At 41.8% G+C, this 138,810-nt stretch overlaps 13 protein-coding genes across 20 annotated transcripts; 6 read left to right on the plus strand and 7 right to left on the minus strand.

Moving 5' to 3' along the window:
* Positions 1-12,137: 12,137 nt before the first annotated feature.
* Positions 12,138-15,787, plus strand: LOC102796041 (neuromedin-U receptor 1-like). The gene is made up of 3 exons (XM_006787017.2): positions 12,138-12,834; positions 14,890-15,123; positions 15,348-15,787. Exons 1-3 carry the CDS (start codon positions 12,138-12,140, stop codon positions 15,671-15,673), a joined length of 1,257 nt encoding a protein of 418 aa, XP_006787080.2. The 3' UTR covers positions 15,674-15,787.
* Positions 15,788-19,993: 4,206 nt separating this feature from the next.
* On the minus strand, positions 19,994-25,080 carry cpdp (CPD photolyase). Its single transcript, XM_087831713.1, has 10 exons — positions 24,803-25,080; positions 24,270-24,646; positions 24,008-24,156; positions 23,512-23,694; positions 23,121-23,279; positions 22,345-22,543; positions 21,055-21,207; positions 20,787-20,908; positions 20,543-20,702; positions 19,994-20,461 (listed from the first exon to the last, which is right to left on the minus strand). Exons 1-10 carry the CDS (start codon positions 24,823-24,825, stop codon positions 20,313-20,315), a joined length of 1,674 nt encoding a protein of 557 aa, XP_087687839.1. The 5' UTR covers positions 24,826-25,080; the 3' UTR covers positions 19,994-20,312.
* LOC102800050 (UAP56-interacting factor-like) lies at positions 25,035-30,488 on the plus strand. The gene is made up of 9 exons (XM_006786855.3): positions 25,035-25,258; positions 25,425-25,565; positions 25,673-25,836; positions 28,489-28,637; positions 28,786-28,858; positions 28,973-29,028; positions 29,193-29,267; positions 29,840-29,966; positions 30,062-30,488. The coding sequence occupies exons 1-9, from the start codon at positions 25,186-25,188 to the stop codon at positions 30,161-30,163; spliced, it is 960 nt and encodes a 319-aa protein (XP_006786918.2). The 5' UTR covers positions 25,035-25,185; the 3' UTR covers positions 30,164-30,488.
* A 3,488-nt stretch (positions 30,489-33,976) lies between these two features.
* Positions 33,977-57,889, minus strand: LOC102775605 (TSC22 domain family protein 2-like). Of its 2 annotated transcripts, XM_006786856.3 has the most exons (4): positions 55,342-57,889; positions 43,224-43,298; positions 36,021-36,072; positions 33,977-35,858 (listed from the first exon to the last, which is right to left on the minus strand). In XM_006786856.3, exons 1-4 carry the CDS (start codon positions 57,201-57,203, stop codon positions 35,499-35,501), a joined length of 2,349 nt encoding a protein of 782 aa, XP_006786919.2. In that variant the 5' UTR covers positions 57,204-57,889; the 3' UTR covers positions 33,977-35,498. The 2 variants fall into 2 exon arrangements, with proteins under 2 accessions (XP_006786919.2, XP_006786920.2); XM_006786857.3 differs by lacking the exon at positions 43,224-43,298 and having other exon boundaries at positions 33,980-35,858.
* Positions 57,890-61,103: 3,214 nt separating this feature from the next.
* On the plus strand, positions 61,104-67,091 carry LOC102776085 (profilin-2-like). 2 transcript variants are annotated; one of them, XM_006786859.3, is made up of 3 exons: positions 61,104-61,472; positions 62,704-62,896; positions 64,965-67,091. In XM_006786859.3, exons 1-3 carry the CDS (start codon positions 61,344-61,346, stop codon positions 65,060-65,062), a joined length of 420 nt encoding a protein of 139 aa, XP_006786922.1. In that variant the 5' UTR covers positions 61,104-61,343; the 3' UTR covers positions 65,063-67,091. The 2 variants fall into 2 exon arrangements, with proteins under 2 accessions (XP_006786922.1, XP_006786921.1); XM_006786858.3 differs by having other exon boundaries at positions 61,107-61,472; positions 65,290-67,091.
* A 1,310-nt stretch (positions 67,092-68,401) lies between these two features.
* LOC118453921 (uncharacterized) lies at positions 68,402-72,452 on the plus strand. The gene is made up of 6 exons (XM_087831935.1): positions 68,402-68,675; positions 68,825-68,992; positions 69,072-69,193; positions 69,270-69,435; positions 69,780-69,895; positions 69,973-72,452. The coding sequence occupies exons 1-6, from the start codon at positions 68,402-68,404 to the stop codon at positions 72,286-72,288; spliced, it is 3,162 nt and encodes a 1,053-aa protein (XP_087688061.1). The 3' UTR covers positions 72,289-72,452.
* A 649-nt stretch (positions 72,453-73,101) lies between these two features.
* On the minus strand, positions 73,102-75,225 carry LOC102776561 (alpha-2-HS-glycoprotein-like). The gene is made up of 7 exons (XM_087832320.1): positions 74,992-75,225; positions 74,703-74,810; positions 74,536-74,617; positions 74,265-74,419; positions 74,076-74,171; positions 73,873-73,944; positions 73,102-73,749 (listed from the first exon to the last, which is right to left on the minus strand). The coding sequence occupies exons 1-7, from the start codon at positions 75,187-75,189 to the stop codon at positions 73,291-73,293; spliced, it is 1,170 nt and encodes a 389-aa protein (XP_087688446.1). The 5' UTR covers positions 75,190-75,225; the 3' UTR covers positions 73,102-73,290.
* Positions 75,226-76,999: 1,774 nt separating this feature from the next.
* LOC148097763 (alpha-2-HS-glycoprotein-like) lies at positions 77,000-79,330 on the minus strand. The gene is made up of 7 exons (XM_087832319.1): positions 79,042-79,330; positions 78,574-78,681; positions 78,407-78,488; positions 78,136-78,290; positions 77,947-78,042; positions 77,744-77,815; positions 77,000-77,620 (listed from the first exon to the last, which is right to left on the minus strand). Exons 1-7 carry the CDS (start codon positions 79,237-79,239, stop codon positions 77,195-77,197), a joined length of 1,137 nt encoding a protein of 378 aa, XP_087688445.1. The 5' UTR covers positions 79,240-79,330; the 3' UTR covers positions 77,000-77,194.
* Positions 79,331-80,824: 1,494 nt separating this feature from the next.
* LOC102777052 (sentrin-specific protease 5-like) lies at positions 80,825-86,459 on the plus strand. Of its 5 annotated transcripts, none has more exons than XM_087832265.1 (11): positions 80,825-81,200; positions 81,570-82,199; positions 82,302-82,514; positions 82,590-82,695; positions 82,771-82,918; positions 83,031-83,078; positions 84,006-84,083; positions 84,272-84,409; positions 85,512-85,595; positions 85,683-85,733; positions 85,817-86,459. In XM_087832265.1, the coding sequence occupies exons 2-11, from the start codon at positions 81,827-81,829 to the stop codon at positions 85,931-85,933; spliced, it is 1,356 nt and encodes a 451-aa protein (XP_087688391.1). In that variant the 5' UTR covers positions 80,825-81,200; positions 81,570-81,826; the 3' UTR covers positions 85,934-86,459. The 5 variants fall into 5 exon arrangements, with proteins under 5 accessions (XP_087688391.1, XP_087688389.1, XP_087688387.1 ...); XM_087832263.1 differs by having other exon boundaries at positions 80,825-81,035; positions 81,112-81,200; positions 81,570-82,514; XM_087832261.1 differs by having other exon boundaries at positions 81,570-82,514.
* Positions 86,460-87,613: 1,154 nt separating this feature from the next.
* LOC102777344 (protein crumbs homolog 1-like) lies at positions 87,614-94,516 on the minus strand. Its single transcript, XM_006786862.2, has 8 exons — positions 94,468-94,516; positions 93,246-94,217; positions 91,183-91,733; positions 90,887-91,052; positions 88,359-89,268; positions 88,233-88,274; positions 88,000-88,122; positions 87,614-87,866 (listed from the first exon to the last, which is right to left on the minus strand). The coding sequence occupies exons 1-8, from the start codon at positions 94,514-94,516 to the stop codon at positions 87,614-87,616; spliced, it is 3,066 nt and encodes a 1,021-aa protein (XP_006786925.2).
* A 1,259-nt stretch (positions 94,517-95,775) lies between these two features.
* zbtb41 (zinc finger and BTB domain containing 41) lies at positions 95,776-104,688 on the plus strand. The gene is made up of 11 exons (XM_087831454.1): positions 95,776-96,033; positions 96,523-97,764; positions 98,679-98,886; positions 99,471-99,540; positions 101,107-101,254; positions 101,588-101,717; positions 101,850-101,945; positions 102,069-102,175; positions 102,311-102,416; positions 102,565-102,653; positions 103,278-104,688. Exons 2-11 carry the CDS (start codon positions 96,555-96,557, stop codon positions 103,907-103,909), a joined length of 2,796 nt encoding a protein of 931 aa, XP_087687580.1. The 5' UTR covers positions 95,776-96,033; positions 96,523-96,554; the 3' UTR covers positions 103,910-104,688.
* A 1,024-nt stretch (positions 104,689-105,712) lies between these two features.
* LOC102777917 (complement factor H-related protein 1-like) lies at positions 105,713-113,691 on the minus strand. Of its 2 annotated transcripts, XR_015716760.1 has the most exons (10): positions 113,548-113,691; positions 113,273-113,452; positions 112,660-112,839; positions 112,400-112,579; positions 110,122-110,166; positions 109,839-110,000; positions 109,581-109,751; positions 107,588-107,613; positions 107,357-107,458; positions 105,713-105,855 (listed from the first exon to the last, which is right to left on the minus strand). XR_015716760.1 is itself a non-coding variant. In XM_087831455.1 (9 exons), exons 1-9 carry the CDS (start codon positions 113,600-113,602, stop codon positions 107,438-107,440), a joined length of 1,020 nt encoding a protein of 339 aa, XP_087687581.1. In that variant the 5' UTR covers positions 113,603-113,691; the 3' UTR covers positions 107,283-107,437. The 2 variants fall into 2 exon arrangements, 1 of the variants encoding a protein (XP_087687581.1); XM_087831455.1 differs by lacking the exon at positions 105,713-105,855 and having other exon boundaries at positions 107,283-107,458.
* A 7,955-nt stretch (positions 113,692-121,646) lies between these two features.
* LOC148097764 (complement factor H-related protein 1-like) lies at positions 121,647-124,995 on the minus strand. Its single transcript, XM_087831457.1, has 9 exons — positions 124,920-124,995; positions 124,666-124,798; positions 124,396-124,572; positions 123,291-123,470; positions 123,034-123,210; positions 122,493-122,597; positions 122,290-122,331; positions 122,007-122,168; positions 121,647-121,918 (listed from the first exon to the last, which is right to left on the minus strand). The coding sequence occupies exons 2-9, from the start codon at positions 124,718-124,720 to the stop codon at positions 121,668-121,670; spliced, it is 1,149 nt and encodes a 382-aa protein (XP_087687583.1). The 5' UTR covers positions 124,721-124,798; positions 124,920-124,995; the 3' UTR covers positions 121,647-121,667.
* Positions 124,996-138,810: the final 13,815 nt, after the last annotated feature.

The following is a 138,810-nucleotide window of genomic DNA, read 5'->3' on the forward strand; positions in this document are numbered from 1 at the left end:
CTTTGGGCTGTTTAGCTACGCTACATTAGCGCTCTGCTTCAGTTTCAGTTCACTTTCAGTTTTATTTGTCATATGCAAGTTAGCACAGGGTCAACATTGCAATGAAATTTGTTTGACGAGCAGCAGTCACTCAGCAGCATGGTACAGTAGAAGAAAATATAATAAAATATAATAAAATAAAATAATAAAAAAATAGAAAAATAGTAAGGAGCAAAATATTAGAGAGACATGGTAAAAGAGAAAAGATTACTAAATATATATGTATCTATAAATATAAATATATGTACACTAGTGATTAAATAAGAAAATCTTGAAAAGACTGATAGCTGCGTCTGTCACTGCCTACACTCTGCCTAAATAGTCCTTATAATGTTTTACTTCTGTGTCTATTCCATGCTTGTGTTTTTCTCTTGTAAGAAAGACAACAATTCACCTTTTGCACCTTACTGCAGCTGTCTGTGGGCGGTGGTGCTGAAGCACGAGCTAATTGAGCCGCACGGTTTTCTCAGTGCTGAAACATATGAACTCGACTTGCTCCCTGTCTAATTTTAAGTTCTTCTGAACATTCGTACCTGACAAAATGCTTGGATAAATAAGTTTCTGTTTATGCATATATAGGATATGAAAGGTAAGCAAACTGTTTCACTTCTGCACCCTAGCAAAGGATTGGAGTGTTTACCGTTTTGTGTTTACACCTCTACTCCACTTCATTTCAAAGGGAAGTCTTGTTGGCAACTTTTTAATCCTTTATTTATATGACTGTACTAGTTTGTCAACAAGATGTATTCAGAGTTTATAGAGCTTAAGATTGCAGGTGAAAGAGAATAAAAGCTGGGGTGCTTCACTGATTGATTACACATGAATTCAAAATGATCTCTCTCTCTTTTTTGTGTTTAAGACTTTTATCCTTAGTTCCAGTTTTTGGATGTGCAATTTGGGGATTTGGGTTGCTTGTTAGACAAAGTATCCCTGCAATGGTCTCGCTTTGTTATCTAAAACCATTTTCTGAAGTTTTACAATCCAAGCAATCAGTTAATTGAGAATAGATTAGTCTGTAATGAAAATTATCATTAGCTGCAGTGTGATCTGCAACAGATGGCCTCTATTATCATCAGTAACAAAAACAAAATGCTGGCTTTATTTTAAAGTGCGAGTTAAAAAATGATATGAGTACTTTTAATTTTTATATTCAGACTTTTAATGCATTTTTAATGTTTTTTCAGTGTATCTTTTGTACTTTTGCCCATGTAAATATCTGAAAATGTTACCTTACAGTTATACATTTTCAAATGGCTTCAAAAAACAGTATGTCAACGTATAGACGTGCAGTAGAGATCATTTCAGAAGTGTATCCATGCAAACCAATCTGATTATCGATCGATATAACCAAACTGTCCCTATCAGAAGGAACTTTTGATCCAAAGGAGCGTGATCGGGTCCGAATGTCTTGTTTGGCATGTTTACATGAAGCATTTTTAGTCCTGTCTGACTTTTAATCTGGTTACTTGCCCTAAAATGACACTTAGACTGACCAACATTTTCAAAATGGACAAAGTGGAGTCATATAGAATAAATGATGTCTGAGGCAATAAACTCATTAGAAAGGGGTTGACTGAAGGCCATCGTCCCATAAGTAAGTCCTATTGGAATGAAAGTGTTTGCATCCCCGGGCCTTTAAAAAAACGTAAATTTAAGGCACTTCTTAGCTTTACTTTTCAGACCCAAAAGTTACATCTGCCTTTTAAACTGTCTATAGTCCCCACAGGGAAGTACCCACATGTAGATCAAAATAAAAGCACTATTTAGCTATTCACAGAGCAATGGAGGCTAGTAATACTGAACCTTGAATATCAAAAACAAAGAAAAACCACTCCTCCCTGGACTGTCCAGAAAAACAGGGACAAGCTGAAAGACCAAATCTGTATGCACTGACAGGGACTATATAACAGAAAAATGGGATTTTCAGTGTCTGTGAAACCATCCTTCACCACATCAGCTTTCATTATGACTTTCCCTCTTGTGGTCACAGTTTAGTCCACTCTCATTTAAAACATTTTGCTGCTGGCCCCCTGTCACAGAATCCAAATTAACACTTGGCTAAAAGGGGGCACCAACAGGGACATATCGGTTCCCTGCTATGAAAGTGTTGGACTCCAGCATCAGGATTAAAAGCAATGATTGAATTAGTCACCATCGCAGAGGGAGGCAGGGTTATGAGGCGGAGTGGAGGGGGGGGGGGGGCAAGCCACAGTCATACGATCGTGTGCAACAGGCAAAAATTTCTGCTCTCTGACAGAAGCATCGCTGATGATTTATCTGTCTCCGTCCTTGCTAGTCTGTAAATGTATTGTGTAGGATGGGATGTTTCTCAGTGAGCTGCTGCATGAGCTAGACAATCCTCACGTACGGAATAGTTTCTCTTCTCTGCACAAATGCAAAAATAGTCTTAAATCCTGGATTTCTGGCTAATGACTCTTTTGGTTTGCAGTAATAAAAGCACTCGTCTCAGCCTTTAGAACTGGAGTACTTCACTTCCCGATACAGCACAAGAACACACTTGATGACTCACATATCCTCAGCCTAATGCAGGAAGACAAAACACAAAAAACCCCCACAAGCCACTTAAAATCAAGGACCCACGTTAAAATACATCAACCCTGTTTTTCATACTGTAGCAGTGAGTGATGAAATAAGGTGTAACGAGACTGAGCTGATTAAGCGGTGCTTGGATTAAGCTCGAGGTCTGGTGTTAAAAACATGCCGTACCACATGTTAATAGTACATTATAGACCACTGTACTTATTACTGGTCTAGCAGAAAGAGATGCAGGGTTGGTTATTTTATCCCTCGTTACGACTCGCTAATTGCTCAGTTCAGAGAGGACACGTTCACGCTGAAAGCGGCACGGCAAGAAAAAATTCACAGCTCTCATTTCCTGGAACAGAGCCAGTGGGGGGGGGGGGACCACAAAAGTGGGTGGTTGAGGCTGCTGCAATACAATGCAATATCATCCAACAAGTACTTTGTACTACTACTGTTTATCTTGCGATTAACTGTACTTGACGAAAGAAGCGGAGTGGTTTGCCTTTAAAGGTTTTTCTCCTGTAATTGATTATGTGACTGGTTGCTTACAAGATCGCTGTGTTGCTATATAACAACAGTGTTTTTGTCTGAATCCCTAAGGAGAAAACGTCTCACTGGCAATTTGCTTAAAGTTCCTCATTGTGGTTTCATTCCTGTCTTAATTAGGAGGTCATATATATATCAGAGCTTTGTTTTTGTATCTACATTTTTAAGGCAAAGCTAACAGCAGAGATAGTAGAAGAGAACTTCAAGGAAAAATCTCATAACAGTAAAACCTCACTTGTCAGCCATGATTTTCTTACCTGCTGACAATCAAGCTTTTACTTCTTGGTTAAGATCATCGTGCACTCAGCTCGTGCATCACTCTTGGTTGGGCTGTTATGTTGCCTTTGCTTAGAAACATTCAAAGCTGCATTGGTACAAATGGTGATAGTCGAGTTGAACAGAGTTTGCACTTTACCATCGCATTCTTGCCTTTTTGTACAACGATCCAGGAGAAAGTAAGGTGTTATACTACTCGTTACATTACTTTTGCATTTCTCTGTAAACTGACCTGAAACACATTGTTTCATAATTACCAAGACAACGTGATTCGTATTACAGTCCAACACAAATCCCTATCCTAATGAGGACACATATGATATTTGTCTTAGTATTTAGGTATGAACACAAAGCCGACAACACAAAGCAAAGATGAAAACCAGCACAAAGAGACTATAACGTTGCTGTCACGGTGATTCTACTTTAGAAATATGAACAGGTAGAAACAGAGGATGCAGTCTGACTGCTCATCTGTTTGTTACCTGTTGAAATTCAGGTTCCGGCTGTTTGGTTGGGGTCAATCAGCTTTATCATCACTCTGGGTTCTTTGCCTGCTTAGCATTAGCATGCTGTCTGTGCAGATGCTTGCAAAGAGCAAGACGTTGTTGTAGTTGTAGGCGTTTCTGTCATTTCTTTCCTATCTCCTGCTTACTTATGCAAGCAAATTTCTTCAGTCAGCTGTTGCCTTTTTTTTTTTATTAGTAGCTGTGATTTGAAAGCAGTAATGTTTCACAGGACTGGACAGGAGACTGATTGGAGGGTAGCAAGTTTTAATCTGGTCCTACGTGTCTTGCTAAAGAGTGGGATAGGTTGACTTCTTCACTTTCTATAAAAATCATTGTGTGTCACTGCATGGTAAATAGTTACACCCAATATTGTTAATTCAATTTTCAATTCAATTCAATTCAATTTTATTTATATAGCGCCAAATCACAACAAATGTCGCCTCAAGGCGCTTCATAGATACAGAGAAAAGCCCAACAATCATATGACCCCCTATGAGCAAGCACTTTGGCGACAGTGGGAAGGAAAAACTCCCTTTTAACAGGAAGAAACCTCCGGCAGAACCAGGCTCAGGGAGGGGCGGCCATCTGCTGCGACCGGTTGGGGTGAGAGAAGGAAGACAGGATAAAAGACATGCTGTGGAAGAGAGACAGAGATTAATAACAGATATGATTCAATACAGAGAGGTCTATTAATACATAGTGAGTGAGAAAGGTGACTGGAAAGGAAAAACTCAATGCATCATGGGAATCCCCCGGCAGCCTACATCTATTGCAGCATAACTAAGGGAGGATTCAGGGTCACCTGGTCCAGCCCTAACTATATGCTTTAGCAAAAAGGAAAGTTTTAAGCCTAATCTTAAAAGTAGAGATAGTGTCTGTCTCCCGAATCCAAACTGGAAGCTGGTTCCACAGAAGAGGGGCCTGAAAACTGAAGGCTCTCCCTCCCATTCTACTTTTAAATACTCTAGGAACAACAAGTAGGCCTGCAGAGTGGGAGCGAAGTGCTCTAATAGGGTGATATGGTACTACAAGGTCATTAAGATAAGATGGGGCCTGATTATTTAAGACCTTGTATGTGAGGAGCAGGATTTTGAATTCAATTCTGGATTTAACAGGAAGCCAATGAAGGGAAGCCAAAACAGGAGAAATATGCTCTCTCTTTCTAGTCCCTGTCAGTACTCTTGCTGCAGCATTTTGGATTAACTGAAGGCTTTTCAATGAGTTTTTTGGACATCCTGATAATAATGAATTGCAGTAGTCCAGCCTGGAAGTAATAAATGCATGAACTAGTTTTTCAGCATCACTCTGAGACAGGATATTTCTAATTTTAGAGATGTTGCGCAAATGGAAGAACGCAGTCTTACATATTTGTTTAATATGTGCGTTGAAGGACATATCCTGGTCAAAAATGACTCCAAGGTTCCTCACAGTGTTACTGGAGGCCAAGGTAATGCCATCCAGAGTAAGAATCTGGTTAGATACCATATTTCTAAGCTTTTCAGCGCCGAGTACAATGACCTCAGTTTTATCTGAGTTAAGAAGCAGAAAGTTAGTGGCCATCCAAGTCTTTATGTCTTTAAGACATTCCTGCAGTTTAACTAATTGGTGTGTGTTATCTGGCTTCATGGACAGATAGAGCTGGGTGTCATCTGCATAGCAGTGAAAATGTATGCTATGTCTTCTAATGATGCTGCCTAGGGGAAGCATGTATAATGTAAACAGAATTGGTCCTAGCACTGAACCCTGTGGAACTCCATAATTAACCTCAGTGTGTGAAGAGGACTCTCCATTTACATGCACAAATTGGAGTCTATTAGATAGATATGATACAAACCACTGCAGTGCAATACCTGTAATACCTACAGCATGTTCTAATCGCTCTAACAGGATATTATGGTCAACAGTATCGAATGCTGCACTAAGGTCAAGAAGGACAAGCACAGAGATGAGTCCACTGTCAGAGGCCATAAGAAGATCATTTGTAACCTTCACTAAAGCTGTTTCTGTGCTGTGATGAACTCTGAAACCTGACTGAAACTCTTCAAATAAACCATTCCTCTGCAGATGATCTGTTAGCTGTTTGACAACTACTCTTTCAAGGATTTTTGATATGAAAGGAAGGTTGGAGATTGGCCTATAATTAGCTAAGACTGCTGGGTCTAGAGATGGCTTTTTGAGTAAAGGTTTAACTGCAGCCACCTTGAAGGCCTGTGGTACATAGCCGATTATTAGAGATAGGTTGATCATATATAAGATCGAAGAATTAATCAATGGCAGGACTTCTTTGAGCAGTTTTGTAGGAATGGGGTCTAAAAGACACGTTGATGGTTTGGAGGAAGTAATTATTGAAGTTAACTCAGAAAGATCGATTGGAGAAAAAGAGTCTAACTTAACATCAATGGAACTAAGAGTAGCTGTAGATAATATTACATCTGTGGGATGATTATTGGTAATTTTTTCTCTAATGATAAAAATTTTATTTGTGAAGAAGTTCATGAAGTCATCACTAGTTAACGTTAAAGGGATGGTTGGCTCAAAAGAGCTCTGACTTTTTGTCAGCCTGGCTACAGTGCTGAAGAGAAACCTGGGGTTGTTCTTATTTTCTTCAATCAGTGATGAGTAGTAAGCTGTTCTGGCTTTGCGGAGGGCTTTCTTATAAAGCAACAAACTATTTCTCCAGGCTAAATGATGATCCTCTAAATTTGTGACACGCCATTTCCTCTCCAGATTACGAGTCATCTGCTTTAGGGTACGTGTTTGAGAATTATACCACGGGGTCAGGTACTTCTGATTAGAGACCTTAGTTTTCACCGGAGCTACAGTATCCAGAGTCGTACGTAGTGAGGAGGTGAAATTATTAACAAGATAATCGACCTCTGTTGGGGTAGCGTTCAGATAGCTGCTCTGCTCTGTGTTGGTACAGGGCATTGATGATGATAACAGTGGCTGGATTATATTCTTAAACTTAGTTACAGCGCTTTCAGAAATACATCTACTTTGATAAAGTCCACTCTCCACTGCTGCGTAATCAATTATTGTAAATGTAAATGTTATCAAGAAATGATCAGACAGGAGAGGGTTTTCAGGAAACACTGTTAAATGTTCAGTTTCTATGCCATATGTTAAAACAAGATCTAGAGTGTGATTAAAGTGGTGGGTGGGTTCTTTTACATTTTGAGAGAAACCAATTGAGTCTAACAACAGATTAAATGCCATGTTGAGGCTGTCATTTTTAGCATCAACATGGATGTTAAAATCACCCACAATAATTATTTTATCTGAGCTCAGAACTAAATTAGATATAAAGTCTGAGAAATCAGACAGAAACTCTGTGTAAGGCCCAGGTGGACGATAGATGATAACAAGTAAGACTGGTTTCTGAGTTTCACAGCTGGAGTGGACAATGTTAAGCATCAGGCTTTCAAATGAATTAAAAGTCTGTCTTGGTCTTTCATTAATTAATAGACTGGTGTGAAAAATTGCTGTCAAACCGCCCCCTCGACCTGTGCTTCGAGATTTCTGGTAGTTAGAATGACTCGGGGGTGTTGATTCATTTAAACTAACATAATCATCCTGCTGCAACCAGGTTTCTGTAAGGCAGAGTAAATCAATTTGTTGATCAATTATTAAGTCATGTACTAACAGAGACTTGGAGGAGAGAGACCTAATATTTAATAATCCACATTTCACTGTTTTACTCTTTGGTTCAGATGTGGATACTGTATTGTTCTTTCTTTGTAATTGTTTATGTTGTTTGTTGCTGGTTTTTAGTTTGTTTTTTGTCTTTTTGGAAGCAGACACAGTCTCTATGGAGATGGGTTTTTGGGGGGGTAGCAGGAGGAGAGAAGCTGCAGAGAGGCGTGTAAGACTGCAACTCTGCTTCCTGGTCCCAACTCTGGATAGTCATGTTTTGAGGGGTTTAATAAATTTGTCGATATTTCTAGAAATGAGAGCTGCTCCATCCAAAGTGGGATGGATGCCATCTCTCCTAACAAGACCAGGTTTCCTCCAGAAGGTTTGCCAATTATCTATGAAGCCCACATCATTTCTGGGACACCACTCAGACAGCCAGCAATTTAAGGAGAACATGCGGCTAAACATGTCACTCCTGGTCTGATTGGGGAGGGGACCAGAGAAAACTACAGAGTCCGACATTGTTTTGGCAAAGTTACACACCGATTCAATATTGATTTTAGTGACCTCCGATTGGCGTAACCGGGTGTCATTACTGCCGACGTGAATTATGATTTTACTGAATTTACGTTTACCCTTAGCCAGCAGTTTTAAATTTCCTTCAATGTCGCCTGCTCTGGCCCCTGGAAGACAATTGACTATGGTTGCCGGTGTCTCTAGCTTCACATGTCTGAGAACAGAATCACCAATTACCAGAGTTTGACCCCCAGCGGGTGTGTCACCGAGTGGGGAAAAACGGTTAGACACATGAACGGGTTGGTGGTGTACCTGGGGCTTCTGTTTAGGACTATGCTTCCTCCTCACCGTTACCCAGCCGCCTTCTTTCCGCAGCTGCTTGGGATTTGCCGGGGAACAGCTAGCGGGGCCTACGCTATCTTCGGCTGCACCAGCTACAGGGGCCTGGCTAGCTAAGGGTGAGAGAAGGGTGCAAAGCCGAGTCTCCAGATCAGTAATCCTGGCCTCCAGAGCTGCAAATATGCTACATTTGTTACAGATATCATTACTGCTAAAGGAGGCCGAGGAGTAACTAAACATCTGACACAATGAGCAAGAAAGTGCAGAAGGGACAGGTGAAGTAGCCATGGTGCTAACGGGTCGGCTACGAGCTAAGCTAGCGAAACAGTACAGAGACAGTGAGTGAATACTTTGGCTATAAATTAGGTAGTGAGTACACAGAAAGTGTGCTTCGGATGAAGCACGTGAAGATTATACTGTGAAAAAAAGAATGTATTTAAAAGTTGTTAATTAAACTGCTAAGCAAATAAGCTACTCAGAAACACCACTGTGTTTGAGCAGGAACAGGAAGCGATACTATACCACAGAGCGAGCGAACACCAAGTGACAGTGCCACCCTTCTTGCATGCGATTCACTTGACTCAGATGGCCTCCGCAGTCACTAGCTGAGCAAGTTTAGTGACACTAGTAGGTTATTTCAAGCTAAATGCTAACAGCTGCATTGCGCTAAAGTGCTAATATTAAGCAAGTATGTCTTTGATTCACCCTGGCATGTGGTTAATATGTTGGATCAACACCACCACAAACAAGAGTAACCCACAAATGGGTTGTTTGTGACACTGACCCCTGGTGACAGCAAACAGTTACAACATGTCTGTTTTAGAAGCACAGCAGAAGCATTTCGGAGTCCTAATGGGCTGAACATTGGCAGTGCGTTGGTAGACCGTGGGGTGCTGCAGACTGCTCATCTTCCTGCAGAGAGCGCCTGTTGCCAGGTGGAGGCAGTGCCAAAGGTATGTGGTACAACTGGACGGTGGGCCACTCTTGCTTGTGTTTTAGGTGGTCCACCACCCAGAGTGAAATGACAAACTACAAAAAGCTGAAACAATAAAACGTGTCCAGTGCAGCCCCCGTTTCTCGTGTTCCTGGTGAACTCCACTGTTGCTCCATTCCTTGTTCCAGCCCACTCATCAACCAATCATCATTTGACCAATGCACAGTCAAACTATGTGGGTTTTTGGACGACTGCATGCGAACACATTTGCATAGACAAATAACTACCGTATGCAAATGGACACAACTGAGGGAACATGAAACAAGTGTAAGGGAACAGCTAAAAGGAGCATCTTATAGTTAAAATATACCAAAAACTAACATTCTGGACCAGTTTAAATCTTAATACACTGATGGGAAAAAAGATTAGAGATTAGCAAAGTAGTTATGATTCATCGTGTGAGGGACATGAACATCAACGGCAAAGCGGTCATGCCAACACGCACGTCACAATTATCGATCACCGAGGTACATCCAAGACATTCACATTTGTCTTCTGCAGACTGTAGGTTCTTTAACATTTGTTTTTGTTTTGTTTTTTTCAAAATTGCAAAAAGTATTTAAGAAAAAGCTGTTGCACAAATCAAAACAAAAGCTTTTTCGCCTTTTCTGATGGGAAAAACTCTTATTTCATATTTTTACAGCTTTTTTTTCTTGTTTCCAGATGTGCACCTCGCCAGTTGCTGCCGATTCTACTAATGAAAAAGAGTGTTAGTTTTATCTTTGATTTGAAATGAGTGGAAACGGGAGCACATCCACACACACACACACACATATATCACACATACCTGTACTCAGCTCGCAGGCTTTAGGGTCAAAGCAATCTCACCTTTAATTTTCTCACCGGTGCAATATCTGTGAAAGCAATATAATGCAGGATCACAAGGCAGGTAGTGTCTGTGCAGGCTAGGTTCATGAAAGTGTGTATCACGGTGTCGGGAGTAAGATGAGAAGAAAAGATGAAAACAAGTTGAATTGGAGGAGAAAGATAAAGCATGTAGTGATGGATGGACGCGAGAAGATATTCCAGGGATAAAGAGAGATGGAGACAGAGAGAGAGAGAGAGACAGAGAGAGAGAGAGACAGAGAGAGCAAGAGGCGGGCTGAACACCAGCCATCAAATACGGGAAGCCGAGCCAGTTGTGACGCACTAAGGCACCAAGGCGCTCAAGATAAAGTGTCAGAAAAAAGTCCAGGATGCAGAGAAACATGACAATCACCCATCTTCCCTCATTTCTTCAGCTCTTGCGAATCCTGTAGATAAGAAGAGTATAAAGACCACAAACTGCAGGTGAGTGTTTGTCCTTTTTGTTTGTACCTCATTTGAAGTTATCTTAACAACTCCGCTGCCTGTTACAATGATATAGAAATCCCCGTGGGGGAATCCAAACACAGCCTAAACACATCTAAACAGCCTCCCTGGCGTCTGTATTCTGCTGAACATAAATTTCTAACAGGGCAATATTGTGACAGCGCTGTTAATCGTAAAATCAATTTTTGTCGAGAGGACCAGAGAGGATATTAAACATATTAAAGATAATTAGAAAGCATGTGCTGAACATTCTTATCATATCAGGGATTCAGTGAACTGATTGGGCTGTTGCTGCTATAGATGAAAGCCAACAACTGTCTTTTCTTTATGTAGAGATACAAAACACATAGGATGCAAACATCCTATGTCACTGAACTTACTTCTTTCTATTGTACTTGAACCTAAGTTTCTTCTTCTTTTTTAAATCAGAGGCTTGAAATTTTATTATATCAAGGTTGGACATTACAGTAGCCAAGGGCAAGGTATGCCTACATTTATTCTCCAGCAACAGCTGCCTGGGCTGAAGCCAACCTGTAATGCCACGAGACTACTTTGTTTTTAAATTAGATGTCTTAATTATACTGAGGTCTAAAATTACATGTGATTATGCGTGAGTGAGCGACAGGCAGCTATCATCTAGCTGTCTGCTTGGTGTCACCTCAGTTAATTGAAGTCGCTGACAGATAATAGGGTTCACAGTGCAGTTGTGCTGTCGATGAGATAGTTAAAGAAAGTCTGCACTCCAACTTCAGTGAGGGAATTTCTGCTATTATTCTATTTACATCTGTTACTAATGTGCCACACTATGAATGCAGCTAATATTAGCTGATGACATGTAGTTCTTGGCCAAAACTGCAGCGCACTGACTGATACATGATATCATGTGGGCTACGTCTTATATATAAAGCTAATTGCCAAGCTTCAAACAGCAGGATCCTATAGTTCTCAAGATACAAAGGAGCAGCATGTTTAGTATCATCACCCCTGCCTCTTAGATGAACTTCAACAACCGTTAATTATGAACTGTTTACATTTTTAATTCAGATTTTTTTTAAATCACAACACTAGTTGATCCCATCAGATGTTAAATATCAAACTTCCTACTTTCTACTTTTACAGATTCCTGACTGGCTCCATAGTGTAGTGGATAATGCGCTCACCTAACATATAAAAGATCCTTTTAGAACAGAAGGAGCTACAAATCTCTGGGAGGGTTGTGTCAGGAAGGGCATCTGGTGTAACAATATGTCAAATCAAATATCCAGATCCATCTGTTTTGTCGAACCACGTTGTGAATAAGGCTGCAGCTTAAAGAGCCTTTACCCTTTTCTGACGCACGAGTGTTTAAGGAATCCTTTAAAATTCACACTGTCTCCTTTTTCTTTTTCCATCAGGTTTATATTAGTTGAGGTCCCTGCTGTCCAGTCACCACGATGCCGATACCTAACTGCACCTTCAACTCTCTTGCAGCCATTTTAACTGGTGACAGAGAACTCAGTGACTTAGGATGCCCCGATTCTGCTGTGGTGTGTGGAATGAATATGTCCTGGGTGTTGACGAACGCCACTCAAGAAGATCTGGAAGAAATGCTTTGCTTGACTGAGGACAAGTACCTATCCAAAATTCTGGGGGAATCAAAATCCCCCATGTTTCTCCCTGTCTGTGTCACTTACCTGACCATCTTCATCGTGGGTGTCCTGGGCAATTCCCTGACCTGTGCGGTCATTTTACGCTACAAGGTGATGCAAACGCCAACCAATTACTACTTGCTGAGCCTGGCTGCGTCCGACCTGCTGGTGCTGCTTCTGGGGATGCCGTTAGAGATCTACGAGATGTGGCAGAACTACCCCTTCCTGCTCGGAGAAGGGGGATGCTATTTTAAAACCTTCCTATTTGAAACTGTCTGCTTTGCTTCCATCCTCAATGTCACTGCGCTCAGCGTGGAGCGCTACGTGGCGGTGGTGCACCCCCTCAAAGTCAAGCATTTGACCACACGTGCTCACGTTAAGAGGGTCATCCTCATGTTGTGGGGGCTGTCCATGCTGTGCGCTTTGCCAAACACCAGTCTGCATGGGATCGAAGTGCTGCCGCCAACGTTTGGTCGACAGTTTCCCCGATCTGCCATCTGCCGTATGTACAGAATTTATATTTTAGTTTTACTTTATATGGTCTGCAGATATGCTAGAAGCTCTCAGGTATAAGGGTTACTCTTTACCACTCAGTACAGTAAGATGTCAAAAACCAATGGTTTTCATTCATAAACCGAAGTGTTGGGCTTGGTGATGGTGCTAGATAGAAAAAGCAAACCTTCCTGAGCTGCACATAGATAACTGGATGCCATCTGTAACAGTGATTATTTCATTTAATCACTGTTGAAACACTTTACTCAAGTCCTGAACAATATCAGTAAATCTTGGTGGGATCACTACTGTAAAGTTCGTCCCAGTACACTGAATACAGTATGTGATACTACACTTTGGTAGCAGCAGCATTAACCTGGCTTGCCAGATTATAAGACCACAAATCCCTAGGGGGTTGTGTCAGGAAGGGCATCTGGTATATAACTGCTAAATCAAATATGGAGAACAACCTGCTTTTATGACCCTTTATGACTAAGAGAGCAGCAGAAAGTAGCTTTAATATTGCAAGAGGCAATCTACGTTATAGCTCTTGCAATATTTCAGTCTGGAACAAAGTAGTGGTTTTTCTAACAGACCATTACCAGACATTTTCATGGTTATAGTTTGGGTAAAAAAAACAAAACAAAACCCAGAAACCTGACTGTGTATTGGAAATAATTTACCTGAATTTAAGGAGCAGGACCACACCTCCATACATCTGACCTCCTGAGCACTACAAGCTATTCATTCTTGTTTTCATGTCCCATCCTCCCTCCCTTTTTCAATTAATTCACTTCTCATTAAAACATGGGGATCTGCCTGACCCAGGAGCCGCCGTCAGTCCCCTCTGAGGCCTTTCCCAAACCGCACCTTCAATTTATGCTCAAACCATCTGCTATTATCTTCTAGAAACACTGTCAAACCTAAATGAGGATGTGGTCCCAGCTAGCGAATTAACAGTTAAAAGTAACGGTATACCTGGAATTGTGATCTATAATCATTTTCAAGCATGAGCTCTGGATAATATTCGGGGAATCAAGCTGAAGCATTGTATGAAGTTGCCGTTTTGAATATACAACAGACAGATAGAAGAGAATTTGCTTTAGACGTCTTCTTTCTACTTGAAATAGTTTGGCCTAGAGCAAAACGAAGGTAGGACAGGTTCAGACATGTCCACAAGCAACCATTACTTTATGCTAATAGAGTTTTACAGACTGCTAATCATATGACATGAACTTGTTGGCCATTTTGGATGTGATAGCCATAGTGACAATGGAGAAAATGATATAGGACCCAGTCACACGGGCTTAGAGACCAGGTTGTGACTGTGCCAACCACCGGTTGTGAAAGAAAATTGAGTACTCCCCCATTAGTTGCTGGAGGTTGCTAGGAAAATGCCTGCTAACGCCCAGTCTCGCAGACCCATCACTAGGGGAAAATACATCTTCTTCGAATAGTTCACGAAACCCTCCTCCAATTGCTTCGGTCGCTGTCTTACTGCTGTGATCACCCAAAGTTTGCATGGATGTGAAGCACTGGCCAGCTACTCTCTGAGGTGTAGGTAATCTGCAAAAAGGATGGCACAAACTGAAAATGAAGACCATTTGCCTTCAGAGTAAAAATGATGCATTTTGAAGCATGTTGACTGCAGTGCTGAGGCACAACCTTTAATCTAAAGGTGAACCTACTCCATTTTCACGTTTGTGTCTCACTTTTTCAAGTTTTACTACAGCTTGAGTAGCGGTTAACAAGCGTCTGCAAAGAAACATGAAAAACTACAGGCAGCAGTTATAATCTGCTAGAAATCAAAGCAATCTCTCAGAGGTTTTTGATGCAGCACCGTCTTTGTCTGGATTTCACCCAGCCAGAGCAAGCAACCTCCAGGAAACACTTCCAACTAGTCGGGAAACAAATATTTTTCCCTAGCAACCAGTACTGTGTACATGATGTGACGTGAGAAACCTCGAAGAAAGCTGCCAGGTTAAAGTCTGTGTTAGACATTTTCATTTGCACTGCTCAGATTTATTCTGTTTCTCTTGCTATCCTATCTTATATATATCCTCAGAACTGGTCAAACCCATCTGGATGTACAACTTAATCATCCTGATCTCCACGCTGGTCTTCTTCCTGCTCCCCATGCTGATCATTAGCGTTCTCTACCTGCTCATTGGCTTGAGGCTGCGCAGGGAGAGGGTGCTGACCACGGTGGATACTAACTGTGGCTTCGGCTCTGAAAGTATCTCCAGCTCCCACAGGCAGAGGCTGAGCAAACGAAACGTGCAAGTAACCAAAATGCTATGTAGGTGTTATTTTACTATATTTTTATTCTAAATTAAACCCTAACCCTACAAAAATCAAGACCCCATAGTCAACATTTCTGAAATGTTTGCGTTTAAATTGGCTATTTTAAGATTATTTACAATATTTTGCTTAACTAGTCATCTGCCATTAGAGACTTTACTGGTGTCCCAAAACATAATTTATGTGCCCCGTGAATCACATCCATTGTTCCATCTGCTCTAGGTGTGCTGGTGGTTGTCTTTGGCCTGTGTTGGGCTCCCTTCCACATCGATCGCTTGATGTGGAGCTACATCAACATATCATACGAGCAGCACCGCAGGATCTTCGAGCATGTCCACGTCATCTCTGGAGTTCTCTTCTACCTGAGCTCCGCCGTCAACCCCATCCTCTACAACCTCATGTCCACCAGGTTCAGAGAAATGTTTAGCCACATTACCTGCTACTCTAACAGCTGGAGAGAACACTCGAGGAGCTTCCAGATGACTCAACGCAGCACCCTGCGTGAAAAAACACCCCAAAGTAACAAAATGACTTCTGGAGCCTTTTGAGCCTTTAGGAGACAAAGGAAGCAAAGGAAAAACTGAATAAACAAGAGTTCTGCACCAAGCACCACTAACATTATGGAAAACGATGTTCCTGCATTCATATAGATCTCGAACACAACCAGAATCTGTGTCTTAGCAGCTGATCTGACTCACAATAAACACAATTCACAGGCTATTGCCCACAAAACTACAAATATTACACTAAAATCTGACAAATACTGTAGGGGGAGCAGCAGGTCTTGTGAACTGTGGATGGACACAAACAGACGGTCCTTCAGCTGGATGAGCTAAAAGATGGTTCCATCCTGCATGCTTTTACTCTATAATCATTTTTTATCAACAAGTCCCAGAGTGTAAAAGGAACAATAACTCAAATTACATTCAGAGTGAAAACCAACAAGACCGCACACTGAGGTTACTGCACTGCCACATAGATGATGTAGCAGCATTTTTATGCACTGGCAACACATCAAATGCATCAAAAGTAAACATTTTCTATTGGAAATGGAGGTGAATGTATTTATTACATACATACTGTGCAATGCAATGAATAATATTTCCAGGCTTGCCTATATGCTGCTCTACAGCCCATTAACACATTCCTAGCAGCAGTAACACTGAATACATTTGTCTGTGAATGAAAGCCAACGAAGTGTACATGAAACGGTTTGATATTTATAACCACTACGGACACTAATCATGACACAAGTATTTACATTATATTCTGAAAACACTAAAGAATCATTGATATTATGTAGCAGTTGCCACAGAGGTTCCACATATATTGATACGTATATTATGGACTTGTATACAATGTACATTACTAGTAACTCTACATATTGCTTAAGTCTTCACTGCAGCATAATTTGACATATGGTTATTGCTCAGTCCCATTCATTTTCTGCTTTGCTGGTAAGCGGTGCTATTGTTTACGTATTGCTTTAATTACTTTTTGATGCACAATGTGTACATATGACATGTTTACAATATCTTTTTATGGTGTGCACCATTAAAACAGACCTGATTTTGAATGTCAGTGCTGCTTGTAAGATGTGTCAGCAGGCCCACTCAGAAAGAAAAGATCACACCGAGTCTTGTCTTCTTTGGATTCCTATAGTGCAACCGTCCCTGGGAGGCAAAGGTCTTCTGTGTATACATCGCAGTAAAAGTGTCGGGGCGAACAATTCGTGCCGAAAGCCACGAGAACCTTCCGCCCGGATGTCTCATCTCAACTTTAGGTGACGCACAGCGCAGAGGAAAAAACTCATTTGTATACATGATGAGGGGTAGAAGCTAGGAGGAAAGATGATGTCACCGGGTCAATAATATGGAACAAAGAATTAATGAATGATTAGATGAAGCAGGATGTGAAAGCAGACAAAGATGAGCCATCTGTTCAATACTGACAAATCACTTCGGAATGAAACAGCGTTATCAGTGTGCCACACCAGCACAGATGAAGGGCCCTCTACCCACAGCTTCCATCAACATAACAAAATGCAGTGTTTACGCACTGGCTATGCAAATTGGCCCATTAAAAAAAGGGTACATCACAGCGTCGCCCAAATAATTACAGACACTCAAGACCGGGGCAATGATTGACTCCTGTGGGACTTTAATGTGACACTTCGAGGCAGGCAACATCATTTACCTTTGAAAGATTTTTTTAAAATTAAGACATTAAAGGACAGATCAGAGAAATTAGAAATTCAATGTGTTTCATTTTCACTCACAGAAATACGGAATCATTCTCATGATGAAAGTCACGAGGCCCAAGAATTGGAAACAATAGAAAGTTCATGCGATGCTCAGTGGGAGTTCTGGGAAGGAAGACTGGTGAGGGACACTAATCATCCGATCAAACTCAACAGACACGGAACTTTGAAAAGGTAATTTATATCCATCATCCTGACACGACTCCCAAAATAACAAACGGCAGTGAGTTACGAGTTTGAGCTTAGAAATCTAATTGGCTCTGCAACAACGGTAAACTTAAAGGCCACTTCTGTTGCAGTAGAAGATGAGGAGAGATGGAAACTTAAAAGCTACAGTGCTACTCAGTCCTCTTTTAATAGCAAAGTGATAATTGGAAATGTACTAGGACAGGAGATAATGTCAAGGCGCAGAGCAGTATTGGAGACAAGAAGGATATGGAAGTGGAGATATGATTTCCTGCCAAGAGGATGATGTGAAGTGCTTCATAATGAGATGAGGTTAAGTATATTGTGAGAATGGAGACTGACACAGATGGGCTGTCTCAAACTCAAAGGTCTCTCTTACATTAATAACCGTTGAGAAAAACGTTACTCCAAGTGTCATTGACCTGATGTGTTGAGGAGAGGCCAGAGCACAATGAAGCGACACCTTAGCACGCCAGCGCCTGGTCAGCTCAAGGAGGATTTGCATTTACTAAGCAGTAGAATGAAGCAAGATAGCTGTCAGGTTTAAGGTACTTAATCCACTTGCAAAGACTTTCCAGCAGGCTTCTATCAGTCGAACAACCGTGACTGACTGAGCCATTTGCAAACACTCCATCTGTCCAAATGACCAACAGTATTCGCCCATCACTGTGTATTAATACTTGTAATCATGCTAGGATGTCTTGGGATAGCAATGCAGTCTTTTAAGGCTGAGGTTTATCAGCAACAATTCACCAGGTTGACTAGTTGGCTAGACCAGGGATTGACCCACCTGGTGATCATCAAGAGGGCACATTTGCTATCCGATCATTATGTGATGACGTATGACCTCGCTCAAATGAACACCTAGAGAAGGTTTTAGATTTAGAGCTTCAGTGGAGATCAGTAGAGACTTGGGGAATCCATGCTGAGGTGTCCATGTGGACTGTCTGTTAATCTTATTATGAGGCTAAAAGGGCTTTTCAGCATACTCGTTAGCCTGTTTTTTTGAGGCGATCATGTGAAAACGCTACTGAAGGTCACTAGAGCAGCACTAGCACAAAAAATGTGTGTGGTTAAATTCTTTTGAAAATGTTTCCTTATAATTCTGTGATAGTCAGCAGCATATTTATATATCAAATATCAGCAGTGATAATCCTGCCAGAAGTTTAGACGAGGTCAGTCAGTCAGGAGATAATTAGATACCAATGAAATTGTTTAGATCAATCAAGCCATTTACTCTAGGAAAATAAATTACCGTCTCTACAGCTGTTAATGTGACTCACAGCCCTACTCGCTGTAATATAACCACACTATCACTAGCCACTTCATTAGATACACTTTGCTAGTATCTGATTGGACCCCCTTTTACCTTCGGAACTTCCATAATTGTTTGCGCCATGGATTCAGCAAGATACGGGAAACATTCCTCTGGGATTCTGCTTCATGTCGACATGACAGCATCACACATTTGCTGCAGATTTGTCAGCTGTGTATCCATAATGGAAACCTCCTGTTTCATCATATCCCCGAGTAAAACTGCTGACGCCAACGACTGTGCCTCTTTTAAATCACCATTTTTCTCCAATCTGACGCTCAGCGGGTCATCTTAACCATGTCTACATACCTAAACGTGTTGAGTTACTGCCATGCGATTGGCTGATTAGATGTTTGCACTACAAGAGAGCAGCAGAATAGGCATGCCTTATAAAGTTTAGCAGTGAGAGTATATCCTTTATGACTGTAACCTGTAAAAGTCTACTTCTCTGAGCTCATTTTAATTAAATGGGGAAAAAAAGGTGAAGTATCTCTCTCCCCTGAAATGAACCGAGCACAACAAAAGAGGCCATCGCAAGGACGAGCTTTCATATGCCAATTTGTGACTTGGTGTTAAGCACGTCATTACCGATGCGGGCTGTTTTTATCCACTACTGAGGAGTGCAGTTAATTAGGCTGGATAGAATGGGTTTTGGTTCTGTTTAATTACATCTGAGCTCAATAAAAGCACATTTAGGGCTGTGATGAAACCCAGTGGCTGCAAACACGAGAATATTAATACTGTACACACTTTTCATTTAGATTCACTTTGGATCATGTGAGGTTCTCTAGTCTAGAGCATTATTTTTCCATCTGTTTGCTGACAGTTTATGCTAGATGTGTTTACAGAAAAAACAAAAAACATATTGGCCGGTTTGATTAGATTATGGGGAAAGCCTCTCATCAAACATAGCTGTAGGCAGCATTACTGAAAACCTTGGCTAAATGGTGAAAGAGTTGGATTCAAATTAAATTACGTCGCAGTCACTGTGGGTGGGGAGTATGCTTTTGAGTAAAGAGCAGTTCAGTCTGTTAAAGAAACACGCTTTATCTCAACTTTAAAGAAATAACAGTGAGAGAGTTGGAAATGATACAAGTGGACAGAAAATGACTTCAAACTTGTATTAAAAACCGAACGACAGTAGTAATGTGATTGTTTTTATGGTGCTTTTATATTAACAAAGCCCAAAGTGCTTTCTCTAAAGCTCACTTTAAAATGCCACAAACAGCCTACAGTTTTATTATGCATGAACACGTCTGAATATTTAGTAAAAGTGTCGACGCAAGCAAGAATAGAACAAAACAAGCTGTGATGAACAGAACAAAAAACAGAAAGGCTGTAACAAGAAAAAATGTCCCTGAGGCCAAGATGTAGGAGATCCACGCTGTCGAGCGCTTTTAACGCATCCTTCCAAACATATCGTGCTTCAAAGACTTTTAGGACAGTACTTTCTCTCAAACTGAGCCACGTTAAACTTCCGAAGGCAGCCTTTGTAGTTCATGTAGCGGATCTTCCCGAATACGGCTCTCTCCGCCCAGCCCTGGTCGTGGATGCCGCAAATAGACCACATACAACCTACGAGACCAAAATGCAGCAGAGTGTGTGAGAAAACGAATGCATATTTGATCAAATAAGTCTAAATAAATCTGTTCTTACCGACAAAGCCGTTAGGGTCTTGACCATCCAGCTCGTAGCGATCGTTTAGGTACAGAGCGATGGAGAGCGCCTCCTCTGGGGAAGAAGTCCACTCCAGGATCTTTTTGGCCCAGTACATCCTCAGGTAACCATGCATCTTCCCCTCTGTAACCATCTGGTGCTAATGGTGGTGATGCAGCAGTTAGAAAAAGCACAACATGGACCGAATGCGTTCAAACATTTCATTTTAGACTGAACGTTGTACCTGAGCTGCGTTCCACAGCTTGTCATGAGTCTTTGCTTTCTCCAGCTGCTCACGCGTGTAGAGATACGGCCTCTTGTCTTTGGCATGATCTTTTAAGGTCTTCTGAGCCCACTCATACGCACCTATGAGACGCAGACACAAATATATTTAAACAAAAACACTTATGAAGCTGAATAACTTCGATTCAATCCACTAAATTTGCTTGCGATTCATCCGACCGACGTCACAGCAGTCGACAGGATGCAATTTTAATGAGGTCTCCACTGACCCTCCACGCTGTCGTATTTCTTGTTGTAGAAACAGAAGTTGTCAGTCAGCTCTCGACGCACCACCAGCTCTTCGATGAAGGCCGGTACGGACTGACTTGCGTTCTTCCCGTTGCGCTGAACCTGCCAAGCCACACGCTGGGCCGAAATCTGGCCTAAAAGGACCAGGAAGACAAAAAGGCAGATATGGAGAGGAGAGGCAATTAAAATGTCTTTCCCGCTTCAGAGAATGTTCGGCAATCTTTAAGAGCTAAACTGTCCTGTGATGTGGTGCCACGGTTGCTCTCTTTGAACTTGTAAAGATGTTCAGTGTCTGCGGAGCCGTGAAGGAAAGGCATTAATATTCAAAACACAGGCGTGCTGATGCCTTCTGGATGTCCGAGATAACCGGACCAATAAAAGTTGTGAGTATAACTGCTGTCTTAAGCAATGAACTCAAGGGGGAGGTCATATGGGAAGTGTGTAGGACACTTTTATCATTTAGGGACATCATTTGGGGGATTTTAAACCATCTATAAAAGCAACACTCTGAACTCACCCACATTATCAAAAGTCTCAAGGAGATCTACAAAGAAGGCAGTCAAGTTTTTCTTGACGAGGATTACAGCAGTTATTGTGCGATGAACAGACTGAACAGAACACCAAGATGCTATTAAGGATTCTTCTCTGGATGTACTGCACAAAGGTCTTAAGCCACCTGTCATGTATTCATATTTTGCTTCCAAGTAGCCAGACTTTCTTGTTATTTTTAAAGTGGTCCTGTGCAAAAGTTCTCTAAGTTTTCTGAAGTTCTTTCAAAGTTTTTCTTTTCTTTTTATTTTACTCGTTTTTAGTCCCGAGGTCTGCTTTGTTAAGCCACTTAACACTGACTGTGATTCACTCAAGAATAAAAAAGCCTCCTAACTCAAGGGATGAACCAGTGTTTTGTCTGCACATAACAGACAACTTAGTAAGGAACCAACTTTAAATTGTATCTTTAGGCACTTTGCTACTAGCAGCCTGTCAGAAAACACATTTGTTCCCATTTATTTCGTTAAATCTACAAAAAAAATGCCAATGCTGACATTGTTTGACAGGCATAAAAAAAAAATAGTATTTTTGCACCAGCAACATGATTCCTAAAGAGCTTTTAGCTCCAAACTAGTCATATCTTAAGACATTTTGAGGAAACTGGACAAGTGCAGGACAAAAGCAGAATTGGCAGGACTAACAAACTAGAGCATATGAATAATATTAGAGAGTCGTGTCCTTAAGAAAACTCTTAAGTTCAAAGTTTTACACAGAATACTGACCAAAGCGGAGCCAGGGGGAAAGCTGGCTCAGGGCGGGAGCGTTCGGGTCGTTGCGTTGGCTGCCAAACAGTTTAAGTCGTACATCAATGAAGGACTCCAGCATGTCCATCCCTGCTTTGGTGCCCGGCTTGGCCCATTCTGGCTCTTTTACATTTCTGTCAACATCCAGGGAGGCTAGGGTTTTGTCCCAGTCTACTCCCTGTGAGGTAAAGAAGCGAGAAAGGAGAAAAGATCAGTCACTGCTGAGAGGGATGAGTTTAAATATATACAGTGGTGCTACAGAGATCTGACAACTTCAAAAGCAAAGTTGTTTTTTTTTATCCAGCTAGAAAAATATCAAGTGGGGGGGTCAAACCGTGTGTAGCATATCAATCTCAACCCTGGAGCAAAAGCACATACCCCTGCAGCTTTAATAACTACTACAAGGGGAAAGAACTTTTGGACAGTTAAAAAAAAATTCCAGTTTATACCGAGTCATCAATAAATAATGTGTGGAAGTGAGGATCGAGTTGAAGGGTAAAAGTGTGTGCTTTCTGGCAGCAGCTCGACTTCCAGGCTCCCCGTCGATGAGCCTCCCTGACAGCTTACTTGCCTCGCAATTGATTTTAGAACAACAACCCCAAAGCAATGAATAATTTCATGACCTCTAGAAGATAAATTGTAATTGTTTCTCAACTGATCCAAGAGTCTTTGAACTTACCATAAATTATAAATACGCCGCTTTTATCCTCAGTACATTCAACATTTATTCACTTCACTGTTTCTCGAGCACTTACTTTGGCGGTTCTCGTAGCAGTGTGGGGGTGTGCGTCCACCAGGGGAAAATCAGTGAGGAACTCTGATAACAGATTGGTAATTTTTCCTCTGATCGTCCGAGCGGAGTACTCCTGTTTAGGTGAAGCTACCCAGCAGGGAACAATATTGTGAGCATCAACCTATAAAAGGAAAATAGAGTGTTCAAGAAATAATGATAGGAAAAACAAAGTCAATACGCATGAAATGAGAATGAGGTCTGCTGCATCAGTTTTCATACCTATTACTTTGGAATCAGGGGAACAAATAAAGAGAGACAACAGCCTGGGGACAGACAATAACCAGGATACAGAGCATCCTATCAGCACACACCTCCTGCAAATTGGATCTCAAAAAGTGAGGGGTTTTTCATACCTGTATGAAGGGAATGTCTTTGGGAAGTTTCTTTTTGACGTCCTCCAACCACTGCAGCGGTTCTCTGATAGGAGAGAAGTCAGTCACCACGGCCCCAAAGCTGTGGTCGGACACAAAGCCGGGGAGAACCTTCCCCGGAGCGCCGTGCAGCAAGTGGAACTGGATGTTTAACTGTTCACATTCCTGTTATATGGGCAGAAGAGAAAGAGTGAGGCTGGTTCACTGATGATGTACCTGCAACTACAACTAGACTCAAACAAGAGCGATTCCTCTGGTCTGGTGTAGTACTGCACAACTAATGTAAGAAATATTTCTCAAATAACAATAGATACAAATTTCTATCACAACGTTCCTTTTATTAAGCTCTGTTTATAAAACAATGCATTTTAAATTACACATGTAAAACAAGAAGCACTCTGAGAGCTCACCCTCTGTGCAGTATTTACTTTAAAGGAATAGTATTATATTCACTATATGTTCATTTTGATGTTTGTACCTTTGCAACTTCTTCCAGCCCCTTCAGCATGAAGCTGTAATGTCTCAGAGTAGACAGCTCTGATTTGGGCACTACCAAACAGAAACAGACATGCAGAGGGAGGTTCTCCTTCACGGCGAGCCGCTGGGCATGGATCAGTGCCCAGTTATCTAAACACACAGAGGGAACGCGCACATACGTCATGAGAAGAGACAGTGAGAAAATGCAAACCAAACAGAGGCTGCGCCATTGCTGCACTGCTGGCTCTGCTTTGATGGGTCACCTTGTACTCTCTGATCTCTTAACATCCAGTAGAGGACACCCTCTGAGCCCTGCTTTATCTTTTCAGTATCAGATAGAAAACGCAGGCGCTTTTTGTTGAACTTCACGTCTTTCTTCTCTGATCTCTGCTGCTGCACAAGACTCTGCAGCCAGCCCCCAACTTTCTCCTTCTTCTCCTGCTTGACGGGAGCCAGCTTCTGCTGCTTGGCACGGTGATCCTTGCCAGCCGTTGCAGAAGATGCCTTGCGTTTCGTGCCTGACATGGTCGGCTGGCAGCTGAAGAAACTGGTCAGGAAGAAGAGTGCGGGGCTGCTGGGCCTCTGATGATGGTGAGGGAGAAGCTTTAAGAAGCGCCCTGGTGCAGAAAAAGGTGATGTGCTGCAGGAAATCGTATAGAAACAGCGAAACTCAAAATTCAGAGTTTTTGCAGATGTGAGCAAAACAGTTACAGACTGGAAAACTTTCTATGAACAAAGCGACACTGCAAACTACAAGAACTGAGTCAACGGGGAAGCTCAATCTACGGACACATACCTCCTCCAAACACAGTGCAGCATACAGGGTGGGAAGCTTCAAATGATGCAGGCTCCGCTTGAGTGGACAACAAAACGTGAAATTAAACGAATAAACAACAGACTGAGTAGCCGTCGTGACAGCAGCAGCCAGGCGTCTGAAACCCGTGGCGTTTTCCCTTACACAACCACTTACATGAGCGCGCTGGTTCGGGTTTTGTAACACTGTGTTTTCATTGAATTGAAATACACTTCCCACAGTGCATGTCTGTCACGTCTTCACGGGGCATGCGCGGCAGAGGCTGTTTGTGTCTGTTCTAGCGTATACAGGAAAGGAGCGGATAGCTAGCACGGCTGCTAACTACATTTCTGTGTCCACTTGGGTTGTTCGCTGTGGTTTGAAGTATGAGCATGGGGGATTTCACAGCAGACCGAGGGAAAAGGACACCTGTACCGGATAAAGTCGACATGTCCTTGGGTAAGGCCCTCACACAGCTATGAGCAACGTTACTAAAATAGATTGCAAGCTAATAATACTAGCACCTAACTACTGGGGGGTCGCCAGTAGCTAGCTAGGCTAGACAGACAGCACTTGTCAGAGGGCTCGCAGATGTTGATCACTGCTCGTGTGATGATTTTAACAGATGACATTATTCGGCTGAACAAAAAAGAGCAACAGTTAAGAAGGAGACAGGCCAATGTGAACCGCCGACCAGTGAAGAAGAAAGGCCGCTTAATCCAAGGAAAGGGAGTTTCACAGAGGACTGCAGGACCAGCCCAGAGAGGTGTGTTCGCTTACGTTTTCTCAGTTATTATTAGCTTCATGCTTCTCTTTTTCACCCCAGCTGAAACAAGTGTGTTTATCTAATGTCGCTATTCCAATACTTACCAGGAGGTGGCATTCCCCGAGGAGGAGGTCCCAAATTGAGAAACAGAAAGGTCCCACCAATAGTGGCTCGGAGACGGGGTCAGGGGGTCATCACGGGACTGGCGGCCAGGAGACCAGCGGCTCTGATGAAGCGAGCCGGCACACTGAACAGATCAGCATTCAACCAGGTACTGGAGGAGACATGAGCTATAGTCCACAATACTGCCCTGCCATCCTAACTGGCAAGCGCAGACCTTATTGTGGTTTTATTAACGCGTGGGAATCACTCCAGCTTTTGAAGCCTTATTAGGGGGCAAAAGACTGAGAAACCAGACCTGGAACACATACAGCTTTAATGGAGCCATGCTGGAAAATGACGCTACACCTTCATAAAGCAATGTTGGAATAATTCATCAACTTAAGTCCTGCTAGTATTAGTTGTAAATCATATTCAAAGTACTTCTAAAGTGGACAAAAATATATAAATCTCTTAAAATTTGGTTCCATTTATTATGTTTTCCTAAAGTCAGTATAGCTTGCTGAATGTACCAGTAGGCCCACTTTAGAGAAGTGATGTGCCTCGCTTTCATCACAACCAGAGCTAGCTATTTTTCCTCATCTTGTCGCCTGGCAACAGACATCAGCATCTCTTGCGTATTGTCCAGGAACGTCAAACTTTCTTCGTTAGATGTGTCCCCTGTGGTTGTTTGACCTGTTTCTCAAGAGGGATATCGTGCTCAGGAGGTAGCACACTTTGAAAGTTCAGAAACGTTTTAGTTCATTTTAGTTATTTCACATAATCGCTGCATCGATTGGTAGAAATCATTTTGCCTGTTTTAAGGTATACAAAAGTCAGAGAAGTTCCTGCGTTAGCATCGCTTTACAATATGCACACATGCAAAATTAAATTTTAAAGTACTACTACTTTATACCACAACCTCCATGAAATCAGGATGCTGTGTGCTCCCCAGTGTGGTGCAAAAACCTAAATGTGAAGGAAACTGTCTACTTTTCACAAAGTGTCCCCATGTGTGAGACCAGACACTTTATGTTGGAGCTCTGGGAGTGCAGACATGGATCAAGGATATAATTTGGTTCCCGATAATGAAAGTATGGAAGGTTAAAGTTAACAATCTTTCTTATTTTATGCTTTTGTCAAACAGAAAGTTTACAAACAGAGCACGTATATTAAGATCAAATGGAGAAAGAAATATTCTTTTTGCACGGTGGCACGGTGGTTAGCACTGTTGCAGCACAGCAAGAAGGTCCTGAGTTCAATTCCAACATCAGGCCGGGGTTTTTCTGTGTGGAGTTTGCATGTTCTCCCCGTGTTTGCGTGGGTTCCCTCCGGGTACTCCGGCTTCCTCCCACCGTCCAAAGACATGCAGCTTGTGGGGATAGGTTAATTGGATAATCCAAATTGTCACTAGGTGTGAATGTGCGAATGAATATGAGCACGAATGGTTGTCTGTCCTTGTGTGTTGGCCCTGCGACAGACTGGCAACCTGTCTAGGGTGTACCCCGCCTCTCGCCCTATGACAGCTGGGATAGGCTCCAGCGCCCCCCGCGACCCTGAAAAGGATAAGCGGAAGCGAATGGATGGATGGATATTCTTTTTGAGTCACAATTAATTACCAAAATGCTGGTGAAAAAATACATCCAAATCTGATGTCTTTCATAGTGAAATTCAACAAATATACACCTCATTTGACATGCACAGACAAAGTATTGGCGCCCTTCCTGATTTCTTCCCCCCCCCCCATTTTTGTTACACTTAAATTAGATAATCAAACACATTTTAATATTAGACAGAGATAACCTGAGTGAATACAAAATGCAGCTTTAAAATGATGATTATTTGTTTAGGGAAAAAAAACTAACTGGCTCGTGTGTGGAAAAAGTAATTGGCCCTTAAACCTAATAACTGGTTGTGCCACCATTGGGAGCAAAATCTACAATCAAATATTTGTGATCACTGCTAATGAGTCTTTCACATCGCTGCGGCTCTTTGCAGGTTTTTATGTTTTTTTTTAAAAAATTTAACCACGTTGGAGGGTCTTTGAGCCAGAACAGCCCATTTAAGGTCGTGCCAGAACTTCTCAGTCTGATTTCAGTCCAGATTTGAGGATGCCAGTACACTGAGAACGATTTTTCGAGCCATTCAGAGGTGGAACTTTCTGGTATCTTTCCGATCACTGTCCTGCTGCGGAACCTAAGTCAGGGGTAGGCAGCTCCAGGCTTCGAGGGCCAGTGTCCTGTAGGTTTTAGACGTGTCCTTGATTTCTAAATTACCTCCTCAACATGTCTTGAAGTTCTCCAGAGGCCTGGTGATGAACTAATCATTTGATTCGGGTATGTTGACCCAGGGTGAGATCTAAAACCTGCAGGATACCCGCATTTGAGGCCTAGAGTTGCCCACCCCTGACCTAATTGAAAGCAGAATTCCTGGTTCCATCAATTACATTAAGTCATCCATGCACTAAAGTAGCAAAGCAGTCCGAGACGGTCACACTACCACCACCATGTTTGACTGTTAGTATGATGTTCTTAATGAAATACTGTGTTAGTTTTTTAGACCAAAACCTTCCACATGATATTTTGATCCCTGAAAGTCCGTTACTTTTTCACACAAGGGCAGGAAGGTTTGGATAGCTTTTCCCCTTAATAAAAAACTATTTTCAGGATGGTATCGTCTTCTGAAGTGAAAAAGCAGTCCCATATTTTAGCGAACTTTTTTCACCTGATGTTACACAGAATCGCTTACTAACAACTAGTAATAATTCCTCCTTTGAGTAAGTCTGCTGTACTTGAAAGTTCATGCCGCTCACGTCTTTTTTCAGAAAACAAGACAGAAAACAAGGCCCTTCTTTCAGCGCACTGAAGCCCAGTACAGGAAGCCAGAGGTACAGAGGCGGCTGTACAGGCAGCCAGATCAACAGAGAGGCCCAAACGCCCCGTCAGTCAGGAGGCCTTTTCAACTGCGGCGAAGGTGAGAATGTTTGCTTTTTATCACTCATTATGTTAAGTTTGATTTCAGCTCTAGAGAAGGAGAGACCAATGTTATTCAGCTTTGATTCACCTACATAGTTTACACAGCTAGATTTTTATTTTATTTTATTTGTGCTCTGTTCATGCAGACCGCTGCCTCCTGTCCAGCAGACTCAGAGGGAAGCACGACAGGCCACGTTTCTTTTTCGCAGGGGACTGAAGGTATCTGAGAGGTTACGTAGTGTGTTTGTTGTCTAAATCAAACCAGCAGTGAAGCTGGTCTTCGTGGCCACGTGGACTCTTCTCATTCTGCTTGTGCTTCATGTGTTTTAACAGGTACAAGCCCAAGTGCAGAAGCCAACTCCCCGCACACCTCCAGTCAGAACACGCCAGTGAGTATACTTCTGACAACCTGCGTTGTATGTTCATATGTGAGGAAGAGCAACTCGCACTGAGGATGTGAATCATTTAGAAGGGAAAGGGCACCGTTGTTGTCCGTTTTTGGGGTCTGTGTCTGTTTGTGTAACACGAGGCACCTTTTCCATTTGTCCAACAGGTGGCGCACATCGACAGCCAGCAGTGGAATCCTGACTGTTTCAATAGACAACCCCACAGCCAGGACACAGCCTGAGTAAGTACTCAGTAGGATCTCTGCAGTACACACTGATTTTAGACTTCGCTGTGAATGAAATGAGGGTTTTCGCTTGCTGTGGAAGAACTTCAGACGATGCAAAACGCTGCAGCAAGAGTATTAATGGGGAATAGCTTCGCTCTATTGGCTCTGGTTTAATCCATGACTGAGTTTCAAATCCTTCCCTTTAGGCTTGCTCATGGTTTCCAAAAGTAGAATAGGCGGCAGAGCCTTCAGCTATCACCTCTGCTGTGGAACCAGCTCCCAGTTTGGATTTGGGAGCCGGACAGTACTTTAAGTTTAAGCTTGCCTTTTTGGTAAAGCCTATAGGGCTGGATCAGGTGCCTCTGGGCGACTTTCCATGATGCACTGAGCTTTTCGCCTTAACTCCACCTCTTTTCTCTTCCTATATGTCTCTATGTCATTATTAAAAGTCATTAAATGTTACCCACTCTCCTGTAGTATCTAGTTTGCCCTATTTGTTTGTGTCTTTCCCCCTGCTGAAGGATGTCCTCCTGTCAACAGAAGGTAGTTCTTCATTTTGTCTGACTGTCTTTGTGCCTTGTACTTAGGCCCCCAACAGCTTGGACCCTGCATCCCCCTGCTGCCAGTGTTGCCCCCGTGAAGATGGAAACGGTGGAGAAGAAGATACCAAAAGGAGTGCCTCTGCAGTTTGACATCAACAGTGTTGGGAAACCGGTGAGAGTGTGCTTGAGTGTCGTCTAATCCACAGATATAGGACAGTTTTCATTCCAGCTGTAGGGCGTTGTAACATTGGACCTTTCTCCCCACAGCAAACGTCGATGACTCTGAACGAGCGATTCCGCATCCTAAAAGACCGCCGCGCTGCCACAGCTCAGAGCAGTAAAGGCAGCAGATTCGTCACCGTTGGTTAGCTGACCGGAAGGAAGACACAGATGATACTCAAACGCTCCTCTGTCCTGCTCAGACTCACACGGCAAACCCCACCTCTCTGATGGAGCGGACAGTGCAGACCCCAATGCCTCGCTCTGCTAATTGGAGGGAAGGCAAAAAACCACAGGACAAACAAGGATGATGTGCACAACTGCAAGGACTTGAATATGAAAGAGTTTGTTGTAAAAGAAGCCCCCAATCATTGTTCATATCATTGTCCTCAGCTGTTTGTGTTGTGGACGTTCTGTACTGGAAATGACTGAGGCCCCCCCCCCCCCCCCCCCCCCCCTCCCCATTTGGTCTTGGGACTTTTGAGAATGGACCTCTATGCATTTGCTAGAATGGCACGTATGTTCTCTTCACCTTTTTTGACATTTTTGAGAGTTGTTTTGTAATGTTTCTTTAAATAAATGGGTTTCTCTTTAAAGACTATTACAGCTTCTGATTGGTGGGTAGCACACTAATGCCCGACAAGACTCCCTGATATCATTGTGTTGGTGTTCTTGCTTCAGAAATTGTAGCTGTTGTTGCCATAACTACTCATATCTAACTCATATCTACAACTGACCAGTGAAGTTGAAGCCGTAGCTTTAATGCATAAGGAAGTCGGTGAGGTAGCATAAAGCAGAGAACTGGACCATCATATGACACATACGGGTTCAAGTCCTGATTTATTTAACTCTTTCGCCAACATGATGCTGGTGGAGGTCATTCGAGAACCAGCTCACATTTGGACAGGTTTGGGAACTATTACAGTGCAGTTCCCAATTTTATTTGTATACTGCAAATACTTCAAGATGGTACAATATCAGCAGAAACCCTAACAACCAGGTGAGTAAGTACATGTTGACAGGAAGGAAGGAAGAAGTCACTTTTACCAGAAAGGAAACCTCCGGCAGGACCAGGCTCGTAAAGCCAGTGTGTAAAGCCAAAGTGTCCAGTTGGTGGATGAGGAGGAAGAAAAGACCTCAGACCTTTACCACTCACAGTCTAACTTTGGGTTAAGGTATTTTGTCAAGTTGTGCATGTGACAGGTTTTTGCTTGGTTTTTATTTCTTTGGTGAACATGCACGCCCACTGAAAGGGCTGGAAAAACATTGGTAATGGACTTTTTACTATAATAATTCTAGTTTAATATTTGTGTTAATTTTCAAGGATTTTTTTTTTAGCAGTCTGGTTTGAAAAAACTATAACCAACAGGGATAATACACTTTTGCAACATTTACCACATTACAAAATCTTTTTAAAAGCCCCAAGAAGAACATCTGCTCCTGGAAGTAATTTTCCAAGTTGGCAAAGCTTTGATTGCACAAATGGTCAATTTAAAAATATGGCCTGTAGCATTTTTATAAATAATACCAACATGGGCTTATTAGATCATACAACAGTGCCACGTGTCTGAAATACACATGATACTCAACCCTGTCTGTTCACAGCCACCTCTGGTGTGACTGTTTTCATACCCCCGACACTACTAGTCAAAAGTTTGAACCCACCTCCTTACATAGTAGATTCTCAATGAAGGCATCAAAACTATGAATGAACACATTTGGAATTTAGTAATCAAACAACTCAAAACATGTTTTATATTTTAGATTCTTAAAAATAGCCACCGTTTGCTTTGATCACTGCTTCGCACACTCTTGGCATTCTCTTGATGAGCTTCATAAGGTTGTTGCCTGAAATGGTTTTCCAACAGTCTTACTGGAGTTCCCAGAGATGCTGAGCACTTGTTGGCTCTTTTGCCTTCACTCTGCGGTCCAGCTCATGCCAAACCATCTTGATTAGGTTTAGGTCATGTGACTGTGGAGGCCAGGCCATACCGCGCAGCACTCAGTCACTCTCCTTCTTGGTCAAATAGCGCTTACACAGCCTGGAGGTGTGTTTGGGGTCAGTGTCCTGTTGAAAAATAAATGCAAACCGGATGAGATGGCATGTCACTGCAGGATGCTGTGGTAGCCATGCTGGTTCAGTGTGTCTTTAATTTTGAAGAAATCCCCAACAGCAAAGCACCATCCAACCTCCTCCTCCATGCTTCACAATGGGAACCGTGCATGTAGAGACCATCTATTCACTTTTTCTACATTGCACAATGACATGGTCGGTGGAACCAAAGATTTTAAATTTGGACTAATTTCCAAAGCACAGATTTCCACTGGTCCAGTGACCATTCCTTGTGTTTCTTGGCCCAAACAAATCTCTTCTGCTTGTTCCTTTTCCTTAGTAGTGGTTTCTCAGCAGCTCTTTGACCATTTGTTTTTACTCGGCCCTGAAAATCTTAGAAATATGGTATCTAACCAGATTCTTACTCTGAATGGCATTACCTTGGCCTCCAGTAACGCTGTGAGGAACCTTGGAGTCATTTTTGACCAGGATATGTCCTTCAACGCACATATTAAACAAATATGTTAGACTGGTTTCTTCCATTTGCGCAACATCTCTAAAATTAGAAATATCCTGTCTCAGAGTGACGCTGAAAAACTAGTTCATGCATTTATTACTTCCAGGCTGGACGACTGTAATTCATTATTATCAGGAAATCCTAAAAACTCGCTGAAAGCCTTCAGCTAATCCAAAAGAGTCCTGACAGGGACTAGAAAGAGAGAGCATATTTCTCCTGTTTTGGTTTCCCTTCATTGGCTTCCTGTTAAATCCAGAATTGAATTCAAAATCCTGCTCCTCACATACAAGGTCTTAAATAATCAGGCCCCATCTTATCTTAATGACCTTGTAGTACCATATCACCCTATTAGAGCACTTCGCTCCCACTCTGCAGGCCTACTTGTTGTTCCTAGAGTATTTAAAAGTAGAATGGGAGGGAGAGCCTTCAGTTTTCAGGCCCCTCTTCTGTGGAACCAGCTTCCAGTTTGGATTCGGGAGACAGACACTATCTCTACTTTTAAGATTAGGCTTAAAACTTTCCTTTTTGCTAAAGCATATAGTTAGGGCTGGACCAGGTGACCCTGAATCCTCCCTTAGTTATGCTGCAATAGACGTAGGCTGCCGGGGATTCCCATGATGCATTGAGTTTTTCCTTTCCAGTCACCTTTCTCACTCACTATGTGTTAATAGACCTCTCTGCATTGAATCAGATCTGTTATTAACCTCTGTCTCTCTTCCACAGCATGTCTTCATCCTGTTTTTCTTCTCTCATCCCAACCGGTCGCAGCAGATGGCCCCGCCCCTCCCTGAGCCTGGTTCTGCCGGAGGTTTCTTCCTGTTAAAAGGGAGTTTTTCCTTCCCACTGTCACCAAAGTGCTTGCTCATAGGGGGTCATATGATTGTTGGGTTTTCTCTGAATCTATTATTGTGTGATCTACTGTACAATATAAAGCGCCTTGAGGCAACTGTTGTTGTGATTTGGCGCTATATAAATAAAATTGAATTGATTCACTCGGTCTCCTCTGAACAGCTGATGTACAGATGTGTCTGCTACTAGAACTTTGTGTGGCATTTATCTGGGCTTTAATCTGAGGTGCTGTTAACTTGCGATTTGTGAGGCTGGTGACCCAGATGAATGCATCCTCAGCAGCAGAGGTGATTCTTGGTCTTCCTCTCCTGGTAGGTCCTTGTGTGAGCCAGTTTCATCGTAGCGCTTGATGGTTTTTGTGACTGCACTTGGGGACACATTCAAAAGATTGTTTATTCACACAAACACAGAAACACTAAACTTTTGAACAAAAAGGTGAGACACGTTTGGAATCTGAATATTGCTTTTATTTAAATACATTAAAATTTTGCAATGTAACAAAACTATTGGCATATGAAATTCAAACACCATTTAAACGAACAAAACATGGCTCACTTCATTTTGCTGTGACTAGTGTCGGTAACACTAGGTTATTTTACTCCGCTCGCTGTTGCGCATCATTACCCTCCCCCCCTCCCATCCCACCCTCTCCCACGTCCCCATTTACACTGTTCACAGACTATCTTACAATAAGAGTGCTGAATAAAAATGAGGTAAGAAAGTGGTTTGAAGATTACAGATCATGCAGAACATGCTGAACAGCAACAAAAATATTCTGTGAAGGAGGAAGTAACAAATGAGAACCAAGGGAAAAAAAAAGAAAGAAAAAGGTGTGTGTGCATTTCAAAATAAATTTACACAGCTTTGGATCTTTGGTTACAAAGTACGTGATTTCACTACTGCCACCGTGCCCGTGCCCCCACCCACCTACCCCGCTTCAGGAAAACCAATGGAGAACTAAAATGTGAGTGAGTGAGGGGACGTGGCAATACTAATTCACCTTTGCCTATCAAATTTTCACCGGAGGCCTTAAGATTTGATATCGGTGGGTAAAAGTCCATCATGCTATACAAAAATATACACTCAAACTGGATCAGGACTTGAGCTACGAATTGGCAGTTGCAGCCTTAAAAATCTGGGTTAGTGTTAAACATTTGTCAGAATTTTTCTCTGTTTGTCGGTATTTCACAAATATATAAAGCTGTTGTCTGGGATGTGTGGCCAATCTGTTCAAACACTGGGGGAAAAAAAAGCAAGAGAGGAAACAAGTCGTTGGGCTCCTGTTAAATAGGTTTTGTTGTTTAAATTGTTCATTTATGAAAAATAGCAGCCCTGTAATAAATAAAAACACTTAACAGTAGAACTCAAAAGAGTGATGCAAGAGTTGGACTTAGTAACGGCAGCGGCGTGGCGCTCCGAGGAAGAAGGAGGAGGAGACAAAAAAAACCAAAACAAAACAAAAAAAAAAAACACTCCCAGTTTTTACTTTACAACATGAAACGGCAAGGCTAAAAATACCCCTCCCCTTCAATTATCTCATTTAAAAAAATAATTGCTCTCTTTTTGACAATCAATCCCCGTCTGTCCGGCAAACCCCTCGCTTTCCACAACAACAACTACTGGTTTCGGTTCAGGTCACAGGTTGGTTTGGCTCGGGCCCGGTCCAAGAAAAGACATCCTCTCTACAAGCCCAGCTGTTAACCAATCTGGGAATACAGCCAAAATGGAAAAAACAAAAGAACCAAAAAAACAAAACAAAAAACCCTCAACCTTCCCCGACTCTCTACTCTGAACACTTTGTCTCAGTCCGTCTGTTGCACTCTTGATGATTGCATTAACACTGGAAAGGCCCACAGTACAGATGCATACACGCACACATTCTAACACCAATTCACAGTCTTGCTTCCTCACTCGGACACACACACTCACACTCGCACAGAAGCACTGTACTCTTTGTGGTCAAGCTGGTGGCTAAGAAGTTCTTCTTAAATTTCACATACACTAATTGTAATAAGTTGTAGAGAAGATGCTGTTCTGCTTTTCTTTTGTTGGTTTTTGATGCGCTTTCAAGCAGAGGTGACGTTGGGTTGCAGTTGTTGGCTGGGATCGAGCTGCGGCTGAGTCTGGAGCTGCTGGGGTTGGGGGTGGTGCTGAAGCTGGGGGTGCGACTGCGACGGAGGCTGAACTTGAAGCGGCGGCTGGGCTTGCTGCTGAGGCTGGCTGAGTCCTGGCTGGGAAGCCGCGGCGCCCGAGCTGCTGGTCGACTGGGTGGACAGCTGAGACAGCTGCTCGCTGTTGGCCAGAGATTTCAGCACGGCGTTCTCCCTCTCCAACACAGAGTTCCTCTCGTACAGCTCCTTGATCTGCTCCTTTAAGACCTCCACCTCTTCGCGCACTGCATACATCAGATGGCTTTTCACCAGGTCCTGAAGGAGAGCAGAGGGAAACATGAAGTGGGAACTAACCAAACTAACCAGTGGTAGGAGCCATTGTCTTATTACATGTATACACTCTCTACATTGAACTCATTCTTAAGCTTTTAATTTAAAAGAGACGCATATATGATTAGTGGTAAAATGAATACTCACCATAGCCTGTTCAATTTTATTATCAATGGCAACAACATTGGTTCCAGAGGCACTGCAAAAAAGAAAAAAGAAAAGAAAAGACAGATAAAGTAGTTACACAAACAATCGCATCATGATTACTTTCTATATTTGACTTCTTCCTGCTTTTATTTGTGTTCCCAAACACATCGGAAACATGGAAAATACTGACTTCTATTGAAATGGACAAAAATACTAATCCAACTTGAAATGAATCAGAACCCCAGATAAAGAGCGAAACCAGATGACACATTGGTGCTCGATCAGTCAAACAAGGCGCCTCAGGTATCTAGGTCAGATCACACAAAAGCACCAGTCACCGCCTGGCCACCTACAGGAGAAATGACACGAGACCGGGCCCCGGCAACAGGCTCAAGTTTGTTTGAATGATGCATCCGTTTGTTTAACAGCCATGATGACTGGACCGTCCCGATAACTCTCCAAAGGCAGCTGCCAGCTAACCCTATCTCTGGAAACAAATATTCATGTACTCAGATTCACATCAATGTATGGCTATGATTAAGGGCTTTTGGTCTGACTCCTGTAAATCCATTACAACGTGAAGACACAGCTACAACCACGCGGGGAGGAGGAGCGGCGCTCTTACGTGCGGCGTGTGCGGTAGGAGGGCAGCGGATCGCAGCTCGCGAGCCGGGTCGGGTCCCCAGGGCAGCTCGGTGGTTTGTAGGAAAACGTGCACGGCATTGCGCTGCTGGAGCTCCACCGGTAGCGACGCACAGAAGGTCATCGGTGCCTACCGGAGGCGGTTTAGTTGGGCAACTGTGACCGCATTTAGAATAATGAAACACGAGCCGATGGGAGGAGAAGTGCGAGGAGCTGAAGGAGGTGGGGACACATGTCTGAAATTATTTCTGGCTCTGATGGCTTCATAGTGACTGATAAGTGCAGCGACTGTACTCGGCAGGGCTACGGGTGCAAGTTAAATGGCCGAGGTGGAACGTGCTTTAAAATACAGTTTTGATCCACTGCAAGTTATACTTGCTGATCAAACCAATTATCCCCCACTGTTACATCCAAATGTTACAAAGGCAGCTATAAGCAGGCATATGCTGTGTCTGCAGAATATGTGCAACAGCTGCACAATAACCCAGTTTTCCTCTGGGATTCACCTCCCCCATCCACGTTTGTTCCATTAACTTTTTTTAATATCTTCCATCTTGCTCATGGGAGTAAACATATATACTGGTTTATTGAGAACATTCGAAATATCGCTGAATTATTTGCTGCGGATTGATTTATAGACATTACTATCACTGAAGTTATCCCGGTGATCAGTGATAAGAATAAGTAACCAAATAAGGAATTTAAAATTTGTTGTAAAGGATGCTTTATTTCTTATATATTATGTTAATGATGTTTAAAGTTTCTAATAATGAGGTGAGCTTTGTGCCATGTCAGAGGCATAAACAGGTCTGGTGGGAGCACAGGTCTGGCTGTTTGTGGGAAGGAACCAATCAAAGTTGGCCTCATCCTTAAGAGGAGCTGAAAATGGTGAAACTAAAACATGGAAACCTGCTCTTGCAGAGTCAAACAATATAAATACAAAAAGTAGAAATTAGCACTTTAAGAAATCAGTAAGATGTTATTACATACTTTCTCCACCAGGGGGACATGATGAGCTTATCTGTCCAGCTGCAGAACTTCTAACTCTGTACATACTCTGGTGAAAAATCTTATTATAGCAGCATTTTAATTTTTAATTGTCACTTAGTGTCTTAGTAAGATTCCTGATCTCATAAAAAACAAAAGGATCAGTTCAGCTGTAATAAGATGCAGATTTACACCTGCAACAAAAAGCTATGGAAAATCATTACCACCACGCGGTACTAAGGTGCCTTCAAATACATGTAGACTCCTACTGTTGTTCTGTTCCTCTACATGTAACTAGTGTGGGTGTGAGAGGCCGGCAGAAAGACTCGGATGATCTTTATCAGCAGGCTGTACTGGGGAAGGAATGTTCCCCATATTCCTGCTGCTTGGAAACACCGTCACTCACACCCCTGTCCTCCACTCCTACCTCTGGTCACTGCCAGATATGATAATGTCAAACACTACTTCCAAGCCAGCATGTCACACAATGACGGAAAAAAAAAAAATGCAGATGTTATGAACAAGATGCACATGGTGCCATCATGGCTAGAGGCGCAGATCACGCCCATCACTTCACGAAATAAAATTCAGCACTCGCTCATTAACGTCTCTTTATGTCGTTCCCTCAGACATTATGTGACCCCCACCATGAGTGCTTATACAACCAAAACACTTTAAACAAGGAAAAGAACATCAGCTTCACCCAGTACCAAACGTGTCTTTAATTTAGACGGGGTGCCGCGCTCGGGACCTCCTATAGCTTTCCTCCCTAACAGGAGTTTTCAATAGGCCTGTGCCTAGAGGAATCTCAGTCTATAAAATACTGAGCTTTAATGGACTCGCTGGGTTACACCCTTGTTGCTTCACCAGTGGTTTTCAGATAGTACAGCAAACAAAAACATGCTCTGCTAATAACAGGATCACACTCTGCAGCAGCACATGTATAAATACAGGCTTGTTTGAATCTGTTAGAGCCCAAAGTTTGCTTATACCCACGCATGAAGTTCTACTTTTGAGAAAGACAAACGGCAGGATTTGAATTGGACCAGCCAAAGACAAAATAAGAAGAGCCGATATAATCTCTTAAAAGAAAAGCAAGTCAAGTTGAGAAAACTGAGGCCTCATCAAAAGGTTTCATCAAGATGTGAAAAACTGTAAATGTGACGGGGATGAGACAGGAAAACGACAGATGTTCACAGCTAAGGCCAGATGCTTTGTGGATTATAGAGGATACAGTAAATTTCCATATTTTCTGGATAAATCTACAGTTAGGGTGGAAACCTGGGTCCAACCCTCATTTGACAACTCACATGGCAGAACAATTGTTAATGGAGGGAGGCATATTGTGCAAATTCTATCAAAACTGCTGCAGATTAATTTCCAGCCTGGTTTCAGCTCTACTGTCATCCAAGGTTAAATGTGACACTCCTCTGTAGTGCCTTTAAATGACCTCATTGTAATTAAAGCAGGGGGTATGAAGCATTTTCTCCTGGGGTTTCCTCCAGCTGGTTTCAGAGAGCTGGGTTGAGACTATTGTAATCAAATCAGAGAATAAAACGGCTGGGAAAACTCTAAAAAACCCCATGTGCACTGTCAGGGGAAACATGTGACAAGCCAGCAAACTGTAACTATGGAGACTGGAAAACATCAATAATACAATCAACCTTTATTAAGAGTCTGTCAGAACAAGCGGGTAAATATGATTCTATTAAGTCATGATGGTTTGGGCAGCTCCTCTCGACTATATGTCGTGTATAAAAACTAAACAAAAAAACCAAAACACTCACAACAAGTCAAAACCATATTAGGAGACCATCTGGTATTCGAAGTAAAACTTCCAAGAACAACTGGCACTGAGGGAGGGGATTTTTGGTTTTTGGGAACCGCACCATCAGTAGTGTTTTGGAGCACTGGTTCGAGCTCTGTGCTGACACACATGATCTTGTTTAAGTCTCTAGAGCTCCTGTGAAAGCCAAGAACTAGTCTGAGTGCCTGACTTTGAACCAAATCACGTTAAATGCTCGGCGGAGCCGCCTCCTCCGTTTTGACAGCATTACAAAGTGAGCACTGTACGACCACTGATGTATGTGGGGTCAAATCCCGGAGGCCTAAAGGCTGGGCTCAGATGTAACGGCATGCTAACGAGGGTCTGAACTTACTCTGCCGCTGATTATGCAACCGATCGCTCCTGTAAACTTCACCTTCTACACCAACAGGACTGAAGTTTATAAGCTCCCGGCAGAAGTTTGCAGTTTCCCTTACAGTGCTAGCTGTAAAACAGGAATGCCAATAAAAAGTCCATTAGAGCTAGAGAGGTTTACACTAGCACCAGGGCAAGTGGAGCGGCGGGCATGCATAAGTCATCTGCACATCAAATAGTTGTCATTCCTTCTCTGAAAGAACTGCTGCCATATTTAAGACTACTAAGTTTCCTTCAGCAACATTAGCAAAAAAAAAGAGACATGATGATACAAGTTTAGAGCTTGGGAGGTGAAGGCGAGGCTGATCATGTGCCCAAGGACAACAGGTGCACGGGACAATATTCTCGTGTCATGCCCCCAATTTAAAGGGGGAAATCTGTGTTCTCTTTCTAAGCAGCTTGGTACTGCAACCACACAAATATTTACTTTCATTTTTATCACAGACCTGTGAACTTCCACAGTTACATTAGACAGCTGTGTCTGTAGGAAGGCAGTCCGCCACAGAGAACAAAATGAGGAAGTGCTATAATTATAACCAAACAGCAAGCCTCAAAACTCGAGCATGGCTTTGGTGTAATTATGAAGCAGCAGTATATATGTATTACCCAAGAAAGCTGACGGGCTTTATTTGGCTTGGTGGTTAACAACATTTTTAAATGTGTTGATCGATTTTGGCAGCATGCAAAAATAAATGAACACATATTGGGACATGAATGGATAATGATACCAGGAAGTGTAAATATTCTGAACCAGGTCTGATATTAAAAAAAATAATAATTTACAGCTGACGAGACATTTTCCTTTTTAAGACATCAGGTTTTTGTTGCCCTATTTATCTGTAAGTGTCGTTCTATTTGCTGATATCTCAACTCAACAAGGCTGATATTGTCAAATGTATCAATCAGTGTGTTTACCCTAATATCTGTATAATACACCCACAGGTCTGACAGGGGTCAATAGTTGCCATGCCTTTAAGCTCTTCCAAAACAGATTCTTCTGGAAATATAAAAATATATTAAAGAAAAAAGTAAACAAAATGAAAAACCTGGCAGGAGACAGAGGCGACCCTACATGCGTTCTTCTGTTGGGAACATGTGACCATTGGAGATGATCAAATGGGCAAATTTCCTATACAACTGATGTAGATCTACTTTGGGGAGGTTTTCCAGGTTAAACAGGCCTCCACACAGGAAGCATTTCCACCATCGCCCTTATGACTGGTCAGTAGCTGACATAAAAGGCTCTGGTTGGCTGGGTAACCCTCTACCACCCCCTCATATGTCAATCGCGGTCATTGGTAGTCACGTCAATCACTTGCCAAGAAGTTAAGAAGTTTACTCTGAACCCTCCTAAATTATGTTGCTGACTGTGTTTGGCCCGAGTGCTTCATATGTAAACGGCCCTTTAAAGTACAAAGCAGAGTTATGGTAGGGTTACATATGTTAGGGAAGTATAGATGAGGCACAGTTCTCTGTAAACAAACATGAAATGACTGGTTTCACTTCTATACAAAAAGAAATGCAGGAATGATGCTATGATATAGCAGACCATGTGGTCTTATTCCAGCGGATGGGTGTCATCTGGAACATCATTTCCAACACACTGGTGAAAAAAAGACCTTCAGGATATTCATTTTTCACTCTCTCCGACTTCATCTGGTCGCCTCACACATCCCAAACCAACCCGTATAAAAGAGACGGATCACGTGTCAAACGGCCATCTCCCGAATCTACCAAACAAAACTTTGGTTATCTTTGCATCCAAGAAAACAAAAGCAGTCCTTGATGGGACAATGTATCCACAACAACGGCGCTCCAAAAGAAAAAAGAAAAAAAAAAGCATGGATGGGGCGAAACATTTGTGCCATCTTACACTGCTGCTGCCTTCAACCAAGAGTAGAAATCACGTGCACGCCACGCAGCACTCTGGATAACACCACCACAACGTTCATCTATCTTTTCGAATTTAAATCAAAGCAGCTAAGGCGCCAAAAGGGCTGACATTACTGTATATGCGCGTGCGTGCATGTGTGTGAGAGTGAGCGAGTAGTTCCTCAGCGGCTGGTTGTGTGTCAGCTGTATATTTCTCTAAAACAGTTTCATTTCCTGTCACTGAGATATGGTTTCATGTGCTTCTCTTTTCATTTTTGTAAATGGCATCAGAAAAATGTTCGCCCCTCCGATTGTCTCGCTACGCCAGCTACTTACCTCGCTGTCATGTAGGAAATGAATCATTTCATGATGAATTTAAAATGTAACCGTGAATAAAAACCATTTGGCAGGAAAGAGTGCAGAAAGAGCGCACTAGACACCTGGCTTTACTCAGGTTCATATTTAAATCCAGTGTTGCAGAGAGCATGCACACACTCTTCACGCCTTTTTTAGCCACTTTAAAGCTGAAACAACAAGTTTAAAGTATTTTCATTGGATTGTTTTCATAGTTTGAGGCGCTTTCTAAGAATTTAAAAAAAAAAAAACTGAACAGGGAGTTATCTCTGAGCCACCAGACCAGTTTACTGCTTTACACGGAACTGTATGCATGTTTAGACCATGAACAAATCACCAGCTAAAAAGTCCTATCAGTCTGCAGAACTGCTCTGATCAAGTTGTTTCATGTTCTTTGTTGTCACTTCACAATACTTTAAACCGAATGACATTTAGAAGTGTCAAGCGCTGTTAGATGTATTTGATGTTTGAGAGCACAATATTGCTCTTTAGCATTACAGAAGAAGGCTACAGTGTGGACATCTGCATTCCTGTGATCAACAAGTGTGTACACTACCAGACTATCCTAGAGTTTGCACTACGAAACACAGTCAGCTGTTGGATTAATAGTGGCCGACTGGAAAATTTCAACGTTCCCCACGAAGACCTTTTATCGGTCAACAGATTTATAATCAAACAATTCATCAGTGTAGCACTGAAAATACTGGTCAGATAGTTTTTTAATCAATATTTTTTTAATCAACGAGTTAAACTTGTTTATAATCCGATTAACTGATCGCTCGCCTGCCCTATTGGACTCTGTTCCATTATTATATATTATTGTTGGTGGCCAAACCTATGAAAATAACACCCAGGCAGTAAACAAAACCACATTTTTAAGTGACACACACACACACACACACAATATATGACATCTTAAAAAGAGACTGCGTTAATTTGCTAGTGAGAAGCAGTGGGAAAAATAAATAAATAACAGAGAGCGAAGAGATGCCGGTTGAGAAATCTACTGGCTAATCCTGCGCTTGCAGCCAGGCTTCGTTTCCAAACTCAATCCATGCACGTGGAAAAAGCAAAGCTCGCTGCTACTGAACACTGCACACACAATGTTACACTCTTGCAGGCCTGCCCGGACCAATCCAGTACTGTACCTATCAATGTGCGCCTTTGAGTCTCTTAATCTGCTGCCAGACTGGAAGGCCTGGTAGAAAGCCTTGGAGGGATTCCTGTGTCAACCGCATTCAGGGAAGAGAGAAGAGACAGAGACAGAGTGAAGAGCTGCGACAGTGAAAACAGACTCAAGTTTGACTCCTGCAAATGCTTTCTCACACATCTTCAAAACTCTCTAGCAGTAAACATGACAAGAGTTAAGGCTCTTAGTCTTAATGGGAAGATTCAAAGAGAGTAAAGCAAAGGTCTGAGGTCTTCAATTAAACACAGGAAGTTATGTTCAAAGGTGGGGACAGCTTCAAACACATTAAGGACCTCCCTCCAGCTTTTAACCGTCAACATGCCGATCACTCAGTTGTACTCCCTGATTTCACCCTCAACTTGTATTCACACACACACACACACAAATATCATTTCTTTTGGATATTTGAACGTCACTGCAGAATTGTGCATGTGCAGACGAGGGATGGTAAGAATATTTCATATATTTTAAACTCAAATGACTTGCGCAACTACTTCTGGTTCAAAAATATATATGCTTTTCCTTCATGATATATAACAAAGGTTTTGGAATAATTAGGAAAATTAGCATTTTTAAATAGCCCTTTTTTAAAATCGGGGCTTCATTTACGCAAGCAGGACATCTGTATTTCTCAAAAAACCCTAAAATAACTAAATAAAACCGATTTTTGAGTAACAAGATAACAGACCACATTAAGCAGACTATTCTTGCTTACATAATCATCTCCTGGAGACTATTCTGAGCCAATAAAAACCTGACAATGCAGTTTCTATTGCCAGAATGCACTCAAACGTTTTCTGCCAACTACCACTGACAAACAAAAACACAAACAACAAAGAAACACATGACTACTTGCTACGCTGCAGATCAGAAATAAGGGAAGTGCAAAATGCTAAAATGTTAATTTAAATAAATATCTGTTAGTTGCTTAGCTTTGTCTCACATCATCTTTAAACATTTATCCAGTGTAAAATTAATGTGACACAACTTGCAACTTAGGGCTGCTTGATTATGGCAAAAATGATAATCACGATTATTTTCACTGAAATTGAGATCTCGATTATTTGATGATATTTATTTAACCCTTTAAGACCTACCATAGAACCAAGTCCGCCAGAGCTTATATTATTTTTTTTACATGTTGTAGTGCCATTTTTGGGAGCATTTCAAGTTGCTATACATCAATACAACTGTTATAGCCCATATTTTAATAATATGTATGCATTAAGTCCATAGTAACTACATTAATTGCAAAAAAGTGCAATAAACTACAAAAAAAAATTGAAAATCGTTTTTGTTGTCTATCTATCTATATCTATATCTATCTATATCTATATCTATATCTATATCTATCTATATCTATATATCTATCTATCTATCTGGAGAAATTTAAGAGGTTTATCCCTCAAAACTTTAAATACAGAAAATTGCAAAAAATAGTTTACAACAACAGGAAATTTATTTTGAGTGTCTTCATAGTTTTATTTTGGAGATACAACAATTTTTATATACTGCAGGAAAAACAAAAAATAATCCTATGATGCAAATTTGCAAAGAAAACAGCATGTGCATCAAAATAAACTATTTCCAGCAGTGCAATTCGAGTTCTAAGCATCCCAGAAACTATTCAGAAAAGTATAGAGTCAAACATGACTTATAAAAACACCAGTATAGGCTTTTTTTACAGCCTACAAGTAAAAAACTAAATTTTCCGCGAAAATGACGTCACTTCCGGTTTCGGGCAGGACATGGCGGACATGCGATAGTTCGTGTTGACGTCTTTTTCAATGTGGGAAGTGTTACGAACAGCTGATCGGATCGGCAAATCGTGTTTCTGGAATATTATGTTTTTGTTCCTGCAAGTGCTTTTTATGCAATTTTTGCAAAGCTTTATGTGGAAAGAAACTGACCTAGGACAAGCTGATGGCATAAGAAGTAAGTACAACTCCTCTGGTTTCATATGCAAAAAAAAAAAAATATTGCGCTAGCTTACATGGTTTAGGTTCTACAGGGATTTAAAAATAGTTACGCAAAACGGAGCGTGCTGCTCTGACCGGCTTTAAAGGGTTAACAATAACAATGTATTGAATAATGACTTTAAAAAATAATATAAAATAGTGTGCAAATACTGATGACAGTGCAAATGTTTGCAACATAAGAAATAAATGAAAAATGTAAACATCTATGTTTAGTGAACTTTGCAGTGTTGCTCTGTGGTGCAGCTACGACACTGTAGCAAAGTTTACACACTGTGTCTACTTGATCCACGTCTGACTCCGTGAACCCATAATGTTTCCACACCACTGAAGTTTTTTTTTTTTTTACCTCTCTTTTCAACCAACGGCAGTCACTCTCCTCTCCTCTTCTGCTTAGCTTTCCCAGCTTCCCTCGGGTCCTCTTAATTGTTGTGATGCGTGTTCGAAATGCAGAGAGTGCGCTCGATTTGCCACACGGAGCAGCGCGAGAGTAAAGCACGAGGGAGGTGCTAATAATCGGTCCGGTCATTTTTAATGATGGTTGAAAGCCCAGATCATAATCGAGATTAAAATTCGATTAATTGAGCAGCCCTACTGCAACTGACACTGATAAATGTCCTTGCAGTTGCAAACAGGCCAGTATCTTTCCAAATGGAGGATACTGACAGACACCAAACGTTTGGCCAATTTATCTGTAGCAATGCAGCCGTAGGAGAGTAGTTCTGACAGGAATTGTGAGCATCTTCCAAGAATGACAGGGATTCCCAGTGAACAGAGTGGTATTTATGCCTAATGACATTAGAAAGCAGTTTTCAAATTCTGCTGGTGGGAAGACCTTTAAAAAATGTTTTTAAGAACCTTAAAAAAAAACAAAACAAAAACAACAAATTTTATAGACACACAAATACATGAGCACAACTGCTTTACTGCTGGACTGATGTTATCTGTATCTGCATTTACAATGGCCAATAAATGAACATTTAAAAAGCAAAAAAGAAAAAATGAGAAACACCCTTCAATCATGTCAGGCGTATTGATACTGCACAGACAGCCCACCAGGGGGCACTCTACAAATTTCCTCATGTCAAGATGTGTTTGAAATGCCACAAAAACGACTGTAACTGAGCAGAGGTGGGCAATTTTTAGAAGAACCTGTTAACAGTTTGTGTCTTTAAATAAATAAATAAATAATCGGCTGACATGACAAAATATTGATTTTTTTTTTACATGATCAAATATTGGTATTGATGAGGATAAAGCTAGATCTTTTTCCTGATCAATTCCTGGTTAATTTGAGTCAAATACAATCACATACTCAATTTCACTTTACCCCCCATATTCCTGGTGACTAGCTACAAGTACACTGTGTTCTAACAACACATGCATGAGGGGAAGGCAAAGGAAATTCCCATACCCCCCCCCCCCCCCCCAATCCCAACAAACAGACACACAGATATACTTCATTTACTCTCAGTCTGTGCATTTTGAGACTGCTTCTTTCCCACATTCACACTAACACAAATGCACACTGACTGCGCGTGCACACACACGCACAGTAAAGTGTAGATTTACAGCATGTGTGTGGATATTATAGCAGCCAAGGCTCTTTTCCTAGAAATTTCTGGCACAAACTGCCTTTGTCACATTACCTCATGACTTAACACTCTCACTAGCTCTGGCTCTGCTTAATATTACTTTGTGGCCTGCAAATCTCTGTACACACACACCCACACACGTGTGCCAGGCACGCCTCCACAGGAAAACCTCAGTTTTTCAAGGCTAAAGCTCTGCACAAGTCCTGTATTGACTGAAATCAACAAGGTCAGATGACTTGGAGTTGGGTAGCCTCTTGGTGAATGAGGTAAGAACCAGAAGAGTCATCATTCTCTGTCTTCAAGTAGCAAACACTCGACTCTCAAAGGCTGTCTTTGTCAGTCTAAAATGCAACATGTCAATATCCCTTTATGAAAGCTGCTCTTTGTAAACCAGACAGTCACCGTGTTCAGCAGCTGAGAACATGCGGCCTCCTCCATAAACCCCAAAATCCAGAGTGTGTGTGTATATGTGTGTGTGTGTGTCATACAAAAGGAGGGAACACATAACCCAACAGATGTGCACACACAATGAAAATACCCCCCCCTTTTTAACCACTCTCTGAGATCCGACAAGGTTACCTGATGGAAAAAAAGAGGGTTGCACATGCTCAGGCTTTGCTCGAGACGACCCTAAAGCTCATGTATGACCAGGCAGCAGAAAATAATCTGCATTGCATTTTTGCTGGTTGATGTCACACATTAAGTTGGGGCATGACACGTGGATTTTTTATCTCCCCCCCCCCCCCCCCCCCCCCCCCCCCCCCTCCCCCTTGTTTCTGCAAACCAGTGGTTTGCAGGTTTAGGTCACGGTGTTGAACCTCTTAATAACCTTGCTAAGTATCTGAGCATGTGAAAAACCCACAACAGCCTTAAGTGATGAAGCAAAGGGGGAGCGGGGTAGGAAGCTTGAGTTGGAGAGCGAGAGCATGCAGAAGTGCAGGAGGAGAAAATATCAAAGAGCAAAAGTGTGAGAGGGAAACACGAAGACTACAAAAGGTGTCAACCTAGATATTTTCCTCTCCAGTCAAGGTGTTGCAGAGGCGTCACTCAAGGTCCCCCTCACAGCAGAAGCACCAAAACTTCAAACCGGGGCCAAACGAGCTACAGAGTTTTACAAAGGTGGGGAAGTTTGCTCTTCTGTTTGCAGTGCAAATCATCCCCTTTCTACCCTCCATCAAAAACATGGCCATTGGATGGATAGAGAGTGTTTGAGTTTGTAAAAAGGGGGCTGAGAGATCACTAACAAACTGGTAGTGTCGGTAGTAAGCAGACAGGTAGAGTAATCTGGAGGCAAGTTGTGCACAAAGAAGAGGGAGAGGCTATAAGGGGCTGTTGAAAGCTCTCATTGTTGGTGCACATGAGGAATCAGGTTTTCAGCAAAATCCATATATCTGCCACGCAGCACAAGTAGGTCAAAACTATTTACATTTCAGTGGCCTCGTGAGATATCTTTCAGCAGGTTTTAGGTTGTAGTCAAGGGAGATGGAGAGCAAGAAGGACCCAGAGCAACTGCACGATTACAGCAGAGCTACCAGAGGAGACTGGAAACCTGGATTTTAGCGCTCAAACTAATTTTTAACCTCATGTTTAGCATAGCAAAACTAGGTAGTTGCATTTTTTGATCTTGGCCCATAGTTCCCCAAAATGTCGCTCCTTTTAGGGCACTGCCCAAGAGTAACCGAACACTTTTAAATCTGCTTTTATCAAGCTACTTTTAGAAATGCGAGGAAATAGCACATTTAAAAAATAAAACAACTTTTAGTTCCAGAGTCTAGTTCCTGGTATTGCATGGAGCCTTCCGAGTATCTAAACATATCCCAAATGTGTAGATCTTAAAGTGGATTGTACAGTTCATGTATCCAGTTTCTGAACCACTTATTCAGCTTGGGTTTGAGAGGCGGGGTACACCCTGGACAGGTTGCCAATCATAGAGAGAGACAAGCTTACACACACTTTAGAATCACCAATTAACCCAACAAGTATGTCTCTGGGCTGTGGAAGGAAACCAGAGCACCCAGAGGAAGCCCTTGCAGGCACAGGAAAACATGAAAACTAAATTGTATGTAGTGGAAAACAACTGACAGCAGCAGTGAATAGATATATGTGTAGATTAAAAGACTTGTGCTAAAAGAAGCTGGTATTTAATTGACCAAAGAACAAAACTCCTTAAAGACTTTTTCAATTATTGTGTCATTTGTTAATGTTTTGCTTTCCACAAGCAAGATAAAAAGAACACTGTGAGCTAAGCTTATCTATAACACAGTACAGCACATCCCCAGTTAAACACCGGACCAACTTGGTGAAGCTGTTCTGCTTGTGAGAAAAATGACGAGCCTCAGGTGGGATGCAAATTAAAAACTGAGTCCAAAACACACAACCCCTCCAATCTTATCAGTTCTTTTTAATCCGTACATGCCTGCTTCTCTAATGGCCGCACACATAAAACTGACATTTTGCACGCCCGAGTCACATGCTAGCCTTCTTTCTACACCGGTGAGACTGACATAAGAAGACAGTTGCATTGTTTCAGATAATGTCACTGGTCTCAAAGAAAAAAAGAAACAAAAACACAACCTGTCAACATGGATTCTGAGCCTCTACACTTGGGGTGGAGGGGTGGATCACTGCCGCAAAGCCTACAGACATACTGACTAATAGTGCCGGTCAAACTAGAACAATACACCCTCCTTTTTTTAAAAATAACTCAAAGGCTGAGATTAGGCTGGGGTCATAGAGGAACAACAACTTGACTAGTGCACACAGAAACACACACCTAAAGTTGAGGCTCCATTTCAATATTTACAGCCAGAAAAAGAGAGTATTACATTGCTGTTAAATGCAAATAAAGATACTTGTAGATCTACTGCTCGCTGCTGTACAGCTCAAAGGGTATTACAGCCGAAAGGCAGATTAAAAACTTTCCTTCCAATCAAAGCCAAAGATGTCTGATTTTTTTTTAAAAAGTGTTGACTTGTACCTCAGTGAGGCACTGTGGATAAAATGTACCCACCAAATGTCATATGATATGACCAGGGAGCCCCAGTGTGGAAGCAGGGAGTCAGCTAAGGAATATTAAATGAATAGAAGGTGGAGAGCAGTGTGAGCGACTGTGACTGAAAACAGGATACAGCAGTTAGAGGAGAGGTCAGCGATGGGAGGGAAAGACCCTGTGGTACATGCTGTCTCTGTGTCACACTCACTCTCACACACAGAGCTACCACTTCCACTATGACTAAAAATGAATAAGCAGTTCTTATCCACGTCCACCCCCAGCATGGATACTTGTGCACACATACGCAAGCGCTCATGGAGTCCAGCCATCCCCTTAAAGACACACCTCTTATCCACCCACACGAGCACAGTCTCTCAATTCACTGTGGCAGTAACTATATCGCAGACCTGGACTCCCCTCCTCTCTCCTACCTCCTAAGGAGTCTGATCTTACATAAGCTCCCGTTATGTGAGGACAATAAACCATACCCCCCCCAGCATGAGGCTCAATTACATACAGACTTCAGTTGCAATACATTTATGATGAGTTTGCAAAATAGCAGCCATCCCCCCTCTGTGAGTACGGCAAAGACATTATGGCAATCCAGAAATGTTGTTTTATGCCTTCGGTTGTTGAAGCCATCTGGGAATCATTAAGCTGAGAAAACCATATTCTAAAAATGAGAACAGCATCTTCAGTCTCTAGTATATATAGCCATTGTTTTATTTTAATTACTTGTGAGCAAAACTAAATGGGGGAAGGAAGCTATGGAGAAATGTAAGAGTCTTTCCAGTTTCTGCACTATGAAGTCTATAACCCTTTAAAAGATGCAATAAATACTATGTAATGCATGTTTTATTGGGAGGTGTTATTAAGACACTTGATATTAACACTCAGCATAAGAAAGAAAGCTGCCATTACTAATAAAACCTTTAATCGGGGCGATCGTGGCGCAAGAGTTGGGAGTTCGCCTTGTAATCGGAAGGTTGCCGGTTCGAGCCCCGGCTCGGACAGTCTCGGTCGTTGTGTCCTTGGGCAAGACACTTCACCTACCGCCTACTGGTGTTGGCCAGAAGGGCCGATGGCGCGATATGGCAGCCTCGCTTCTGTCAGTCTGCCCCAGGGCAGCTGTGGCTACAACTGTAGCTTGCCTCCACCAGTGTGTGAATGTGAGAGTGAATGGGTGGATGACTGGACGTGTAAAGCGCTTTGGGGTCCCTAGGCGGGACTAGTAAAAGCGCTGTACAAATACAGGCCATTTACCATTAATGAACTGCATGCATAAAAATCATACATACAAAAGACCCTGAACTTTTGTATACATATTACACGTATCTAGTACAAATGGATATATTAAGATGGCTAAGACCCCAATATAACCCATCAACGATCAGTGGTAACTACAGGTCAGGAAAAACGTGTAGTCCCTGATTATAGCCACAGTGAAACTGACTGCTAAGCCCCAGTCATGCTGACCTAGAGGTCAATCAGTGCCCCCTGGTAACCACCTGTACCTAAACAAACGTGTGTATTCCATGACCAGTTGGTGAATAGTTGCTGTCAATCGCCAGTGTGACATTAGTCACAAAGAAGTATGTGTTACTATACTGAAAACCACCTTGTGAATGTCTTCGTCTTGTTTTGCTCTGCTCTCTTCTTTCCCCTAACCCTCAACTGGTCGGGCTGGATGTCTTCCCCTGCTTGAGCCTGGTTTCGCCAGAGATTTCTTCCTGTTTCAAAGGGAAATTTTCCTTCCCACTAGGGCTGTTCGATATAAAAACGTCTATTGTTTCATTTTACACTATCGTTTGTTTCGTGGTGTCGCAAAATAAACTGTTTACGGCAATATTTTTTCATCGTTTTGATGGTCACTGTAGTGGCTATATTAATTTCTTAAAGTTCTCTCTTTCTTTTATATTTAAAATAACCACACTACGGACGGACAAGCGCCTGTTTTTATGCGCTGTGGTTAGCAGCAACGATCGTAACAGCAACGCGTGTCCGCTTGTTTATGTTCCACATAAGCCTTTCACAATAAAGCTCAAGATCCTGTTGAGACTTTTCAAAATAAACTGAATCACGTGAAAGAGCAGATTATTTACAAATGAGAAGTAAAAAAGAGCCGTCAGGTGCTAAAAAATAAACCTTAGACTCAAACGTTAGAACAGGCTTTTCCCTGCAGCACGCCGTGTAATAAATACTCACAAAGAAAACGGAGGGCGTTACAACTTATGTCTAAAAATGTCTAGTTTCATGCATCGGTTAAAACACTCGACTCCAGGTACATGACGCGCAGCTGGAAACACTTCCCGCAAGTCAAAAGATTTCCCGCTGCCCGAGATTCACAGAATTTACAGAAAATGTTACATTTTTGTGATTTATATCGTTATCAGGATGATAGAATTCTTATATTGGGATATGAGATTTTGGTCATATCGCACCGCCCTACTTCCCACTTTCGGCAAGTGCTAACAGGGGGTCGTCTGATTGTTGGGTTTTTGTAATATTGGTAAATGTTAATGGACTGGTTCTTATATAGCGCTTTTCTACTCATCTGAGCACTCAAAATTCACCCATGCATACCCATTCGCACAAGCACATTTTTCTAAGTGCATCATAACTAACATTCACACACATTCATACTCGGATGGATGCATCGGAGTATGAATTTGGGGCTAGTATTTGGGGTCAGTATCTTGCCCAAGGATATTTGGCATGCAGACTAGGGGAAGCCAGGAATCGAACCACCAACCTTCCGATCAGTAGATGACCTGATTGATGTGAATTGGCACTGTAACTGGACAGTTACACCCTGCCTTTTGTTGAAATTAATGACTTATTCCATAGTGGCCTTATCATTTATGAGCTACCATTAGCTAGCGCTGCTCACTGTTACTGCTGGGAGAGGAAGAGAAAGCACTGAGGATAGCCACTAGGGAGTGAGTTTTGAGCAAAAAGCTGTCCAAAATACCTCATACAGCAGGCACTCCACAGGGTGAGTCAACCAAGAGAGTCGGGAAAGGTCTCACTTTTTTCAAACTTATGCTACAGTCTGTTTATTTGGCAATAAAAAGCCTAATTTGTGTCTACAGAAAAAAAGAGAAAGTTTAATGAGCATGAATTTTCTCGTTGTGTGACACATGAGTATGGAGAGAAACAAACAGTGCAGTAGAAATTAAGAATGGAAACGTGTTTTTTTTTTTTTTTTTTTTTTTAAATCTAGGGGAGGGAGGTGTGCCAGGCATAGCTAAAATGCCTACTAAAGAGGCACAGCAGGTTTCAGTACGCAACTTCTTCCTCCTCTTCTGTGCTTAACTCAGTTGCTGCAGTAAAGGAATGTCATTCATTACTTCATCTGTACGTGAGCAACTGTCATGCCTCTTCTGTCAGTCAATCAGAGGGGCAGACAGCATGCTGACCACACCAACAGAGAGCAGTACGCTAGCCGGTGTTTTGAATGACTTACAGATGGAGTGTGAACCCTTACTATGAAACATGTATGTTTGCTCCTGTCCAAAGGCTCTAAACAGAACAGGGTAATTTAGCCTAAACTTGCATTGCAAAAGAAAGGGGCCATAGCATGACAACGCACAGTTGGTTGACACGCCCCTTTGTGAGGTCTCTTATCGGCAAAACAGGGGCACAGTGGAAAGACTACTGCTCAGTGTCTGATAGTGCTTGGCTGTCGTAAGAGACCCCCCTCTTATCACCCCGGGAGCTCGGTCTTCTCACAAGCAAACTATAGGTGCTCCAAAAATCCAGCGCCCGAAGAGAGTGACATTATCACAGACATTAATAACCTTTGAAATGTCACCTGATATTAAAAAAGTGTACTCAAAATAACTGGCCTGTGGTCATTACAACTTAAACAGATCAAGTGAAGAGCTGAATATAAACCTGCGAAGTTCATCTCCCTCTCATGGTGTGAAAGACTTTCAGGATGGACACATACTGCAAAGATACTGCGTGAGACTGATAAAACAAATCTTTAGTTGTATGATTTGGCTTGCTGATTGGACATGCTTATATGTGTCAAAAGCTGACATGTATGTCTCATAGTGGCAGCTAAAGTGTTTGGAAGGCTTTTTGAGTCCAATTGCAAAAATTTGCATCAAGAAAATAAATTGTTCTTGATGTCATGAGTGATATCTGTGCAAATGTATTTATGTTATTGTGTGACACAGACTCATCAGTATCTAGTAAGATAATCTCCATTGTCCATTTAGAAATAACATCCATAAATAATTCAAAAATGATTTATGAGTGCCAAAATGTAAACAAATAAGGGATTTTTAAAAAATAAAACAAAATAAAAGCCAGTCACAGAAATGACAGAAGTCATCGAAGCACTTTAAACTTCCTTGAAGTGCACATTACAAACTGACACTTCAACATACAGCTCGAGAGGAAGAAAGAAAGTAGTGCCAGTGCTCTGCAGGCTGCGTATCCTGTCTGGTCTACATTTTGGTACATCTCTAAGACTGTAAATGGAAACCACTGAGAGATTTCAGGCTTTTAAATCATTTCCGCTCATGTGTGCCATCTACTACTGAGAGAAAGATCATTTCTGGAAGAGATGCAAACTTCACGTACTCCTATTTTTTAGTTCACAAATCAAATCATTTGTGATATCTTTTGTAGATGACATTTGCTTACAAAGAGACTCCTTATGTGACACCACATGAGTGGAAGACAGTACATCACAAATTTAACAATGTAAATGCCCAAAACTTCTCTAAACATTTTTAGTGAGCAGTACCTGGTGAGGCTAACTGTAGCAATGCCCCCCAGAAATACATTTAAAAAATAAAATGAAATACTCTTCATTATGTTTGTATCAGAACGTATTTTCTAAAACAGGACCTGACTTAATAAAATCTGCTGTACATGTGCAGTGCAGCCACAGTTAGCCTGGCTAACTGAACACTGAACTAACCTTACACATAGTAGCAACCAGCAAAACATCTGTGAGGTTTGCAGCCAAGGCCATCACCTCACACACTGTCCTAGAGGGTGATAGCTGGAGTAAAAGCTGGAGACCCACACGTACACACACACCCTTACACACAAGGAGTCACAGAGTCACTGTGATACAGGAGCCATGTGTATTTAACAAGTTGTTGCTTGTGCTGGGGAAGTGTGCTACACTCCACTGACTGCTTTAGGCCCCAATATTAAAACAGCGAACATATTTCCTTCCTGTGCGCCACTACTCTCTTCCTCGTCATACTCCCCTTCCTCAATACCTCCCTGAAACTACGGGGAAAACCCTGTCCGTATTAACAAGCACGCAGTGCTGCTGTTTGTTACGGCTTTTCATCTTTCTGCAAATGGCTAAACGTGTGACAAACTTCTCCCCTGCTGTGGACTAAATTAAGCATGTTTAGTCCTTGCATGGTCATTGTGATTTTTTGAGCTGTGTTCATTATGGGTAGTTTTAGAGAGGATCAGCAGTGATGATGTGAAGCTTAACAGGGTTAGGGATATTAATATAAAGACTTGGAAATATATTACCTGTCCTCCTCCCCGTCGACAGGTATGTGGATTGCAAATATGCTGTTGACAGTCGGAGTGGTGAGCTGCAGGCTCTCAGGCATGAAGGGCTTCGCTGGTTCCTTCACAGAGACAACTGGAGACTGTATGTTGATGATTCCATCTGACTTCCTCCCACCACCAACTTCCACCTGACCAAATGCAGTCACTGGGAGGCCCTGTGGCCCCAAAGCCCCTGCAGTGTTGCTGTGGGCTATCTGACCTGGAGGCAAACTCGGAGTTGTCACATTTGGCTTTGCTGCACTGGAGGCACTGGGCACAACAGTGGGCACAGTGGGGGGCACACTGGAACTCACTGCAATGGCAGGCACGTTTTGTACACCAGAGGATGGAGGGTGGCCGTGGGGTTGAGGCTGTCCAGCGGTGGCATAAAGATTCACAGTCTGCTGCTTCAGAGCAGATCCACCAACCAATACGGGGCCTCCAGCAGCTCCCATCCCTACAGTCTGCTGCTGCAAGACAGTTGGAGCTGGCTGTCCAGCAGGTAGAAGTACTCCTCCTACTGCTGCTCCAGGAACATCTCCAACCTGACTTGGCGCAGATGCCCCTCCAGAGGCTGTAGGCATCACCGAAGTGGGTCCTTGTCCCTGGCTGGACACTGGGTGGGGCTGGCCTGAGGCAAGCCCTGGTGGCAGGGGTGCAGAGTGGTGCTGCTGATAGTACTCTGCCTGATTCTGCATCAGTCCAGGTGATTGGCCGGCCAGGTGCTGGCCCACAGGAAGCTGTTGTTGCTGCTGCTGCTGCTGCTGAGGAGGAGGGTAAGGACTTGGTTGGGCAGAGGGAGGCATGATGGGAGACTTCTGTATGAGGACACCGGATTGAGGTGGGCCGTTTTGCTCGACAGGCAGCAGGTTCTGTGGAACAAGAGGCTGCAGACCTGCCACTGCTGGCTGAGCCGGAACAGCCGTAGGCCTGGAGAAAGAACTGTGCGTGACCGACCCACTCACACCTTGTTGGCGGGCGCTGTAGTTTTGATGGTGGATTTGCTGCTGCGGTGGCTGCACCTCCACCGAGTGCACACGACTAGAAGAGAGAGAAGAGTCCGCCATGGAGCCCAAGCCATGACTCGAGTGCGTTGTTGAGGTTGTGGCAGATCCTCCTGTAAGCCCGAGCCCACTGTCTCTGTCTGCAGCAGGGTCCAGTGTTGTGTTGGCATGTCTCATGCTATCCGCAGTCCGACCAACAACAGAGCTCTCAGAGTCCTTCTCATAAAACTCCGTGCACGTCCACCTGCCTCGCCGAAACGGTTCTCCAGTACCATGATCAAGTTTAATGACCCTGAACCGCGAGGAGCAACTCACCGTGGAGGTGGCAGGAGGTGGAGCTGAACTGGGCACTGCAGCAGGTTGGGATGTGTTCACTGACGCACTCGCTGGCCCAGCGCTGGCTGCAGAAGCAGGCTGCTGCTGCTGCACTGGCCCAGCCTGAGTGATAAGGGGTAAACCAGCCCCAGCGCCAATCCCCGGTGCTTGCTGACCACCTTGACTCGAACCAGACACTCCCACTTTTCTGAAATCCCCAGAGGGATTGCTTGACAGCGCTGACAGCTGACTGGCATGAGGTACGCTTGATGGTGGCATCACTCCGACCGCCTCTGGCTCCACAACATTATTCAGAGCTTCTTCGGATGAACTTATGTCACACGCAGGCTCATAATCAGCCCGTGGCATGTCGTAGATTTCCGACGACACGTCCTCAGTCCGTGACTCGTCTGGATCGTCCAGACTCTCCGTGTCGTCGGCGGCACCTACAGCCGCCACCTGGGCCTGAGTCACACTTGTGATCTGAAAGCAGCTCTTTTTCTTGGCCGGCATTTTCGACATATTGACAGCCTGAATCCAAGTCCCGTATGGCTATGTTTATCCTCAGTCAAAAAGGGGCGAGCTGGCTGCAGCTTTTAAAAGCTTAGAGCATAATAAGCAGCAGACCTGGAGCTAGTTTTCTTTTTAGCCTACCTAACTGTAATCAAGATGTATCTGCGCCATCCTCTTCCTCTCTCGGACTCCTGTTGCGTTTCAAGAGCTCATAACGCAATGCCACACTTCGTGTCGTCTTGTCCAGCAGCAGGGCTTCAGACACGATTACCAGCAGCCCGTGCGGTGACCGATCCGCGGCTTTCGGCCCGCTAATGTCCCGGTTGTCCAGTTGTCGAACGGCCGTTGTCGCAGAGTGGGCTGCCCAGCTGCAGGGGCTACTTTAAGCTGAGGAGGGCCCGTAGCCCTCCACTCACTGAGCTAACTAACAATTCAAGCCAACTGGCTGCTGCACACTCCCCCTACGTCGGAACAAGTATGTGAGACATCCTCCCGAAAGCGGCGCTGCGTAGCCTCTCGCTTCACCAGCTCAAAGTCATTCGTTGTCGACACTCGCTCCGTCGCTGACTACGGTCGAGGGAGAAAGGGGCTCTTAAATATGACGCGTTAATAAAAAACAAATGATATTCTAAACAGCGTCTACAGTTGCCTCCCTCACTCAGTCACTCTTGACAAGATGGCTATGTTGTGTGCGACCGCGCTGCATCGTGGGTAGGTAGTGAGCGCAAAAGACGTTTACGTACCAGGCTTCTGAGAATCCATCCTAATGATGCCTTCACGGGCCTTCGGGAAAAAAATAACCCCAATACGTTCACAACTGCACGCACAGAAAGAGTAAAAAGAAATGTTTTTAGACTACTCATTAGAGTAGCACTACCCCGAAATTGTTGTCGGGGTAGTGTTACTCTAATGACTATTTAACTTTTTACATTCTATTTGTCACTATTCAGACAACGGATCTATTTGACCGATTACTTTGGACTGTGGAAAACTGTGAAACGTAATTCAGCTCATAATTTCCTCATTATCAGTCTAGCTGATTATGCGATTAGTCAGATTTATATAAATCACAATAGATGGATGTCTTGATAAAACACTCCCAAACACTCTTTCTTGTTTGCTACCGCCTGCCCCTCAGAGCAAAATACTCTTTTCTTATCACTGTAAAGTTTCTTTCTTTCTTTTTTTTTTAGTTACACCTTGCCTTAATTAGCTGTTACTGGGCTATTATATCAGGCAGCATGAGGTATAAAATTCCTTATTTGATGATCAGCTGCAATAACAAACTAAATCCACCCAGTATTCTATTTAAATGTGTTATGGAGCAATACGACAAAATATGCATACTTGTAACATATATGAGCAAATAAAAAAAATAGAAACTATCTAATTAAGAATTAACCAGAATGCTTCCTGTTTCAATTTTACAGGAACTTTACAGGATATCTCTCAAAAGCACCGAAAGGAAAAAGACGTGCTCGGAAACCAGCGAAACATGTTTTTTCTCACAGACCACGAGGCTTCCCAAATCATAGAGAACACTGCCCCCGGTGGCCAAGAATGAGTTTTGAATTCAAAGAAGTCCTTCCCTTTCCTTTTTTGGTGATTTTGGGTGAACCTTGAACCCTTCACCGTTTCATTTAGCTTATATCAAGTAATGGTTGTTTTACGTCCGCTATAATAATAACAACAGTGGTGTGATAAAAAAAACAAAACAAAAAACAAACTGCAGTTTCAAACAGTGTATGTGTCTGTGATTAAAACTGCTTAACTGGGACCAAAATAGAAAAGAATAAGATTAATAGAGCAACACGTGCATTAGGTTTAGCTTGCACTGTCTCCAACACAGTGACTTATATACCAAGTGGAACGATCTGGGCCTGATTTTGATAAGAAGGGGGAGGAAGGGGTGTCTAAAATGGACAAAGTGAACTACTGGTCATCACTTTTACAATGGACTGTAGAATAATCACATTTATTTGTTTTGTTGATCTCGTTTAAAAACATTTAGACGCAGTGAAAAGGATGTAAGGTTAAATACTTGTTAATGTGTCAGTCATGCTGCTGTTAGGATGACAAGGCAAACAAGGCAGTATGAGCATCATCTAATGTTTAAGTAGTCAAGAATGATGACTTTTGTTTTTAAAGAAAAAGCATATTTTAAATGCAGAAATTGTCTTTTTTAGTCTGAGACAAACAAAGCTATGCTTCTAATAGTGTAAATAAAAACAGTACTAATCTCATAATCCTGAACCTTTTTAAAGCGAGTGCAATGATTTGTCCAACTGGGACAGCATATTTGATCAAATAGATGTGGTAATGTATATAAGTATGAGCAAAAGGCGTTCCACTGTAATTCCCAAACATAGTTCTAATTTTCCATATATTTGTGTTAGCTAGAGTCTGAGCACATTTTTTTATATTAATCACATAAAAGAATCTAAAATCATGTCATGAAAAGTTCCAAGCTGATAAGATAATGCTAAGCAGTCTTGGGCTTCTGAGTTTGTCTCCAGGACCCCAAGCAGAACACAGATAATAAATATACGGGTTGCTTATCTCAGATAATCAGATTTCTTAGGGGAGACTGGTTTATATCTCTCAGTAGTCATCACTTGCTAGTATCAGGTTGGACTTCCTTTTTGCCTTCAGATCTGCCTTAATTCTTCATCCCTTGGATTCAATAGGGTGTTTAAAACATTCCTGAGAGATTTTGGCCCATATTGACATGACAGCATCACACAGTTACTGCAGATTTGTAGGCTGCACGTTCGTGAGCATATCTAAAGGTGCTTGATTTGACTAAGATCTGGTGATGTGGGGGTTATTTGAGTACAGTGAACTTAGTATGTTCAAGTAAGCAGTTTGAGATGATCTTTCTTGGAAGCAACCAGAAGATGAATGCACTGTAGTCAAAAAAGGATGGACACATTCAACAACAGGTAGGCTCTGGTGTTTAAACGATGCACAGTTGGTACTAAGGGACCTAAAGTGTGCCCAGAAAACATCCCCCTCACCATTACACCACCACTACTAGTCTGAACCATTGATATGATGCAGGATGGAGCTATGCTTTCTTGTTGTTGTTGTTTTTAACCCTACATCTGAATGTTGGAGCAGAAACTGAGACTCACCAGGAAACATTTTCCAGTATCTTGTTGACTGGAGCCTCAGTTTCCTGTTCTTAGCTGACAGAAGTGGCACCCTTTGGCTGCTGCTGTAGCCCATCTGCTTCAAGGTCAAAGTGTTGTGTGTTCAGAATATAATGAATTATGAATAATGAACATAATGAATGGCTTTTTTGGGTTATTATTCCCTTTCTATCACCTCAAAGCAGTCTAGCCATTATCCTCCGACCTTTGAAATCAACAAGGCATTTTCACCCACAGGGCTCCCTAACCCTAACCCCGATATTTTTTTCCCTGAAATACAGAGACAAACAACCACGCCACGTTCAAAGTCACTTAAATCACCTTTCTTCATCATTCTGATGCTCGGTTTGAACTTCAGCATGTCGTCTCGACCATATTTACAATGCATTGAGTCGCTGCTATGTGATTGGCTGATAAGATACTTGCAATTACTTGCAGATGAACATGTGTACCTAACAAAGTGGCCGGTGAATGCAGATTTTAAGTAACAATATTATGAAGGATCGTTAGGTGAGAAAATAATCGCGAAATCCATCAGACACGTGCATCTCAGTGCGTGTTGTTTTTGTGTACTGCGGGTAAAAGCCCACACGGTGTCTGGTCTGACGCTCTTTGTCATGTCATCCATACAACATGAAAACACTTGAAGTTAATGGAAGAATCAGTAAATCTCCATCCCGGCATTCCCTCAGACTTGACTGTTGGCTGAGCTGATAAGTCCCTCTTTATTCCGCCGCCTGCTGCCATAAAAGCGCCAGGGAGCTCATTGTGCGGAGTGATCTGATACGGACTACACCCAGCCGCTGCCTCACTGCCCTGGCTTTCTTTGCTGCCCCAGCCTTCGCGTTGCTCAACGTCGAAGTGTGGGTTAGATTGGAGACTCTAAATTAGTCTGCGGGCTTTCTTTCATTCTGTCTTACCTCTTATTTGGCGACAACACTAAAAAATAGGTGTAGTTTTTTAAATTAAATATATTTATATCATCAGTTTCTTGAAAATGTCTTGGCAAAGCTACGTGGAAAACCTGATGGCCGATGGCAGCTGTCAGGATAGCGCCATTGTTGGTTATATGGACGCCAAATATGTTTGGGCAGCACATGCCGGTGGTACATTCAACAATATCACGGTAAGAAGTCAAAATGAGCTCGTTTGGGGGTGTGAGAGTGTGGTTTCGTTTGGCAGTAATGTTATCTGTCACGCAGACGTTCACCAGCCTGAGGAGCGCAGAAACCGTTACCTCGCAGGATCTAAGCGACTAACGAGCTAACGGTGCCGAGCTAGCTTATGGGCTAGCTCATCAGTGGCCTGTGTCGGCTTTTTCTAGCTAAGGAAACGTTGGGATTAGACCTCATGTGGTTCAGAGAAGGCTTCTCGTATAATGGCTTTCACACACAAATAGATAATTATGGCGTGCTGTCTTTTAATAATCAAAATAAAGGGGTGAGGGAACCCGGGTAAAACAACACTTAGCTAATTTAAGACCAGTGAGTAGACGGTGTCTGATTGAAGGGAGCGTGCATGCTTTTGTGTGCACGCTTGCTTTGATTAGCTAACTTTAAGCTGCTGCTTTACCGGCTCCGGGTGCTTTTAAAAGCTAATGTGTGGTGTTTGGTTCAGCCTGGGGTAAACCCGCAGTGTTATCAGTGCGAGCAAGAAACGAGTGCAATTATAAATGCTCGTCTTTTAATAGGAAATGAGCGTTTTCAGTTCATTCATTGGGATTGCTTGAGCGGTAGACCGGTGCATAGACGTCGCTTTACTTCCGCTAGTCCCTGCAGGCAGAGGATCCCGATCATATTATCGCCTGGTTTGGGGACAGGGCGTGTTGGGATCCAGAGAACTGGTTTCAACGCGGTCCTTTCCCTTGATGCTAGTCTGTAATTCCTAATGCCGCTGTTTTGTTACACGTGACCGGTGCCAGAATGCTACTATTAATAATATGCCTTTTGTTTTTCTCTGTGCCTTTCTAAAATATTAGATAATTGAGGCCTCTATCATTTTGTCTGACACCCAGAACAGAATTGGAATATGTCTTTGCAAAAAAACCACCCAATTCTCATAAAAAAAAAAAAAAATCATTATAAAGCAGTGTTTACAAGGATGGAAATGAATCCCCAAAAGTCAAGACATGTGCAATTCATTTAAAATAGCCCTCAATTATTATTGTGCGGAATTCATGTGTGCATAGAAGTCATGCATTAAAGTTGATCTATCTAATAATACTGTTATTTGAAATGGGATTATGCTTGCCACGTAACTGGAACCACATCTACGTCTTGGGCATGTGACTAATATCGCCTCAATCCTGTTGCTTTGTGTGTCTCTTCTTTTTTGTTTTCCCCCCTCTCTCTCCTCAGTCTCAGGAAATAGACGTCCTTATCGGTAAGGACAGGGAGACCTTTTATACCAGCGGTCTCACTCTGGGCTCAAAGAAGTGTTCAGTCCTCAGAGACAGCCTCCAGGATGAGGGCGACTGGACAATGGACATCAGGACAAAGAGCCAAGGAGGAGAACCTACATACAATATCTCTGTGGGAAGAGCCGGCAAAGGTAAAGGCGTATTATGGGTTAGCTTTCTGCAGCTATCAGAATGCATACTTAGGCTAAGACACTACTGTTTCCCATAAACACATGGGTATGAGCAATGTCTTAAATTAGATTTGTCAGGCTCATTCTCTTGCGGCATGACATCACTTCCTTATCTCATGGCTATGGTTGTAATCCACACCTGAGCCAGAATAAGATCTACAGGATGCACAAAGTTATATTTTTCCCAATATTTCATTAACAGTTTATATTCTTAATTAGTCATTTGTTCTATAAAGGTCAAATGATACAGGATGGCCAAAACTACTGAAATAGTTTAACATTAGTGAAGAAACAAGTTTTGTGTAGGCAGAAAATTGTGTTATTTTGATGATTAAAATCTTTTGTAGGCCTCAAACACATCATGGTTTTAGCATCTTTGACTCAAGTTACAGTTACTCTAGTGTTTGCATTTATTACAAGATTAGTACAGCTTTATAAGCCACGATATCCCCGCTTCTTTCGATTTGCCTTTGTGGTCCTTGGTTTCTGGTATTGTTCAGTGTTTCTCACCAAAGTTCTTGTGATCTGACGCCTTCGGGGTTTTTTTTTTTTTTTGTGTGTGTGTATGCCATCTAATTGCACACATCCAAACAATTTAAATACTTTTAAATCAGTTCTCACTTGAAAATGATTTGTTTAAAAATGACTGTAACCTGGTGCTAAGGTGAGAAACACTGATTGCAATGAAAACCAGATTCTGTTTTCATTTACTGTTTCGTCCTCAGCTATAAGTTGTATTGTTTTTGTTTTTTCTTCTTTCCCTAAGCACGAGCTATTTCCACCTGTTATTCTACTGCTCTGCATGTTGCTCCTCACTCGAGGAGTCAAAGAGATAATGCACACATTTGATTCAACAGCACATGCATGGAGGTGCTACCGTCTTAACTGTATGGAAGGTACAGTGCACCTTGATTAGTGTCTTTTTTTTTTTTGGTATTATCTTTCTTTAGCAGAAAGAGCCAGGACCCTCAAAAAAGGAGCGATTCTGTCCTAAATCCCCTGGGCGATTACTGATGAATCACATCTGGTTTGTTGGTAAACGCAGAGGTCAGCAGAAGCTGAGAAAATGGGTCTAATCAAGTGCACTGGTCTTCCTGCAGTTTGTCAGTGCAAAACACACCAATATTTCAAAGTGCACTGAAGACGAGGGCTGTGCAGGAAACTGCTCACTCATCAGTTAATGGTTTTGTCTTTAACAGAACTAGAATTTTTGGTAAATGAATTTGGCAGATTTGAATCAATGGTTCAGTGACACAGGACATGTGTAGAGGCTGTATTGTGGCAACATGAATAATGCTAATAATAAAACTGCACTTGGCCCTGTGAGCTTCAGTTGAATATCCTTAGATGTCACATTTCTAATAGTGTTTCCCACATACTTGTGTTCCACTTGTGGCGGGAAATAAGTGTGTGTGTGTAAAAGTGGGAGGAGGTGTCTTAAATAATAAATTATAAGCATTTTCTATGCAACTTGAGTCTGCACTTTGACCCAAGGGTTTTTGCTTTTTTTAAGCAATATCATCAGCTGTATCTTCAGTGAGTCTCATACTGCAGTTGAACTATGACTCCATAGTCTTTAGACTGTAGCTGGTAGCCCTTATTATTCCCTGCAGCCTCAGTGAGCTCGGTGTAGTGCCACACAAACCAGTTCTCCACCTGCTGCAGGTTCTGGCAGGTGTGAACCTCCAGCTCACAGTGGATCTTCAAAAGCACATCCACTGAGCAGCAGGTGAAAGCTGCAGCAGAGAAAACGTGCGAAGGGAAATGGTCAGTGCTTGCTGGTTATCAGCAACTGACCTTTCAAAATAAGAGTGCAGAAATTTTTCTAGTGTTAACTTGATCAGAGATGACGTCGGACTCAACGAGGAAAATAAAATAGAACAAAAACATTTATCAGGCACATTTAGGTAGCTGTTAATATACCTGAGCGGCCCGCCCAAGTAGAACCTGTGTGTGGGAAAACACTCTTACTGCTTTTCTCTTACCTCTTTTTCTTAACTGTCTCTTTTCTATCTCTTCTCTTTTCCAGTTTTGGTTCTTGTAATGGGCAAAGAAGGGGTCCATGGAGGCGGATTGAATAAGAAGGCTTACTCAATGGCAAAATACTTGAGGGATTCAGGGTTTTAATGATTTCAAGCTCACTTAGCTAAAATTTGAGGGACATAAAGAAGAGAAAAGAAATATTGCTGTTAAGATTTCTCCTGAAAGCAGTCAAATGTCTTGGAAACTTTTAATAGCAATGAAGAGTGGTAAGATGCTGTGTCACCTTTGTTCCCCCCTCCCCCATCCATCCTGTAGGGGGAGGGAGACTCTTCAATTCTGTTCATCTCTCTTTTTTTCCTTGTGTGCTCCAGTATTGGTTATAGTCATGGGAAAGGAGGCAGTCCATGGTGGAAATCTTAACAAGAAAGCACATGCAATGGCTGAGTACCTGAGGAAGTCTGGATATTAAGCAACCTCTCCACCCGTTCGTCACCTTAGCAGCTCACTACCACTCACCGTATTGTGTTGACACTACTTCCAGGATTAGGTGGCATACAGTGTTACTTCCTATCCAGTCTACTTTTATACACAACCTTTTGTTTGCTTAACCCTCCCAACACCACCCTCTTTATTTATTTTTATTTTTTTAATGTTCCCCACTTAAACATTGTACTTCTGATGTTTCTGACACTACAGTAATGGCATGTTCATTGAAATGTTAACCACAAGTGTGCATCAAATATGATCGCAAAGTGTAATAAAAGCATTCAACAAATTTGGACTCGCCTTGTATAACATTCACTGCAGCAAGTGGCTAGTATTTGAACAGGAAGTACACATGTGATGGTGGTGAAGGTGCATAATTACGCATTTTCTTTCCCATTCTTTTGAGCATTACTAAAAGATGCTGGGTTATTTTTGTTTTATTTTTTTTAAAACCGCATGTTGGCATTTAAAAGTTGCATGCATACTCTCTGTAACACTTGGATCCCAGCCCGGCTCCCTCCTCTGTCCTAGCGCAGTATTCCAGCCAAAACCATCTTCTCATCTGCCTCCATTAAAGAAATGACAAACTTCCTCTAAAGTCCTGTATGTGTGTACCGATTCGCCGCACAACTTCTTCAACCCTCCATCACATGCTTTTCTTTGCTGTTGTACCTGAATGTGGTCTTAAAAGTTAACGATGTGGTGTTGGGCTGTTGTGTAAGGTCACCCATTACTGAGGTTGTCGTCTCACTTCACTATATTTCGGGAGTCTCGGCAGACATTCCACCTCTGTGCCAGCTGAGACGTCTGTCTGTCATCTCCTGCTATCTGTAAATTTTGCTGTAAAATCACTACATGCATACACACCCCTCTCCCCCACAAGTCTCCCTCCCTTTGGACCAATTGTCAATATAAAAGGGTTATCAGAACTCCTTCAGCTTATTCTGATGGATGATTGTTGGCATCACCTGTTGACTGTAAATCATTAAGACGACTACTTGAGATGACTGTAAAACATGTAACTGCTTCTTTAGACTTCAACACTACTTAAACTTCTCATCACTAATTGATTTGTCGCTAACTTCTTGTTCATTAACCGATGAAACTGAAATGTCATTGTACTACAGTATGAATGCATTTTGACTGTAAACTGAGGCTGCTGGGCTCCAGCGCCTTGGGATTATTTGCCTTGTGCTTTAGTCATCAAAGGTGTATTCACAAATTGTCATAGTACGGTACGTAGAAGTATATTTAAAAGAAAAAAAAAGATGCTGTGTACACTAAACATATTGAAAATGGTGTTGGTTGGAATAAGAACATTTGTAAGTTGTCTTGTGAATTTTTTTTTTTCTGAGAATAACTGTGTATTCTGTGCCATAAAAAAAAAAAAAATCAATATCTGATGATCTGTTGCTACCACAAGTTGGATTTTTAAACTGCTGCCCCAGCAAGAAGTAACTTTTAATGGCACTTTTCCTAAGGGATATTTTGGCATCAGTAATCTCCAGACTTTGTGGAATATGTACAGAATTAAACAACGGGGGGGAAAAAAAAAGTTTGGAATATTTTGTCCACTTTTCTTTGAGTGGGAAGTTTCCTTCTGCCACAAAATCTGCTGTTTCAAATGCCATGCATCGATGAGACGTCTTGTTTACAGACAGATCAAATAAACATTATTCCAACCAGAGGGAAAGCCAGTATGTCCAGTCTGTTGCCTCATCACTTCAATCTTTGTTTAATGGAGTAAATCAGGAGTTTTAGTGATTATAGCCGTAACTGGGGCAGTTTGAATTTATTGTGCTAATGATACACTGAATTAGCAACAGTACATACTCTGATTGGGAAAACACTGACCTAGATCTTATGATCAAACAGGAGAACGCTACTTCTACACTTAATGTGTGAATTATCACATTCCACTCTTTAATAGGAGAATGCACTCAAGTCTTGCCAAATCCCAGAAATAAACTTCCTGAAGTGTTTAATGACTGGAATCTGTAGGAATTACTAATTTTAATAAATTGCAGGCTGCCATCAAAGGGAAATTGCTTTGATCTGCTTGGGCTGCTTTGGTATTTTCAGTAGTTAAGGACAAACTTTTAAGGTTAAAACAATAAAATAAAGTTGATCTAAATGGGATTTGGGTGATAATCTGATTGTCTTACTTTCAGACCAGTTCCTAATCAAACCAAAGGAAAGAAAACATGCTAGACAGGAAGGATAAACTGGCTACACAGCTCTAAGTCTCTGAGACAAAATCAGTCATGTCTTTACTCATTTTCTCACTTGCAAAAAAAAAAGTCTCACGACATCATTGTCTTGTATAAAAACTAGCTGCATGTGTTTTTGCTACACTAGAGAAACACACTAGATTTTAGATATGCACCATATCAGGCACATTTCCTCAGAGTGGGACTCAAAGTTTGAAACTCAGGATGAGCGCTAGATTTCAGTAAAATTTGTGGTTCTAAATAGTGTTTGACTGCTTAGTATTGAGTTTAGTACAGCTGCTGCTTGCCCACACTCCCCACACTTTGACCAGAATAAAGGAGACATGGACAGCAACACAATCCATATGTGATTTATTATTGCAGTGGAGTTTTGATTTGAGATTTTATTAAATTTTTCTTTTAAAAAAGTTTCAAAGATGTTTCACACAAAATGAAGCAACTAAAAGTCTGAAAATTGGCCACTAAACAGGCTGTAGAAGAATTATATTACCATAAAATATAATCTGTATAGCATTATTCAGCCGAAGGAAAACTGAGCAGCAAAAAAGTTCTGTTAGAAAAATGGCAGCAGGGTAACTTGTTGTAAATCTTGTTGTCTTGTCAGAGCCACAGACTGACCCCCTGCTCTTAACTGCGCCATTGGCACCAGCTGCTGTGGTTAGGTGTTTGATTAGTCAAAATTAAGACCAGGTTTAGCACTACATGCTAAGAGGACTGATCAGTTTTTGTGGTACAGTCCTGGGACAGTGCTTTTTCCTCTGTTCCAATGGCGTGTAGAGAGAGCAGGGGTGTTAATGGCTCACTGTATTTTGGGCTCTTTTTGTTTTCTGCTTCACTTTGTCAATGCGCAACACTGACGAGGCTTAAAGCCCTGGATGAACTAGGTGGAAACGCAACGCTTAGTCAAAGTGGAGCTAAAGGTCATCAGCATTATGGAAAACTTTCAATTGGGCAAAAGCTGCTGCGAGGTCCTAAAACCAACAGAAACAAGACCACAAACAACACCAGGGATGTTGAAACAGATTACCAGGCAGACGTGGGTACGTAAAGTTAAAATTGTAAGTGAGCCATGGCTCCAACATTTGGTCTCTTATGCTTGTAAAGGATTTTGTGTTCATAGTGTTTTAGGGCCTCTCTAGTAAACAACTGCATACCTTCGAAAACTAATTTCAAACCCTACTTTTGAAAGCCTGGGAGGAAGCTAAACAACCAGATGGACAATATGGTGGTCTCGACCTGGAGGCAATGGAACGACTCCTTAAGATGGAACCAAAGGTTGAATGTACGCTAGACTCCATGACGCTTCAGGTTCATGATGCTGCTTCTACCCCTGGATCTCTGCTTTTCGTGGACAGAGGTAAGTAGTTATGTTAAGTCTGCGTAGTAGTTCCATGTAATGATTTTTACACCCTCCCCCTGCTGAACATCTCCCCCAGGAAGCCATTTGTCTCCTTTGCCCCTGTCCAAGTTACCTTCGAGCTGCGGTTACACCATCAGCTCAACACGACGAGATCTGGTCCTAGTCGCACCCTATGATGGTTGCTTCGTCGCTCTCCAGGTGGGTCACTGTGATCTGAAGGCACTGCACATTTTAACCACGTGCTTATGTATAATAGCTCCCTTGCTGCTTTCAGGAGGACACTTATGTTCTCCCACTGCTTTGGTGGGGCATACCAGTGAGGATGTCGTGCCCTTTCATGGGCTCGCTGTCACTGAATCCTCCGATGGTCACCTGCAATACTGCGGACATGCTCGTAAAAACAGAGTGGACCCTGCCCGTCTCCAATATTAAAGTTAAGTGTGAGTTTTTGGTCCCCATCATGTCTCTGTTTTTGTTTTTAAACCAGCACTAAAGACATGACATGTTGGCTAAACTGGCCTACAAATACTTTTTCCAAACCCTGTGTGACTATGACAACCACTTAAATTTCATGTAATTTAGATTCCCTTAAAGTTAACTGATCGTCCAAACTCCAGTGTGCGTGTTTTGTTTTTTGTCTAAACTTTTTAGCATTTCTATATGGCTTTCTATATTTTCTAAATGATAGCTTAGTTTGCCATCAAATTTTTAATCAGAGGGGACAAAAGATGACTTTAGGAGTAGGAAACCTAAGGTGAGTTCCTGCCTGCCATTTATTTTGCAGTGAACGGTAAATGGGAGCCACTAACAGTGGCCTCAAACAGATGTGGCTTCAGCACAGTCGAACATCCTGAAGGTGTGATCATCTCTGCTCATTATGCGCCCTGCCTAGAGAAAAAGGTGTGTTGTGCATGTTTGTTTTGTTTTTTTTTTTGCTCCCTTTCTTAGGAAGAAAGATAACTTGTATTTCTGTTCAGGATGGGTTGTATACTCTGGAAGTTGCTGGAGATGGAGAAGCAACAATTTCCTGTCCATCACAATTACCAGCTCAGCCTGAATTCACAGAAAACCCGGCAAAGGATCCCGATTGGCAAAATGAAACACCGAGCAAAGGTGTGTATGCGTCGACTTTTCCTCATGATCCTCATCAAGCGATTCTTCCTCAGAACTCAGATATGCTGAATCAGTGGCCAGAAGATGCGAATCGTCCTTTCCACCCCACTTTCTTTTACTCTGCAAGTCTGGTCAATACACCTGCTGCATCTCCAGTTGTCCAAACTGATGCAGGGAAAAGATGGCAACATTTTCCCCCTTTTTATTCTCAGCCACCTGCTCCTACACTGTCACTAATAACTAAACCACCAGCAGGTCAGTTTGAAGAACATTTGCTTCCCAGCCCAATTAACCCACGGCCTAGTCTTCTTCAGGAACCTCCTGCAAGCCAACCCGAGAGCCAAGACAAGAAACCCCCATATTCATTTTCTTTTTACTCACAGCCTTCAGCATCTGAAGATCATCCATCATATCACAAATTACCTGAAAAACCAGAGGAAGCAGAACCCAAAGCACAGAACCAACTTTCCCACATCTATCACTTCTATCCCCAACCAAAGCCCGAAGTACAGCCTGCTACAAACCCCTCCACTGTTCCTCAGCCACCACAGCCTGAAGCCCCTCAGCGTCAAGTACACCAGCAAATGTACTTGTGCCCTGAAAATCAGCCTGCCAGAAATCCAAATGCTGCTTTGGCATCAGCAGCTGAAAGTCTTTCGGGACAAGTGCACAAACTTTGTCAAACATCTGAGACACCAGCTGGAACAAATGAGGAAAATCCAGTCCAAAGTACACCACCTCTTCTCAGATATCCACAGGGCCAGACGCATCACCTACTTAACCAGTTCTATTACCCACAGCAGCTCCAGCTGCTACAGCCTGTGACATTACCCTCTGCTACCTATTTGCAGCAACAGGGTGCTGCTAAACCCAGTGACCAAAAACATCCTGAATCTGCAATTCCACTAACTATCAATAGTTATACAGCCCCGCAAGATCCTCAGCCCAGCTCTGCATATATGCAACCTGTGTGCTCCTCCAGCTTGTCTAACTGCTGTACACAAATTACTTTTTATCAGCTTCTCCATATTACTCCAGCTAGAGTTGGTAGTTGTGCAGATGTGCCTCACTTATTTCCAGATCTTTCATTTCCACCTACAGCTTCATATTTTGAGTTTGGCGTGGGTTCTGCAAGACTTCCTCAACAGCCGACTGAAGCAGCACAATCTGCCTCATCTTACACCTCTGTGCCCCTCTCACTGCACCCCTTTCCAGCTCAAAATGTGGAGCAATTATATTTACAGCCACCAGATGGCAACCCTACTACACCGCGAGGAAATGATCCAAGTTGGACTGCAAATCATAAACCACTGAACCGCATGAACCCCGCACCTAATTCACTGCATGCCCACTGGCCGTATCTACACAGCCAATCCTCAGAACCTCTGCCTTCAGGTTATGACCCAGCAGGGCGATATCAGCTGAATAACATTAAGTCCCCAGTGCAGGTAAACGGTCAACTATTGACTGGGAACTTGAACCGTCCAACGTGGCCTAATTTTATGTCTAACAACCCAAATTCACAGCAGCAACATAATAAATCACCTGGAGAGGAACTTGATCATTTTATGGTTCCTTTCGATAGGCTTCAGCACGCTCCTGTATCCACTTATAACAACTCTGTGTTCCCGAACAATTTAAAACCATTCATAAGTGACTCAAACTCCAAACATGAGCAAACTCTAAATTTCTATTCTGGGAATTATGTGCTGCTACAGCGTGAGCCACCAGGCAGGGAGCCGGATTCCTCCGAGCTTTACAGAGATCCGACTGTTGATTTAAATTTTATGACCCAAAATCTTGCAAAAGAGCAGAATGGTAAACATCAGACTCCACTGAATTTTAAGCCCCTGCAGGGAAATGAACAACTCTCCAAGTGGCTTGAGGAAGGTATTCCCACTCCCTCGCCTGGTAATGCTAACCATGATGATGGTGATGATTATGATGATTATGATAATGAAAATGAGGATAATGATGACGTTAACAATTCCGGTCTGCCATTCCTTTCTCCTACTACGGATGGCCCTCCACTTATATTTCCTCTCTACAAGCCACCTTTAGGTGCAGCACCGTTAAAGCTAAAATTCCACGAATCCTTTACAGACTTTTCGACTCCTTTAGGCTCCAGCAACAGGTTTCCACCCCATAATGCTCAAAAGATGTTTCAAGGATGGGGCTGAGAAGCTGATCACTAAGCCGGTGGTAGTGTGTAGCTGAGGCAGGTGTTGAACTCCTTACCCTTGTTGTTTGGACTCGTACAAATGTCTCTTGAACTCCTTCAGATAAATCATTGAAGTTGGAAGCGTGAAAGCAGCAATTTCTAGCGATGTGAATAAATGGTGCAACTACCCAAAATGTGTGCTTTGAACTTTTTTTTTTTGTGGAGTGTGTGTTGGGCAGAAGGGCATAGAATTCATATCTGCTCTGATGTAGGTTGTGACGGACGACCTCTGTTTGGCTGCTTTTGCTATCAGTTTACCCAGTGGGGCCATAATATCCGCTTCTTACACTTGAAAGGTACACAGCCTCTTTTTGAACCTGTTTGTCCAGCTTGTTTGTGCTTTAGCATGATATGCATTGATCCGTTCTTGTAAATGCAATAAATGGAATTTGCCCACTCATAAACAGCTGCCTGGGGGTGGGTGGATGAGTGCTTGCGTGGTGAACTTGAAAATCAAGTGTTCCACTGCTCTCATTTATTTTAGCACACAATGTTTGTCAGTAAAATATACTGTGTAATGTCATATTGCCTGTGTAATGAAATCTTTAAAGTGTGTGTGTGTGTGTGTGTGTGTGTGTGTGTGTGTGTGTGTGTGTGTGTGTGTGTGTTTTCTTCTTCCATGACTGTATGAGAAGTGTCAGCAGGTTCACAGCAGGATTGAATGCACTGTAAACTTCTGCACTTGTTCTGAAAGACTTTGCAGGAATGACTGAATGCATCATGGTACATATAAGTGTGCTCACTTGGCCTGTAAATGTACTGACATAGTCCATTGTTTTGATTTATAAACACCTTTACTGAAGATTTAATGATGAGCATTACATTCAGTTTTACACAGATGATTGTCTGATTTGACAGTTTAAAACAAATTATTCCAACTGCTACTACTGGACATGGCTCGAGTATCAAAGGTGCTCTGCTACAAATTAAAGCAAGTATAGAGTCTGTGGGACTTGAACACTTAGAAGAATCTGACTCTTCCTGGGCAGACTGGCACGAGAGTAACTGGTCCTGTTTGAACAGCAGGAGCATCAACCACGGCAGCAGCTGCAGCAGATACATCTCTCTTCTTCAAGCTAGGTGATGTATCCTTACTCCTTAAGGATTCTCCAAAATCTGCAGCAAGGGCAGGATCTGCAGCGAGAGCAGGATCTGCAGCTGGAGCTGGATCTGCAGCTGGAGCTGGAGCTGGATCTGCAGTTGGAGCAGCAGCAGAAGGGACGACAGGTACAACTTCATCTGATTCATCTGATTCTACTGACTCTGAAGATAACAGGACATTTTGATGGGGGTTGTGGCGAGCTGTCAGTTTGTGGTGGCTGTGGCCGTGCTTGTGTGACAGGCCGTGTGTTTGCACATGAACCACTGGTGGTAGGACGGGGTCTGCAGCTGCAGTGCTGTTGGCATCTACAATGGGAATCTAAAAAAATGACATCAGTAAGAGAAAAACAGTTCTTAATGTTTTCTATGTGAACGTTAGACGGTGAATGTTGTTTTATTTTTATGTATCAGAATATATTAGAAGTCAGATGCAGTATTTTACCAGAGTGGGGAACATCTTGCAGTCCACACTGTGCTGGGCGATTGTACCTTTGGCTGTACAAATCCCACGAGCCTGGAGAGAGAGGCACAGCTCTCAGTTTTGTTCATTTTCAACATCTGGTGACCTGATTGAACATTTCTCCATCTCAGATCAGCTCAACAGGCCTGAAAACAAACTGAGTGCTTTTACTACTGTGTACTCACAGCCATGGCATCGTTGAGAGGCACGCAGGGATCCTCGGTGCAGTTTCCCTCAACAACCACATATTCTGTTATGAAGATGGGCCCACCAGACACAATCTGAAAGTATTAAACAGCACTGATGAACTGACAGCTGCAGGTTAAAGCATGCAGCTGTGTTACATCTGGTAAAAAGTATCCTGACTGTCTGACCTGTGATGACAACCTTCCAACCTCGAGAAGAACGTGTGTCGTGTTCACAGTCATGTTGTTGAAGGTTGTCAGAGAGGCATGGACAAAATCCAGCGCATCGGTGTTATTGAGGGGAAGGAGGCTGGGACAGCCCAAACACAAATCCTCTGTGGATACTACAAGTCGAGCAGGAAAGTCACATGCAGGTTATTGACGCATGCAGTATGTATGGACACTGCTGTGGTTTGTTCTTTGTAATCATTTGGATGAGAGCAGCATCTGTGATCTTTACCCTCTGATTTGCACTTGAATGCAATGACCTTCAGAACACCGCCAACCTTCTTCAGCACCACATCACAGTCTCCTTCTACCGCCTGGAACGAAGAATCAAAGTAGGCTGATCAGAACTAATATCGACTGAATTACAGGAGTCGAAACCGGAGAGCTTCTGTGTCTCACCGTCTGTACTTTGGGCCTGACTGTGCAGTTTGCAAGAGGCAGCGGGTCCAACACGTGACAGTCTGTCTCCAGCAGGTCAACTTCTATGTCGTATTCATCTCCGTCTGGCTGAATAAGCAAAAATATATACAAATCAATGCACAATTGTTAAGTTACTTTTAAAAAATGTAGTGCATAAGATGGTAATTGACTAAATTCTGCTGTATATATTATTCCAGATGCAGGTGAACAGCTACTATTAGCAAAAATAGAGCACATAGCTGCTTTTGATCTCTGACTGCTGACTTACCTTCGTGTAGACCTTGATTTCGTCGATCTGGTTCAGTACATACTTGTAGCCATGATGGTGCTGGGCGTTGAGGTAATCCTGCGCCACCAGAGCAGCCTCCTCCGCCTCGGGGGAGTCGCACAGAGGCCTTCGCACGATGGGTTGAGCCCATGTCCCCACCAGCAGTCCCAGCACCACAGTGAAGCTCAGGAGGTTCATTTCTGTGTGAAATGCAAAGATGAGAGGCAGACTGTTGCTTATATCTCCTGTACTTCAAACATAAAAACAGAGCCAAGGTAAACACCATGCTCATCCCTCCTGACTCTTGCGTCACATGGCGCTCCTGTTTTTTTTTAAATCATGGCCTTTAATGATCTGAATGCAACAGAATTCTTCAGTGGTCACGTGCAAGATTCAGGACGAACTCATAAAAGCAAAGTGGACGTCCCGTCTCCAAAATTAAAGCTAAATTTAATTTCCCTCGTCTCCCCATTTAAAAAAAAAAAGAAGTCCTGTTTCATGTTTAAGACCAGCACTAAATACATAAACATTACCTGGATTCTGCTGCAACTCCTTTTTCAAACTCTGCATGACTTTTACAAAGACTGAGTTATGTTAGGCTCTTATGTTGTGCATGTCAGCTTACATCTTACTCCCATTAAAGGACTCGTGTCCCTCTTTTTTTTTTTTATGTCACAACATGTGCAATAAAAGTCTTAAGGCCAGCCTCAGCGGTGATGCAGGAAGACATCTGCAGGACAGAAAGCAAAACCTTCTGTTCATTTTCTGTTACAGGTTTCATGCGAGAAGTTTTTCTCATGATCGGTCACGTTTGTTTCAGTTTGTATCACTTGTCTGTGTACTCTGTCCCTGTTCATCATTTAAAGCTAATTAATTTACTCATTTAATTCATGTAGACTTGTACAATGGCCTGAGACACAATTTGTTACAAACATTTAAATGTTGCAGTGATTAAAATGAGTCCTCCTCTGTTAACAGCAGCGCTCAGTATAAACAGTAAAGAAAAAGTGAATATATTCAGTCTAACGAGCTGTTATATCATTAGCTGTGGAAATTGAGGAGCTGCGCATGTGTTTTCAGTATGAAAGCTTCCTTTGGCATCTAAATGATTTTTGATTGGGAAAAGGGTGACTCTAAGAATCCAATAAATTCTATTAAGTGGAAAGTTACTGTTTAATAGGTTGAAGTTTACGGCAAGCGGTAGCTGGGAGCCATGAACTCTGGCCTCAAACAGATGTGTTTTCAGCACAGTCGGACATCCTGAAGATGTGGTCATCTCTGCTCATTATTCAGCCTGTCTATAGGAAACGATCTGAGAATTTGAGTTCTGTGTGGGAGGTTTATGGGTTCAAAACAACTGTCTAAAACATCTGGAAAGTGGGTGTAAGAGCAGCTGGGTATAAAAATCATCTTATCTCTTCGTGTGTGGGTAACCAAGGACAACTTTGTTTTATTTGGCTGCTTATCTTATCAGTTTAGCCCGTGGGGGCATTAAAATCGCTTTTTAGACTCAGAGGGTTCACAGCATTTTTGAGGCTGTCTACCTAATTTGTCCTTCACCATGAACCGCAGCTTCCTGAACATTGATCCATTCTTGTAAATTCACTAATAGACTTTGCCCATATTCACCAGCATTGACCTGTATGTTTGTCTGTCTGTAACTTGAGAAACTCAGGTCGATGGGATAAAATATCTTATCAACATTTTCACATTGAAATCTTTAAATAGCCTCTTATGATTATGAAGTGTGAACTCTTTCATACTTGGATGTATGAGAATCCTGGTGTTTTTGTTCATTTCTGAAATGTTGAGTTGTGTTGAGCGTGGATGTGCAGAGGAAAAGCTGCTGTTGTTCATGGCTGTATCAGCAATGTCAGCCGGTTCACAGGAGGGTCGTTGGCATGAGTCAACACAACAGGCCATCAGCACTGTGGACTTTTGAAATCGTTCTAGAGGACTTTGCAGAATGACGGCAAGGACTACAGTACAAATGATCCGTGTGTCCTCATTAACCCTGTAAATTCACTTGAGATTTATTCAACATTTTTACAGACAATTTGACAGAGAAGCTGATTTGACAGTTTAAAACAATGAATTATTTCTCATTGGTTGGTGTTTTGTTACATCTACTGGAAATGGCTAATGTATCAAAGGTGCTCTGCTACAAATGAAAGCAAGTATAGAGTCTGTGAGACTTGAACACTTAGAAGAATCTGACTCTTCCTGGGCAGACTGGCACGAGAGTAACTGGTCCTGTTTGAACAGCAGGAGCATCAACCACGGCAGCAGCTGCAGCAGATACATCTCTCTTCTTCAAGTTAGGTGATGTATCCTTACTCCTTAAGGATTCTCCAGCTGAGTCAAAATCTGCAGCAAGGGCAGGGTCTGCAGCTGGAGCTGGATCTGCAGCTGGAGCAGCAGCAGAAGGGACGACAGGTACATCTTCATCTGATTCATCTAATTCTACTGACTCTGCAGATAACAGGACGTTTTGATGGGGGTTGTGGCGAGCTGTCAGTTTGTGGTGGCTGTGGCCGTGCTTGTGTGACAGGCCGTGTGTTTGCACATGAACCACTGGTGGTAGGACGGGGTCTGCAGCTGCAGTGCTGTTGGTATCTACAATGGGAATCTAAAAAAATGACATCAGTAAGAGAAAAACAGTTCTTAATGTTTTCTATGTGAACGTTAGACGGTGAATGTTGTTTTATTTTTATGTATCAGAATATATTAGAAGTCAGATGCAGTATTTTACCAGAGTGGAGAACATCTTGCAGTCCACACTGTGCTGGGCGATTGTACCTTTGGCTGTACAAATCCCACGAGCCTGGAGAGAGAGGCACAGCTCTCAGTTTTGTTCATTTTCAACATCTGGTGACCTGATTGAACATTTCTCCATCTCAGATCAGCTCAACAGGCCTGAAAACAAACTGAGTGCTTTTACTACTGTGTACTCACAGCCATGGCATCGTTGAGAGGCACGCAGGGATCCTCGGTGCAGTTTCCCTCAACGATCACATATTCTGTTATGAAGATGGGCCCACCAGACACAATCTGAAAGTATTAAACAGCACTGATGAACTGACAGCTGCAGGTTAAAGCATGCAGCTGTGTTACATCTGGTAAAAAGTATCCTGACTGTCTGACCTGTGATGACAACCTTCCAACCTCCAGAAGAACGTGTGTCGTGTTCACAGTCATGTTGTTGAAGGTTGTCAGAGAGGCATGGACAAAATCCAGCGCATCGGTGTTATTGAGGGGAAGGAGGCTGGGACAGCCCAAACACAAATCCTCTGTGGATACTACAAGTCGAGCAGGAAAGTCACATACAGGTTATTGACGCATGCAGTATGTATGGACACTGCTGTGGTTTGTTCTTTGTAATCATTTGGATGAGAGCAGCATCTCTGATCTTTACCCTCTGATTTGCACTTGAATGCAATGACCTTCAGAACACCGCCAACCTTCTTCAGCACCACATCACAGTCTCCTTCTACCGCCTGGAACGAAGAATCAAAGTAGGTTGATCAGAACTAATATCGACTGAATTACAGGAGTCGAAACCGGAGAGCTTCTGTGTCTCACCGTCTGTACTTTGGGCCTGACTGTGCAGTTTGCAAGAGGCAGTGGGTCCAACACGTGACAGTCTGTCTCCAGCAGGTCAACTTCTATGTCATATTCATCTCCGTCTGGCTGAATAAGCAAAAATATATACAAATCAATGCACAATTGTTAAGTTACTTTTTAAAAATGTAGTACATAAGATGGTAATTGACTAAATTCTGCTGTATATATTATTCCAGATGCAGGTGAACATATGACAGCTACTATTAGCAAAAATAGAGCACATAGCTGCTTTTGATTTAGTCTGAAAATATCCTAAAAAGTTAGAAAGAGAGGGGCACCATAAACAAAACTGTCTATAACATGATGCAGTATGGACTGCTACACTTTGTTTTTATCCTTCTTCTCTTCCCAGTAAACTTTATTCTTGTCTACTATGTTCACACATTTCTGTATGTAACTAAACAGCACCTCCACCTGCTGACTTACCTTCGTGTAGACCTTGATTTCGTCGATCTGGTTCAGTACATACTTGTAGCCATGATGGTGCTGGGCGTTGAGGTAATCCTGCGCCACCAGAGCAGCCTCCTCTGCCTCGGGGGAGTCGCACAGAGGCCTTCGCACGATGGGTTGAGCCCATGTCCCCACCAGCAGTCCCAGCACCACAGTGAAGCTCAGGAGGTTCATTTCTGTGTGAAATGCAACAAAAATAAGGTATCACAGACGAGCAGACACTGGTAAAGATGAGAGGCAGAGCTGGTGCAGGTCGCTGCTTATATATCCTGTACTTTAAACATGAAAACAGAGCCAAGTTAAACACCATGTTCATCCCTCCTGACTCTTGCGTCACACGGTGGTGCTTTTTTTTTTTTTTTTTTTCAAAGGATAACTACCAAAGCAAATGGAAACTCACAAAGTCCAGCGTGGGACGAGCAGCCTTCAGTTCAAATCAGTTTTAGTGTCACACTCACATATACTGATACCTGTCTCTATGTCTGCCGTGAATATATATCAAATATTACATGTGAGAAGATCTTTGGGTTCACTTGTATTGTATAACCAGCTGTCTCCCTCAACAGAGGTCACGCTGGTCAACTACAGAGCTGGGCCCCACTGTCAGCAGGGATCTGCGGACTTGCTCAATGATACTAAAAAAAAAGAAAAAAAAAACAGGATGTTTGCCAGATTTGGGGGTGGGGGGGACAGCGACCATCTGCTTATTACACCAGTGTCACTCAAGGTCAGCAGCAGGCCGCAAACAGAGATACTGATGAGAAGATTTCAAATGTTTTCTCAAATGAGCAATAAAGTGCAGACTGAGGACCGCCGCAGAGTTTTTCCATTCCCTCTAGAATACTTCACAAAGCTTTGAGGTTTAATAACTTTAGTAAAAACACACGGTCACTTCCATTCGGCATTAAATCACAGATATGTTACAGTACCGTGCAAAAGTCTCGAGCCACGGCCATTCCTTTAGATTTAGCTTCGAATGAGCCCTTTAAACTGTATCTTTAGGCACTTTGTTAGTAGCAGCCTGCCACAAGAACAACCTGCCAAGTTTGTTTGGCTTCTCCTGAAAATAGTTTAGATTTTTCCCAACTACTTTTAAAATTGAAATCTTGTGGCAGAGACTTCATTTTTAAAAGGCTTCCCTGCAGTCTCTGCACGTAGCAGAGACTGCAGGGAAGTCCATAATGTTTTTGTTTGGCTTATCATTTTCATGTTTAGTTTTGTGGACTCTGGAAATGTTTAATAGTCAATGACTGCAGAAGGTTGGAAGGCAACCAAGACATTTTTTATTCTGATGTTTCTGTAGCTTTGTATTTATTAATGAGACATGATTTCTTTGATTGGCGTTTTAATGATATTGCAAGATCAACTTTAAAGACAAAACAGAAATGTATGATGGATGAAAAAACATAAGAGGTAAGAGTGTTGAGAGTAATGGAAACTAGAAAGAAGAACTTATTGTGGTCTTATTTTGCAAAGTAAAGGGATGCATAAGTTGAAGTTGAAGATACGGTATATTTACCCGGGTTATCAAGATTTGTTGTAACACTTGTTTTTATGAAATTTCTATAAAATAAAACCCCTGACGCACAGAGAGGGCCTGCAGGGGGCAGTGACACACTTTAATGTAACTAAACGGACGCCTAAAGAAGAAGATCGTGTTTTGATTGGTCAGGATAAGAGGGGCACGTGACTACATGTGACTGTTAACGGTCAACGGATTGGATGAAGCCGAAGTCTAACAACCAATCACGGCAAGACGTCGCTCACGTTGCGTCCGTCTGCGTGATCCAATCTTGCATCGGCTAACCTGAATGCTAAGTAAGCTAAAGAGTTTTAGCTCCAAACGCCGTGTTCTGAATAAAAAACGCTCTGATTTATGTGAACGCACACACGGACAGGACGTGTCCGCTGAGAGCTTTCTCCGCTTCGAGGTTTCATTGAGCCAAACGAGGGGGAAACTGCGAGGCTACGTGAGTGTGTGGCTAGCTGCTCGTTTGTTGCAGCCAATTGTTGGGTGTCTTTAAACATCGCCGGCTTTTTTTTAAGCAAGGGTCTGTGATTGGAAACACGTGTCTGGAAGAAAGCAATTCAAGGCGGGCAAAACAGCGACCTGTACCCGCTCCGACAGCCTGGAGGTAACAAAATAATATTGCTTGTAAAAATAAAAATGTGTGTCTTTCTATGTGGGGACATGTGCTGCACACGCACACCTGGAGGCAGGTCTGTAACTCTTAGACCTCTGACAACTTCTGAAAAAGGCCTCCTTCTCAGTATAAAGAGCTGATGCAAGTGCAAAAGCAACAAGTGTGATGGAAGATCTGTTCAGATCATTTGCCTTGGTAAAAGAAGCAGTAAGTAATTAGTCCATACGCACGATTATACCTGAGAAGAATTTACCAGCGTTCAGCCACTGATCGGTTCACCGCAGAATCAGATCTATTTATGAAATCCTTTTTCATCAAAGTGAGGCTCATGTGTAATCAAACTTTTGTTCTGTGTCGCAGCAGATGGTCAGACTGAAACCAAAGCCAGCACAGGGACCCCTAAGTAAGCTGTGAGGATCCTGTCAAATTGTGAATTCTTCAGACCTCATGTTACTTCACCTTTCCACTTCGAGGTGAAATTGTCTCAGCTAGCAGCGGCTGGATCATGGCCCGGAAACCATGTAGCTCCGTGTGTTGGTTTGTTGCTAAATGCTGCTACGTTTGAGCCGTCTCGCTCACACTTGGCTCTCGGGAAGGCGTTCTTCACTCTCTGCCAAATGCACCGAGCACAGAGCCAGCGGAGCAAAGCGAAATACTTGAAGAGGAGGAAGGGATCCATTTCTTTAATCAATGGGGTCTCTCACATGTCCAGGCGAGCCAAGAGGCGCTTGTACTGTAAACTACAGCTTTGGATGTGGAGGAAGTGGAGAGAGAAGTGCCACTTTGGGATATATAGAGCTAAAAAACGCTTTGGCTCTGGCTCGGGCCCCGGCCTCAGTTTAAAGACACAAAAAAATAAAAGGAAAGCGTACCACGTGCTGAATGCAGCAAAAACATCAGTCCTTGTGTCAGCTCTTGGATGTGATACTGGAGGTTCAGAGGATCCCCTTAAAAGACAGAACCAGGATGTGAACACAGATGCTGCTGCAGGTACTGATGGTGAAACCATTACAGGAGAAACTTTGGTACACATTAGTGAAATTAGACAACCTTTAAGACACTGTCACAGTATCCAATCTTCATTAAATGCAGACAGTAACACATGTGAAGACGTCACACAGAGCAGGGTACCAGGAACAACTCCTGCACAAAGACTCGAGGTCGGCAGCCCATCAGCACAGACTGCTGGTACTCCAGGCCAGGACCAGAGTACAGTCACAGATACTGATGAGACAATCAGTAGTAAAAAAACAGTATCCCCTCACACTGATGTCAGCCTGAACGCACTGACGAAGGACATCCACGGTATGTGCATCGTTAACTTTTGGTGCAACTTTCTTCTCTGGGCCGTTTGTGAAGACAGTTTCTGTGTTTCTCCAGAGTTTCTCGATGACTTCTACATGAAATATGGAAGCTTAATCCCATTACGTAAGAACGACGTCTTGAGGCATCTCAAGGGGAAGTTTTACACTGGTTTAAGTGACAGGTAAATCAGAATTCTGTTGTTGTGGTAAAGAGTAAGTGGGAGTTTTCTGAGCTTTGGCTGTTTGTGTCTGTTAAGGAAAAACACAGTCCTCTCTGAGGTTACCAGATACCGAGCTGCGATCCTCCAGAAGCCCATCCCGTCTTTTCAGGTGGTCTACAAGAAACACACGTTGACTCTGGACGATTTGTTGACGCTGGCAGATCAGAACTGGCTCAACGACCAGGTTAGCATCATCTATAACACCAAACACGCCATGCTTTACTGGATTCACTGGAGTGTGAATGTTTAAGATCAATGTAACGGGTGTATGTACGCATTTGTTGTTTCTGTTGAAGGTTATGAACATGTACGGGGAACTGATCATGGAGTCTTCCCATCACAAGGTAATTAAACAAAGCTCTACATGAAGATCTAAAAATGCTGGAATTTTTCTTGCATTGGAACGCTAAGGGAAGAAAGATTTCACCTACCGGAGTTATTCATTACAGGGACTATAAGGCTGTATGTATTTCTATATTATTTAATGAGGTCAGTTTATTTAGTCCAGACTGTTTAAAATGCTTTTTACCCCTCCGCTGTAAAAGGCTGACAGAGTATTGCTGTCACCCTGCCGGGCAGGGAGGCATGGAGGAGGAGGAGAGCTGGAGAGGGCATCAAGCCAGTTTCAGGAACAGTTTCTGCTCCTCTGTACGAGGAGGAGCAGGAGCCCCACAAAATGACTTCCAGCTGCTCTCTATGAGGGTGGAATGAGAACTTAATGTCCTTAAGTTGGAGCTCACAGATGATCTTTGTGCAGCTCGACTGGCTTTCGGTGCCACAGATCACCAGAATGGGCAAGTCGACCACTGGCACCCTTCGCTTTTCACACATGAGAGCAGATTCACTGAACATGTGTAGCAGACCTGAGTCTGAAGATATCATCCAAACGTGATACTCTCTGCAGCATCAGCCAGGATGATTGGTTAGGCAGTCGGTCAGTGATGCTCTGGTGACGAATAGCCTCTGAGCGTCCAACATGGCTCAGCTTGTTAGCCAGTGCTGCGTTGAGTGCTGTTAGATATGGAGATGAAATCCACAGACCTACAGTTAGACCTTATGCTGGTGCAGTAGGCCCCAGGTTCCTTGCTAGTAGCCCATGTAGTGCTGTGGACTACCCCTAGGAGTACTGGTACCCCAATATGAGACAATACTGTAGATATCGTTCCAATATTTATCCTATTACTTGAAAGCGATGTTTGATCCTAGAACTTTTAAATCTACGTATTTTTAATTGTTATAAACTGATGATTTCTGTTTGTCTTCGCTTTTAGGTCCATTTTCTCAACAGTTTCTTCCACCGGCAGCTGATGACCAAAGGATACGATGGTGTTAAGCGATGGACGAAGCAGGTGAGCTGTTAGATGGAAATGATGTGATACCCTTGTTAGTCATGCAGCTTTCTATTGCCATGTTTCTCCCAGAAGCAAAAAGAACTAATATAACTTTTATTTCTATGCAATGAAAAGTATAAAAAAAGTCTCTAAAGAACTAAAGAGTGGGTGGGATGGGTGGCTGTGATCTCCTGTGTCTCGTCCAGGTGGATTTGTTTTCTAAGAGACTTCTTTTGGTGCCTATCCATCTGGAGGTTCACTGGTGTTTGGTGACTGCCGACATCGTCCAAAAGAAAATCTGCCTTTATGACTCTCAAGGGAACGGGCTCCAGAAAGTTGGAAGGGTAATTCCACACTTCACGTACACTAGGGCTGCCACAAATGATTATTTTGATAGTCGACTAGTCACCGATTATTTTTGCGATTAGTCGACTAATCAGATCATGCATCCATTGGACGTAAAACGTACAGCTTATTGCACCAGCACGCATCTGCTCTTATATAACTATCACGAGCTTACAGCTTTAAGTGTTTAAGGTATGTGCTAACTAAAAATAAAGACAAGATGATGGTTTATTAAATTTTAATGAAATTTGCAGGTTGTTTCGGGTAAGTTTAATAAACTCCTTGCTATCTAAAATATAACAGGACACCCGAGTATATTCTCGAGCATCTCACACTTCTGATAATCAGTTGTCTGCTTGACGTTTATTCAGTTGTGTAAAAACTATAACTTTAATCTCAGCCGAACCGATTTACTCAGGAACAAATAAAATACTAAAAAAAGCCAAACAATAACATTTTGAAGTTATCTAAGTGACTTATATATATTTAACCTGAGTAGCGAAAGACGGCGGTGGGTTTGAAAACGATTTGCCGGGAGTCCGGTGTTCTCACGGCTCTAGTGAGCCTTGCCCCCGGCTAGCTATTGAGCTAGTGGGTAACAGACGTCTCCGAAAACGTCTGAGCGATTTTGAAGATATGTGGTGTCCTGATAAACTGAGTAGATATTTGAGGTTTACACAGTTACATTCTCGCCTGAAAATATGTTAAACGTTTATTTTGTGACCCAGAAAGAATAATAAGAGTAATATTAAAACTAACTAGCTGCCGCCATTGTTGGAAACTGAGCTGGGCTGCGCTGCGCTATGAATTCTGGGACAGAGCTACTTCTTCTTCTTCGGGGTTTAACGGCAGCTGGCATCCTTGTACATGCAGTGCTGCCATCTTCTGTTTCAATCCGTTATTACACTCTTAAATCCTACTTATTCCTGCGTCTTTTGTGATCTTACAAAGCTTCAAACGACGCGTCGACTATTAAATCAGTCGTCGACGATTTTGATAGTCGACGTAATCGTGACTAGTCGACTAATCGTGGCAGCCCTAACGTACACGCAGTTACTTTGACAAAATACTTTTTCTTTCTAAACGTTTTCCTCTCAACAGAACATCCTGAAATACTTGATGACCGAAGCAAAAGAAAAGAAGCAAACTGCTTTTGAAAGTGGTTGGACGGTAGCGTTTGATGAGGTACGTCGTCCTGGTTTAAACTGTTACCTGTTTGAACGCTCGCTCTCACTGACATGATGTGCTGTCTCCCCCTGCTGCTCCTCGCAGGAAGTCCCGCAGCAGACCAACGAGAACGACTGCGGAGTTTTTGTTCTGGAGGTACGTGCGACTTTGTTCGCGTGCATGATTGTTTCAGATTTGTTTCTGTTGCTTGCTCACTACATGATATTGCTCTTTTACAGTATTCTAGATGCCTTGCTCTGACAAGACCCCTCCACTTCTCACAAAAAGACATACCAAAGATACGAAAGAGGATCTACAAAGAGCTCTGCGACTGTAAGCTCCATGAACAGGACTGATGAGTCATTAACTTGTTGGATGGATGTGTTTTGGTATAAAAATAACATAATAAGCAACTTAAAGGAGTCCAGATGCTTTTCTTTCCAAGCTCCTTGGACTACGATGACCTGGTCCAAGGACGACTGAGAACCTTCACAGACAACATCGTGTAGGGTGTGATTGTGGTAGCAGCTCCACAGCGGCCTTACATTATGTATATAATGTGAAAATACGATCCCTGCTGCGAAATATAATTCACTCGTCAGGTTACAATTTCATCCATTTTGGTAACTACTGCATATGATCAGTATTTAATCAAGCATGTCTTTGAGAGGAGAAGAAGAGTGGACTTACCTGGAGCCATACGGAGTCTGTCCTGTGTCCGTTTGGCAGCTACTATGTTTCTGTGAATCTTATTGGCACCATTGTTAGCATCAGATTTGACCTGTTATCACCAGATGACTGAATTGAAGTAGTGTTTTCTTGAATGTGCCTGTTTCAGATGAGCAATATGTATACAAAGGATTTAAATAAAAACTGTCATTTTCCAAACATTTCACATTTATTTATATTTGTTTCTCCTAAAAGAGACCTTGAATGCTCATTTCCATCTACATGTTCTTTTCCTTGGACTCTCAGAGTAGGTTTGCATGATTCATATTTCAGTATGATCCTTTTTTTAATCACATATTGGACCTTTTGCAGCCCCTCAGGTGTGCCTGATGGCCAAATTAGGCATATCACATCACACAGCGCCAAAGTAGAAAAAAATGCATAAGAGTGAGTGTTTAACTCACATGTTTGCATTTGCTGACCTCACCAGTTCAGTCTCTATCCATGTTTAATATGAACATCCATGCTATGTAGATGCTATGTTTGAGAAATGAAGGAAAAGCATAATGGGTTCCCTTTCAAGATCAGATACTGTATGCAGGACAACTTATTTTATATTACCTTACATAAATATTTGTAAATACGTCTTAGATACATAAATTGTAATTTGAGTTTCATCCTCTTGATTATAACTATGCGAGGAACAGTTACAAAACCCCAGTGAGAGAAAAGCTGTCGCACAGATCATAAAGTGGATATTTAAGGCACACAAAGAGCTCTCTAAAGTGCAGTTTTCAGTATTAGAACCAGATTCACACACTGTCAAAAACACGATGGAGTATGTATTGTTCAATATCACATAACCAAATAAATCTGTTCACAACAGACACATCTCTATTGCTGACCCTGTCAGTACATTACACGAATACATAACGTATATTAACAGTCACTGTTCCTCGTTAGCAGCTCGTTGTGAAGCTGAGATTTAAAAAAATTGTCTTCATAAAAAATTCAAACATTCATAAAAGTCTCATGTTTACGAGTGCACACTGAAACCAAGAGCTGTGTATCTGCAACACGGACCACTTAAATACTGCAAGTATTATGTAGATTAATGCAGATACACCTGGTTTATCAACCTAAATCACAAGAGGCCACAAAGGAGAACAGTTTCCCCTTACCACGGAGACTATGTAGGTAGATATATTTGCTCAAAATGTCTGTGGACGTGTATGTTCCCACAGGGAGAGATAAAACTGATTCATACAGCCCAAAGATGTTGCAGATCTCCTCCAGTAGATGTGCTGTTGTTACTGATTAACCCTTCACATCGAGCTAGGTCTGATTTTATTCATCATAAAGAGGGTCTAATCGTTGATCTGGAACCCCCACTCAATTTCTGGCTCGTCGTCGAGACGAATCACGAGGTAGGACACGAGCTGGAAGAGGTTCTGCCACAGGCCCAGGAAGAGGTACAAGTAGAAGTCGCTGACGTCTATTTGGCAGTGAATCCCCGAGTAATTCATGTCGCACACGCACTCAAAACTGTTCACGTAGTTGACACAGAAACCTCCGTTCATACACGGGTCAGAGGCACATTCATCCAAGTCCTTCTCACACCTGAAAGGAAAATTTAAAAAAAGTTCTGTTTTTGGCCACTTGGGGGCAGTAGCGGCACTGACATGGACTTTTAAAATCACACGGGGTGGTTGGCAAGTTGCGTGCAAATTAACTATCATTATGCATGTCATACCATTGTCCCGCGAAGCCAGGCAGGCAGTAACAAGCATCATCAGCCTCGGAGCAGTGTCCTCCATTAAAGCAGCTGTAGTTCCAGCGTGTACCCGTGCATGTAGACAAAGGCAACTGAGGAAGTCTGGGCAAACATCAGAAGAGAGAAAGTCAACACTGTTTAATTCAGAAATGGTTGATATGTTGTTTACTTGGTTAAGTGAAGTGTGTTGAATTTGATGTAAAAGCACTTACGGATTGGTCTCGATGTACCATGGGATTTCAGGGAGTTTCTCGCTGTAATAGAGAAGTTTGCAAATCAGCACAACTGGTGACATTGCTATCTCTGGTGACATTGAAATCAACTCTTGAGGAACTCACTCGCAGTACTGGCCAGTCATATTTTGAGGGCATAGACAGGAGTACGTCTGGAAGCCTTTGAGGCACGTGGCGCCGTGGCTGCAATTGCTTTTTTCACACATATCGACTTCTACCTCACATTGCTCGCCGCTGTACCCCTGCTCACACGCACACTTATACCCTCCAGGTAGGCTGACACAGTTGCCGTAGAGACAGGGCCCGGAGATGCAGGGGTCTGTCGAGTCTTGACACAGGTGGCCCGTCCACTCGGAGGAACACGTGCACTGATGCAGGTCAAACAGGTCCTCGCAGACACCCTCGTTCCTGCAAGGGTTAGGTGTGCAAACACTGGCTCCCCAGCAGCCGTACAGCAGAGGCGCATTGCTGTTTATCCTCAAAAACTGCTCCTCCTGAGGTCTGGGCAGGTTCAGCTCTGTATCGGGGTGGAAAGGGAGAAGAAGCCCCCCAATCTCGACAGGACCCAGACAGCCAGACAGATCCACTCCAGCATTCAGGCTTAGACCACCCAGGAAGATGTCCGCTTCCTTGCTGAGAAACTCCAGGTCACCCACAGCTGTTTTGGGCATGCTAATGGCCTCCTTTCCTCCATCCACGACCATGATCCAACTGGAGGTCGATGCCTGGGTTTCCAAGCTGAGCTTCACAGTGTGCCACTTTCCGTCACTGAACTGAGTCTGGCTTTGAATAGACACGTTGTCCTTGTCACCCCCAACCTGGAGATCCATGACCACATGAGAGTTCAGGAGAGAGATCGTCAGGTAGTTTGAGTCCTTGTGTGCATGCAGTAATGTGGCAGCAAGCCGTCTTGAGCGGAAGCTGAGGGAGACACTGGTCAGGCTGCGCTTAATCTTTCCATTGCTCCGGTACTGTGGAATGCTGCTTCCAAGCCGGAATGTCACATTAGACAAGCCTGTAGCAGAGACATGGAGGAGCAGCTTACTACTCAGGGATCTTGTTGCAGTCTCAAAGCATCACACCCATACAGACTACAGTCCCTCCTGAACATTAAAGACTCGTGTTTTCAGGTCTTGAAGAGTAACCTAACACCACATTGCTCTTAGCCCTCCCTGTGGCTGAAAGTTTGACACAACCCATTGTAAATATGCTCTACTTTTTGGGGCGTGGGCCATATTATAGAGCAAATTAATCTTTCCTAATTGCATCCTTTTTTTTAAACATATGTACACGATAAATGTTGTATTACTCGATTGTCCTTTTTCCTTTTCAGTTATCCAATGTAGATGTGAGAAGAACTTTTCTCCCTTACAAATGCCAAACAAAAATAAATGTCATCTAAATTTAAAGGCCTATGTGAGCTTTTCATGATGGAATAAAGTCTAATTTAACTTTCTTTCTTTAAAAATCACTGTTCACATCTCTCAAAAGGAGTGTCTCATACCTTGTAAAGTACCTTGAGGTTAGTCAAGGCTAATCCACTCCATAAAATACCCTTAAAACTACAGTCTACTTACAATGTAAGATTGGGACATGTTATTGGTTTTACTGTCAAATTACCAAGACATTATGCAGCACTTAGAGCATTCTAGATAGAGTATTTAATTTATTTACAATAATTGTTTCTTTTCATCCTCTAAAAGCATTATTCTAGTATTCCTACCTTTATGAATGTGTAGGTTATTATAATTACATTGTAATATCAAATAAAAAAAACACTGACATTCCATTAAATTACAGGAGAATTACATGCTAAGTTGCACGCTGTATTATAAAGCGTTAAACCAGTTTCTTTAAGAACTGCATACTGCTCATGTTTAATAAAAAAACAGTCTGGTCTGCTTTTACAAAGTGCACACCGTGAGCGGGAAGTTTCTAGTGTAGTCACAAGGTTAGAGTTTAATTAAGCTAATCTCTTTTTTCAGGACTCTGTAAGTTCAACCACACTTGACAGTAGCCTGGCAGCATAGCAAATACAAACATACCAACTCTGCCTCAGCGGAAACTGATTTGTACTGGCGTACAGAAGGAGATGATTCCACTTTATTCTGACTGAGCCCTAATAACTTCAACGAAAACATAATTCCAAAAACATCCAGTGTGAAATAACCCCACTGTCCTTACCGTTTGTTTTTATTTAAACAGCAAATTAGCTCAAAAACTGTTTAAAAAGCTGTTTTCCCCTCCCCTCTGTGAACAGGAAGACATGTCATCATAAACTACCACAGCCATGTGGCAGCAGAGTTAATCTGACCAGGGATTACCACGCCTTAGAGGAATCCCATGCAGGATCCCTGCCTCTACTGTGTTCCCTGCTGTAATCAACAGTGCTGTAATTAAAACTGTGTGTGCACCATTGAGTCCCCTAAAGGGACGTGCAGTGCTGATGATGTCTTCAGTGGATGTCAGTTATATGCTATCTGAGGGGCTCGCACATTACTTGTAAATTCTTCCAAATGCTTGCATGTGCCATGAATGGGAAATGAATTCTTAAAGAGTCTTTATTCCTCCCTGATGATGTACTTTCAGGACAGGCATTATGCATGACTGGAACCTGTTATCAGGTTACTTACATTCAAAACCCTGAGAGAGGGGCTGACACATTGCAGCAGCTGGGCAGGGAGACAGCTCGCACCATTTCACCTCCTCACAGCGCCGCCCTGCAGTGTTGGGGGGGCAGTTGCAAATGAAATCATCCCACATGGAGTAACACACTCCCCCGTTAAGACAGGGGTTCACCTAATGCAGAGAAGACAGTATCAATTAATTAAAAAGCACTCTTTCAGTGTCAGTGCAGACACCAGGGTCGCAAGGGGTAGCAGCTCATGCACAACAGCGTTATCGATATGGCAGCACTGCCACAACTCACAGCACAGGCGTTGTCGCTGCTGCATCCTTCTGCAACGCTGATGAGTTGTTCCAGGTTGTACGATTCTACCAGAGTTGATATTGGATAGAACTGCAGTCTTTTGTTGTTAATCCTCAGATCCTGGATGCATCCCTTGAAGTACCCGCCAAAAGAAGCCGAGGCCCTTGAGTCTGGTAGCCCCCCGACATAAACCATATCCCCAGGATGGACCTGGATGAGCCTGATGGGCATAGAGCCCTGGCTTTGGGCTGACTGGAACAAGGTGGCTACCACTCCTTCCAGTTTCAGAGTCACCAGGTGGAAATGGCCGTCATTGATCACAGCCCGACCGACCAGGGTCTCAAAGTTGTTGACCTGAACTTTGATCATACCCGCTTCCAGCCACAGGCGGAGGTACTGGCTTGTGCTGTTAGTCATGATAAGGAGCAGACCACTGGACTGTCTGGTGCGGATGAACATGGATATGATCACAGTATCACCTGGGTCATCATCCAATGAGAACACAGCATAGCTCTCGAGGTCTTTGTTTCCAAACCTGGCTGTGATGTACTCTGTATAAGCACGAGAAAGAGAGAAATTCATAATTTACTTAACAGGAGCAGTAAAGTCTTACATGTACAATCCCAGTAAAAACTGTTTAAATGTGCAGCATCTCCAGTCTTTATGTAAGTGATAAAAAGATGTATCGTCTTATCCAACACCAAATAGTCTCTAATCTCATTTTTAAGCAAAACAATGCCATGATTATTGTACAGTTGTCAGTGTTATGGGAACTAAACGAGTTATTGTTTCAGTAAAAGGTTTTTACAATGAAGAAGGCTCACAGGTCATTACAAGGAGGAGCTCCTCAGTTTGGCAACCAAAGAAGACACAAGTCCATAAGACTCCCTGATCTGGCAAACTGAAGGCATTCCCGGTCAATTACTGAATACCACGTTTTTTTAATCCTCGATGCAGGTGTATGTTCTAAAAGCATGGCTGTTTGACTTGACAGTCTGCTATTTCTACCAGCTCCGTAAGCTCCTTTAACGTCTGCTGACTAATTTTATCCTGCAGGGTGCTTCTCTTCACAGCTCACTGACACTTGAGCAGCAAGACGACTCAGGCTGAACTTGAACTTGAACCAGTGCACCTATATTTAAAGGGTATCTCCAATAATTTGTCAATGTGCAAGTAATGTGCAAGCGATCGTGGCTCAAGAGTTGGGTGTTCGTCTTGTAATCGGAAGGTTGCCGGTTCGAGCCCCGGCTCGGACAGTCTTGGCCGTTGTGTCCTTGGGCAAGACACTTCACCTACCGCTTACTGGTGATGGCCAGAGTGGCCGATGGCGCGATATGGCAGCCTCGCTTCTGTCAGTCTGCCCCAGGGCAGCTGTGGCTACACCTGTAGCTTGCCTCCACCAGTGTGTGAATGTGAGAGTGAATGAATAGTGGTATTGTAAAGCACTTTGAGGGTCCCGAAAAGCGCTATATAAATGCAATCCATTATTATTATTAATTAAATGTTGTTCATGATTCAGAAATTTTACCTAACAGAGATCAGGTTAGCGCTAATGGATGTGGTTCAATGGAAATTGCACCACATCTATTAAACCAAAAGTTGCACAAGGCCAAAAAAGGCTTTTGCTCACAAAACCTACATATTTTTTAAAGTTATAACCTCAGACTGAAACAGCCATTTGTTAAAGAGGACCTCCATTGCTGTGTTTCATTGTGGGAAAGAAAATTTGTTTTTTGAGGTTCTGTACCTAAAGAAATAAAAAGACTATGTAGGGAGGAGGCTGGGATGGAGAGACAGGTCAACAAAACACTGGATGCAGAGCTTTTTCTTCTTCTTCTTTCTTCTTCTTTCTTCTTCTTCTTTATGCAGTATTTATTGTTGCAGGTAAGGAAACAAACACAGGAGAAGCCCTGGACAGTAGGCAGGGACAGACAAGGTTTTTGTGGATGGCGGAACAAATAGGAAGAAAAACTGGGAACTAACAAGCAATTTGAGTTTATTTGAGAATCTAATTTAAAGATTTACACAGCTTGCAATGATGCTAATGTATATGTAAGTCTTACCCTCTGCACAGTTGTTTCCCTCATATGGCCTGTGGCACTCACAAAGGTAACCCTTCCAGCCTTGGCTAACACAGCGGCCTCGGTTCTGACACGGGCTGTTGTCACACTTGTCTTTGTCGCTGCACCCCACAGTGATGTTCGCCTGGATGCGTGAACCTTCTGGCGCTATAACCGGCAATAACAGCCGTGAGTCTACAAACACATCTCTGAAGCAGCCCAGAAAAGCAGGAGGGTAGTCTGCTTCCTCCACTGCCCTGCCCAGTGTCCAGTTCCCACTGATTGCTCCAATGAAGAGGCTGTGACGAACTGCTCCTGGCTCAGGGAGAGAGGAGGCCTGTTCAAGCAGCTGGACTTCAGCATTGGACTCTCTGGTGCAGCTTCCTTCAGTGCATAGCAGCCTGATGAGACTGACCACGCCACCCAGAGATGCTTCCACTGTGTGCCACTTGCTGTCAGACAAATACCCTGGAAGCTCTTGAACCAATGTGCTGGAGCCTTGGCCTCTCAGGCTGAGGAGGCAGAGATGCCCATGCATCAGCTCGATGCTGAAGAGCAGATCGTCCACCTTGCGTTGTAAGAGGGTGCCAAACAGTTGTTCCGTCCTGAAGCTGAAGGTGACGTTAAGAGGAGCTTCTTGGTCTAGGAGCGGCGTCTGTATGTACATATAGCCTCTGGACTCAAATGAGAAAACAGTGGGAGTCTGGCATTTAGGGCTCGTGAAGCCAGGAGGGCAGATGCATGTGTAACTGTGGTGATCGTTCACAAATAAGGGAGAACACACTCCTCCATTCTCACACTGGTTCTCATTACAGCCTGTAAGTGCAACTGTGCAATTCTGTCCACCATACAGCTGCCCGTTTTGGCTCTGAGAGGCGCAAAGGCATCTGAATCCTCCATTGTGGCTCTCACATACACCACCGTTTTGGCATGGCTGCTGTTCACATCCACTGATATCCTCGCTGGAGACGGTGTCTAGAGAGCAGATTAGAGTTCATTATAACTTTTTATACATATATTTGTGTAAACAGAGAGGCACGTAAGGCGTCTACACAAATGAATTAATTTTAAACATACAAAAAAAAAATCAGCTGTACAAACTTCAGTACACTTCACTTCAGCCAGTATTTCCAAATATGCCAATGACGAGGTGAGAACGAGAGCAGAAAAACATACTAATGACTCTAATATTGACCTCTGACAACAACACACAAGTTATATTTACCTGCAAAAAGCAACCACAGCATGCAGAAATACCCGCTGAATCTCAACATTGTCCCTTACAATCCTACAAACTGTTCAATATTTGGCAGGTTTGTTATTTTGGATCAAACACAGGTGAAAATACTTGCATGTGCACCTCCATCTTCACTGCCTGTCCTCACTGTTTGTGTGCGTTCACTGAAATGCATGGATCGCTGCACGCCAGATAGGAGGGATTAAGCTAATGCACTTACAATGTCTTACACGTTAAACGTGTTGGGGAAGGGAGGGGTGCACCCAAGAGGCTAATCTGAACAACTTCAAGCATGTTCCCTGGACAGAACTCTAATGTCCTCTTATGTAAGGGATGGCGATGCCAGAGGTGCCAGAGTTTGGGCACAACTGAAATTCAGTTTGAGAATTAAGTTTATGTAGAGGTAAACAGTCCTTCCATTCACTTTTATGCACATGTCCTGAAACATGGACACTAACGCAAATGGATGTATGCACGTGCACACACATATGCACTGCAGGTTGAGTGCAGTTTGGCTGCAGTGGGCTGGATCAAGGCTCCAGTCTTTGAATGAGGCAAACTGAGGCCAGTGTTTCTAATCTGGGAAGCATCTTTGTAATTTCAATGCCTCTGACGTAACCGCAATTCATTTAACTCTAAGAGCATTCACTTTGGTCTCTGGTACAACTAATGGGCTTGATGCTCTGTTTGTGTTGCTTATTTTACCATTGGTCTGGTAAAGTCTCAGGCTGATAAACCTAGGACTCCACCCTATGATGAGGGTTTTGAACCCTTAAACTCATTCATTGAAAATATTACTAATATACACCGTATTGCCATGCATTCACTTTAGTGAATTCAGAAGTACAGTGCTAACAATGTACTTCAAATTTAAATATACAGTACAACCAAATTGCCCTGCAGGAGGTGGGGGACTCTGTAAATTCTTCCACCTGGAGGGGCCACAGCCTAATCGTGGATTCACATCCAGGGCCTTCTTGCTGTGGGTCAACAGTGCCGACCATCACACCAGGGTTCCTCCAATATTACTTTATATTATATTATTGTTGCAATTGGCTGGAAATGTTACATTTTTAAAAACAAAATGCTGCATTTATATGTTGTCAACGGTTTTAAAAAAATCTTAAATGTTAGCCGTCAGATAAATGTAGTTGGAAAGTAGAAAAAAACAGAAAGCCAGTATGCCATTAGCTGTTGGACTACATTACCCATGATGCCGTCGTGTTATGAGCTCACGATGATAATCGACAAAAAACGCCCCAGCCTTTGTTTATTTCGTCTTTGACTTTTCATGTATTATATAGAAAATGAAGTAACACGGGCATGAACTGTCGTAATTGTTGAGGTTTATTTCACTGCTGCTTGTGCTTACGCGGATAAAAATGGACCGTTAGTGAACAAAAGCTGAAGCAGCCAATGAGCAAACGGCTTGTTTCGGTGTCTGGTGGGGCGTTACAGATATCCAGGAAATTATTATTCCTTCGTTTATTTCTCACATTTCTTATTCAAGCTGGGGGTACGCGGTGCCTTGTAAACGTGTCCCGCAACTCTTAGGTAAGACGTTTGGTTAAAATACGAGTGCGTATTAAATGATAGTTTGCAGGGTAACATCAGAGGTCGTTTGTCAACACTCTCCTCGGAGGGGGGCCCGCCCGTCACTCCGATAACACAATGTTAGGGGTCCTTGAGGTGGGGAGCGAATATGTAAATGCCCCTGTCCTGGCAGTTAACAATTTAGATTAGCAGCAGAGTTACTAAGTTAGCTTAATTTCACATTTAAGGCCACTGAGGCCTTTATTGTGTTGAATGCATTGTTTATAACGAATAGCAGTTTTGTGTTTCGCATTAGCACGATAAATCTCTTAGCATCTTTTTATGTGTGGTTATGCATATGTATGACTACAGACTCCTTTTACAGTCAGCTTTGCTGCACTGTGTTGACCTCTTGACTAACATGCTCCTGTGAAATCTGAATAAAAAACCAAGTAGTCAGCAGCTATACATGTTCAGTCCCAGCTCTGATGACATTCCTCTTCTCTCCAGGAGGGATTCCTTGTAGACCTGCAGACACATTAATGACGAAAAAGCCTAGCACTATGCTCCGTCCCAGACGTGGCAGGCAGGCCAGTGCCAGTGGTGACGGTGTACCTCCATTCAACATCCCAACAAATTCTGAAACGTTACAGGAGTCAGCCCCACAAATGAGACATCTGATCATGTCACAGCACAGTAACAACCTCCTCAATTTCTTGAATGAGGACCGGAGCCGGCAGAAGTTCTGTGATGTGTTTGTGTCTGTAGGTGGGAAGACCTACAGTGCCCACAAGGTGGTTTTGGCCCATGGGAGCAGCTATTTCCATGCTGAGCTGTCCAAGAATCCTTCTGCTAAAACTCATGTGACTCTGGAGCACGTGGAGGACTCTGTTTTCCAGCACCTGCTCAGCTTCTTGTACACCGCTGAGTGTGTTGTTGCAGAGACAGCACTCCCAGCTCTAACTGAAGCGGCCCGATTCCTGGACATGATGGATATATTAAAGCTGTTATGTAAAGACGGTGAAGTACAACCTGTAAGTGTGATACAAACCCAGGTTGAGACAATAGCTTCTCGTAAAGTGGAAACTACCTCCAACAACTCGTCAGGAGCTGATACAGAGATCCACAGTCCAGCTGATGTTCAAGGAAACCTGTTCGGTCATGATAACTCCAATCAGAGTCACTTGGCTGAGAGTGTACACACTGATGTACATCAGGAGGCCTCGAATGAGGAAGAAAAGACGACAGGTCAGGGAAGTGCTACCACACGGAGATCAGCTCGTAGGAGGAGAACACCTACTAAGTATAAAAGAAATGATGGTGAGTACTGTAGCAGTGCTCCTAAGGAAAAACAAAGCACTGCATCATCAAGGCAGCACAACAAAAACAGACTGGAAGGAAAAGGGGAAGTGGATGTGACAGCCAAGCTGGATGTGAATAAGGCATCTAAACCAGTTCAGGGTGACGATGTAATGGATGTGGACGAGGAGGAGGAAGAGAGAGGAGACGCAAATGCCGCCATTATTGCTGAGACAGCTGATGAGGCAGAGAGCCGTGCAGATCTGCAGAATTCAGATCTACAGAGGACAGAGCAGCAGGCTGCTGAAAGGGTGGAGATGCATGTTGGAGCAGCAGCAGGAAGCTCTAACCAGAGTCCAGTGTATCCTGAAGGTCTGGCTCCAGTCATCATACGGAACTCCAGCAAGAAGATCCTCAAGTGCCCCAAATGTGACAAGACGTTTGACCGTGCAGGTGGGAACCACGGAATAAGATCAAGATTATTAGTGTTATTCTTATCTTACAGGGTTAACAGATAATTATTTTTTGTGATGTTATTCAGTGTTTGGTCTGCACACACATACAATAGCTATAAATGCTCATCATGAATTACCACAGCCTAAGATATTGAGGGTCATTCCATAGAAGATCAGTCAAAATTGATTTTGTAAAACTTTTTGTTTATTTATCAGCGCTATGTAACCCTAAAAGTTAATAGAGTTGAGTTGTAGTTTGCACTTTTTAAATTTTATTGCAGCATTTCACCCCCCATAATTTCATGGGTAAAAAAATAAATATATATATATATATATATATACCATTAACACGGTTAACCTGTTAGACAGTAAAACATGTCATACATTTGTCATACAAAGGGTCTTCTTTTTTGTCTACATTTTCATACGAGTCTCATCTCCTGGCCATGGTTCCTTCTGTTTCATAATATATATAATACAGTAAGTTTGTAATGTTCAGCAAGTGTTTAATATTAGATTCTGTTTAACCAAGGAAAGCAGGATTTGTGATAACACAACTAGTGTGGAAGACTATTCAACTGATTTCCTATTGTTTGGTATGTTTGTCACACTTAAATGTTTCAGATCATTAAACAAATGTAAATATTAGACAAAGATAACACAAGTAAATACAAGAGTTTCTAAATGAAGGTGCTTATTATTAAGGGAAAAAAATCCAAACTTACATGGCCATTGTTTATAAATTGATTTTTTTTGTCGCCTTTAAACTGTCTTTAGAGAGTGCCTCTAAAAGGCATTGCTGTGTTTGTATTGTAAGTGTAAAGGGTTTTTTCCTTGTAGAGGTGTGTCTGTAGTGTGTGTTTATCTTATGACCCAGATGTGTTCCTAATACAGTATAATACATATTTCCAGGGAAATATGAGAGCCACACTCGAGTGCACACAGGCGAAAAACCTTTCCAGTGTGACATCTGTCTGCAGCGTTACTCCACCAAGTCTAACCTGACTGTACACAAGAAGAAGCACGCCAGCGACGTCCCGTTCCAGAAAAAGGAGCACAAATGTCCCTTCTGCAACAAACTCCATGCCAGCAAGAAAACCCTGGCCAAGCACGTCAGGAGGTGAGAGATGGCCATTTTACTTTGGTATTGTAATAAATTCACATAATGTTCATGGGATGATTGATGCCAGGGTAAGCAAATGGATGTAAATGTGCAAGTATAGTATGTTTGGACCACTCCCAGTCGCTCTGGTTGCAAATCATCACCAGCTCAAGATATCAGCATACATGTGTGTGAGGTATTTAGACTTTGCTTTGTACAAAAAAGAGAAGCTATAACACTGCATCCATGTGCATACAGTGTATATGGTGTATGCAGTGCAGTGAATGATAATTCATATACACACATAGTTAAAAATAAAACCAGAAAGATCAGCCTCGTGCTGAAGAGTCTGAGATTAGCAGTCTATCATTTTACATGTTCAATTTCCGTGTTATTGGATTTAATATACAATTAAAATGATTGAAGCAGTGTCACCGCCACTATAGCGCTCATATTTGTAAAACTCTGGCTCTACCTAAATTCTAGTTAAGATATTATAGTTAAGTCATTTGTGCAGCACAAACATCACACGACACCAACATCAGCTGAGCTGCTGCTGTGCTGTTGCGCTGTGTAATGAAGTATCTTCTCTTTCCTGTCAGGTTTCATCCAGACCACATCCAAGAGTTTCTTACCAAAAGGAAGAGGAAGAGTGAAAGCTGGAAATGTGCTGTGAGGACTGGTTTCAGTTTTGAAAAAATATTTATGTTATTGACAGTGATGTTAGGAAATGCATTTCTCCCGATGAGCCCACATCCATTTTTTATAATATATTTCCAAGACTCAGTCAATCAAACAATCAGTTATTATCAAATTAAATAGTTTTTAAGAACTTTATCTTTTTAACTGATAGTCTGTGGAATCAACAATAATATTAGTTCAATTCAATTCAATTTATTTGATACAGCACCAAATCACAACAACAGTCGCCTCAAGGTGCAAGAACCTACAATAATACATACAGAAAAAAACCCCAACAATCATATGACCACCTATGAGCAAGCACTTTGGCGACAGCGGGAAGGAAAAACTCCCTTTTAACAGGAAGAAACCTCCGGCAGAAACAGGCTCAGGGAGGGGCGGCCATCTGCTGCGACCGGTTGGGGTGAGAGAAGGAAGACAAGATAAAGACATGCTGTGGAAGAAAGACAGAGATTAATAACAAGTATGATTCAGTGGAGAGAGGTCTGTTAACGCATAGTCGGTGAGAAAGGTGACTGGAAAGGAAAAACTCAATGCATCATGGGAATCCCCCGGCAGCCTACACCTATTGCAGCATAACTAAGGGAGGATTCAGGGTCACCTGGTCCAGCCCTAACTATATGCTTTAGCAAAAAGGAAAGTTTTAAGCCTAATCTTAAAAGTAGAGATAGTGTCTGTCTCCCGAATCCAAACTGGAAGCTGGTTCCACAGAAGAGGGGCCTGAAAACTGAAGGCTCTCCCTCCCATTATCGTATGAGTTAATTTTTCATTCTGCAGTCTGCAGCTGATGTGGTAAGATACTGATAAGACCAGAACGCACAACCACTGTGGTCCCACTTGCAAACTCTTTGAACACGTTTCCCTTTCTTGTCTCTGTCATGCATTCATGCATGCAAATGTCAATAAAGTGACAGTACTTATTTTCAAGCCTTCTGCTAGGCCTACGGAGGAGGAGTGAGGATCAACAAAGATGATTTTTTTTTTAATTCATACATTTTTTTATGTGGCATGTCATTTCAAATGCAGCTTTTCAGACAGCTCAACAGGTGTCACCAAACACAAAGTGTCTGTGCCGTTTGCCACACAGTCTCTCTTGTTTGCTGCTCTAACAGTTGTTGTGTAATCGTTTTATTCTGAGAAATGGAGAAAGATGTAAGAAGGAGAGGAGAGGAGAGGAAGGTGACAGATTATTTTCAAAGACAAGGACTGTTCAGCAAGTAACATTTGTTAAAATAGAAATTTACATGTTACACAACTTATTGTGAAATGTCTTTTATAACAGACTGAATGATAATAATTTATTGCTCAGAGTTTATACGGGATGGCAGCTGTAGGCTAAACTGGATAGTTTGTGGTCTTGTGGTAAAGTTATAATAATGGATTAAGCTCATTGATCATTGTTTTCCTGTGTCAATATTTAAAGAAACTCTTTATACTAGTATATCTGTGAAATAACCAGTGTTTACACCCATGACTTTTATATGGGCTGTAATGATGAATTAATCCTACCTGTAACCTTTGAACTCTCTGTATCAGATCTGTTTCAAGACCTTCACTCGCAAACCTCATCTGGAGGAGCACATGATCCTGCACAGCCAAGACCGGCCTTTTAAATGCTCCTTCTGTGATGAATACTTCAAATCCAGGTTTGCCAGGCTGAAACACCAAGAGAAGTTCCACTTAGGTGAGAACTATTTTTTTCACTTATATATTTAAACGTATTTTTGAATCTCAGATAAGTATTTAAGTAGAGAATATTCAGGAGATAAAGTTATTGTTTTTCATGTTTTCAGACTATATTAAATCCAAACCTTTAACGTTTTTCTCCAGGTGCTTCAACTTCGTCTCATAGTCCAAAGACATGCAGACGGGTTAGTTTAGGTTAAGTTAGTGATTCTAAATTGACTGTATTTGTTCATGTGAGAGTGAATGGTTATCTGAATGTGCCAGGGTGTACTTTTGTAACCGTGTTGAAGTAGCAATTGATGTACTCGATTTCATCCTGCCTCATTTTCAGGTCCTTTCCCCTGTGAGATCTGTGGTCGTCAGTTTAATGACACTGGCAACAGGAAGAGGCACATCGAGTGCACACATGGAGGCAAAAGAAAGTGGACCTGCTTGGTTTGTGGGAAATCAGTAAGAGAAAGGTACACCTGTCTGTGCCTCTTACATTTCCCACATGGCCCATTTTTACGTGGGAGTGCACTATGTTAGACAGCAATGATTATTTATTTAAAAAAATAGTCATAGATGATCATATTTGTGTTTTCACTTTGCAGGACAACCCTAAAGGAGCACTTGAGGATCCACAGTGGAGAGAAACCTCACCTCTGTAGTATTTGTGGCCAAAGTTTCCGTCACGGCAGCTCCTACAGGTGGGTCCTGTGAGATTTGGAGACGCCGTTTGGTGTTGGTGATCACAAAAGTTTCAAACTTTCTACTATGAACATAAGTTCATAGTAGACTTGTCTTTAATGAGAAAACTGTTCCTTGGACAGGCTTCATCTCAGAGTCCACCATGATGACAAGCGGTATGAGTGTGATGTTTGTGGGAAAACCTTCATACGCCACGATCACCTGACCAAACATCAGAAAATACACTCTGGTGAGCATGGAAGGGACGGCAGTGCTATTCTCTAGTTTTACTTGTTACTTTTGTGGCTTTTTCTCCACACAGAGTCACATGGTACAGAGTAAAACACTTAAAACAGTATTTTAACTGTGCCCATTTCTATTACAGGTGAGAAAGCACACCAGTGTGAGGAGTGTGGCAAGTGCTTCAGACGCCATGATCACCTGACAGTCCACTACAGAAGTGTTCATCTGGGAGAGAAAGTCTGGCAGAAGTATGTTATACAAACCACGGGCTTGTTCTCTAGTGTTGTGGTGTTGTTGTTGTCACTTGCTTCTCTCTGCATCTCATTTACAGAGTAGCCTGGAGGTTTGGTAAACGTTCCCTTTGTGTGTGTTAATGACAGGTTTTTTTCCTCTCAGGTATAAAACTGCTGTGCATCAGTGTGAGGTCTGCAAGAAAGAATTTAAAGGAAAGTCAAGTCTAGAAATGCACTTCAGGACTCACTCAGGTAAGGAAGCAAATGAATTAGTGGAAAGTCTACATTTGCTTGAAAATACTTCCTGTATGAGAACAGAAAAGAAGTGGATCTTTAATGAGTGTTTTTAGGCTTGTTTTATTCCTTTAATAAACTCTGAATCCTTTAAACACGAGCAGCTTCAACTGGAGATTATATTCTGTTTTGGATGCAGACACAGATATCTGGATGAGTAGTCATTCTTGTTATACTTCTTTGAATCTCACTTTAAGCCCCGTGGATGTGTCTTTAAGCTCCACGCTCACCGTCTCATGATAAAACTTAAGTCACTTTGACACAAACAGATCTGAGCAGACTCCTGGATGCAGAAACTATAACAAGACCACTAACTGCTGCTGATAGCTGTGCATTCGTTGTTTAACAGTTCATTTGTATGAGCTGTGTCAAGTAGACAACATTTAGAAGAACCATAAAATAAAGACTTTTTGGGTTTGGAGAAGTGATAACAAAAGACACCTCTACAAACAGTCGGGGGTCTTGAAAGCCCGACAGTCAGTGTTCTGATGCAGGGTCCATCAGGACAGAAGATGATTATTATTATTAAAATTAAAGGTGCCGTAGACGTGAATGTCTGTCTTTCCCTGTTATGTGTAACAGGTGAGAAACCGCACAGATGTCCCGAGTGCCATCAGACATTTCGGATCAAGAAGACTTTGACGAAGCACATGGTGATTCACTCAGACGTCCGTCCCTTTAACTGTCCCCACTGCAGCGCCACTTTTAAAAGAAAAGACAAGCTCAAGTACCACGTCGACCACGTGCACAGCACGCGCTTTGCCGAGCAGCCCCTCAGCTCGATCGGTGAAGAAAAAATAGTGTCGGTTACTTTTGAGGAAAGCTCAAAGACGTACCATGCCGAGCCCAAGTCGAGCCACCAAACCAGCCCCGCTCCTACAAACGTGTGCGTTCCCGTCACTTTAGTTCCCATCCAGATGGCTGGAGGAGCGCAGGGCGACTTGACCGTTCACAGGCCTCCACCTCACTCCTCACAGACTCACACAGTCATTAGCTTGCAGACTCAAGGACAGCAGCAAAACTCTGGCTACCAGGCTACGGACATGGCCTTCTTAGAGAAGTACACCCTCACACCTCAACCGGGCAACATCGTCCACCCCGTGAGGTCGGATCAGATGCTGGACCACCGAGAGCAGTCCTACCTGGGAACGCTGCTTGGACTCGATCCATCTTCCTCTGTGCAGAACTTGGCCACCTCTGATCATGCCCACTGATGCTCCTTGGCAAAAAATTGGAGCTTAAAGGCACAGCGCAACAAACTTGGCACAGAAATCATGTCGGGAGAACCAAAGACGTAGTCACCTCTGCAGTGTGTTTGTATTTTAACATCGTGGTGACTCGCAGTCAGACTCACGTACCATCTAAACTTAGGACAAAAAAAATGAATCCAACCAGATTTTGATGGATTTGTGTGACATGTTTAAGATAAATTTAATTTAAACTTAAAAAAAGACATTCTGGTAATAGTAAAACATTTTTAAACATTACTTTAGCAAGTCCAAGTCTAGGCAGGATTTTTTGCTGTTACTGAAGTGTTTACTGTTTCATATCAGAGTTTTTATTAGCACGGTCACTGTCATTTTTAACGGATTCATTTTAAAATGAATGATGAGATTTTTGACAGACAAATCATGTAATTATTTTTAGTACAAACAGTTTGCCGGTTCTAACTTCTAATAATTAATGCTGGTTCACCAAATACATAATAAACCTCTAATAAAAATAATAATCGCTGGTGGTTAGAGGAATTCTAAACTGTGACTGCAGTATACATGTGTGCAATTTGTCAAAAACAAGCACAATGATTTTTTTTTTTAAACTTGATGTCGTTTTATGATTTAGAGTGATGTAGGTGAAAGGGAGAGCTTTCAGCCACTTGTGAGCTTGAACAGCTGTAGGTGTGAATAACCTTTGTTGTTTAGCTTTAGTTACACATCTGGTTTTAAGTTGAGATGTTTCATGAACAAATTTCAAGCTTGTTAAATAAAGTAAAACAAGTGTACAATGAATAACATATAATGACTCTTTATTTGAGGGCAATAATTAGGCATACACTGCATTTCTTTTACAGATGAAGACTCACCAACAGACAAGTCTTTTTAAAGATAAGTTTTCAGTTAATATCTCTTTGGAAATCACCTGGTTGGTGCAAATATACCCCTGACCTCCTTCAGTTCCTCGGATGTCCGTAAACATCTGGGAACCGAGGAGACCAGCAGCTGGAACCTCTGGGAGATTTGTCTGATATAAGATTCTAGCTGTGTTACGTCTTTGTTTTGGTTTTGTCTCAAATATTTCCATTTAGTTAAACTGCAGGCAAATTCAGCACCCAGACGCCTGCACTACAAAGTGATGCTGTAAAGATGGTGCAGTATGCAGTTTAGTGTTGTCCTGTTGAAATATGCAAGGCCTTCCCAGAAAAAGACTTATTCTGGGTAGGGGCATAAACTGCACTAAAACCTGTACATATGCAATGTTTTTGTGTTTTCAATGCTGTACAGTCATGTGAAAAAAAAGAGTCTTCAGAGCACTATGTGGGTCTGTGAGAAACCAAGTACGTCTATCAAAGCAGAGGTTTTGGCTTTTTGCAGGTCTAGAGCATTCAGGTGTGTGTTAACAGGAAGGCCACAGCGTGGTTTTTATAACATTACCGTAGGTGAATGTTGAACACTGCATATGAGTGTATTGAAATGTGCAAGAATCTTAATAATACACTTGTTTTGATATTTGGGAAATAATTGTGTTTTTAAACAGTAAAGAAATGAAAAGAAGAAGAAGGATTACTTCTTTTCATTTCTTTACTGTTTGAAAACAGGATTATTTTAATGTTGTAATGTGTTGTTTCCTATAACTTTGGTCACAATTTGAGAACTGATTGATTTTTAAATCGGTGCTCTTCAGATATAATTCAATTCAATTCAATTCAATTTTATTTATATAGCGCCAAATCACAACAAATGTCGCCTCAAGGCGCTTCATAGATACAGAGAAAAGCCCAACAATCATATGACCCCCTATGAGCAAGCACTTTGGCGACAGTGGGAAGGAAAAACTCCCTTTTAACAGGAAGAAACCTCCGGCAGAACCAGGCTCAGGGAGGGGCGGGGCCATCTGCTGCGACCGGTTGGGGTGAGAGAAGGAAGACAGGATAAAAGACATGCTGTGGAAGAGAGACAGAGATTAATAACAGATACGATTCAATACAGAGAAGTCTGTTAACACATAGTGAGTGAGAAAGGTGACTGGAAAGGAAAAACTCAATGCATCATGGGAATCCCCCGGCAGCCTACATCTATTGCAGCATAACTAAGGGAGGATTCAGGGTCACCTGGTCCAGCCCTAACTATATGCTTTAGCAAAAAGGAAAGTTTTAAGCCTAATCTTAAAAGTAGAGATAGTGTCTGTCTCCCGAATCCAAACTGGAAGCTGGTTCCACAGAAGAGGGGCCTGAAAACTGAAGGCTCTCCCTCCCATTCTACTTTTAAATACTCTAGGAACAACAAGTAGGCCTGCAGAGCGGGAGCGAAGTGCTCTAATAGGGTGATATGGTACTACAAGGTCATTAAGATAAGATGGGGCCTGATTATTTAAGACCTTGTATGTGAGGAGCAGGATTTTGAATTCAATTCTGGATTTAACAGGAAGCCAATGAAGGGAAGCCAAAACAGGAGAAATATGCTCTCTCTTTCTAGTCCCTGTCAGTACTCTTGCTGCAGCATTTTGGATTAACTGAAGGCTTTTCAGTGAGTTTTTTGGACATCCTGATAATAATGAATTGCAGTAGTCCAGCCTGGAAGTAATAAATGCATGAACTAGTTTTTCAGCGTCATTCTGAGACAGGATATTTCTAATTTTAGAGATGTTGCGCAAATGGAAGAACGCAGTCTTACATATTTGTTTAATATGTGTGTTGAAGGACATATCCTGGTCAAAAATGACTCCAAGGTTCCTCACAGTGTTACTGGAGGCCAAGGTAATGCCATCCAGAGTAAGAATCTGGTTAGATACCATATTTCTAAGCTTTTCAGCGCCGAGTACAATGACCTCAGTTTTATCTGAGTTAAGAAGCAGAAAGTTAGTGGCCATCCAAGTCTTTATGTCTTTAAGACATTCCTGCAGTTTAACTAATTGGTGTGTGTTATCTGGCTTCATGGACAGATAGAGCTGGGTGTCATCTGCATAGCAGTGAAAATGTATGCTATGTCTTCTAATGATGCTGCCTAGGGGAAGCATGTATAATGTAAACAGAATTGGTCCTAGCACTGAACCCTGTGGAACTCCATAATTAACCTCAGTGTGTGAAGAGGACTCTCCATTTACATGCACAAATTGGAGTCTATTAGATAGATATGATACAAACCACTGCAGTGCAATACCTGTAATACCTACAGCATGTTCTAATCGCTCTAATAGGATATTATGGTCAACAGTATCGAATGCTGCACTAAGGTCAAGAAGGACAAGCACAGAGATGAGTCCACTGTCAGAGGCCATAAGAAGATCATTTGTAACCTTCACTAAAGCTGTTTCTGTGCTGTGCAGATATAAACACTAAAAACAAGAACAGTAAAGAGCAGTAGGAGTCTTTATGAGGAGGAGACTTTATTCAGTTCAGCTGTGTTTTTGTTTCATATATGAGCACGCAAACCATTTTCTCTCACATTCTCAAAGATGAAAATGATGATGGGATAATATGTCAGGCGTCTCCTTTAGAAGCTCCAAGGTGGTGAGGAAATCCACAGCTACAGCTGTGCTTTGCACCCCTGGTTAGAAGAAAATATGTTTTATGAATAAATTACGAGTGTAAAAAAAAATCAAGATGTAATTCTTCATGTGAAACATCTTTAAATGACAGATCAATAACAGCATTTCTTTTAAAGAGGAACACTCACCGCTGCATGTTCCATCCAGTTACAACCTGTAAACAGTGATGCAGAAGCTCAGTGTGAACACTTCAGTGACTTAACATTTGCAGATGAGGTGTGTTCAGTTTTCTACATGTCTACAAGCTGCTGGCAGCTTTCATCAGGTTTAATATTTTGTTTAATCGACTTTACTGGGATACAGTTTAAATCACTGCATGAGGCAGAAGTTTCGATAGAAGTGGATATGGTTGTTTACTAAATAGTCCCCTGTGTTTACACGAGGCACAAAGTAAACAACATATTTATCAGCCTCATTAAAGGTGATCACACAGTAAACTCTGTTTAAAGCCTTTCTGCATATGTTAAAACCTTTAAAGAGGAATTATAGATTTGATCAACTGGTCCCTAAATGCAATTCACACTCTCCTTTCAATGAGAAGCCTGGGCTCGGGTGAGCCCGAGTGTCCTGGAGGGACGATCCCGGCCGGATACACAATGGATGGGTGGAGGAACTGGAGGGTCGTGTGCCTGGCGGGACTGTCGATTGAGGACATTGAAGACATCTGCCTTTTCGGAAGCATGATAACGGGGTTCTTGCTGATCGGAGCTGGCTTGGCCCTAGCTTATCGGGAATTGAAGAAAGCGGAAATGGCTGATCAAAACCCCACAAGGCTGCCCGCTGTGATTGAAACCGTGGCACAAGTTGTGACTTCTCAAAATGTGCTCATCAAACGCAGCATGGATAAGATCAAGAGAAGCTTGATGCTGTTGTGGGCACTTAGAGTATGCTCTTTGAGCGCAAAATTGATAACATCTCTGAGAAGCTCACGGCTCTCCAACGGGAGATTGAGAGACCAGTGACGGACATTTAGATCGACTGTAAAATTAACATGCAGTTGTTTGCACTAAAGGAAACCACCATCATTTCATGCGTCTACCATATCGGTGCCAGCTGTGGCCTCACAGCTGGAGCTGAACATCAAAAAACACTCTCTCTGATAACAGACTCTATTTAGACTCTTCGTCCCCATCCCGTGTCCCCCATTCTGTATTCCAAACGACTTCGGATGCTTATCTCCAAGGCCGAGCTCAGACGGCGGGTCTGGGCCCAGCGCATGCTGCAGGACCAGATGCGCTGTCTACACTGGCTTACTCTCACCCCTTACCCACCCCTGTTGCTTGCCATGTGCTTCTATGGTGTATTACAATTCATGTGCTTTTGTGCTGAGGTGTTTTTTTCTGTTCTCAAACTGTTCTCCCCTCAGGAGCTCAGTCTGGATGGAGCTTTTATCTCCTCCTCTTACTTCATGTTGTGTATTTTCGTTATTTTTCTTATCAGCCTACCGCTCTGACCTGTCTCCCCAATGTGATGTTGTGTAAGTATGTTTGGTCGCAGGGTTCCTTTGTGAGTGCGCATGCCAACCAGCACGCTGTCTGCTGTAACCCATAATTTCCTTCAGGATTAATAAAGTATTTCTGATTCTGATTAAAGAGATACATATTAATAGAGTCTATAAGATCTATTGTGATTCCACTAGAAATTGCCAAGTGGAAATGCCAAGGATAATTTCAGGCTTAAAAGCAGATGGGGAAAAATATGTGTTAGTCATTTTAATAATTTCCACATCACAGGCATTAGTGCAGGGAAAGGAAAGCTGTCAGGGCGGCAGCATACACTACAAGGTGTGACAGGTGGCTGTGCAGTACTTCTGGTGACAACAAATTAAGGTAGAAACAACGAATCAGTGAATCAGCAGAGTTGCTGTAGTTTTTTCTGTGTGTTTAAAGGAGTTTAAAGTTGTAAAAGCTTGGTTGGATATGACGACACTGAGAGACATTAAGTGCTCAGATCTTTTAAAATGTAATTGTTATTAAAACGATTCATGTTCAGTTGTTTTATTTATTAAAAAGTTTTCTTTCTTATAGGTAATAAAAACGTGTTAACATGTAGGCAACACAGGACTGAAAACTCTTTTCTGACTGACACGTTCAAACATAGAGAGTTTACAGTAATACTTACATTCAGTTGCCTCCACTCTTCCATTGATGCATCGAACCATAGTATAATGTTCCAACGACCAGCTGTGTGGTTTCACACACTCCACTCTCTCTTCCTCACCATTTTCTATGTACACAGTTCCCACAGATATGTATTCAGGATTGTCATTGGTGTTGACAGCACAGAACTTAGCTGGACACAAGAAACAACCATTAAATTAAATTTCTCCCCAACACTTTAAGAGATCCATAAAAATGATTATCATTGATGTGTTTATACCTCTGCACTCAGGTAAGTCTGACCACATACGACTGCTGATACACTTCACTGTTTCTGGACCCACTAATCTGTACAAACGTTGGCATTGGTATGTCAAATAGTATTGTGAAGTTTGCAGAGCAAAAGCATTTTCAATAACAGGGATGTTTCCGCAATTCTGAACTGAAATGAAAACGCAGGAATATTTCTGAAAACATATCAAACTGTGGCCGAGGTAATGCACTTAACATTCTGATTTCATCAGCATGAATAAATTCAAGGAGAAAATAATGTACTTATTTACTTGTTGTATAACAAAGACGTGTCTCTCGTGTCTCATTTGAAGATCCTGAAAGACACAAAACAGTTATTTTGCTTTGAAAAGTTTTCTTTCTTTCTTTTTTTTTTTGCCTGTCCCATTTGGATCTTTAGCCATCAGAATTGTTGTCTGAGGGCCAAAAAAGATGCCAAGTGTATTTAATTTACCAAGTGGATCATCATGGCCTTGTCATATTGGTCCATTTGATTGACCTTTATTATAATTATGTATTTATTTTATTTTATTTTCGGTTGTTACAGACGGGACAGACATGACTGGGGGATAGGACAGGGAGAGAGAATGAAAGAAAGAGAGGGAGAGAAAGAAAAATAGAGGGGAGAAGAGATGGTGAGAAAGGGGGAAGAAAAAAAAGAAAAACAAACAAAACACCTGGATCACCTGTATGGAGATGAAAACAAAACAGAAGAGAAAACAAACAAAACAGAGCAACATAATAAATACAACACCATCACAATAAACTAGCTAACAGTAGATACTGAATATTACATGTTATTGTGCAGTACGCAAGATCGACAGTGCACAATGTGCTTTGAGGTAGCAGCCAAGAAAGGTGTAGTTTGTGTCTGTGAACACCCGTGAGTACACCTGTGTGCACACCTGTGTGGATCAGCGCGCTTGTATTCAAAAGGTTTCTCCATGTAACGATCTGCTAGGGAGTGTGGGGAGCCATAGCCCCGTCCCCCAGGGCATGAAGCAGGTATGGAGGAGATCCAGGCCCCAGACATCCAGAGGCCCCAGAGTACAAGGACCACCACAGGAGCAACTGTGCCACCCTGCTGGGAAGAGCTGAGGAGAGCCCCAAATGACAGGTCACCCAGCAGCCACGGAGCAGAGGCCAGAGGGGGTTGCAGTGACGTGCACGCGGGCTCTGCCGGCAGCCAGCTGTGCCAGAGAGAACCGAGCCTCAGGCCCAGCTGGGCCACAGGCGCCAGGCCCCGCCAATCGGCCACCAGGAGTGAGTCGGTACATGCATGAGCTCCCAGCCCCAGACACCAAGAACCACCAACACACCAACGTCTGAGGGCATCAACCACCAACAGGGAGTGTGGTGAGGGGAGATATGCCTCCATACCTTGGAGAGCCTGAGATGTTCCCAGAGAGGTGGAGTCTAACCCAACTACAGGCGCTCAATCCCACCTGCAGAGCGCCTGTCCGTTTGCCTGAGGTTAGTAAAAGTATTTAATACGGCAGTCCTTTATTGATACCTGTGCTAATATATGCTAAACCATCCATTTATACACTGCTAACATGGATGTGCTATGCTAACAGTGAACCCAAGCTGACATATAGACACAGACGAACAGGCACTCGCAGACACAAACCCCCATATACACAAACAAATACTCGGCACTCACCCGACGTGGAGACAGACACAAATAGACACTGTACACACCTTCACACTCCCCAAACATACTCTATATATCCCAGGTCCGGGTACCCCTGCCCCCAGAGGGGCAAACCATACCCAGGAGATGTAACCCTTCTCTCTGGGGTAGAGGCAAGCAGACCGCCTCCTTATCTGCAGTAGCAGGGAGGCCCCACATCCCAGACCCCTCACTGGGGCATAACCCCCATGCACCCATGCACCCACCCACAACCCCAGCAACACAACTACCAGGACCCAAGCCCCCAAGGCCCAGCTAGAGCCCCAGTCCCGGCGGTGGAGCACCCCCAGACCCCCAAGCCTCCACGCCTGTCCCGAACCCACCCAGGGGCAGCCAGGCTACCAGGCCAGTAACCAACGTCCGCCAGCACAGACCCTCCCCCATCTCCTCTGTACGCAGCCACAAGGAAAACACCATCTAAGAGCCACCAGAGCCCCTAACCAGGTCATGGCTTTGAGAAGTTTTCATTAATTTAAATAACTCAGAATATGTCAACGTTTTCTCTTTCAGTCTTTCAAAAAATTATGATAATTTTCAATGAAATGATTGGGTTTTTTTTATGTTTTATGTTTATATTTATATATTTACTTTTTAAAACTTTGATTATTAGCAGCAGAACAGGATGTAAACATGACACATTCTGCATCTGCAGACTACAGAGTTCAAATGTTTATTATTTTTCTGAACACGATGATTTCCACCAATCATATTCATGCACTGGTGCATTTACTTCCTGGATTATGTTCTATATTCCTTCAAGTGTCATGTGATTACTTGTTTTTAAACTCACTGTGGATTATTGCCAAATAAGAAAAAGTAAATACATAAATGCAGATCTCATTAAACAGTCAGCTTACTGCATGTTGGCACTGGTGTCCAGTTTCCCTGTATACAAACAGATTTCTTGGTGTGTGCAGTGTATCCGTCTTCACACTCATACTGCACTTCTGAACCTGCTGCAAACACTTTCTGGTACCTCTGATTAATGATGACTGCATGGGGGATTTTAGGAGGTGCACTGCATGCACTCATACTTCCTGTAAAAATAAAAAGTCATGAATAGAAGCAGAAAAAAGTGTTGAACAGCTAACTGGAGTCAAACATGTAGCAGACTTACTCTCACAGACTGGTGCAGAGGACCATTTTCCATTTCCACAGGTAGTGGTGTTGATCTGGTTCTGGTGCTCAAATCCTCCATCGCATGTTATCCCTAGTATACTTCCATCCTCATACCAGCCGTTTGAGTTTTTACGGTACTTTCCATTGGGAATAGTTGGTGGAAGGCAGCTGCTTTCATCTGAGGAAGAACAGACCAGAGTCACCATCAACACTTTGAGATTTTACAGAGCATCTTTTAATTCATAATTAAAAGTTTCTGATTGCGAACAGCAACATGTCGCATTAAATGTTGTGAGTGGTTATTTCAAGGAATTACTGTAAGATATTTTTTTATTTTTCCTTGTGGGAGACTGAAATTCCTGATTTGTACTTCTTTAAAACTACTATAAATAAATTTTTTTACACTTGGCACAAAAACATTAAATTAAACTTCACCATTCTGCTATTGGATTTTATTGCTTTTTATATTTATTTACTGAAATAATCAGATTTCATTGTTCTTTTTCTCAGATGAGTCTATTTATTAGGGAATCTAAACGAATTACATTTTTTAAGAACAGAATTTATATTGAAGCTTTAAAGCACATTCACCATTCCCAGGACTGACCTACCTATACATTGTGGTTCATGAGACCATTTTCCACGTTCACAGGTACTGGTTGCCCACCAACCCTCCACTACAGGTTTATATCCGTTATCACAGGAATAAGTGATCGTGGTTCTGTCAGAGTAAGTCTCTTGTCTGGGGAGAAAGTTACCATGAACCAGTCTGGGAGGATCACAACCCTGTGCTGAAACAATAAAAAATGTTTTTAAAAATCCCACATAAGTCTCACATTTACAAACTAAAATCGTTTCTGTGTATAACAGAATTGAATCTTCTTACCTTGAAGCAATCCAGGAAACAAAACGAGGACAAATCCAAGAGTCCTGAGACACATTTTGCAGCAATGAAAGCACGATGTGAAGGCAGAGTAAAGAGCCGTGTTCTCCTGGACGAGTTAATAATTGTTGGGAATTTCCCCCAAAGAACTAAGTAGTCAGGACACAGTAAACATTGCGCTGAGTAACTCTGGCTCTGGTCCATATTTCTTAGACACATGTTGTATAAATAAAAAGACTCATTTTTATTTTTTTACTCCTGTTGTCTCATTTACTGTGAATATTTAGTCCTTCTCACCGTGAAGCGCAGTCATCGTCAAGAAAACACTTCAGCATTTCACGTTTATATGACAGAAAAAGTCCATGTTTATTCATTTGATCCTGAATTTCTCAGAAAATGTTTTGGATAAATTCTATGATGTTGTTTATAGATCCCAGATTTCAAAGAGACTTCCCGGATTGCTGTAATCAGAGGTCACCATTACGAAACATCAAACATGTAGAAGCACAGGTTTTCTGGTTAATGTGTGTTTGATTTGAAATCAGAGTTTCTCTGATTGTCAGCTAGATCTCTACAACCTCTGTGTTTTTGTTAAGGAACAGATATCAGGAAAAATGAGGAAAAACATAAGAAAGCACAGTTAGATTCTCCTTTACTTGAGTTTACAGCACCCCAACAGGTTTGGCGTGGCTGCCTAGCAACTAAAAATGTTTCCAGGTGTATAGTAAGAACATTTGTTTTTACCAAATTCATATGAGGCGGAAGGATTTGACAAAATCTGTGTTTTTCCCATTTTTCAGAAAGAAGACTTTAAGGTGCACCCAACTAAACATTTATAAAATCATCATACCAGAGTAACTGGAACATGTCTGGAAATGTTCTCATCACAGGACAACCTTAAAGGAGCACTTGATGATTCACACTGGAGAGAAACCTGACCTCTGTGGTATCTGTGGCTGATGTTTCCATAGTGACAGCGCCACACTTTTGGAGAGGCTTGATGATGACAAAAGTTTCAATCTCTCAATTATTAACATGCCTTTGTTATAGCTATAGTTCTCTATATTGGCCAAACTGTTCCTTGGACAGGCTTCACCTCAGAGTCCACCATGATGATGAGCGGTATGAGTGTGATGTTTGTGGGAAAACCTTCACATGCCACGATCACCTGACCAAACATCAGAATAAATGACTCCACGGGTTGCTATTCTTCATAATCTTTAAAATGAAAAGTTGTAATATATTTATATTCCAGGTATTCCTAATAAAACGAGTTTGTGACATGAGGCCATTTTGATTTTTATGTATTTTTTCATTAATTAAAAAAAAAAAATTAAATTTAAGTTTTTGTATCACTACCTCACTCTTCCACAAGTGGGGTCAAAAATGACCCCGAGCAGTTCCTATGGAATCTTCTATGAACCTTTAATTCTTCGCATCTCTGACTGTCCCCCTTAGACATCTGCCTGCCAAGTATGGCATTAAAATCTTTTGGTTTGTGTGATGCACCCACCCCATATGCAATTGATGGGATCGTGTACCTAGGGAGACAACCAGGGGAAGACATCCAGAAGAATCTGGGGGAAAACATTGTCCGTCAGTTGTGTAGTGGATTCAGACACACAGGTCGCAACATCAACACTGACAACGTCTTCACCAGTGTGCCTCTTGCAGATCATCTCCTGGAGAAGGGTCTTACTATTGTGGGAACTTTGCGACAGAACCAGAAGCCAGACACTCCTCCAGTTATGAAGACTCCCAGGTCTAGAGAGGTCCACGGCACTGAATATGGGTTCAATGGCAGTGTGACCATGATCAGCTATGTGAGAAAAAAGGGAACGGCTGTTCTGCTGCTCAGCACAATGCACCATAGCAAGATGGAGGATGAAAACAGCCCAAAGCAAAAATCAGAAGCAGTTCTCTTCTACAACCAGACCAAAGGAGGAGTAGATACTATGAACCAGATGGTTGGCAACTACACCTGCAAATGCCAGACGCAAAGGTGGCCCACGGTGCTTTGGTACAACATGATTGATGGCACTGGTCTGAATGCCTATTCATTTTTCAGGGCTCAGCACCCTGAATTTTACACGGGCGACACCGATGGACAACGACACTTCCTCACAGAGCTCTCAACGGAGCTTGTGATATCTCACATGAAAAGTCGACTGGAAGGTACCCCGACCCTACCAACCTACACCACTGAAGCAATGGGAAGATGTGGAGTGACAAAAAGTGCTGCGATCCGGCAACAGGAAAGAAGCACACAGAGCCAGCAGAAGAGAAAGAGGTGCCAGTTGGGTCCAAGAAACAAAGATCGCAAAGCCACTGATTTCTGCTGGAAATGCAGTACCCCTGTGTGCAATGGTCACAGCCAGAAGCTGTGTTTGTGACAGCTGCATACGTGGACAGGGTTATGGTCTCTGGACCTGTTGAATGTTCTCTGTTCGTCCTCCATATAGGGACACACAAACATGTTTTGACACCTGATTGGCCTGATTGATGGGTAAGTGCTAAAATGTGAAGGAAAGGAAAGAATTTACATGTTAATTACTCTTTTGTTTGAACAAAGTATATCATCTTAACCAAACTGAGAGAAATGTCTTTAGTTTATTGCAAAACTCACTGATTTTGTGAAAGAGTCAGGTAGCGAGAGAAAAACTGACATTTCTTAAAATTAATGAAAAAATAAATAAAAATGCAAATGGCATCATGTCACAAACATGTTTAATGAGGAATACTTGGAAAATGAAAATATTACAACTCTTCATTTTAAAGATTTTGAGGCATAACAACCCAGTTTATTGCAAAAACGCATTGATTTTATTTGGGGTCATTTTTGACCCCACTCGTGGAAGAGTGTAGGTATTGGTAGGTTGTGCATCCAGGTGTTAACCAGGAAGCTATAAATACAGGAAGCAAAACTACATTTCCTCCTTTTGTTCCTGGAACACAGGTAGGTAAAGTAATGTTAGAGTGAATTGTTAAATGTTGTCATTTCTATGCTTGCCAACTCTGATGAAAGGAATTCCACTGTCCTTCCCCCCAGATTCTCGAGGTTCTGGGTGGGGGGCTGTAGTGTTTTATTGCAGATACATCCTATCTGGAAGATCTGTTTCTTGTGATGTTGCTCCTGCTTTTATGACCCTTTGGTCAGCAGGAGGTAACACACACACATTCTCACATAACACACACACACACACTTTCTTACAGAAGTTCACACATATACATACAATGCCTTTTCTTAGAACCATGTGGGCGTTGCTTTGCTGTGATGTGTTTGGTGTGAACTGTCTCTCAATAAAAGGCAGCGGGAGGAGGCCAGATCTGGGGGTCATTCTCGTGGTGGACACGGACGAGGCCTCCCTTGCGCAAGTCATCGATCGATCGACTTTCTTGTTTTCTTCATGATGAATAAGTCTCTAGAATTAGCGGGGCTTGTGGAAACACAGACCCAACAGGTGAGTTCAAACTAAACCACTTAACAGTTGAAATAAATAACATGTTAGCTGAACAAACTTGTCAAAATTAATTTAAACCAAGATGTTATGTTATATTATGCTATTATGTTATATATACTGTTCTTATCTAAGGGTTAATCTGAGGTCACAGGAAGAGACCAGGTGAAGAAGGGGGAGAATCTTTGTAATTTAATCAACCTAATTTTAGACTATACAGAAATTGATTTATTGGTGCAATATGTATTGATTACACTGTAGAGACTTTATTGCTAGTAAAGAGTAGCAGTAAAGGTTTGAGTATGTTCCTCCTACCTACTGAATGGAATAGTCCAGGGGTGAGTGGACTATCTAAGCAGATGAACACAGGTGTTCAGGGAAAGAACCAGGTCAGTGTAGCTGTGTGCAGGTTAACCTTAATTTCTGTTGATTTAAGTTCAGTTATTTATATTTGAACTGAGTTAACTCTGGAGTTGAGTTTCTTATTTATTTTTTGTAAATATGGTTTGGTCACAAAATGGTGAATAAATCACTCGCTACACTGGACAACATCTGTCTCCTGCCATTCTTTAGCCACTTAGGTCAAGTTTTACCACAATCAGTATTTATTTTTCTATTACAAGTGAGAAAGCACACCAGTGTGAGGAGTGATTCAGACGCCATGATCACCTGACAGTCCACTACAGAAGTGATCATCTGGGAGAGAAAGTCTGGCAGAAGTGTGTTTTTCAAACCACGGGCTTGTTCTCTAGTGTAGTGGTGTTGTTGTTGTCACCGGCTTCTCTCTGCATCTCTTTCCAGATCAGCCTGTAACTTTGGCAAGTGTTGTTTTCTTTTTTTTGTCTGCATTAATAAATACTACAGAAAGCTGCTGTGCATCAGTGTGAGGTCTGCATGAAAGAATTTAAAGGAAGTCTAGAAATGCACTTCAGGACTCACTCAGGTAAGGAAGCAAAGGAATCAGTGGAAAGTGTCATTAGTCATTGTTAGGCTGCTTTTTTATTCTTTACATCATTACCACTTTCCAACGCTGATAATCTCAATACTCTCCTTATTGAAACATCATTAATATTATGATATGACATAACCCCAATCACAGCTTGAACCAAATCCTTAACGTTTTGCTTGAAGTTTTGGTTTTGGAAATGAAGCTCTCTGCTACATTCTTATTCCAAAATGGATTTATTATTAAAAATACAAAACAAAAACATAACATACACATAAGTGTTTACTGCCTTTGCCAAGACACTCAAAACTGAGGTAACTGAGGTAAACTGAAGTTTTTGGTTTATTGTCAACATATATAAAGTATTGTATAAAGATTTAAAATATCATGTGACCTCATGTGACCATGTAATGGATGATAAAATGTATTTTATCTCAAAATCTGTCACAGACACCTAGTGTTTGTTATTGTCTGACTAAATGCATGAGGACGAGGTGGACAGCAGCTTTAAATGGTCTAGTTTCAATTACAGATCGTTTAAACTGTGAAGGTCTGCCTTTAAGTACCAAGGCCTCCATGCAGTGACTCCCAAGCTAGACGAGTGACTTCGGCAGATCCCAGGAACAACATCTGAGATCTGACCAGAAGAGCGCAGATAAGATACTGCACAAGACTCTCAAGCCCTTGTAGAGGACCTGAGCTTGAAAGATAAAGACCGCCCGGCCTTTTATTAGTGTAATAAAATGTGTAAGAACCTTATTAAAAACACTCAGAAAGTGAAAGTTAAACGGTAAAGAAATGTAAAACAAATAGAGGGATTATTTCTTTTCTTTACTGTTTTCCTATAACTTTGATCAGAATTGTTTGAGAATTCAATATTCCAAATATTTTAAAGTGGTAATGTTTTTTTCCAAACTTTGTTTCTTAATCAATAAATGACAACTGAAAAATAAATAAACAAAAGATGTGCTTTAGTTTGTAGGATCTTTGAGTGTCTGGTGGCTCCAGGTAGGACAGGACATGTGAGAACCTTTAGCAACTTGTCACCCTGACACTTCAAAATCAGTGCTCTTGAGATACAAACAAGAACAATAAAGAGCAGCAGGAGTCCTGATGGTAAAATCTGAGACTTTATTCTTTTCACTGGTGTTTTTGTTTTATATATAAGCACATAAACCATTTTCTCTGACACCTTCAAAGATGAAAATGAAAAGCTGATACAGAGTGTGATGTGATCATATGTCAGGCGTCTCCTTTAGAAGCTCCAAGGTGGTGAGCAAATCCACAGCTACAGCTGTGCTTTGCACCCCTGGTTAGAAGAAAATATGTTTTATGAATAAATTACGAGTGTAAAAAAAATCAAGATGTAATTCTTCATGTGAAACATCTTTAAATGACAGATCAATAACAGCATTTCTTTTAAAGAGGAACACTCACCGCTGCATGTTCCATCCAGTTACAACCTGTAAACAGTGATGCAGAAGCTCAGTGTGAACACTTCAGTGACTTAACATTTGCAGATGAGGTGTGTTCAGTTTTCTACATGTCTACAAGCTGCTGGCAGCTTTCATCAGGTTTAATATTTTGTTGAATCGACTTTACTGGGATACAGTTTAAATCACTGCATGAGGCAGAAGTTTCGATAGAAGTGGATATGGTTGTTTACTAAATAGTCCCCTGTGGGCACAAAGTAAACAACATATACAGTGGGGCAAAAAAGTATTTAGTCAGCCACCGATTGTGCAAGTTCCCCCACTTAAAATGATGACAGAGGTCAGTAATTTGCACCAGAGGTACACTTCAACTGTGAGAGACAGAATGTGAAAAAAAAATCCATGAATTCACATGGTACGATTTGTAAAGAATTTATTCGTAAATCAGGGTGGAAAATAAGTATTTGGTCACCTCAAACAAGGAAAATCCCTGGCTCTCACAGACCTGTAACGTCTTCTGTAAGAAGCTTTTCTGTCCCCCACTCGTTACCTGTATGAATGGCACCTGTTTGACCTCATCATCTGTATAAAAGACCTGTCCACAGCCTCAACCAGTCAGACTCCAAACTCCGGCATGGCCAAGACCAAAGAGCTTTCGAAGGACACCAGGAAAAGAATTGTAGACCTGCACCAGACTGGGAAGAGTGAATCGACAATAGGCAAGCAGCTTGGTGTGAAAAAATCAACTGTGGGAGCAATCATCAGAAAATGGAAGACATACAAGACCACTGATAATCTCCCTCGATCTGGGGCTCCACGCAAGATCTCATCCCGTGGGGTCAAAATGATCATGAGAACGGTGAGCAAAGATCCCAGAACCACATGGGGGGACCTGGTGAATGACCTGCAGAGAGCTGGGACCAAAGTAACAAAGGTCACCATCAGTAACACACTACAACGGCAGGGAATCAAATCCCGCAGTGCCAGACGTGTTCCGCTGCTGAAGCCAGTGCATGTCCAGGCCCGTCTGAAGTTTGCCAGAGAGCACATGGATGATACAGCAGAGGATTGGGAGAATGTCATGTGGTCAGATGAAACCAAAGTAGAACTTTTTGGTATAAACTCAACTCGTCGTGTTTGGAGGAAGAAGAATACTGAGTTGCATCCCAAGAACACCATACCTACTGTGAAGCATGGGGGTGGAAACATCATGCTATGGGGCTGTTTTTCTGCCAAGGGGACAGGACGACTGATCCGTGTTAAGGACAGAATGAATGGGGCCAAGTATCGTGAGATTTTGAGCCAAAACCTCCTTCCATCAGTGAGAACTTTGAAGATGAAACAAGGCTGGGTCTTCCAACATGACAATGATCCAAAACACACCGCCCGGGCAACAAAGGAGTGGCTCCGTAAGAAGCATTTGAAAGTCCTGGAGTGGCCTAGCCAGTCTCCAGACCTCAACCCCATAGAAAATCTGTGGCGGGAGTTGAAAGTCCGTGTTGCTCGGCGACAGCCCCAAAACATCACTGCTCTTGAGAAGATCTGCATGGAGGAATGGGCCAAAATACCAGCTACTGTGTGTGCAAACCTGGTAAAGACCTATAGTAAACGTTTGACCTCTGTTATTGCCAACAAAGGTTATGTTACAAAGTATTGAGTTGTATTTTTGTTATTGACCAAATACTTATTTTCCACCCTGATTTACGAATAAATTCTTTACAAATCCTACCATGTGAATTCATGGATTTTTTTTTCACATTCTGTCTCTCACAGTTGAAGTGTACCTCTGGTGCAAATTACTGACCTCTGTCATCATTTTAAGTGGGGGAACTTGCACAATCGGTGGCTGACTAAATACTTTTTTGCCCCACTGTATATCAGCCTCATTAAAGGTGGTCACACAGTAAACTCTGTTTAAAGCTTTTTTGCATGTTTTAAAGAAATACATATTCATCAGGTCTATAAGATCTATTGTGATTCCACTAGAAATTGCCAAGTGGAAATGCCAAGGATAACTTCAGGTTTAAATCATCACAGGCATTAGTGCAGGGAAAGGGAAGCTGTCAGAGCTGCAGCATGTGCTACAAGGAATCAGTGAATCAGCAGTATTGCTGTACTTTTTTCTGTGTGTTTAAATGAGTTTAAAGTTGTAAAAGCTTTCTTGGATTTGGCGACACTGAGAGACATTAAGTGCTCAGATCTTTTAAAAGGTTGTTATTAAAACGATTCATGTTCAGTTGTTTTATTTATTAAAAAGTTTTCTTTCTTATAGGTAATAAAAACGTGTTAACATGTACGCAACACAGCACTGAAAACTCTTTTCTGACTGACACGTTCAAACATAGAGAGTTTACAGTAATACTTACATTCAGTTGCCTCCACTCTTCCATTGATGCATTGAACCATAGAATAATGTTCCAACGACCAGCTGCGTGGTTTCACACACTCCACTCTCTCTTCCTCACCATTTTCTATGTGCACAGTTCCCACAGATATGTATTCAGGATTGTCATTGGTGTTGACAGCACAGAAGTTAGCTGGACACAAGAAACAACCATTAAATTAAAATTTCTCCCCAACACTTTAACAGATCCATAAAAATGATTATCATTGATGTGTTTATACCTCTGCACTCAGGTAACTTTGACCACATACCACTGCTGATACACTTCACTGTTTCTGGACCCACTAATCTGTACAAACGTTGGCATCGGTATGTCAAATAGTATTGTGAAGTTTGCAGAGCAACAGCATTTTCAATAACAGGGATGTTTCCGCAATTCTGAACTGAAATGAAAACGCAGGAATATTTCTGAAAACATATCAAACTGTGGCCAAGGTAATGCACTTAACATTCTGATTTCATCAGCATGAATAAATTCAAGGAGAAAATAATGTACTTATTTACTTGTTGTATAACGAAGACGTGTGTCTCTCTCATTTGAAGATCCTGAAAGACACAAAACAGTTATTTTGCTTTGAGATTAAGCCAATTTGAACATTTTCTCTATTATTATTTTATAAAGTTTGTCAGTCATTTTTATGTTAACAAGGTATTCATGCTAGAGAACTTTTAACCCCCACTGAGACATAATGTAAATCATAACCTACCTCCATGTCCTGGCTGGATCTCACTGCCAGCAGATGCACTGTCTCCGTCTCCTGTTTCTGTAACTGTTGATTCAGTATGTTCACCACCTGGTCTGGTTTCTATCTCTGACAGAGAGACAGAAAATACATCACATATTCTACACACACTACATATGCATCCAAGAACTTTTACTGCTCAAAAACATTCAAAAATAAAAGGATAAAGTCACTCCAATATGTATTAAATATCTGTTTTTTTTGTATTTTTGTATTTTATTAAATTTCACTATGAACAGCAGAAAAGACTGTAAACAGACACTGACAGTCCACTTCCTGTTTAAACGTGCATCATTTGTAGACTGTAAACTTCAAATGATTGCAGAATACTTATTTTTTTTATTTATTATAATTCTGGCCACCTGATCATACACTAAACATTCTCATTCATTTGTGCACTGATACAAGTGTCATGTGATTACTTGTTTTTAAACTTACTGTGGATTATTGCCAAATAAGAAAAAGTAAATACATAAATGCAGATCTCATTAAACAGTCAGCTTACTGCATGTTGGCACTGCTGTCCAGTTTCCCTGTATACAAACAGATTTCTCGGTGTGTGCAGTGTATCCGTCTTCACACTCATACTGCACTTCTGAACCTGCTGCAAACACTTTCTGGTATCCATGAATGATGACCGCATGGGGGATTTTAGGAGGTGCACTGCATGCACTCACACTTCCTGTAAAAATAAAAAGTCATGAATAGAAGCAGAAAAAAGTGTTGAACAGCTAACTGGAGTCAAACATGTAGCAGACTTACTCTCACAGACTGGTGCAGAGGACCATTTTCCATTTCCACAGGTAGTGGTGTTGATCTGGTTCTGGTGCTCAAATCCTCCATTGCATGTTATCCCTAGTATACTTTCATCCTCATACCAGCCGTTTGAGTTTTTACGGTACTTTCCATTGGGAATAGTTGGTGGAAGGCAGCTGCTTTCATCTGAGGAAGAACAGACCAGAGTCACCATCAACACTTTGAGATTTCACAGAGTAACTTTTACATTCATAATTAAAACTTTCTGACTGCGAACAGCAACATGCCGCATTAAATGTTGTGAATAGTTAATTTAAGGAATTACTGGAAGAGTTTTTTTTATTGATTGTTTAAATCTGAGGAAAACCAGACAAATGTCACCATCAACAGTTTAACAATATTAACTGTTGGGGTTCAGGGTTAGTGTAAGTGTTCATGAAAGTCACGATCAATGACAAATTCCCATCTTAACCATGAAGACAAGCAACATGTATTTTCTTTTTAATTATAATTGATGTTTTATTGGTTTTTTTATTTATACAACATGAACAACAATACAACTTAATCACAGTGGAGGGGAAAAAACAAAACAAAACAAAAACAAAACAAAACAAAAAACCTAACAAACACGTATTTTCTTGGAAGAAATGCAATTTTCTTTTATTCGTGGCAGAATGATTCTTGACAGGCTTGGACTTCTGTGATTTGTGGTATTTAACTTTAAAACTCCACAAACAGCAAAATGTGTCCCTGCATGAACAGTTAATTCAAAGAGAATTAGGAGTCCCAAACTCTGATTTGTATGTCCTGTACCTCATAATATTATTTTTTATTTAGTTTATAATTTTTTTAGAGTAAAATGAAAGCTTCACCATCCTGACATAAGATTGAACATTGTCTTTATTTGCTGATCAGTCTGATTTTTAGCTTATGTTTTGAGACAACTGATTACACAATCTTTTAATAATAATAATTATATATATATATATATATATATATATATATATATATATATATATATATATATATATATATATATATATATATATATATATATAAGCTTTAAGCACATTCACCATTCCCAGTATAGACATATATATGTAACACTTACCTATGCATTGCGGTTCATGAGACCATTTCCCATGTTCACAGGTACTGGTTGCCCACCAACCCTCCACTACAGGTTTATATCCGTTATCACAGGAATAAGTGATAATGTCTTTGTTAGAGTAAGTCTCTTGTTCGGGGATAAAATAACCATGAAGCCTGGGAGCGTCACAGCGCTGTGCTGAAATACAATAAAAACAAACAAACAAACCCCATAAAAACGCACATTAGATATATAACCAACAACTTCAAATAAATAAATAAATGTCCTCACCGAGAAGCACTCCAGGAAAAAAAATCAGGACAAATCCAAGAGACCTGAGACACATTTTGCAGGAATTAATTCACAAAGCAGAGCAGAGTAGAACCTTGTTCTTCTGAACCAGTTAATAATTAGTCATCAAAGCCTAAAAGTTGGGAAACAGTAAACATTAGGCTGAGTAATTCTGGCTGTTGTTGAAATCGATTCACAAATAGACACTGCGTGCACATTTTCTAAATGTATAAAGCTTAAATTGGGGTCCTTACAAATGCACACAAAGAACGCAGACACACATTTTGTACACATAGTGAACGTCAAGAAAACACCACTCAGTTGGAACTGCTTGTATTTATTTCTTTCCTCCTGCATTTATCAGATAATGTTTTTGTACAAAAATCTATGAGGTTATTTACAGTCCAGGTTTCAAACTGACTTCCCGGACAGCCGTAATCAGAGTTCAACATTGTGAAACATCAAACAGCAGCCACATCAACGCAAAGACGTTCAGCAAAGACTGAATCCTAAAGCCAGAAACAAAACAAGCAAAAAGGATGTTGACTGTGTTCAGTAATATTGTTATCATGATATTTGTTTTACGGTGAAAGATTCAGTTCTTATTGATCCTTGCATGCTCTTTATATTTTCTTTTGAGGAACATGTGTTGGGTAGATTGAGGTAAAATTAAGTAAAAGGACAGATGTTTAAAAAACAAAAATAGCAATGGTTGAATTACATATGAGTTTTAGTTTCCTACTATTCTCACTCTATTGACAGCTGGCTGAGAGCTGGGAGCTTTCTCTGGATAAATCTGACATCTCAGGGGAATCACAGGACAGCAGTTTATATAAATTGTTAGATCCTGACACATCGCTATGCTGATGAATATAGGCTTTGTTACTGTACAGTGTCTTAAAACCTGTGCATCATTTTAATTAATTACTATTAGTTTGTTCTCAGCGTGCTCTGCAAAGCTGCCGGTGTTTATTAAATTCAGTATTACAAGAATCCAACATTAATCTTACACATGTGAAGTGTGTTTGAGTCTAATTCAGGGATGTCAAACTCATCTTACATTGTGTGGCACTATAGCCCACTGATCTAAAGTGGGCTCGACCAGTGAAACTGTGTGAAACAGTGAAAGTTTAGTTAAAAATCAAAGCACTGAGACGTCGTAAGAAAGAAAAACAAATGACTATTTGAACAGTACAACTAAGTTTTTCCACATAATAAAAAAATGCTGCTGTAATAAATGAAATAAATATTTCAAATATAAATATTGGCTGATTAAATTAGCTCGTTGCCCAGATTGTGCAGTAATTATAAAACAAGAATGTTTCTGTGAATTCAAAGAAATTGTCCCATTTTCTGGGCCCACTAAAAAACAGAAGTTTCTATATACTCAATATTGAAAAGGCATGAATTTTCTAATTTTTCCTTTTTTTAAAATTTATTACTTAATTACTTTGGTGGACTATGAATAGCCACAGATCTTTACCAGCTGCTAATGTCAGCAACCTGCTCTCTTCTGCCGCTTACAGGTCCGCTTACTTAAGATACCTGCAGCATAACCTGGAATAAACTGGAGCTAATGAGCATAGTTTAAGAAGTAGTTTTTATTTAATGAAATAAATACCTCAAGTGGAAATAGAACAACATTTTTTGTTGCTTACATTCATAATGTTATAATCTTTAAATGTTAACTGTCTGTTTTTCTTTTTTTTAATACCTTGAGCTGCAAGAAGATGGGGAGAACAGCAAGTTTCACAGAAAGCCGTGCCTACTGCACACTCCAACTCACAATGAACGATGCTATGAAACACCCAACTGCTGATTCAGTCATCACTAAAGCAAGAAAACTGGTACATGCTGTAAGAAAATCATCAGTGGCAAATGAAGAGATGATCAAAAGGTGTTGCAAAACTCTGTTCCGGGATTGTACCACTCATTAGAACAGTATTTTTGACATGTTGTGACGACTGCTAGAAACCAGAGCTGAACTAAACCAACTGCTTGAGTAGCTGGGGACGGAAACACACACATGATTGGGCCCTCAAAGGAGACGTCTGGAGAAATGTCTTTTTAACAGATGAGACCAAAGTGGAGGTTTGGCCATAATGCACAGCAGTACCTTCAGCAAAAATCAAACACAGCCCAAATATTTCAAACCAAATGTAGAGCATGCTGGTTTAAGGGTGGTGATTTGGGCTTGTTCTGCAGCCACGAGAGAGAGGCACCTTGCAGTTGACGAACTCCTCTGTATGCCATAGTTTTCTAGAGTCAAATGTGAGGCCGTCTGTCTGACAGCTAAAGCTTCTCCTAAGTTAGACCATGCAACAGGATAATGACCCCAAGCACAGCAGAAAATCTACAGCATGGAAGTCCAGACCTCAACCTGACTGAAATGCTGTGTATCAAGGATTGCTTGCAAATGTCAATGAATTGAAGCAGCTGAAGTTAGTGCTGCTAAAAGCTGGATTTATAAACTACTCAATCATAGAATGATTGCGACACTGAATTAAAACACTAAATTGATTCAGATTTTTTTCTTTTGTATATGTTATTTTACGTCCAGTGGTTAATCTATGCTAAAGAGTATATATTTTCATTATGGTTAACAAAATTTCGGTATAAAATCTGGATTTAGATACATGTAAGCCTCTTGTGCATTTTGTGCCTGGCGCTTGCAGTGATGTACTGTCACATAAACCAATCCTAATTACACAATGAGTGCCTCACATTATTCTGGTTAAATGATGAAATACTCAAAGGCACGTTTCAGCAGTGGATCTGTGTGAAATCAGCAACTTGCAAAACTAAATTAAAATGTGGGCTATTGACTCTAAAAATAGAAATTGCAACAAAGTTCTTTATTTATTGGAGTTTTGTTTTGTTTTTGTTTTTCCATTTAACCATAAAGTAAACACAGACAGGGTCAACAAAAGTATGAAAATAAATTAAAACACACGTGCACACCCCACACCCGCCAAAAATGAAAATTTGGTTACCAGTTCAGAGTTATAAAAAACACACACAAAAGAATATCTTATTAATACAAATGTTATAAAGAAACAAAACAGCTCTCTGATTTTTCTTTATATTTTTGTTTGTCTTCTTGTTTTATTTAATTGCTTCTGGGATTTGGATCTAAAAAGTAAAGTATTCATATTATGCATACATACAAACACACATGCAGTTATCACCCATTTCTTGTATTTATACTTAAGACAATTTATTCTTGAATGAAGACATCGATCAGTCACATGTAAAATGTAGCCAATTGTGTTTATTGTTCCACCCCACCTCCCTAACCTGTCTGTTCAAAAGTGAACACAGGTTAGGGAGATGATGGAGGAAATGGTGGGGGTTGTAAAGAAAAGGGTAAAAGAAAGGTAGGAGGGGAAAAAGAGGTAAAAAAAAAAAGGGATAGAAAGGAAAAAAAAGGGGAGAGAAAACCCCAACAATCCCCTCTGAGCAAGCACTTGGCGACAGTGGATAGGAAAAACTCCCTTTAAAAGGAAGAAACCTATGACAGAACCAGGCTCTGGAGGGAGCAGTCAACTGTCGGGACTGGTTGGGGGGTGAGGATGAAAAAAAAGAGGGAGATGGGGGGGGGGGGGGGGGGGGGGGGAGAGAGAGATGGGGAAGATGTCAGGGGTTAAAGGGACGGAGATGGGAGAGAACAGAGGAGAGGTGAAAATTAAGATGGAACAGAAGTGGAGGAAGACGTGTTTCTTTTCTTCAGTTCCATCCATTTACATATTTGTCCTAAAATTGATGCCAGTGGGCTTATAAGTGGTTGGTGTTAAAAAAGCCCCAAATATAAATATAAATTTTAGGACACGATGTTGAGACCAAATTAGGTGAAAAGCCGAAGCAGCCAGTTCCACTTCTTCTTCTTCTTCTTAATTTGCGGTATCTCTGGCAGGCTCTTAACTTCGGTTTCGAGTTCAGCCACCTTGGCAGTAAGCATTTTCTGTTTATCTCGTAGCCTTTGCAAAGATTCCTGGACGCACAATGCAGTCGAGTCCTCTTTTTCTATCTTTTCTTGTCGTCGGGTGTCTTCTTCTTTCAGAGTCTCCTGCAGAGACATTGCAGTCGATGGTAGCGAGTCCTCTTTCTCTATCTTCTCCTGTCCTCCAGTGCCATTTTCTTTCAGAGGCTCGGATCTTTGCATTTTATTTGCATCGGCAGAATTTTGTTCTTTTTGCTTCTTTGTGACTTTAAGGTAGGAAGCTCTGGCTTCTTTCAGCTCTTGGTCAAGAGACTCTACCTTCATATCATGAAGGGCCTTGTTGGAAAGCAGCTGGGATTTCAGGTCACTGATTTCTGTCTTGAGTGACTCCTTCTCCTGGCTATGTTTAATGGCCTGCTCTTTCAGCTGTTTCTGGAGCATCTCTATCTGCTCTCGTTGATTCCTACATTGGACCTCCAATTCAGCCTCCTTAGAGGACTTCAAGCCTACAGAGTCGGGGTGTGAAGTGCCTGCGGTTAGAGTGGCAGACTCCACACACTGCTCTGTGGTAGGGTGGCTGATTCGTTCCTGCAGGGATAGCATCACCTCATCCAGTTTGACAATTGCTTGATTGTCATTTGTGAGAGCCTCTGTTTCAGTCTTGTTATCGGGCTTATTTCTAGAAGCCTCTTCCAGCTGCTTTATGAGGTCTTTAATTGTTTCCTCATGATTTCTGTTGTTCTCGTACATTTGTGCATGAAGTTTGCTCTGCTGAAACTGGTGATAAGAGGCCCTCTTGTTAGCACCAACCATTTGCCAATAAATATCGTTCTGATAGTTTTGGGAGGCTTGCAGTTGCTGTTTGAGAGCAGCAATCTCGTCCCACGGATTATACTGGACTGCGCCCTGATGGGGTCTAAATCTGGGATTGGACTGATGTTGGACTGATGTTGTCCGAGTAAACGGTCTTCTTGGCTCTTCAGCCACTCTTTGCTGTTTTTGCTTTTTTGTTTTCTTTGTTTTCATGACCGTTTTTGTTTGAGCTTGTGCCACGGGAGATTTTTCAGTATTTGGTTTTCCGGGTTTTTCAAGCTCATTTTTTGGTCCTTGCAGGATTGTTGTTTTTGGTGCAATGACCATTTTCGTTTGTGCTTCTGCCATTGTCGATGGTTCAGCGTTTGCGTCTGCGTTTGTCTGCGTCTGCCTTATCTTTGTTTTAACAACCAGGTTGTTGTGTGTTTCTGCCATCTGAGATCCACTAAAGTTGGTTGAGTTTCTCTCCTATTTAAGGATTTTTCCAGTAGAATGTTCACTCTGACATCACAGGCTGTTCCTTTGAAGTGCTGTTCCTTTGAAGTGCCATGATTGGAGCAATTCAAAATAAAATGCCTACAAACCTACTGTAAAGGAAAGGCTTTTATTTTGTAGCATATACTGATTTAACACTATAAAAGCTACTCTACAGAAATTGCAGTAAAAAATAAAACAAAAGCAAAATATAAGTTTAATAAATGGTTGTTAAAAACCCTAACCAAAGTAGAAGATGACTGTTTAGTGGAAAAGTATTCAACATTCTAGAGATTCTCATGCATAATAATTTCTTTTATAATTTAAAGTAGGGCAGGTAGAAAACTTTGATATTTAGTGAAAGATGTTAATGAACACTATCCAATAAGAGTTACTGAATGACTTTGGCAGTGAGATCATGGTGGTTGCCGAGGTGACAGAATGTCATCTATGTTTTGTTTTAAATTCAGTTTCATTGCTGAATCTAAGAAACAACAGACTTTAATAGAGGTTTACTAACTTTTACTTTCATATCTATTGTGGAAAAGCCTGTATATATTTAGCATAATATATTCCAAGCATGCAAACTAGTATGCAAACTAAAATTCACAGGAGAGCTTATGAGACCACAAACAAACTACTCAATCATAGAATGATTGCGACACTGAATTAAAACACTAAATGTGATTCAGATTTTTTTCTTTTGTATATGTTATTTTACGTCCAGTGGTTAATTTATGCTAAAGAGTATATATTTTCATTATGGTTAACAAAATTTCAGTATAAAATCTGGATTTAGATACATGTAAGCCTCTTGTGCATTTTGTGCCTGGCGCTTGCAGTGATGTACTGTCACATAAGCCAATGCTAATTACACAATGAGTGCCTCACATTATTCTGGTTAAATGATGAAATACTCAAAGGCACGTTTCAGCAGCGGATCTGTGTGAAATCAGCAACTTGCAAAACTAAATTAAAATGTGGGCTATTGACTCTAAAAATAGAAATTGCAACAAAGTTCTTTATTTATTGGAGTTTTGTTTTGTTTTTGTTTTTCCATTTCACCATAAAGTAAACACAGACAGGGTAAACATAAGTATGAAAATAAATTAAAACACACGTGCACACCCCACACCCGCCAAAAATGAAAATTTGGTTACCAGTTCAGAGTTATAAAAAACACACACAAAAGAATATCTTATTAATACAAATGTTATAAAGAAACAAAACAGCTCTCTTATTTTTCTTTATATTTTTGTTTGTCTTCTTGTTTTATTTAATTGCTTCTGGGATTTGGATCTAACAAGTAAAGTATTCATATTATGCACACATACAAACACACATGCAGTTATCACCCATTTCTTGTATTTATACTTAAGACAATTTATTCTTGAATGAAGACATCGATCAGTCACATGTAAAATGTAGCCAATTGTGTTTATTGTTCCACCCCACCTCCCTAACCTGTCTGTTCAAAAGTGAACACAGGTTAGGGAGATGATGGAGGAAATGGTGGGGGTTGTAAAGAAAAGGGTAAAAGAAAGGTAGGAGGGGAAAAAGAGGTAAAAAAAAAAAAAAAAGGGATAAAAAGGGGAGAGAAAACCCCAACAATCCCCTCTGAGCAAGCACTTGGCGACAGTGGATAGGAAAAACTCCCTTTAAAAGGAAGAAACCTATGACAGAACCAGGCTCTGGAGGGAGCAGTCAACTGTCGGGACTGGTTGGGGGTGAGGGTGAAAAAAAAGAGAGAGAAAGGGAGATGGGGTGTGTGTGTGTGTGTGGGGGGGGGACGGTGTCAGGGGTTAAAGGGACGGAGATGGGAGAGAACAGAGGAGAGGTGAAAATTAAGATGGAACAGAAGTGGAGGAAGACGTGTTTCTTTTCTTCAGTTCCATCCATTTACATATTTGTCCTAAAATTGATGCCAGTGGGCTTATAAGTGGTTGGTGTTAAAAAAGCCCCAAATATAAATATAAATTTTAGGACATGATGTTGAGACCAAATTAGGTGAAAAGCCGAAGTAGCCAGTTCCACTTTTTCTTCTTCTTCTTAATTTGCGGTATCTCTGGCAGGCTCTTAACTTCGGTTTCGAGTTCAGCCACCTTGGCAGTAAGCATTTTCTGTTTATCTCGTAGCCTTTGCAAAGATTCCTGGACGCACAATGCAGTCGAGTCCTCTTTTTCTATCTTTTCTTGTCGTCGGGTGTCTTCTTCTTTCAGAGTCTCCTGCAGAGACGTTGCAGTCGATGGTAGCGAGTCCTCTTTCTCTATCTTCTCCTGTCCTCCAGTGCCATTTTCTTTCAGAGGCTCGGATCTTTGCATTTTATTTGCATCGGCAGAATTTTGTTCTTTTTGCTTCTTTGTGACTTTAAGGTAGGAAGCTCTGGCTTCTTTCAGCTCTTGGTCAAGAGACTCTACCTTCAAATCATGAAGGGCCTTGTTGGAAAGCAGCTGGGATTTCAGGTCACTGATTTCTGTCCTGAGTGACTCCTTCTCCTGGCTATGTTTAATGGCCTGCTCTTTCAGCTGTTTCTGGAGCATCTCTATCTGCTCTCGTTGATTCCTACATTGGACCTCCAATTCAGCCTCCTTAGAGGACTTCAAGCCTACAGAGTCGGGGTGTGAAGTGCCTGCGGTTGGAGTGGCAGACTCCACACACTGCTCTGTGGTAGGGTGGCTGATTCGTTCCTGCAGGGATAGCATCACCTCATCCAGTTTGACAATTGCTTGATTGTCATTTGTGAGAGCCTCTGTTTCAGTCTTGTTATCGGGCTTATTTCTAGAAGCCTCTTCCAGCTGCTTTATGAGGTCTTTAATTGTTTCCTCATGATTTCTGTTGTTCTCGTACATTTGTGCATGAAGTTTGCTCTGCTGAAACTGGTGATAAGAGGCCCTCTTGTTAGCACCAACCATTTGCCAATAAATATCGTTCTGATAGTTTTGGGAGGCTTGCAGTTGCTGTTTGAGAGCAGCAATCTCGTCCCACGGATTATACTGGACTGCGCCCTGATGGGGTCTAAATCTGGGATTGGACTGATGTTGGACTGATGTTGTCCGAGTAAACGGTCTTCTTGGCTCTTCAGCCACTCTTTGCTGTTTTTGCTTTTTTGTTTTCTTTGTTTTCATGACCGTTTCTGTTTGAGCTTGTGCCACGGGAGATTTTTCAGTATTTGGTTTTCCGGGTTTTTCAAGCTCATTTTTTGGTCCTTGCAGGATTGTTGTTTTTGGTGCAATGACCATTTTCGTTTGTGCTTCTGCCATTGTCGATGGTTCAGCGTTTGCGTCTGCGTTTGTCTGCGTCTGCCTTATCTTTGTTTTAACAACCAGGTTGTTGTGTGTTTCTGCCATCTGAGATCCACTAAAGTTGGTTGAGTTTCTCTCCTATTTAAGGATTTTTCCAGTAGAATGTTCACTCTGACATCACAGGCTGTTCCTTTGAAGTGCTGTTCCTTTGAAGTGCCATGATTGGAGCAATTCAAAATAAAATGCCTACAAACCTACTGTAGAGGAAAGGCTTTTATTTTGTAGCATATACTGATTTAACACTATAAAAGCTACTCTACAGAAATTGCAGTAAAAAATAAAACAAAAGCAAAATATAAGTTTAATAAATGGTTGTTAAAAACCCTAACCAAAGTAGAAGATGACTGTTTAGTGGAAAAGTATTCAACATTCTAGAGATTCTCATGCATAATAATTTCTTTTATAATTTAAAGTAGGGCAGGTAGAAAACTTTGATATTTAGTGAAAGATGTTAATGAACACTATCCAATAAGAGTTACTGAATGACTTTGGCAGTGAGATTATGGTGGTTGCCGAGCTGACAGAATGTCATCTATGTTTTGTTTTAAATTCAGTTTCATTGCTGAATCTAAGAAACAACAGACTTTAATAGAGGTTTACTAACTTTTACTTTCATATCTATTGTGGAAAAGCCTGTATATATTTAGCATAATATATTCCAAGCATGCAAACTAGTATGCAAACTAAAATTCACAGGAGAGCTTATGAGACCACAAACAAACTACTCAATCATAGAATGATTGCGACACTGAATTAAAACACTAAATTGATTCAGATTTTTTTCTTTTGTATATGTTATTTTACGTCCAGTGGTTAATTTATGCTAAAGAGTATATATTTTCATTATGGTTAACAAAATTTCGGTATAAAATCTTGATTTAGATACATGTAAGCCTCTTGTGCATTTTGTGCCTGGCGCTTGCAGTGATGTACTGTCACATAAGCCAATGCTAATTACACAATGAGTGCCTCACATTATTCTGGTTAAATGATGAAATACTCAAAGGCACGTTTCAGCAGTGGATCTGTGTGAAATCAGCAACTTGCAAAACTAAATTAAAATGTGGGCTATTGACTCTAAAAATAGAAATTGCAACAAAGTTCTTTATTTATTGGAGTTTTGTTTTGTTTTTGTTTTTCCATTTCACCATAAAGTAAACACAGACAGGGTCAACATAAGTATGAAAATAAATTAAAACACACGTGCACACCCCACACCCGCCAAAAATGAAAATTTGGTTACTAGTTCAGAGTTATAAAAAACACACACAAAAGAATATCTTATTAATACAAATGTTATAAAGAAACAAAACAGCTCTCTTATTTTTCTTTATATTTTTGTTTGTCTTCTTGTTTTATTTAATTGCTTCTGGGATTTGGATCTAACAAGTAAAGTATTCATATTATGCACACATACAAACACACATGCAGTTATCACCCATTTCTTGTATTTATACTTAAGACAATTTATTCTTGAATGAAGACATCGATCAGTCACATGTAAAATGTAGCCAATTGTGTTTATTGTTCCACCCCACCTCCCTAACCTGTCTGTTCAAAAGTGAACACAGGTTAGGGAGATGATGGAGGAAATGGTGGGGGTTGTAAAGAAAAGGGTAAAAGAAAGGTAGGAGGGGAAAAAGAGGTAAAAAAAAAAAAAAAGGGATAAAAAGGGGAGAGAAAACCCCAACAATCCCCTCTGAGCAAGCACTTGGCGACAGTGGATAGGAAAAACTCCCTTTAAAAGGAAGAAACCTATGACAGAACCAGGCTCTGGAGGGAGCAGTCAACTGTCGGGACTGGTTGGGGGTGAGGGTGAAAAAAAAGAGAGAGAAAGGGAGATGGGGTGTGTGTGTGTGTGGGGGGGGGGGGGGACGGTGTCAGGGGTTAAAGGGACGGAGATGGGAGAGAACAGAGGAGAGGTGAAAATTAAGATGGAACAGAAGTGGAGGAAGACGTGTTTCTTTTCTTCAGTTCCATCCATTTACATATTTGTCCTAAAATTGATGCCAGTGGGCTTATAAGTGGTTGGTGTTAAAAAAGCCCCAAATATAAATATAAATTTTAGGACATGATGTTGAGACCAAATTAGGTGAAAAGCCGAAGTAGCCAGTTCCACCACTTCTTCTTCTTCTTAATTTGCGGTATCTCTGGCAGGCTCTTAACTTCGGTTTCGAGTTCAGCCACCTTGGCAGTAAGCATTTTCTGTTTATCTCGTAGCCTTTGCAAAGATTCCTGGACGCACAATGCAGTCGAGTCCTCTTTTTCTATCTTTTCTTGTCGTCGGGTGTCTTCTTCTTTCAGAGTCTCCTGCAGAGACGTTGCAGTCGATGGTAGCGAGTCCTCTTTCTCTATCTTCTCCTGTCCTCCAGTGCCATTTTCTTTCAGAGGCTCGGATCTTTGCATTTTATTTGCATCGGCAGAATTTTGTTCTTTTTGCTTCTTTGTGACTTTAAGGTAGGAAGCTCTGGCTTCTTTCAGCTCTTGGTCAAGAGACTCTACCTTCAAATCATGAAGGGCCTTGTTGGAAAGCAGCTGGGATTTCAGGTCACTGATTTCTGTCCTGAGTGACTCCTTCTCCTGGCTATGTTTAATGGCCTGCTCTTTCAGCTGTTTCTGGAGCATCTCTATCTGCTCTCGTTGATTCCTACATTGGACCTCCAATTCAGCCTCCTTAGAGGACTTCAAGCCTACAGAGTCGGGGTGTGAAGTGCCTGCGGTTGGAGTGGCAGACTCCACACACTGCTCTGTGGTAGGGTGGCTGATTCGTTCCTGCAGGGATAGCATCACCTCATCCAGTTTGACAATTGCTTGATTGTCATTTGTGAGAGCCTCTGTTTCAGTCTTGTTATCGGGCTTATTTCTAGAAGCCTCTTCCAGCTGCTTTATGAGGTCTTTAATTGTTTCCTCATGATTTCTGTTGTTCTCGTACATTTGTGCATGAAGTTTGCTCTGCTGAAACTGGTGATAAGAGGCCCTCTTGTTAGCACCAACCATTTGCCAATAAATATCGTTCTGATAGTTTTGGGAGGCTTGCAGTTGCTGTTTGAGAGCAGCAATCTCGTCCCACGGATTATACTGGACTGCGCCCTGATGGGGTCTAAATCTGGGATTGGACTGATGTTGGACTGATGTTGTCCGAGTAAACGGTCTTCTTGGCTCTTCAGCCACTCTTTGCTGTTTTTGCTTTTTTGTTTTCTTTGTTTTCATGACCGTTTCTGTTTGAGCTTGTGCCACGGGAGATTTTTCAGTATTTGGTTTTCCGGGTTTTTCAAGCTCATTTTTTGGTCCTTGCAGGATTGTTGTTTTTGGTGCAATGACCATTTTCGTTTGTGCTTCTGCCATTGTCGATGGTTCAGCGTTTGCGTCTGCGTTTGTCTGCGTCTGCCTTATCTTTGTTTTAACAACCAGGTTGTTGTGTGTTTCTGCCATCTGAGATCCACTAAAGTTGGTTGAGTTTCTCTCCTATTTAAGGATTTTTCCAGTAGAATGTTCACTCTGACATCACAGGCTGTTCCTTTGAAGTGCTGTTCCTTTGAAGTGCCATGATTGGAGCAATTCAAAATAAAATGCCTACAAACCTACTGTAGAGGAAAGGCTTTTATTTTGTAGCATATACTGATTTAACACTATAAAAGCTACTCTACAGAAATTGCAGTAAAAAATAAAACAAAAGCAAAATATAAGTTTAATAAATGGTTGTTAAAAACCCTAACCAAAGTAGAAGATGACTGTTTAGTGGAAAAGTATTCAACATTCTAGAGATTCTCATGCATAATAATTTCTTTTATAATTTAAAGTAGGGCAGGTAGAAAACTTTGATATTTAGTGAAAGATGTTAATGAACACTATCCAATAAGAGTTACTGAATGACTTTGGCAGTGAGATTATGGTGGTTGCCGAGCTGACAGAATGTCATCTATGTTTTGTTTTAAATTCAGTTTCATTGCTGAATCTAAGAAACAACAGACTTTAATAGAGGTTTACTAACTTTTACTTTCATATCTATTGTGGAAAAGCCTGTATATATTTAGCATAATATATTCCAAGCATGCAAACTAGTATGCAAACTAAAATTCACAGGAGAGCTTATGAGACCACAAACAAACTACTCAATCATAGAATGATTGCGACACTGAATTAAAACACTAAATTGATTCAGATTTTTTTCTTTTGTATATGTTATTTTACGTCCAGTGGTTAATTTATGCTAAAGAGTATATATTTTCATTATGGTTAACAAAATTTCGGTATAAAATCTTGATTTAGATACATGTAAGCCTCTTGTGCATTTTGTGCCTGGCGCTTGCAGTGATGTACTGTCACATAAGCCAATGCTAATTACACAATGAGTGCCTCACATTATTCTGGTTAAATGATGAAATACTCAAAGGCACGTTTCAGCAGTGGATCTGTGTGAAATCAGCAACTTGCAAAACTAAATTAAAATGTGGGCTATTGACTCTAAAAATAGAAATTGCAACAAAGTTCTTTATTTATTGGAGTTTTGTTTTGTTTTTGTTTTTCCATTTCACCATAAAGTAAACACAGACAGGGTCAACATAAGTATGAAAATAAATTAAAACACACGTGCACACCCCACACCCGCCAAAAATGAAAATTTGGTTACTAGTTCAGAGTTATAAAAAACACACACAAAAGAATATCTTATTAATACAAATGTTATAAAGAAACAAAACAGCTCTCTGATTTTTCTTTATATTTTTGTTTGTCTTCTTGTTTTATTTAATTGCTTCTGGGATTTGGATCTAACAAGTAAAGTATTCATATTATGCACACATACAAACACACATGCAGTTATCACCCATTTCTTGTATTTATACTTAAGACAATTTATTCTTGAATGAAGACATCGATCAGTCACATGTAAAATGTAGCCAATTGTGTTTATTGTTCCACCCCACCTCCCTAACCTGTCTGTTCAAAAGTGAACACAGGTTAGGGAGATGATGGAGGAAATGGTGGGGGTTGTAAAGAAAAGGGTAAAAGAAAGGTAGAAGGGGAAAAAGAGGTAAAAAAAAAAAAAAGGGATAAAAAGGGGAGAGAAAACCCCAACAATCCCCTCCGAGCAAGCACTTGGCGACAGTGGATAGGAAAAACTCCCTTTAAAAGGAAGAAACCTATGACAGAACCAGGCTCTGGAGGGAGCAGTCAACTGTCGGGACTGGTTGGGGGTGAGGGTGAAAAAAAAGAGAGAGAAAGGGAGATGGGGTGTGTGTGTGTGTGTGTGGGGGGGGGGGGGGGGGGGGGGGCCGGTGTCAGGGGTTAAAGGGACGGAGGTGGGAGAGAACAGAGGAGAGGTGAAAATTAAGATGGAACAGAAGTGGAGGAAGACGTGTTTCTTTTCTTCAGTTCCATCCATTTACATATTTGTCCTAAAATTGATGCCAGTGGGCTTATAAGTGGTTGGTGTTAAAAAAGCCCCAAATATAAATATAAATTTTAGGACACGATGTTGAGACCAAATTAGGTGAAAAGCCGAAGCAGCCAGTTCCACCACTTCTTCTTCTTCTTAATTTGCGGTATCTCTGGCAGGCTCTTAACTTCGGTTTCGAGTTCAGCCACCTTGGCAGTAAGCATTTTCTGTTTATCTCG

This window comes from Neolamprologus brichardi, chromosome 18 (assembly GCF_056152115.1).
Source record: "Neolamprologus brichardi isolate AB-2024 chromosome 18, ASM5615211v1, whole genome shotgun sequence".
Classification (NCBI taxonomy): domain Eukaryota; kingdom Metazoa; phylum Chordata; class Actinopteri; order Cichliformes; family Cichlidae; genus Neolamprologus; species Neolamprologus brichardi.

Bases quoted from the DNA above. Each gene is read 5' to 3' on its own strand.
- LOC102796041 (XM_006787017.2), top strand. From the start codon at position 12,138: ATGCCGATACCTAACTGCACCTTCAACTCTCTTGCAGCCATTTTAACT. The intron at 12,835-14,889 runs GTATGTACAGAA...ATATATCCTCAG, and splicing joins TCCCCGATCTGCCATCTGCC to AACTGGTCAAACCCATCTGG. The intron at 15,124-15,347 runs GTAGGTGTTATT...CATCTGCTCTAG, and splicing joins GCAAGTAACCAAAATGCTAT to GTGTGCTGGTGGTTGTCTTT.
- cpdp (XM_087831713.1), bottom strand. From the start codon at position 24,825: ATGCTGCACTGTGTTTGGAGGAG. The intron at 24,647-24,802 runs GTATGTGTCCGT...GATTTCCTGCAG, and splicing joins CTGCACTGTGTTTGGAGGAG to CACATCACCTTTTTCTGCAC. The intron at 21,208-22,344 runs GTCAGTATTCTG...TGGTCCTTTTAG, and splicing joins TTCCCCCTGGCTCCGCTTTG to GCCAGATTTCGGCCCAGCGT.
- LOC102800050 (XM_006786855.3), top strand. From the start codon at position 25,186: ATGAGCATGGGGGATTTCACAGCAGACCGAGGGAAAAGGACACCTGTA. The intron at 25,566-25,672 runs GTGTGTTCGCTT...AATACTTACCAG, and splicing joins TGCAGGACCAGCCCAGAGAG to GAGGTGGCATTCCCCGAGGA. The intron at 28,638-28,785 runs GTGAGAATGTTT...CTGTTCATGCAG, and splicing joins CCTTTTCAACTGCGGCGAAG to ACCGCTGCCTCCTGTCCAGC.
- LOC102775605 (XM_006786856.3), bottom strand. From the start codon at position 57,203: ATGTCGAAAATGCCGGCCAAGAAAAAGAGCTGCTTTCAGATCACAAGT. The intron at 36,073-43,223 runs GTACAGTACTGG...TCTTTTTTGCAG, and splicing joins TCAAAGGCGCACATTGATAG to TGCCTCTGGAACCAATGTTG. The intron at 35,859-36,020 runs GTGAGTATTCAT...GCTCTCCTTCAG, and splicing joins ATAAAATTGAACAGGCTATG to GACCTGGTGAAAAGCCATCT.
- LOC102776085 (XM_006786859.3), top strand. From the start codon at position 61,344: ATGTCTTGGCAAAGCTACGTGGAAAACCTGATGGCCGATGGCAGCTGT. The intron at 61,473-62,703 runs GTAAGAAGTCAA...CTCTCTCCTCAG, and splicing joins GTACATTCAACAATATCACG to TCTCAGGAAATAGACGTCCT. The intron at 62,897-64,964 runs GTAAAGGCGTAT...TCTCTTTTCCAG, and splicing joins TGTGGGAAGAGCCGGCAAAG to TTTTGGTTCTTGTAATGGGC.
- LOC118453921 (XM_087831935.1), top strand. From the start codon at position 68,402: ATGGCGTGTAGAGAGAGCAGGGGTGTTAATGGCTCACTGTATTTTGGG. The intron at 69,194-69,269 runs GTGGGTCACTGT...TGCTGCTTTCAG, and splicing joins GTTGCTTCGTCGCTCTCCAG to GAGGACACTTATGTTCTCCC. The intron at 69,436-69,779 runs GTGAGTTTTTGG...TTTATTTTGCAG, and splicing joins CTCCAATATTAAAGTTAAGT to TGAACGGTAAATGGGAGCCA.
- LOC102776561 (XM_087832320.1), bottom strand. From the start codon at position 75,189: ATGAACCTCCTGAGCTTCACTGTGGTGCTGGGACTGCTGGTGGGGACA. The intron at 74,811-74,991 runs GTAAGTCAGCAG...TTGCTTATTCAG, and splicing joins AAATCAAGGTCTACACGAAG to CCAGACGGAGATGAATACGA. The intron at 74,420-74,535 runs GTAAAGATCACA...CTCGACTTGTAG, and splicing joins ATTCAAGTGCAAATCAGAGG to TATCCACAGAGGATTTGTGT.
- LOC148097763 (XM_087832319.1), bottom strand. From the start codon at position 79,239: ATGAACCTCCTGAGCTTCACTGTGGTGCTGGGACTGCTGGTGGGGACA. The intron at 77,816-77,946 runs GTGAGTACACAG...CTCTCTCTCCAG, and splicing joins CTCTCAACGATGCCATGGCT to GCTCGTGGGATTTGTACAGC. The intron at 77,621-77,743 runs GTAAAATACTGC...TCATTTTTTTAG, and splicing joins GCAAGATGTTCTCCACTCTG to ATTCCCATTGTAGATACCAA.
- LOC102777052 (XM_087832261.1), top strand. From the start codon at position 81,827: ATGCACCGAGCACAGAGCCAGCGGAGCAAAGCGAAATACTTGAAGAGG. The intron at 82,515-82,589 runs GTATGTGCATCG...GTGTTTCTCCAG, and splicing joins ACTGACGAAGGACATCCACG to AGTTTCTCGATGACTTCTAC. The intron at 85,596-85,682 runs GTACGTCGTCCT...TGCTCCTCGCAG, and splicing joins GGACGGTAGCGTTTGATGAG to GAAGTCCCGCAGCAGACCAA.
- LOC102777344 (XM_006786862.2), bottom strand. From the start codon at position 94,516: ATGTTGAGATTCAGCGGGTATTTCTGCATGCTGTGGTTGCTTTTTGCA. The intron at 91,734-93,245 runs GTAAGACTTACA...GTGCTTATACAG, and splicing joins GGGAAACAACTGTGCAGAGG to AGTACATCACAGCCAGGTTT. The intron at 89,269-90,886 runs GTAAGTAACCTG...TCTCTGCTACAG, and splicing joins CCTCTCTCAGGGTTTTGAAT to GCTTGTCTAATGTGACATTC.
- zbtb41 (XM_087831454.1), top strand. From the start codon at position 96,555: ATGACGAAAAAGCCTAGCACTATGCTCCGTCCCAGACGTGGCAGGCAG. The intron at 97,765-98,678 runs GTGGGAACCACG...ACATATTTCCAG, and splicing joins CAAGACGTTTGACCGTGCAG to GGAAATATGAGAGCCACACT. The intron at 101,718-101,849 runs GTACACCTGTCT...TTCACTTTGCAG, and splicing joins GGGAAATCAGTAAGAGAAAG to GACAACCCTAAAGGAGCACT.
- LOC102777917 (XM_087831455.1), bottom strand. From the start codon at position 113,602: ATGTGTCTCAGGACTCTTGGATTTGTCCTCGTTTTGTTTCCTGGATTG. The intron at 110,001-110,121 runs GTAAATAAGTAC...TTTTCATTTCAG, and splicing joins ACGTCTTTGTTATACAACAA to TTCAGAATTGCGGAAACATC. The intron at 107,614-109,580 runs GTAAGTATTACT...CACTGTTTACAG, and splicing joins AAGAGTGGAGGCAACTGAAT to GTTGTAACTGGATGGAACAT.
- LOC148097764 (XM_087831457.1), bottom strand. From the start codon at position 124,720: ATGTGTCTCAGGTCTCTTGGATTTGTCCTGATTTTTTTTCCTGGAGTG. The intron at 124,573-124,665 runs GTGAGGACATTT...ATTGTATTTCAG, and splicing joins TTTTCCTGGAGTGCTTCTCG to CACAGCGCTGTGACGCTCCC. The intron at 122,169-122,289 runs GTAAATAAGTAC...TTTTCATTTCAG, and splicing joins ACGTCTTCGTTATACAACAA to TTCAGAATTGCGGAAACATC.